The 144,179-nt window shown below is 41.6% G+C and overlaps 2 protein-coding genes across 5 annotated transcripts; both read left to right on the top strand.

Moving 5' to 3' along the window:
• Positions 1 to 45,993: 45,993 nt before the first annotated feature.
• col8a2 (collagen, type VIII, alpha 2) lies at positions 45,994 to 106,983 on the top strand. Its single transcript, XM_079654857.1, has 4 exons — positions 45,994 to 46,079; positions 57,167 to 57,355; positions 95,614 to 95,805; positions 101,913 to 106,983. Exons 3-4 carry the CDS (start codon positions 95,643 to 95,645, stop codon positions 103,814 to 103,816), a joined length of 2,067 nt encoding a protein of 688 aa, XP_079510983.1. The 5' UTR covers positions 45,994 to 46,079; positions 57,167 to 57,355; positions 95,614 to 95,642; the 3' UTR covers positions 103,817 to 106,983.
• A 1,379-nt stretch (positions 106,984 to 108,362) lies between these two features.
• On the top strand, positions 108,363 to 131,917 carry ptp4a2b (protein tyrosine phosphatase 4A2b). 4 transcript variants are annotated; one of them, XM_079652726.1, is made up of 7 exons: positions 108,363 to 108,519; positions 125,910 to 126,202; positions 126,523 to 126,631; positions 126,716 to 126,808; positions 126,903 to 127,033; positions 129,848 to 129,922; positions 130,706 to 131,917. In XM_079652726.1, the coding sequence occupies exons 2-7, from the start codon at positions 126,198 to 126,200 to the stop codon at positions 130,815 to 130,817; spliced, it is 525 nt and encodes a 174-aa protein (XP_079508852.1). In that variant the 5' UTR covers positions 108,363 to 108,519; positions 125,910 to 126,197; the 3' UTR covers positions 130,818 to 131,917. The 4 variants fall into 4 exon arrangements, with proteins under 4 accessions (XP_079508852.1, XP_079508855.1, XP_079508854.1 ...); XM_079652729.1 differs by lacking the exon at positions 108,363 to 108,519 and adding an exon at positions 109,765 to 109,875; XM_079652728.1 differs by lacking the exon at positions 108,363 to 108,519 and adding an exon at positions 114,767 to 114,872.
• Positions 131,918 to 144,179: the final 12,262 nt, after the last annotated feature.

Genomic DNA, 144,179 nt, shown 5'->3' with positions numbered 1-144,179 from the left:
AGCATGACCACCAATATTTTTGGCTACTACATAAATAACAGAATGACTGTGGTCAGTAGTGTAAGGTGTGGTGCTTGAATCAGCAAGGAAAGAATGACAAGTGCAGTAGAGGGTTTCACGAAGAGTGAGTCATTCATTAGCACCTCTTTATAGAGTTGTTTACCTCCTTCATAAAAGGTGCACTGTATCTAAAAATAGGAGCTAGTGACATGTTTGGAAAGTTGCATCTGATGTTTCCATTTTCCCGTATTTGGCATTTATGTTAAGTGTGTGGTGGGCTTGAAACTAAAATGATGGTGGTGTGATGTGAGCAACACCACCTGGAGACCCGCCCTTACTACTGGTGATATAAAGGACAAGTATGCTTTTAACACTAAACAGCAGTCACAATTATCCTCCAAACTTGATAGACCTCAAATCCATATTTGTTCTCTTTTTGTGTGTCCATATTTTTCAGTAATATGGAATCATCAAACATCTTCATATGTGAATGTATATTGCAACAAGCACGCATCAGTTAACCTTCAAACAGCCACTTACATATTTGAAAGTGGGATGGTGCCAATGTTTCCGGTCTAATGTTGCTGTTTTAGGGCATCGAGGGACTGGGAGATTTGTGGATGCCTGCCACAGCTGACAGATGAGGACACTGTAGGAAAAAGGAAGTGGGATGCGCTTGTCAACATGGCGTAGGAAATGTGTGGCCAATTCAGATCAGTCAAATTGCGTAACAGCATAAAAGGACTTTGTAAAAACGATCCAAACCTAATGTAATACATTGTGGAGCTTAACTAGGTACAACTTATTATGTTTGGACAGTTGGCACAACTTAAGACTGGTTTATGATCAAACTAGTTTACATAATGAGTTTTTAGAAAGCCACATTAGATTAATGGCAGCATATTTCCAATTAGGACAATTGCAGAGCACACTATGCCTTGAGATCATTCATATTGTCAGACTCTTTTAGATAAAACATACAGATTGAGTTGAAATATTTTGACGGTTTTACTATTTCCGCTTCAAGAGACACTTTGTTCCTCTTGACTTTGCAAAAATACATTTTAAGATTCATCAATCTAAACTAATTGAGGGTCCCAATTGGTTTCTCTTGAAAACTTTGGTGGGAACGGATCCCAAAGATAATTATGAGGTCGCTGGCCCAAGATAATTGGCTTCTATTATTCTTGTTTGGGTGAGTGAGGGCTAACAAAGCTTTTTCTGCAGAGTAGGAGAACATCGGTCATCACACTGCCCAGATTACCGTAGCCACGTTCTAAGTGAAACTGGAGAGACAAATACCAGGGAGATTTTGGGCTATTTAAAGATATCAGATATGGGAGAAAGTTGATTAGAAGAGATATGATTTGGCCAAATTGAGTGAAATTGGTCTGAGGTCTGCACTCTGTACGTGTAGAGAAACCACAGCAAAGCAAGTCTCCCATTACTAATTTCTTAGCAGCATAATTTGCTTTTTTTTAAAATCTTGCTCCATCCACATCTCCAACTCACTCAGCTTCTCCTTTCCATAACTTTCTCTCCATGGTGTTACAGTTTCAAAGTGATGATTCCATTTTTTGTCATGGTTTGAAGAGAATATTTATCTTTTACTGGTCTTCAACACAGATGTAACGCTGCATAGCAGGCCTAGCCCAAACGCACTTTCCTTCATAAACCTCTCGATTCCCAGACTATTACGCTTGCATATTTCAATCACCATGGAGCGCAAGTGAGGGGTGGAGGAGGAAGGGAAGGGAGAGAGAGAATGAGAGGGGAGGAATGAAAAACACAAGGTCAGCGAGAGAGACATTTCTTTCTTTCACACCATGTGTTACTGTAAGATATTCATTTCCTCTGCGATTCCTCTCCCTCCCTCCAGCGCTTTGTTTTTCTTCTCCATCACTGTCAGTGTGCACTGGCTGAGGTAGTCCAGGTCGCATCAAGTCCACTTGATCGTGTCTCTATCTTGGATCCCTTCCTCCAAATCGGTTTCCCAAGTTGTGGACCGTGCAGAGTGCAGCTGTGGAAACCCGAGACTTTTTTGTTGTAGTTCTGCGCTGCCAAAGGCCATTAAAAATGAGCATGTTTGACTTCTGAGCCTGGTTATGTGATTGAACTAAAGGGAAAATCGTATTTATTAAATGCAATCTAGATAGTGATCTGTTGTCTTCCTGTGAAATGTCTTGTCAGGATTGGATTGACTGAAAGATAACAAGGCCGCTACACGACAGGTTTTTTATTTGCAAGCCAGTGGAATGTCATTAATTGTTATCAGGCAGTAATTTATATATTTTTTATCAATTTAGGCAAATGGGAATTTCCATGTTTTTGTCTACTTCTTTTCTAGTAAGCCTGAAGTTATTATTTAACAGTGCAGTATGGCTGAGACTTAAGACATACTTATCATCAAATCATATAAACACGACTGAGGTTGTACTTCCAAATGCAAACCACTCTGGCAGACAGAGAGTGGACATAAGTTGTTCCATGTGGAGGCCTTGCTAAGTGTCACATGCGGCTGTTGAAGCTCTTTGGTTCTCATGCACAGTAGCCAAGGACCCTCATTACTCGTGTGTTTTCATTTAAGTCTAAATGTGCTGTCACTAATTGGTTACATCATAGAAAACTGAAAATCAAAATAAGGAACAGGATGTTTAAGACATCTAGTCTGATTCAAATGTAAATCGTCTTTGTACAAGATGTACCGCGATAAGCAGATCAGAGTTCGTGTAGACACAGGTGTTCACAAACGCTCTAACAGTGGTTTGTTTTGCTGACAGGAAACTGAACTCAGGGTAACCATAAGGTACCATGCCCTCATGTGCCTCTTGTGAACTTTCATTGTGGTCATTTGAGGATGTGGTCTTTTTGTACGAGTGATCCAAAACCTGTTGATAAGACTCATGTCAGTTTAGCATTTCTAACTGTTAGGTCCTAGTATAGTTGCGGAGTTTACAAAAATAATAACCATTGTTCAAGCATCCATAACTAGGCACATCAGACTTTGTAAGATTTATTTTAGACAAAAGTGCAAGGAATGCATTAAACAGTGTGTTTATTTGCTCTATCTTACTGTAAATATATGATGCAATTGTAAGCATGTCCGGCAATGACTTCCTTAAGTAATAACCATGATTTACTTTTTAGTACATCATTTACTTACCACATTTGTCCACTCTGTAGTATTTCCCAGACGGTCCTTTGCAATTGCAGTTTGGGTAAATGTTAGCCTCTCTGTCCTGCTCTTTATTGAAATTGGGATTTTTTTAGCATGCTATCATGTATGTTTCGATCAAGTGCATTCTTAAAATACCTTTTAAGGGTTCACAATTTAAAACAATTCAGTGGAAAACATTAAAACTTTCAGCTGGAGACAGTGTTTTCATTCTAGGCTACTCATGGAGTAAACGCTAGCCTAATTAGCTTGCTAGCTACAGCTGATAAGCTGATCAGGTTTTCAAGTAGTAAATCTGCCATTCCTATCATCGTAAACTTCATGTCATTTGGAGGAGTGCATTAATCAAAACAGAGCATTTTTCATCAGACGATCCCTTCTTTTTTTCTGAGGACGTCACCAAAGCATTGCTGGGATAATATTTAGCCAGGTGCTGAATGTGGATTGGGAGACGTTTATAGAGCTGAGTGCTTTATGGAATCCATATCCCTCCCATAAGCCCTCTTCCGGATCAGAGCACTAATGCAGAGGTCTGCCAGTGTCCTCCTGAGAGAAAATGAAAGAGAGAAAGACGAAGATGGAGTGAAGAGGAAAGAGCAGGACACAATGATGGAGAGAGCAGAAAGAAAGTGAGTACTAGATATAGATACATACAAATATTACATTACATTACATTGCATTTAGCTGACGCTTTTATCCAAAGCGACTTAAAATAAGTGCATTCGACCAAGAAGATACAAACTTGAAGAAAACAGAATCATACATTAAGTTTCATAGAGCCAAACAATTTCAAGTGATACTCAATAGGCTTTAGATAAGCCAGTCCTTTGTTAGTATATAAGTGCTTTGTTGGTATCTAATTTACATTTTCATTTTTTATTTTATTGCTCGAAGTGGAGTCGAAAGAGATGAGTTTTCAGTCTGAGCCGGAAGATGTGTAAGCCTTCGGCTGTCCTGATGTCAATGGGAAGCTCATTCCACCATTTTGGAGCCAGGATAGCAAACCCACGTGTTTTTGCTGATTGGAACTTGGGTCCCCCTCACAGTGAAGGTGCAGCGAGCCGTATGCAGAGTGGAGTGCACTTGCTGGGGTGTACAGTTTAACCATGTGATGGATGTAGGAAGGGCCAGATCCATTCGCAGCATGGTACGCAAGTACCAGTGTCTTTTAGTGGATTCTAGCAGTTACTGGAAGCCAGTGAAAGGAGCGTAGGAGGGGTGTGGTGTGATAGAATTTAGGAAGGTTGAAGACCAGACGAGCCGCTGCATTCTGGATGAGCTGCAGAGGTCGGATGGCACATGCAGGTAGACCATCCAGGAGGGAGTTGCAGTAGTCTAGGCGTGAGATGACAAGCGCCTGGGCCAGAAGCTTTCTGGGTCAGGAGGGGACGTATCCTCCTGATGTTGTAAAGAGTGTATCTGCAGCAGCGGGTTGTTGCAGCAATGTTTGCAGTGAAGGACAGTTTGTTATCTAGGGTCACACCCAGATTCCTTGCAGTCTGAGTCGGGGAAACAACAGAGGGGCCAATGTTGATTGTTAGGTCAAGAGTGGGACAATCTTTTCCCGGAAGAAAAAGCAGTTCAGTCTTGTCAAGGTTGAGCTTGAGGTGGCGAGCAGACATCCACTGAGAGATGTCAGCTAGACAAGCAGAGATGCGTGCGACGACCTGGGTCTCTGAACGGGGAAAAGACCAAATTAATTTGGTGTCGTCAGCTTAGCAATGGTATGAAAAACCATGCGGGCTAATGACATATCCGAGCGAGTTTGTGTACAGAGAGAAGAGGAGGGGACCGAGGACAGAGCCCTGAGGGACCCCTGTAGATAATTGACAAGGGTCGGACTCGGACCCTCTCCAAGCTATCCTGTAGGTGCGGTCTTTGGAATAAGAGGTGAGGAGGGAAAGTGCAGAGCCTGAAACTCCAAGTTCTTGGAGAGTGCGAAGGAGGATCTGATGATTCACCGTGTCGAATGCAGCAGACAGGTCCAGAAGGATGATGACAGAGGAGAGGGAGGCTGCTTTAGCTGTGTGCAGTTCCTCAGAGACAGCAAGGAGAGCAGTTTCTGTGGAGTGACCTGCCTTGAAACCAGACTGGTGCGGATCCAGAAGGTTGTTCTGATGGAGATAACAGGAGAGTTGTTTAAAGACAGCGCGTTCAAGTGTTTTAGACAGGAACAGGAGGAGAGAGACAGGCCTGTAGTTTATAACATCAGACGGGTTGAGAGTGGGTTTCTTTAGGAGAGGGTTTACTCTTTCCTCCTTGAGACTGTTTGGAAAGTGACCAGAAGTTAGAGAAGTGTTGATGAGATGGGTGAGAAACGGTAGAATATCAGGAGTGATAGTCTGAAGGAGGTTAGAGGGGATAGGGTCCAGAGGACAGGTGGTAGGACGGGCAGAGGTAACGAGGGTAAGAACCTCACTTGGAGAGAGAGGGGAGAAGGAGGTCAGTGTGTGGGTGAAAGGAGGGTCTGGTGACCCAGCGGTGAGTAAAGGTGAGTCAGAAAAAGAAGAGCGAATATCATCAACCTTTTTTTCAAAGTAGTTAACAAAGTCGCTTGGAAGAAGGGAGGAAGGGCAAGGGGCTCTGGGGGGGTCCAAGAGGGTGGAGAAGATGGAGAAACGTTTTTTGGGATTGGAATAGGAAGATTGGATCTTATCTTGAAAGAAAGTGCTTTTTGCCTGAGAGATGGAAGAAGAGAAAGAGGAGAGGAGAGCCTGACAGGTTAGGAGGTCGTCATGGTGTTTGGATTTCCACCATTTCCGCTCTGCTGCCCTAAGGATGGTTCTATTAGCACGCAGTGCGTCATTTAGCCAGGGAGCAGGAGGGGACTGACGAGCCTGCCGAGATGTGAGAGGACAGAGAGAGTCCAGAGAGGATGAGAGAGTAGAGAGGAGAGTTTCTGCAGCAGAGTTTGGAGGTAGGAGTTGGAACGAATCAGAGGAAGTTGAGAGAACCGATGGGGTAAGAGTAGAGAGGGTGAGGGAACGAAGGTTACGGTGGACAGGTGCAGAATTAGAAGAGATTAGTTCTTTATGTTTGGAAAGGGGTAGAGAGAATGAAATGAAAAATGAAATGAAAAAATGATCCAAGGTGTGGAGCGGGTTTACATACAGTAGAGGTTAGAAGTAGTGCAGTTCCTTGAGAATATGAGATCAAGGACATTGCCAGCGTTATGAGTTGGTGGGGATGGAGACAGTGAGAAAGCAAAGGCGGTTAAAAGAGATGTTAGTTCGTCTATCTTCCCTGTCTGGAGGTTGAAGTCTCCGAGAAGTACAGTGGGAGGGACAGTTTCAGGGATGTGTGAGGGGAGATTATCTAACTCCTCCAAGAAGTCCCCCAAAGCGCCTGGTGGACGGTATAGAAAACAACAATGGTTAATTAGGATGGATTACTGTGACGGCATGGAATCCAAAGGAGGAAGGAGAGAAGTTTGGTAGTTGGTAGAGGGAAAAGCTCCATTTTGGAGAGAGAAGGAGACCAGTGCCACCTCCTCTGCCAGAGGGTCTGGGTGTATGGGTGAAGGAATATGCTGAGGGGAGAGCTGCTGGGGTGGATATGTTGGATGGAGTAATCCAGGTCTCAGTGAGAGCAAGGAAATCCAGAGACTGCAGGGAAGCATAGCCAGAGATGAAGTCAGCCTTAGGAACAGCAGACTGGCAGTTCCACAGGCCCCCTGAAACTAGATGTTGGATCTCAGTGGGGAATGTGGAATAGACGAGAGCAGGCTGAACATTTCCGAGAGGACACATGAACAGGAATGGAGAATATACACATGTCTTAGCAGGAGGGGACAAAAACATCAGAGACACTTAGCACAGTTAAAGTAGGATTTGCCTCCTCTTTGCCTCCAACAGGACTCTGACGCTCCAGGAAAATGCTGCCTAAAATGGACACCAGTCCTGATTGCTTTAATTAGTTAACTCTCTGCAGCTGATGGGCAGCAAAAGGACATTGAAAGTGGATCACTCCTGAGTTCTTATTAATGAAGCTTTTTAGTGACAACAGTTTACAATTACATGAAACCCTAGCTAATAAAGTTATGAGGTTATCCCTGTGTCTGACAGTGACAGTTTAACCCAATACCCTGCAATGCTGCAAATTAAGCTTTGTACCCTGTAGCCCATACCCCATACTATTTCCAACAATTTGTAAGGGATATTATGTCATTTTGGAACAAAAGAGCTCCATGCCACAGAGAAGTAGAACTTAAGAGCTTGAATAAATTCCTGTCTTTGGAATTTGGATTCCTGTGTTTCTGAGACATATGCTTTATATACGAGCCTGGACTGGGCCCACGCACTGCTTTATTTTCTTAGCCAGACACCCACTGGCATGTAACGTAACTGTGGTCAAAAACACAGAGAGGTTTCAGCAATGTACAGACCCCACCCCATCCGCCAACGTCCATTCAACGCGTCCCACATGTTCAGCTCACTCGTATGTGTCTGTGAATGTGAGAGAGGCTGAGAGATTCAGGAAAGAGAATAGTAGGATTTGGACCCTACCAGAAGGCCACCTCGATGGCTAGGGTTACCTCGGCTCATTCTTCCCTCCACTCTTCCATCCTTTTTTCCACATGAACAGGAAAACCCAGGCTCTCCCTCCCTCTGAGAAGCAGTGTGTAACTATATGTGTCTATGAGAGAGAGGTGGGTTGAATTGGATATGCTTGGCCTTGGGAAACCACATATTGCAGTACACCTGGCCTCCAACATGTTTCCCACAAAGATACACAGATCAAGGACGTTCATGGCCCCTCATAAAAATCTGCACCCCACTTTCATCTCCTCTAGGTCTTGCTTTGGTTCTTAGCGTTTTGCCTCTGTTCTTTCCTTCTTGTTTTTCTTAGGTTTCACTAAGTTTTGAATTCTTTCATTCCCTCTTTCTTTTTCAATCGTGCAAACATGTCAGTGGTAATTCATGTTGATAGCGGCCTTTTGTCCAAATATTTCCACTGTAACTTTAACCAAGAAATCAATGGTAAATCCTTTTAATCGAGCTGTTTGCTGAGGTGGCCACAAAGTCGTGCTTTTCTTGGCTAGTCGGCAACGACCTGTTTAAACATACGCCCCTTTCTCTGTTTAGAGTGGAGTTTTGGATTTAACCCCTCAGTCAACCAGTCATCACACCTGATGGGAACAGATAGACTGAATCTTCTTAAGCAGTCAGAGTTGGTCTTGGCTGCAAGTGTAGCATATGTGTGGGTGGTGTGTATGTGGAATGGATATACAGTGTATCAGTGTGTGTTTGTATTGTGCTCATGGTTTGAGTGTGATCCATGTGCAGTGTGTAGATGTACACACAGTACACTAAGAGTGCTTCTATAGTGTGTACAGATGTTTTTCTAATTTGTCACCTCTATACATGCAATTAAAACTTTGTCGCTAAGATTTGAAATGATTGGTCGAGTTTGAGATAGATTGTTGTTGTAAGATCAAAAGATGGAGGTTTTAAATCAATGGTAAATGAAACTCATCTACATGTAGACTTCAAGGCCGGGGATCGAATCACAGACCTTCAAACGAGTGGATAACTGATCCAGCTCCTGAGCCACAGTGCTGCTGGATAAATATCATCTGATTCTGCCTTTGCTACTCAGAATGGACAGTTTTTATTTGTTTGTTTACAAGAGGTCACTTGTCACTTTAATATTCACCAACTTTAACTTTTAAGCAAGCAACAAATCCAGTTGTTTCTATGGCAGAAAAAGTGTATGCCTTTTTAAGCATATCTTTATTTTTTCATTTTGTGTCGACAATCTGTGTGTGTGAAAACTGTTTTAGCTGTTACATATTACCACTAGCAGACTGCATCCTTGTACCATGCATAAATACTCAAAAGTCTATATTAAAGGTTGCAAGAACAGGTTAAAAGTGTTGAATGAGGAAAATCGCTACAGTGCCATAAGAAAAAAATCTATTAGCCTTGCAAATTAATCTGTTGCTTGGTCCGTACTATTTGTCATTGCTTTATTTGTTTTCTATTCATGTGTCTTTTCATGTTGACTTTATTAATGAAATGAACCATACCAGTACATTTTCCTTGCCTTGCTGATGAACTATCTACAGCGATGATGTTCTGAAAATGAGAATTAACAGTTAAGGCATCACAGACACGCACACAGTCCTCTTGGTCTATTCACGCATATGATCCCAATTATAGAATCATATACACAGCCTCACTTTCCCCACTGACTGATGACTGTGGGATTTTAGAGAATCAGCCTTGATGGCACACACACTGACACACACAAGGAATAATACTTGTAATTTGGTGTCTCCAGAAGGATACATGTTACGCATACATGAACTCAAATGCTGTTTGACATAACTCATAACCTACCTACCTATTTCTTCAACCACACACAACCACAATCTCTCTCTCACACACATGCACACACACACACACTCACACACAGTGCAGTCTGTTCTCATCTGCAGGCCGTCCCAGCCCACAGATGTTCCCTCTCAGGGTGATCTCCAGGATTTGGGGAGTGTTTTGAAGTGTCGGGCCAATGACGCGCTGCAAAGCCCCCTAGATTTCAGTGGCGGGTCCTAAAAGAGTATTTGCCCTACCTGCTGAACTCCACAGAGATGCCAAGCTTTGTCTAAACACAGTATCTGAAGGGACAAAAATGAGCGTGCGCTTGTTTGTATGAATAGAACGACTAATTAATTCTCTATTGTAGGAATTTTAGGTCTGTGGACCTCCCTTATGTAAAGATTTCTTGTTGGCAAACTGCCTCTGATACACATGTTTTCTGTTCCCTCTATATTGACCCCATTAACATCCTAGTTCCCCTGATAGTTGATATATTTTGTAATGTCGGCCTCTCATATGTATGGGCCAATGGTGAAAGTTCCCAATAAATCCCTGAAAAACCATTTTTATACAAATCTGCATTTGTTTTGGTCTGCTGTTCACTTTTAACCTTTTTCACATTTAAACGTTTTTTTAATTTATTGACCAGCAAACATGACGGCAGGCTTTTGTCTTTATTATACTCTGGAATAGTAACAGTCAGTGTCAGTGTTGTTTTTCATTCTTTCCCTGAGGGCGGTGGATGAAAACACTTAACCAGACAAAATTAGCACCATACTGCAATGTATTTTTATCTGTCATCATGTGTACACATCCAAATGGTTTTGCTTTGATAGATACCGCACATCAGAAGGATACAATAATCAGAAAAATATCAAACTAGTCCAAACTCAACAGACTGTCAGAAACATTTCACTTTAATTAGTTTATGGAAAAAAAACCTGTAAATGCTTTCTTAATTTAGTTTTAGACAGATTCATATCAATTTGTGTTTACTACAACGTTTTTCATGTTCATTGGACAACAAACACAGTCATGCTTTTCCAAACCATGACCTTTCCAGCACAATTCAAAACTCTGTTGTGTCCCCGATTTGGTTTGCATGAAACTTTAGTGTTGCACAGGATGACCAACAGGTTTTTTTCAACAACCTGCTCCTGCAGATTCGTTCTCCAGCAGGATACGCCCAATACTTCCCAGGATAGGGTGAAGTTCTGTTCTAGGCCCTTGTCATATCAAGCCTACATTTCGGCAACTCTTATCTGGTGTGCCTGGTTGTTCCAAACAACCTCTGTTGTTCATGTAGAATGCAGGTAAGTCTTCAACCTAACAATGTTCTTCAACGCTTCAAGTCTCCTCTGATTCCTTGACTAGATCCCGGTTGCTGCTCAAATCTGATTCGAGAAACTGGTTGCTAGCTTAACGTAAATGGTGGCGACCCATCCTGCATCCAGGACCAGGAGTGGAGTGCACATGCTGGGCGTAAAAAAGTAGGTCTTAACTCTAACGTCGGGCTTAGCTACGTCCAATTTATACCTCATTCACACCAACGCAACTCCGGTTCAAGCTCCGTGCTAGAGCTTTTCAGGTTCAGAACCGTTCTTCGGTTTAGCTCCGGCTCTTTTCACACCGCCCAGAGTCCGACTGGTGCTGCGTCATTGCGTCATCGTTTGCGTCAAGACGTAACCGTTTGCATGCCTGCTTCATAAAGCCAAAGCGCGCGGAAACCGCTCCAGCTTCCTCTGTACCTCTTCGGAAGACCAGATTCCCAGTAGGTAGCTGGTCTCTTCAGTGGACCACTGCTGCTTGTTAAGTTTCTCCATCGTTGTGTACAAACTGGATAAAACGCCGGCTTTTTGTTGTTGTTCAGGAGTTGATCCCGCCCCTGCCCTTGCCCCCGCCTCGACGTAAGCGTTACGTATCCGGTGCTTTTGCTCTGGCCGGACAATTTTTTGGTGCTTGAAACGAACCGGATTCCGGAGCTAAGAGGCTGCTCCGCTGCGGTGTGTACAGGAAAACCCGGTGCTTTTTAAGCTCCAGCTCCGAACCGGCCCTGAAACACCGTTGGTGTGAGTGAGGTATGAGTGATTCGCACACTCCTGGTATAGCCATGCAACCGACTTAACAACTACGCTCTGGTCTTGCTAATCGTCTTGCCGTTCTCCTTATTTGAAGGGGGTACTGGCTACCGTTCTACTAAGTCCTGAGTTTGCTGCACATCGACTGTCCCGGACTGAAAACACAACTGTTCAGAGTGCACCGTAGCCCTTGAAAAAAGAATAATGATTGTAATGATAATAATAATTATACAAGTAAAACATGCTTTCGCCATCCCCTATTGTCTCTAAATGTGGCACTTGAAATAACCACAAACATCTCTTGGCAATCCTTCCAATAGTTGTTAAGCATTTAAGATTAGTCCAAGGTCATGGACCAGCCAACAAACGAACATTGCCATCACAAGCCGTCAGTCAGTACCATCAAGTGTGTTTGATTTTGAGTGTGTCTCATTTTCAATTGAGGGACTTGGGCCTACAGACTGCCTTGATGGATCATGATATAAAAATGACACATGTTTAGTGTCATTGTGATTCAGCCTTATGGTAAAATCATTTCTGATTTGCCTGTGGGTTTATTTTAATCTGAGGCAAGCTGAATATGCTTCAATGCAGACCCATTTTAGGGTTTCAGAGTCTGTGGTTATTTTGGCTTTTTTCCCTTTGAATTGAATTGAGAATAAAGAGGCCATTAATGATTTGATCATTCCTACCATTACCATGGGAAGAGGAATAGAAGTGGTTGCCCAACTGTGGTTGTGCTTTCACATAGTCGAACTGACGGTGCAGGGCCTATTCCAGATCGTGATTATACACTGCAAACTCCCCAAGAGGAGCAGAATATTAATGGCAAATCATTTTAATTCAAGCTTTCGGGAATGGAGATCTCCAGGAACGTGTTTTCTCTCAGCTAAAAGGCATACATGTAGAATATCTGTGCATTTTCATTTGGATTTGAAGCAAGGCTGTCACAGAAATGAAACGACCAGGGGCATTTTGTTGCCCTGAGCTTCTTGGTTTTGCAACTTTTGTTATGTAACCCTTTTGATTCAGCAGTGCTCACTGCAGATGAAGAATGTACACAACTAAGAAGGAGCTGGATCTTTACCAAGCTTTCAATATGTTTCCATTTTGATCCTCTGAACCCACACTGGAAACACAAGGCTTTGGCCAAGATCATTTTTGAAACAAGCGCATACGAGTGAATGTTACAACTTACAAACACGTTTTTCTTTTGGTAACATACAGAATGGAAAAGGAAAGAGCAGAGTACTCAAGGACTTACTATAAATGACTTTTTTGAAATAGATCACCTCCTAGCTGGATCAGGCTTTGCTGTTAGGAAAACAATCATTTTGGTCCACTTATTTTTGATGTTGTTTTGTGTTTGATGTCTATAAAAATCCCTTATGGGGTTTGTTGTTAGAATGTTTGTAGTCAACAACTATTCACCAAAACTTAGTCAACGAGCCCATAAATCAAAGGAGATTATTATTTCACTTTTTTACCAAATAAAACTCATACATTTCGGTCAAATACAACTAGTAAAAGGTTACCAATTTTTGGGGGACCTGATTGGCGTTTTGTCAGTGCTCGATTGGCTTTGAGTTGCTGTTTACAAATGATAGAACTAAACCCCCAGGAAGTTTTGGAGGAACCGTTTTGAAAGCAGTTACAAAGTGGCTGCTTTCTTGTAGGGGGAACAGGAGTTATTATGTATCTCAATATTTATTATTTTACCATTTTCAAACGTTAAAGGTATGTCAACCTCCAGTCAGTTCTACAATGTTTGTTGTAGTTGGGCATTTAAACGCACAGTGACATTTCCTTCTGCCACTTGCTGATTATGCTGTTGTCTGTTGCTTCAGCGCCCCCCACTTAAAGTCACAAGTGACAGCTATGACTTGTGTCTAAGTAAAAAACAACTACTCACAACACCCTCAGTTGGATGTCAGCTGTAGTTGCATTGCCAATGATTTATTATGGTACCATAGTAAACAAAGAATCAAGCTTTTGTCTAGTGGGTTTTCTTACTAGATGTGCAATTCCTAGCAGTAGGTTGTGTATAGGCCATCACCCCCCCCCCCCCACACACAAACTTGATGACACAATTTGGTGTTGTGGTTGGTGGGATCCCATTGAAAGATGGTCATGGTTTCCAGCTCTGATTAATGCTTCAACAATTCATATTCAAACCAAAGAAGAGTTCATAAAACTTAATGATCAGGACATTGCAATGCCTTGCTATGACTTAGTGAATAAAGATGATTACAACAATGAGTCACATGATGGTTGGAATTTATGAAACCTCGACATGAATAATAATTGTTCATCAACCAATCACTTGATATGTATGAGTTCTATTCCCTAATTATACAGAATGCCTTGGTTTCTGTGGTTCTGAAATGTTCCTGAGTCAACAGTGTGTAACCATCTCTCCAGGCCATGGTGGATGTGTGTGTCTGTGCGCTTTTAAAGGATGAGGATGGTATTCATTGAGGTTTGAAATGGGAAACAGACTAGCAGAAACTCTTCCAGGGGTGATTATATCTGTGGGATAGTGGGGTCCGTCCAAATGTGTGTGGCGTCCTTGTCTTCGTCTGCTTCCAAATGCCCCTCGGAGGTCCAGAGCTTCATACCTGTGTCTCTTGATATTCAGTGGCAAGCGACTTCAATGGCTCTGGCCTTTTGTCTTAGGATGGAACTATATAAAATAGAAGACTGCCCAATCGTCAGACCTGATATTAATAAGAAGAGATCATTAGAATATTACCAATGCCAAAGAAAACTGATAAAATAGCAAGAAGAACTCCCACAGAAACCACAAATATATGACTTAAGGATCGAGATTATCTCAATAAAACATGAGTAAAGACATGTTTAATGGGAATATGATACTCCTGTATCCTTGCCATGTTACTAATAGTGTGGGTTTGTGTGCATGTCCATTATTCTGAAACACATTAGTAGTAACTTCCTGTCTGTTTGCCCACATGATGTTGGTGGTCCGGTCTGGATGCTGGTGCCTCCTTTTTGCTCGGAGTTATGTGGAATTCTTTGTTTTGTTTTCTTCTAGATCAGAAACAGGCCCTGCATCCACCCAGGCCCCTATTAGGTACAAATTCAGAGACTATTTTGCTTTGATTACTTCAAGATGAAAATTTGGGCCTAATCTGTTACCTGTTTATCAGTGGCGCATTAAGACCGCATAATTAAAATATGGAGAATTTGTTCTGGAAGAGGTGTGTCTAAGCCGTTATTCCCTTTCAAGTTATGAAAACCATGAAAACAACCTTTCCAGTTCCTTATTAACATGACTTCAACACACATGATTAGATGGTGAAACATTGAATAATTTCATGTTGTTTTGTGTATACTGTTTGCAGATGACAGCTGGCTTTTCCAAACTGTTTATTTAAAAATCAGATGCATGATGACCCTTGCGCAGTGCAATGTGTAATGGAAAGGCCCACGGGGGCGGGACAAGTTGTGTTTTGTAAATGTTTTTTATGCAAGATGCTTTCCCACAGGAAACAAACCAACTCTCTAGAGAGCAAGGGTCATCCATTTTTTTTTTTAGGTCAAGGACCTCTTACCTGAAAAACAGACGGTGCAGGGAAACACTCCATATAAAACTGAGTAGCATATTAATCTCTAGGCCAATGAAGTGTAGGGTGGCCAAAATTACATTTATAATGAACAATGCCCGGCCCCCCCACTGACACTTTACCTCAGCCACATCATAGACTCTATGCATTACATCAATGCAAACAATGTAAAACATTATTTTGTATTACAGCTGATTTTTATTCCATATTTTACTCATCTATTTCATTCTATGTATACTGTTATATTTTACTATAGATTTTTAAGAATTTTTCTAGTTCTCTACCTGTGTTTTTAATTCTTGTTTGAATGCACCACGACACCAAGTCAAATTCCTCGTACGTGTAAACCTACCTGGTAATAAACCTGTTTCTGATTCTGATTTTGATGCATTTTAATGGTGCATATACGACTTGCCATATTCAAACCAATTTCAAATCAATATTAACAGCCTGCATTAACGAAGTGAATTCCTGTGGAAGACCCACACTCTTGAATGCTGGTCAGCGTGGTTACGTTTTGCTTATACTGAGACCTTTGTGCTGTTTGCCTACTGTTGTCCTACGATGCTAGTTGAGCAGAATGTCTATGCACCTTTAAATACCTCCAGCCACAGATTGCCAGTTTTCTTGGATGAACACACAGCTTCTCCCATTAGGATGTTCATGGCATCCAGTCATAATCCGAACCGCATGTCGGAGTCTTGGTTCCATTTGCTACTATCCTCATTCCTTTTCTCTTTGATTCCCACTTCCTCTTACTCTCTCTTCCTGACCCTGCAGCTGTTTTGGGGGAATATTTTCTTTGTTTCTTTCATTCTCGTTTTGATCACACTGTCTTTAAATATGACCTGGTTGAAGAGGGTATGTGATGCTTATCTCTTAGCCTCTGATCCTTTACCTTGTTTAAAACCTCTCCCACTGGCAAGCAGAGGTGTGTATGTGAATATGTGCACGTGTGTATGTTGTGTACTAGGTCCGTCTACTCTATTCAGCACATCTGCGCCGCAGCTGAACACTCCTTCGGGCAACGTCTGCACTGTTTGGTTTTCAACATCTTGTATGTGTGTATGTGTGAGTAGGGATGTGTGTGTTTATGTACAGTCTATAAGATAAGACAACCTTGAACAGGATAAGTGATTTAGGAGGAGGATGGGTGGATGTCTTTCATGTCTAGGCATGTGTGTTTGTGTTTTTTTTCAACTTAAATCATGATTATAGTGTGTTTGAATGTGTGCATGTTGCATAATGTAGAACACAGGTGGACGTCAGTCCTTTATGAACCCATTCACCCCTACTTTCATATGTCTTTCATACCGCTCCAAGGGCCCTACAGAGCTAATATTTGGTTAGGTAACCAAATTAAGCCAATATGAGGGAACTGTACATTGCAGACATTGCTGTTTCTTTTATTTTGAGCTTCAGGATCACACCAAGGTCCACAGACAGCGATGATGGCTGTTTTTGGGAACTTCTCATACACGGCGCCTTCAGACTCTCATGCAAACTTTAAATACTTGGCAGGCGTCGAGGCCTGTGTGAGCCGTGCCAGGTGATTGTCTTTTTTCCCTGTGTATTTTCTTAATATTCAGGTATAAATATTTATTATATAACGAAACAGAACAGAAGAGGTTGTTTGTGTTCTCTCCCTCAGATCCCAGATGGATAATTTGTTCATCTGTTATGGTTTTAATCGATAATTCAGAACTTTGAACATCATTTTAAAATCATATTAGCTGTACAGAGCATAGGGTTTTGCTTTTCTTCACTTATGAAATTCAATAAAAATATTAAAAAAATACTTGAGTGTGCTGATTTGGGATTCAGTGGGATGGAATTAAAAAAATAGCTTTCTCATATGAATACACATGTGCCTTGTTTGCTTCCTGGCTGAACTACTGAATTGTTTTGCACATCAACACAGTGTGTGATTTTCATTTCTCACACTTTTGCGTTGCCTTGTAAGCAAATATCTTCAGTCCTCATTTGACTGCTTACAGTACAAGTTTGCCATCAAAACAAAGCTGTTGCAATACACATCTGTATGTGGGAACATTTTCAATTGTGGGTAAGTTTTGTATACCAAAACTCTAATCCTATTTGGTTCAATGGCCTTTTTTTCTTGTACCTTTAACATTTCCATACCATTTCTGGGTGGGTGGGCATGACAGATAGTGTCTTATGTCACCTCAATTTCAAAGGCCCTACAGGCAGTTAATCAGCCAGGATAATTACATTATAAGCTGTTACTTATCAAAGTCAGACTGAAGCATCCTTTGTGCTCCAGTCAATCCTCACAGTAAATACAGAGCTAAATCCCCAACCCAGTCTCACGGCATTTCGTGTTACAGTCACGATATTTAATCAATTGATTCGTGTTCACCATTTCCCCCTTTTTTTCGTGTCAGAACGATTTTAAAAGCAATGTATTTCTATTGGTAGTATGTTTCGTGCCTGCACCACGTCTTTTTGTCTGGTCGGGTCTTGGAAGACCGGGAGCTGTGGGGTTCATAAAAACATTTTTTTACTCAATATTTTTTTGCCGTCAGCGGGGAAAAGAAATGGGGCTCAGAGCCTCAGAATACTGAAATCTGTATTTTTTCAATCTTTTTTTCCTTCTAATTTGTTATTCTTTTTCTAAATAACACACTGTTATTTACTCAATAAACAATTATCCTTGTTTTTATTTATTTGTTTAATTCTATAAACTCGGGCTTATTTGGCATCCGCCAGGAAGTGAATTTCAAAATAAAATAACCAGAAACAGATACACAGCCACTGAACTGATTACCCAAGATCCTCAGCTATGGTTTAAGCTCGGTGATTGGATTGTTTAGCCGCAATGCACGTAGGGATATGGTGTTAAAGCGATATGAAATCCGAAAAACATTTAAAAATAATAAATAAATAATAATACTTTAATCTGAGTGTACTTGCTTTTCTCTTTGAAAGTCATCACATAACGGCATTGTAATTCACGGTTCGGCTGCATTACATATTACACATCTGCCGTAGTTATTTATTTATAGAGCCCTGATTAGAGGACAAACTGGAAGAAATGCAGCCGAAACCGAATACGTGACGTGAATCATAAATATATCAGCAATTAAACAACATCTTCAATTTCTCTTCACACAATACGTCTCCTTGCAGTATCAATAGTAATTCGGCTGACTTTTATATTTGATCCAATAGAGTGCCACAGTGACGCGTCCTAAAACACGGAAGTAAACTCCTTCCGGATCCTTCAACAAAAACCAATGCAATTTTTCTTATTTCGAGCTATTTTCCAAAATCCTATGGAGAAATTGCATTGGTTTTTGTCGAAGGAACCGGAAGTGGTAAAATGCTAACTTACTTCCGGTTAGGACGCGTCACTGTGTCACTCTATTGGTAGTTATATTTACACCATAACGGTGCACAGCTGATAGAAAATGATTTGTAGTTTTTAAAGATATTATTGATTTTATTTGAATTAAAGAATGTAAATACTGAGTTGAGAATAGTCAGGGGTTTTGGGTGATGGGAGACACATCTATGGAATCAGAATTTCAATAGCTTACATGACGGGTATACCTTTCTGTCTGTGATGTTTTACAAATCAGATATTAATGTGTAGAACTACAACATGTGAAATAATATAGAAATATCCTGTAAAATTATGTGAAAACATGAATAAAACTACACATCTTCAGGTGTTATACATACATAAGTGTCCTACACTAATAATACAAAGTTGTTATTGTATGCTGTGTGTACCTTGTGTGAAAAACATATTAAGAGTACATACAAACAAAATAGGGGGAAAGTAGAAGGTCAATGATAGAAATATAGAATATAAAAAATCAAGAAGATACTATAAGTGATCTCTACAATAAAACAGTTTAGTGCAGGATGCACAAAGATATTAAAGGTGACATGTCATGCTTTTTCCAATTGTTTGTCTAAAGTCAAGGATCTAGAACTGGTACTTAGTTTTAATGATACAGTCTAGTTATTATGCTGTTTGGAGGAGGCGACACAGGTAAGAACTACCGACCATGAAATGTACCTTAGCTTGACTTAAATGTATTAAACGTATAGTTAAATGATATCAAAATAGCTGCAGCGAGCCGTTTAGTGGAGAAAGTGCATACTGCTGAATACACATACTTTACAGAGATGCTGTATGTGAAACCAATGTGAGTTTGGAAAATTGTACAGTATTTTTCTATTTTAGTATACCTCAGCAATGGAATTATGATCAGTGGAAATGGCCATGACACCTCTCCTTTAATATGAGGATGTGCAAAGCAGACAAATTAATTAACCTTTATTTAAACATTAAAGAATAGGTTAACGTCTTCTTTTAAATAAGAAAAAAGCTTTGGGAGTATCTACAGATAAATATTAAGCCTGACAAAGTACTTAACATCTAATATATTGCTTTCCTGCAATGTTAACTTTGTTGAGGCACTTATTTTAACTGGTATTATATGAATTATGCTCTTATGTATGTATATAGTATAAGAAATGTGCAGAATATGACAGTTTAATGGTGGAGGTATACACACATATTGATAGATATCTTGTAATGCACTGTTGAAATCTTGAAATGCTTGAAAGGGATGTGCAAAATAGTCATTATATACAGTTTTTAATTAACTATTAGTAGAGAATAACGAGTGATGAATATACTTTATACGGATCTGCAGATAAATGTTTAGTCTTCTCAAGCACCAACTAATATCTCTCCTGATTTTTGGCACTTAACAATCACCTTCCCTGAATTTTACTCAGGTGTAACTAAAGTCTGATTTAAGGGTTGTTTATATTTCACATCATTAATCAGCATCTGCAAAGTAACTAAAATAAATGTGGTGGAGTAAAAATACAAGCTTGCTAGTAGTAGAATTACAAAGAAACAATGAGCTGTCATGTGGGTATATATTAATACTGCGCATTATGGATACAAGCGATTTCATAACCTTGGCGCATTGCCACTCCAACATCCAATCCCAGAGCTTGAAGATTAATCACAGGGTTTTCAAGAAAAGGGACTGTATTCCCAAACAATATCTGAGGATTATGGGTAGTGTAGTGTCTTCGTCCATCCTAAACTCGCATATCGCATTAACACCATATCCCAACGTGCATTGCGGGCATGATGCTCGAAATGTCCCTTATAGGCCTATGTCTGTTTCCGGTTATTTTATTTTGAAATTCAGTTCCTGACGGACTCCAAAAAAGCTAGAGATTATAGAATTAAACAAATAAATAAAAACAAGGATAATTGTGTGTTATTGGTGAGTAAATAACAGTGTGTTATTTAGAAAAGAATAACAAATTAGAAGGAAAAAAAGATTAAAAAAATACAGATTTCAGTATTCTGAGGCTCTGAGCACCATTTCTTTTGAGCATGTTTTCTCTCAGTGATTGTGCTGTTATGTTAAATGTTTTTTTTTTGTTCTTCATGTATTGTGTCTTGATATTTGTCCATGTTGATGTTACACATGGAGCTGGAGTGATGCAAGTCCAATTTCAGACTTGATTTGACCAATAAAGTATTATCGTATCGTAGTATCCCCATCTGTTATTTGAGCCTCCTGGATTCGGATCACCGAGTAACATTGAGGTGATAGGTCTTCTTGATTGGACGCACTACTTTGTAAAATGTGTGACAGACACATCAGCTGTGTGTGTGGGAGCTGCCAATCACTCGGCAGGTGTTGAAGAAACATTAATGAAAAGCTATATGGAATTAGTGCTACTAGCAGGCTAAGCTAATCTTTTATTTAATCAATGTTAACCTTTTGTTCGATTTCTTTATATGGGAGCCTTACAGTGAAAAACTACAATTGTAAAGATTGCCAAAGAAAACTATAGAAACTCAACCACTTTCTTCATCAGATATAAATAACAGTTTTGCCAGAGGACTTGAACTAGTCTTAAGCGTAGTAGCTCCAGTCTCAGAGTGGAGGCTCATTGGCTTGGAATAGAACAGAATGCTTTGTGCATAGCAGGGTGTTTCTTTTTTTCAAATCCACACTGTTGAAATGTGTTTAATTTGCCGTGCTGTGTGTCCTGTTTTTTACTATGTCATGTAGACTAATTTTCCGCAATCTTAACTTTTCTTGCTCCTGTGGCAAAACAAACTTGTGGAGCGACGGCTGTAAGTGCAGCGTTGAAAGAAGGACAGGAGACAGAGCCGAGGAGAAAAAACGTTGTGAACTTCCTGAAATGATCCCTTATGCTTTCCACACATGATTCCTGTGATTAATGGGCTGGGGGATGAAGTGATTTGGTGTAATAGAGGTGGCATGGAATGTTGCTATATACACCCAAATTGAGATTAATGTGGGGAATTTATACACATTCCTGAAAAGGTGCCCTGCACTACTTCATAGGGTGTCCGAGCTGCTTGCCAAGATTCTGTTTGAAACTTTTAAATGTGGTGTTTTAATATATATTATTGGCTCTAGCTATAATGCATCAGTGCATGATACTCATATGTGAATTATTACATCCCACACTCTTATTTTCACATTTGTTAAAGCACAGTATGTTTAAACTGTCAGAATTATATAAAAATACAAGTACCTGCCACTATTAGCATTTCAGTAAATTGAATTCCTTTGACATCCCCTTTAACTTTTTTACGTGTTCTTATCTCTAACCTTAACAATATAATATTTCTAAATGGTCCATTTCACAGGTTGATTGACGTACATTTCTCTCTTATCAACCATTTTTTGGTTAATCATTCAGTAGGAAGCTGGAGATAGATGAGTGAAATGATTGACCTCTGACTGTAATACGAAGCTGCTGTATGAGAAATTGAGGTGGACACACACACACACACACGCACATGCACACACACACACACACACACACACACACACACACACACACACACACACACGCACACGCACACGCACACACACACACACACACACACACACACACACACACACACTTTTTCCTTTATCACTCTGTGTGTCTGATGTCAGCATGCTTCTGAGGTCAAGAAATACATCACTCTCAGACACAATTTATGACACAGTGAGTTTACTTTAGTCATATCAGTAAATCCCAGGTGTCAGACATTCAAACCTGCCAAAGCATCAAACCCACAAAACTTTCAACGCAGAGAATGGCCGGGAATGCAAACCCAAACGAAAAAGATTGATTCTGGTAACAAAAGGGAAAACAAGCCAAAAAGCAGTAAACTGTAAATCAAGAGCGGGTTCTGACCACTGGATGATGGATGCTGGCTGCAGTGTTTGTGTTTACTGGGGTATCGAATGCTGTTTATGAGCCAGATGAGATCAGAGCATGGGGGTTTCCATGGGAGCAGACAGACCATCCGGGGGTCGTGTGACGGAGTCCTCGGGCACTCTGTCATCACCGTGTGGAGCTCTCTGCTTTGATTTCCTTTGTTAGCTCCCATGTGTTGGCCTCTGTGTCTGCGTGCATGTGCGCATGTGTTGGTCCGGGTCGGAAAGACATGTTAGAGCGTTGTTACATTTTTTTAGTCGCAGTCCTCCTGGTTTAATCTAAGGGTTTTGGGCTCTAATCACACTTTTAAGTGTGTGACAGAATACAGAGCAGGCCACTCCTGACACACAGTGTAGGCTGTGGTTAGTACAATACATGGGCCAAAGTCTTTAACAAGCTCAATATTGCTGTTTTGGAGTTGATGCCTTTGTGTTGCCTGGCGCTAAAAGCCGGATATGAATTCATCTTAATGGAATTGCGGAAAAAGAGTTCAACATTGGTAAAAAAAGAGAGAAATGGAAAGTCCAAAATAAAGAAGCTATTATATTAGTTGTGTTGCATCATCCAAAGTTATATGAACCTACTCTGCAAAATGAGACGCAAGCATAAACAGAGCTGACCTTTTTGAATGAATGTTTCTATGTACATAACTAACCACAACATACCGTACCTATACTTTGAGTTAAATTAGTGACATTGCACTAAGGCCAGGGTTCACGTACCCTTAATGCGATAACATAGAGAGGTTTAAAAGGGAGGGACTGAAAGATACCTTAACACAGGGGCTTCTTATATTCATTAACACTATATTCTAGAATCTAGACAGACAATCATAAACCCCCAAATTAAGTACAAAAGTGACATTTTAATAACAATTGCACTCTAACCCTTCAATTTCAAATGATTTTTCACAGTAAACATCACCATGAAGTATTTCAATTGCATCATTCAGATATGCACATTCTTCTTTCACAGAGTGTGGCCTTGGCTGAGTCATTTGAGTCAAAAATGAAATTAAGGTTACTAGTTTATCTTTCAATCACGTGGCAATACCAAAAGACTTAAATTACTATGACATTTAATTAGATAGAGTAAAACTGTAACCACATGTATGTAGTCAACTAAACAATTAGTTTAGAGGCCTAGCCACACTGGCGAGACTATTTCCAAGATATTGAATTATATGGTAACGTTTCCGTGTAATTTCCATTTTATTCCAAAACATTTATATTTTTGCTGATAACTTTTCCTATACAATTTGCCAGTCTGACATTTGCATTAGAAAAGCTAAGACACTTTGGCACCACCTGTTGAGTTATATCCCGACTAATGAGATCACTTTTGCCTCGGAAGCAGATCTGAGATATTTGTGTAACTAAACGTCCAATCTGCAGTTTGCGCTTCAGTGCAGACAGGATATTATGATAAGCCCACTTTCACAAACAGGAAGCATTTTAATGCAAGCGACATTGCAGTTTATTTTGATTTTAGTTTGTTTCGACGTCCACAACATTTTCCTCTACAGTATTGTATGCAAATGCTGGATTTATTTTGATACGCCTGCTTGCTCCTCCAGGTGGTGAAACATGGATGCATGGATCCATTCAATGTGCACAAAGCTCTTATTTGTTCAGGTTCTTTATCAGGCAATGTTTGGCATTCTCTGAATATTGTTTTGACGTATAAATCAAACCAATCAAGAGTGGAAAAAAACACTTTTTATCTTGTAAAACATGTAAATATGTGATTGATGGATGACATTTGCTTTACACAACATCAGCTGTGAAACAGAAAAGGCTGCTAAAATAAAATCCTTGAATATGTTTGTTCCTAGAAAATACAGAAATTCCCATGCATAGAAGGCTTTTTTTTTTTTTTTACTAATTACTTTAATTCATGCTGTTCCACCCAGGCATTTTATGCATGTTTGTGTTTCTGCTCTGCTTCGCACCGTTTGCGACATTTATTTCCTCAGATTGTCTCGTCACACAGCGAGAGCAGGAAGCAGGAAGTGCTTGTTTCCCTGGCTTAGCGTGAACCTCATGTTCTGACAAACACTGCCCAGTGACACTTGGCAGAGAGCGTTGTTTCTGTCTGGTCCGCCCTGCAAATGCGCAGACGCGTGTGCGTGTGTCCATGTGTCTGTGTGTGTGCGAGTTGTTCTGCCCCCTTAATGTGTCGCTTCCTCCGTCTATTTGTCTTCTCACAGACGGGCGGCTGACTGTGCACTCGGTGATCATGGGAGATAAACTTCAGGGGCTGCAGCACGCTCATAAAGCACTTTCCTCGTTGACAAGTTCATCGAGCTGAGATGTTTTCTAAACCCTCTCTCTACCGTACATCACCACATTGTATTGCTAAGTAACACAAAGTAAACTGATGTGAGATGAATGACAGGAATATGTGTAATTCAACACATTTCTGGCTTGGGAAGATGCTAAAAGAGCAGACAGAGGCCCTATTTGTCCAATTCACATTTGCTCTTTGTCAAAAAATGCAAGGAACGATGGGATGCTGGACAGAGGCTGTGTGTGTGAGAGCGTTATGTAACAGCAGCACTTTGATATCTGCCCCCATGAGCCTAATACAAAGTAGTAGGCATGCTCAAGAACACAGGCTGTCAAAAAGTGCCTTTGATGGCAGTGAGGCTGGCAAGTGTCATGTACCCCAGTGTGGGTGTATGTGAGGTCGACAGTCTCAACTACCGACTGGGGAAAAGAGATCACCTGTCACCCCACAATCCTCTAACTACCTCTGAGGTCACACGACCATGTGTGTGGTTTTCAGTCAAAGGTGTAGACCGATACAAAAAATGTAATTTGTCATCTAAGTTACAAGACAAATGCTTGGACAGAATTAGTATAAGCTTCTCATTTTTTGCTGGACCGCAGAGTGCAAAGTCAACGAGGGTCTCTGAAAGCATTTGGAAAGTATAACAAATGTTTCAGGCGCAGTTTTTTCAGTTTTTACATTCCAGACATTCATTGATGAGGGTCATTTGTCTTATGTGGTCATTTGTGTGAGTGTCTGAATGTGTGTGCGTGTGCAAATGCGACAGGCCGGAACACGTAGGATGGGAAACAAAGTCATCCTGACCGAAGGATTAGATATAAATGGGTGCACTGCACATAGATAATGTGAGAGGGTGGAGTGAGGCGGTGAAAATGAAAGGAAAATAAATCGTGGTGTAGAGGCAAGTAGAGATGCGGAATAGGATGGAAAACAGTGGAAAAAATAAGGAGGGCAGGAGGGAGCGCTGAAGGCCTGTGGGTGTGGCAGCGAGGGTCGTTGGAGCGAGAGGAGAAGGGGCTTTTGGAGGGGAGAGGGACACTGTGAAACGTTGAAAAACCTCACAATTGATGGTGTTTGATTTCCACAGTAATTACCATTCCTCTGGCTTCTTGCATTCCCAATCTGGGCCTATCTTATATCCACGCCACATTCCGCAAATGATTAGCTGGCCCACTGCTTCTCCCTGCTGCCCACGGACACAGTTTGCGGGAAAGACAGTGAGAGTTGGAGTTTAGATGTTCCTCTTCGAAACCAAAACAGAAAAAGTTGCAAAATGCCTTCAAAACCCAGCAGTCCAATTCCTAATACACACAGAAACACATGTGAACATCTCTTTAAAACCCACTGCTACCTTTGAATATTCATGGTATATGCCTATACTCAACACAAATGTTACTAAGGCTATCCCTAACAGCGTATTTTCAGGGTATTTAAGGTCCTTGCTCTTGTGTTGAGAAATGTAAAAATGAAAGAGAGAACACGAGAGTGATTGCCAAACTAATTCTTACACAGTTCCAACAGCAGCCATGCTTAGCTGTGTGAAAAGAACTGGCTCCAGTCTCTCAGAAAATGTCCGCTTTGCTTTCCTTTGTTGACAATTATTCTCTTAAAGAGAGTCATAGTGCGACGCCAAAGTACATGGGGAACTGGAACATAACACTCAGTACAGAGCAGCTCCCCACCAGGTGTGTCTCCCTCGCCCCTCTCAAACAAAATGCTCACTCAGTTTTCCCTTCCGGCTGCATAACAACTAAAAGGGAGATTTATTAGTCTTGTATGATGCCTTGTTTAAGTGGAGCATAACAATTAGGTTCAAAATGAAACCAAACTTTAAAGGTCCCCTATTATACTTTTTTTCATCAATATATTATAGCTCTCAGATATATACAAAACATGTCTCTGAAGTTTTTGGCTCCAAATCCCCAACAGCTCATTGCAGCATTACCCATAATCCCCTCTGTTTCAGCCCTGTTTCAAAAGTGCTGATTATCTGTCTGTTACTTTAGATGAACATAAGGAGCCCCTCCCCACGCCCCTCTGAGAGATATTTGGTTACAAAGAACACAATGGTGCTCTCGAAGGAGATTCAGGGGATAAGGTGGGGGGGGGGTACCTTGGTTGGTGATTGGCTAATGGTTACACTTTACGCCATAAAGTGATCAGCTAATTTTCAGACAGGTTTTTATATTACATCACTTGTTAGACGCTTTTATCCAAAGCCATTTACATACTCAATACTGTGGACAATCCCCACAGGAGCAATTTGGGGTGAAGTGTCTTGCCCAGGGACACAACGACATGCTGACTGCAGTGGGGTTTGAACCTGTGGCCCCCTGATCTCAACACCAACGCACTACTCCACTGCGCCACAGCCTCCCCAAGGTTGATATATAAATGGATCAGGATAAAAAGAGAGAGAATCTTTTTTCCTGAAACGTTCAGAATGTCTTTACACAGGGGGGACACATGTTGATGTAGAAGAGACATGAAAACATGGATTTTGCACAATAGGTGACCTTTAAGATTTCAAGGCCATGAAAAGCAAAGCCAATTGTCGGAAATGCCTCTTTCTACTTGTTGATCACGTACGGCCGGTTAAGAGGAGTGAATATTATATCAATAGCAGTGCAAGACACTCAATAAAATAGGTTTTGTTGAAGGTTCCAGAAAGATACAAACATGTATTTATGACGAGCAGAGATCAGAATCTGGCGCTGAATATGGGAGCCTGTTTGTATCTCCCATCCCTTGCAGTATACTGTACAGCTGCAAGAAAAAGTATGTGAACCCTTTGGAACTACCTGGATTTCTGCATAAATTGGTCATAAAATGTGTTCTGATCTTCATCTAAGTCAGAACAATAGACAAACACAGTCTGCTTAAGCTAAAACCACACAAACAATTATATGTTTTTATGTTTTTATTGAACACACCATGTAAACATTCACAGTGCAGGGTGGAAAAAGTATGTGAACCCTTGGATTGAATAACTGGTTGACCCTCCTTTGGCAGCAATAACCTCAACCAAACGTTTCCTATAGTTGCATATCAGACCTGCACAACGGTCAGGAGGAATTTTGGACCATTCCTCTTTCCAAAACTGTTTCAGTTCAGCAATACTCTTGGGATGTCTGGTGTGAATCGCTCTCTTGAGGTCATGCCACAGCATCTCAATTGGGTTGAGGTCAGGACTCTGACTGGGCCACTCCAGAAGGCCTATTTTCTTCTGTTGAAGCCATTCTGTTGTTGATTTACTTCTGTGCTTTGGGTCGTTGTCCTGTTGCATCACCCATCTTCTGTTGAGCTTCAATTGGTGGACAGATGGCCTTCAGTTCTCCAGCAAAATGTCTTGATAAACTTGAGAATTCCTTTTTCCGTCGATGATGGCAATCTGTCCAGGCCCTGAGGCAGCAAAGCAGCCCCAAACCATGATGCTCCCTCCACCATACTTCACAGTTGGGATGAGGTTTTGATGTTGGTGTGCTGTGCCTTTTTTTCTCCACACATAGCGTTGTGTGTTACTTTCAAACAACTCAACTTTGGTTTCATCTGTCCACGGAATATTTTGCAACATCCAGGTGCTCTTTTGCAAACTTCAAACGTGCAGATCAGAACACATTTTATGACCAACTTATGCAGAAATCCAGGTAATTCCAAAGGGTTCACATACTTTTTCTTGCAACTGTATATCATCCCAAGTCTGCTTGCGTTGTTTGTGAGCTTGTGTGATATAAAGTTGGGGTGTGAGAGATTTAGGGCTGACTCATGCAGGGGAGCAGACTGTAGATCAGCGGGCCCCTAGACTCCAGATCACCTGGAGGTCTCGATGATCTAGCGGCTATCCCATCAGCCCCGCCATCAATCAATGTCCAGTTACATAGCAGGGGGCTTCGCTGTACAGTGGGTCCCCAAGGCCTGCACAGCAATAAAGACATATTTCTCAGTATTGAAAAAAGCCACATGTGAATGATTGTGTTAGAGCTTAGTGAGGCTTAGACACAGACATACGTACATGATGTATAAGCGGACACAAACAATAACTGGCAAAACACATGGAAATATCAACCAGGTGCAAACAGGAGGACCTTCTTGAGTAACAATGACACACTAACGACTGCTCCCAGGAGAATCTGCATCACTGCCGTGTTGACGGAGGTTTATTCATTTATTTATTGTCAACTGTGTTTCCCAACTGCTGGGCATTGGACTATGGGTCCATTCTGAGTGTGTGGGGTGCCCGTTTTCTGTTCCTGATGTCGTTTGACCTTCCCTTTGCATGTAAAGGGACGTAGAAAGGACCATAGCTATCCCTCACTTAACGCTGGAAAAATTCAATATACAGTGTGAAATAAAGTTCTGGCCTGGCTTGAAATCTAGACAAAAAAGCAAAGCAGATGATCAAGCACCAGATCTTGTGTTGAGCAGCCGGGAGAATTTATAGAAGCCAGAATAATCTTTAGATTTGTAGTCCTTGAAATCGTTTTAATGTTTTTTATCATATTGGTGCATGGTTGCAGTGCTTCTTATATCATGAATTACCTAAGCACTTTGTTGTTTTTGGAAAAAAAATCTTGTGTAATTAAATCAAAGAGTTTGGAAAATTTCGGCCGTCGATAGATGTCTGGCCGTTGATGAGCGTCCTGTCGGCCTACTCAGATTGTTGTCTCCCGCCCCGTCGCGTCTTTTCAGCCGTAACCACCTTCCACAATCGGTGGGCTGTCGGTAAAAGGCTGTAAGCAAAAGAAATCACTCTGATTGGCTGTTCAGCTAGCGAATCAGTGCATGAGAAGCAAAACGGAAGTGAGGGACCCAAACAAACGATTAAGAAGGCAAATCTGAGATCTCATTTAACTCCAGCTCTCGACACAGGTTCGGGAAAGCCCCATGAGCTTCTCGCTGTAGAGTGACAATGGAACGCACACTCTATTTGTTGTTTGTTTATATCACGCAGTCTGTTCTTCTTCTCTCGGTGTATCGCGCAGTCTGTCTTCCGGTTGTTGCCTCTTTTGAATGACGAATACACACTACCGCCGCCTGCTGGTAAGGAGAGTTATTGCCACTCACGCATGCGCAGTTCGTACGTGCTTCTTGGCCGTTGGCTGAAGTCTTTGCGGTTCCAGTGCGACTGTTGGCCAAGACGCTGGAGATGTGAGGCGACACAACAGTCGGGTCTGTCGGGACGTATTCTTTGGTGTCAGATTGGTGCGTAGGGGCCTTAAGAGCTCAAATAATGGATGGACAAGCAATATAGATGTTCCTTTTTTCCCTCTGAGGAGACACTGGTGTGATCATATAAATATTCAATCATTTGTTTTGATGAGAATATGTTCCTTTTTCCAATAATAAGGCATTTTGTTGAATATTGTAATATCACTGAACAAGGTGACCAATGTATTCCAGCTTTCTTTTTAACAGCGTTATTCGGTGTTTTCTTTTGTCAAAACAAAAGGATTCATTTTGTTCGAAAAATATTTAACTTTGTCGTTCCTTGAAAAAAATGCCATGTGAGTGTCTGCATTTACTAACAATGGAAACACATTCATGAATGACTAATCACAGCGTGTATAGCAAAGTGTTTCCTGATGCAGCTAGGACCTTTTTATCGTTTTCATTGTCTTTGCCGGTCAAAGTCCACTTAATACACATTACATTGTTTTGGTACTTGTTTTTGAAAGATTGCCTAAGCAGCTAAATGGAAACATGATTATAGATTACTTCCATCCAGCCGCAAACATTTCTGCATTGGCTTTTTTGTTGTTGAAAAAAATGACCAAGTAGGTTTATTTCACTCATGAAGAATTGCACAATAGAACTTTCTTCAATGTTTTTAAGCAGACCCAGTTAAACCCAAAGCTGCGGATTCCTGTGTAAATGGTAAATGACGGATGAAAGAGATGAGGTTGCTGCTGTTGGAGAACTCTCGGGCAGACTTTCAACATTTCTTCTCCCTGAGACATTGAATATTTGTAGAAGTGACAGTTGTGTATTTGGGTAAGGATGAGAAAATTCGTTTAAGCCAAAATAGAGGAGGGAAAATGAAAGTGAGAAAACAAACAGCGAATCCGGTTGCACACTTCAGTTGTGCAATGATTGCAAATATAAAATACATTTTCCCTTTCTCACTGTTCAAGGACAAGCTCACGTGTCCCCGCTGCCTCCGTTTCCTTTCTTTTATTTCTCTTTTCTTCAACCCCACAAAGCAAGTTTTTCCACCTCCTGTACGGGGGGGGGGGGGTAGAATACACATATAGTATTTCCCTGTTCCAAGCTGGTGTCCCACTGTATCCAATGATTCTTTTTCCCTGCAAGTGGTCACAGGTGTGTAGCGACGCTGTGGAAACATTTTCCCGCAACGAGGTTTGATCGATATATCCGGAAGAAGCTCGGAGCGATGCCACGGTATGGGATTGCACAGGATTTTGGAATTATCCGCTGATGGGTTGCAAAGGGTCTGTTGAAACGCTCGTCAGCTGCAGCCTTTGATCAGGCATGCTGGGAGAGGACAGGAGAGGCTGACCGTGTATGTTTTGACTGGATATAGTGGAACAAAGAGGCCGCCCAGCAATGGAGAAAGTGTAAAACTGAATTTGTCTGGCAAAAAGGGACATTTTTGGTTTCAAACTGTCAGAATTAGATTTTCCTTCACTTGATAATCATTTCTGTCCATTTTAATTATATTGTACTCCCCAAGGTATTTACTAAATATTAGAAAAAAGGAGCTTTTGAAGCAGATGTGCGATGTCCTGGATTTCCTTACTCAAAACATGGAAACTCTTTCTTACTGTCTCACTCCCAGCATACCAGAGTAGCTTCATTAAGGCAATGACTGCAGTGATAAGCCATGTATTGCTCTCTTAGGACAGCTTCATCATAGCAATAGACAGCGTCTCTCTTCCAATCACAAACTATTCAACAAATCAAGCCTAATGAATATGTTTGTTTTATCAGACAAACACTGCATTCTTCTGTCTCTCTTTGCACTCCTCTTTTCACGTGCCAAAATCTATCCATCATAAGATTCCAGGTTTCTTTGCTCCACTCTAAACTATGGCAAAAATGTGTCTGTGTGATCCCATTTTAGGAACTGGAAGGAATGCTCCCATCTTTCTCCCTCTTTCTCTTTTTTTCCCCCCCACCACCGTTCATTTACAAAAGAACCGGCAGTGATGAGGTGCATGTCTAGACATTGCAGAGATAGTAGTCAAAATAAATCTGGGGGAGATTCATTGGGACTAGACGAGGTGGAAAAGGTCAAATGGAGAAGATACGCCACTGTTCGACTATGAATTTTTCTGTTGTGAAAGGAACGGGCAGATAGTGAATTGTTGGCATTGTGGGGAAAGCATGGCCAGACCTCAGGGGACTCTGGAACGATCAAATAAATCCCCCAGTCATTCATCTGTTTGCTTTCTCTCCAGCAAACAGTATCGTCATCCAAATTGGACCTGTCATCCCCCCATCACTGGAACTGTTAAACAATAGTGTGATAGATTTCTTTATTTTTTTCCCTTAAAGCCAGTGGAAAACAATGACCTTTACTTTAAGGGAGAGGGAGTGATATTTAAAAATTCAGAGGATGAGAGTACGGGAAAGGACGCGGAGGTGAAGAGTTGTGCTATCTATTCTTTTATGTAGCTCAGGCAAGGAGTTGGGGAGGGAGAAAAGGGAAGCGGGAATAACGTGTGTATTTGTTTTAACTGGCAGGTCAAATACAGGGCACGGGTCAGATGTATTTGAGTAGCCTGCAGGGTTTCCTTACTGAAGAGGAAAGTGATTTGAGCAGGGTGTAACAGCACCTCCAGTGATCTTTTATCGCCCTGAATTTTTTTTTGACCTGCCTCCATCACTCAGGGACTCTCAAAGGTAGTCCAGATGACGCGGAGATGGTGAGAGGAGGGGGAGAAAATGTCTGTAAGCTAGAAAAAAACCAGTTTCCAATATCCTGTTCTACTATGGTATAAATAAAGGTGCACTGTTCACCGTGCTGTACCCACTGTAGATGCCCTTCCTATTAGGTGTGATCCTCCGTGGTCCTTGTTGCAAAATGCTATCAATGGGAACAAATTCCAACCTCACCCCCTGCACTCTGCCATCCAATCTTAGCAATTCCTCCACATTTTCGGCATTCTTTGCCCACGATAGCGTATCTCATGAAACATGTCCCTTTGACATGGGGGAAAAGCCGAAGAGCGGTCACTAGAAATTGGATATGAGCAGGATTTTCAACAGGAGCAAAGAATGTTACAATATAAAGACATGTTAAAGTGCAGGTTATACAAGACCCTTGATGCACATGCTCAGACGTATAGGCCACAGAACTCAAATAAAAAGTGTGAAAATATGGACATTGTTTCCAAATGATCTAATGCAGGCCTTTTTCAACCTCTGAGCAGGCAGGTATTTGCCGTAGAAAGGTTCACGGCTCATATTAGCTACAAGGACCTATAAAATGTGGCCTGAGGTATGTTATACGGATACACCTGGCTAAGCATTTGCAAGTGTGCATGCCAGTGTGCATAGTTCAGTTTGCATTCTTTCAAATTTCCTCCTTTTCGTTGCGTCTGGTTGTACGGCTAAGTTGAAATGCGGTGTCAGTTTAGACTCACTTTTGACATTAAAACGAATCACCTCTTTGTGAGACCAGACTCCTAGCAGCACTTCATTAAAATATCATTATGGCAATAGCTAGTCAGAACTCCACAGAAATTCACAAGACACGAAACACACCCTTTCCAATGAAGCAATGTTAAAGCTCCAAAAGGAATAAATGTCAAATTTGTTCCAACCATTTTCAATTTAAGCTGCACAATTGCGTGCAAGAATTAAATAACTATTTTTTGAGTGACTGCTATAGACACAACAAGTGCAATAATCAAAGCATGAATACAAAATGGCGTTGAAAATGGTAAATGGGGCAACCTGGTGGCCGAGGCGTTTGAGATATTTACTTTATTATCGGACAATCTATCAAAGTAAGATCATAACTAAAAGTGACAATAAACCTTATAGGCCCTAACAACCTTTGCTTGGTGTGAAATCGGTGTGAAATCAGAATTACCCACATACTTATGATTGTTGACTCTTAAAGTACCGCTGAAACCAATAGTTATTCCATACCTTCAAGGGAAGTCAAGAAGTTGACATCGAATTTGATTAACAAGAATTCCTGACAGTTCACTTTAAGTAAACATTCCTCTACTTGACCTACCAACTTTTGACTCCAAAAAACCATCAGGTGGATCCAGAGAGATTAACGGTTTTTTTGAAGGTGGTGATTTGTTAGTTCAATCTGACATTTTTGGAAATGTTTTGTCTCCCTTTCAAAAGAGCTGCAGTTTGATTAGCATCCAAACGTTTCTCAAGTTCTGAGACAATGGTACTCTGTAATGGTGAATGTTTTCATTCAGCTTTGGCTGAACTGACAAGCATGAAAATAAGGATAAGGATTGGAAGTTTTACTTTGGACTCTGATCTTTAAATGCATTCTGTAGATATCCGGTTGTTCCATTTTTGTAATGAAAGACATGTTTCGGAAAGAGTAAAGAGGATGTCTGATGTGAATCCCATTTTCGTTTATTGGAACTTGGCTTCCAAAAGATCAACAAAGCTTTCTCAGAGTATTATGCATTATATCGGGTTCAAGTCCCTTACTGTCTGATCAGGACAAGCTCAACTGTCTGTCATGGAAGATACACATATGACTTTTATTTTCTTCTGAGGAAGGGAACTTGCCCAACAAGCAGCATAACACCTCAACCAATGCGTCTTTGGCACTCAAATTGTTTTCTGTTAAATGTTGAATCAATGATAAGGCTTTTCCGTTCGTCGTTTAGCCTGAGTGGGAATTTTTTAGCAGCTTGTCATGTGTAAATGGTGTTTTTCTTGTATCCCTGAAAATATATAAAGAGATTTAAGCAGAGGGCCCACACCACAACAAAGAAAAGGCCAAAACTGTGGACTTCCAACTCAAATTATGGTGTCAAGCGTCCTCTGTATGGCTTTTGATCAGGGCATTCGGTTATACTTTTAGCTGCTCTTATTGCGAATTCCAGTTGTATGACTCTGCCCACCGTGTCTCCTTTAATATTTCTGCACACACGCACACACACATTGCCTCTCAAACACACTTTACAAATTAAGGAAACATCAGGAGATATTTGGACATGTTTTGCTTCGTTTTTTCCGTCGGTTCAGTGTCCTTTTGTTTGCCGATGCGTAAAACACACCAAGAGGAAAATCTTGCTACTTTGGTGTGAAATGAATTCTGTATATCTGCAGCCTGAGCAGCTTTGGTGGCCACATCCAAACAAAAACGCCAACCAAGTTTTCGTCACATCTTCATCATCAACACTTGACATGTTCTTTGTGATTTCACCTGGAACATTCCTCGTAAACTATGCATACACAGAAGACATAAAGTAGGTAACGGTTGAGGCTGCAGCTGCATACTCCTGCACAGTTCCCCGTGTTTCAACCACCTTGTCTTTCCTCATGTCACCCATACACCAATCCCACTAATGAGCTGGCTGAAGACATGATGATGGGATGGAAGCTGCTTGTGAAGAATCTGTTCTGACACAGCAAAACCTGGAGCAAGGCATTTCCCTATTTCCATTCACATGATACAAAGTGTAATGTATGTGTTCTTTGTGTGATTCATTCATTGTTTCGGCTTTGTGTTATGTTCTTCATGGGTTATCTTGCATGTGGCCTAGTACTAATTTATGCATGTGTCAGTGTGTGGTCCAACCAAAGCACATGTGGCCGTGGTTAGAAATGGATTATTTCCATTGTTCAAAAATCTTAAAATGTCTTCATCCTCGCCCTTCCTTGTCACCTCAGCAGAAAACAAATGGAGTCTAATGGCATTCTTTGAATTCTTGGTGTGCAGAGCTGCTGTTTCCGTATTTCACGGATCTGAATGGTGTGGCCCAGGCAGTCTGGAATTTTTGGCTGGGAGATCTGAGGCCTTGATTTATCAGGATGTACTCTCTGTTAGTTGTGTTCATGGTAGGGGAAACTCAGATAACAGTGTACGCACACCTGCACACACACAATTAAGTTCTTTGACACAAGCGTGAACCGGACCAAAGCGTCTGTCACCGAAACAGAGTTTTCTGGCATCAGTGTGGTCACTTTCTGGAAGGCATTTGGCAAGATTTTTGATTACATGTTTACACCTCAAGTGTGCTGTACACCAATTAAGAAGAGAAAGAACTTTGCTATAAACAAGCAAGCAATAGATTTGGTCCAAAGAACCAATTTAAGGGTTTAGTTGCTGAATGCAAGATATATATTTCTACGTCTTACATTTCCATTGTCTCAGAGACAGATTAAACAATTGCTACTATGAAAACCTCCCAGACGAGTTAAATTATTTTAAGAATATGAACCTGTGTGCAGTGTTTTGACGTCCAGTTAAACTTGTGGATCAATTACTCAAACAGATATTTTTAGATTAGATTTCAAGACTTCTTGTGACTTAAAACAAAAGTCCCATCAACATAGCCTCTTGCATTTTCTTAATGCAGGTTTGAGCCTCATACATGGTGATGGAGTGACCTAAACGTGTCAGTAATGTATGTTGGGATATTTATATGCATTAGGTATATTCTGCATTAGTCGCTACCGTAAATGTCTCTCTGACATAGATTCAAATTCCTCCACTCCTGCAGTGAGACAAGTAGCAATAAGCAGTTTTCCTGTTTCCTGACAACCTAGGGTGTCCTTCATGTGACACTTTGTGTATATACAGTCAGTGCTTGAATTGGGCCGGTACTCACCGGTACGCAGTACCGGCACTTCTGATTTTTACCCATGTGGTACCGGCACTTCTTACTGAGTACCGGCAAGGTGCCTGTACTCAGTAAAATGCCGGTACTCAGCCGCCGGCAATATACGTATATATTGTAAACGCAACGCAGCGCAAATGTGGGTCTGACTCTGCCTCACAGAGGGTGACTGGCTGTCTACATGACGTGGCCTGCCGACATTGCCACTTTCATACAGATCATACTAATGCCCTCCATTGGTCTCTGTGTGTCATTCAAGCTCGGGAGGGTGTGTGTTGGTGTATGTGTGGCGCGAGCGAGCGAGAAAGCGCGCCCACCGGTTACGTGTATTGTTGTTAGCATCTGGTGCTAGCTAGCTGCGCTAACGGATATAAGGAGCTGTTTCAACAACAAGGTGGAGGGAGAGTCCTTTCTTTCAGACTGAGAGGCTGATAACTACAGCTCTGGTGAGGTAAATTACTCTCTGAGTCTTTAGATAGTTAACTTAGTTTAAGTTATCTCAGTGGGTCTCAAACGGTTCGGTCACCATATGTAAACACATATTTCCATTTGAGGGGGTAGTGATTCGTAAAATACGCATGAATAATAGAAACAAAATGTTAACTAGGTGAAAAAAGGTAAGATAAACTTGTTGAGAGCTAAAACTAGTCTTTGCTGTTGCCTCAAAGAGGAGCAGGGGGGAGAGGAGGGAGACAGGAGAGGCCGATTCAGGAGCCCAGACACACTCACAACTATAAATGAACCAAAAACAAATAAATAAACAAGTTTCAATGTTTTTTCATATTGGATATTGTATGTTATTGGTTATGGCCATGTACTTATGATTTTATGATTATTTAAATGTATACGTTTTTGTTTCATATGGGTGTAGTCTCTTTATTTCCCCCTCAAATGCACCAGATTGATGCATTTAAGTCCAACATTTAAAAAAAAATCTCACCGGGGGAGCATGCCCCCGGACCCCCCTATAGGATTTGAGGCCCGGCCCCATTGTTCCCAAATAGATTTGCATTTTTTTTTAAATAGTAACCCATCTCCATATGTTTCTTTTGGGGTAGTAGATTTAAACTAGAGGGCTATCACTTTGTGCAGCAACGCTATTGACAAATAAATCCAGCAAAATGGCACAAAAAACTGGTAGTGGCCTCAGGGACGAGGAGTCCTTTAACCAGCCAGTAGGAGTCAAGCTTTACTTTCTTTTATATCCATAAAGAAAAAGCAAATCTGTTTACAGTTGTTTCATTATGGATGTTGAGAGGTATCCATATATCTCTTCATTTTGCTCTCAAAGTGCACCAGATTGATGCATCTAACTTCAATATTTAAAAAAAAAATGTTCCCGGGGGAGCATGCCCCCGGACCCCCCTAGACTAGAGGGTGTCAGGTCCACTCCCCACTTATAAAAATAGCACTTTACCACTGCACCCCCTCTAATCTCAGATGCACCCTGAGTCATTTTGTTTAAGTACAGTGAGCCTTCCTAAAATATACAGTAAAGAGACAAACCCACCAGCATTATAGGATATACTATGACTTTGTGCCAAATACTTGTTGCTGATTTAGAGTACTGGCACCTTTTTTATTCCAATTCAAGCACTGTATACAGTATGACTTTATTCAGGCCTGAGGATTCAGCTGGGAGTGGCCACGGCCACCCCCAGCTGAATCCTGGCCACCCTATCGGCCACCCCAAACACCCTCACCACGGGGGCCCAAACAATTTTAGAACATTAAGAAAAAAATGTTTAAGTAACCTTTCATCATTCATCAAGAATTAACATTAATAGGACGTTATATTGATAATGTACTCACTAAAGTTACAATTCATTTAACTTGTTTTCTTCCAAAAGTTAATTATCCAAAGCCTCTGTCCACCCCCTTCTATTTAAATGTAATGGTTTGGTCCTGCCTCCAAACGCGGTCCTGCACCGGCTCTTACTTTCTAGCAGAGAGTGAGAGCATGTGAGGAGCAGGGATGCTAGTACTTACGTGTGTGCCATGTCTCAACGACTAACAAAGTCATGCTTTCAAAAGAGAAAAGAAAGGAGAGAAAGACAAGAGAGAGGGACTAAACGGCGACAGTATGTCACCCAGTTTTTCAAAGAAAAGGTGGGTGTGGTCTATGAGTGGTGGAAATGTGTCTGTTAGCTAAGCGTAGTCCATTGTAAATAATAATTGTTATGTTTTTTTTTTACTAAGCTGACATTAAGTAGTGTTAATATCTACTGTATAAAGAAAATACAGAGGTTTTTAATTGTACTGCTCTTTTAGCTGACATTTAACAAATGCAGGTACATTTTTAGCAGCTATTCATACTAAATCAGTTGTCTCTCCCCCTGGTGCAAGGCCCAACAGATTCGTCTCTAGGCTCAGCAGCCCTGTCCCCCCATAAGTATTATAGTTTCCCAGCTCAGTGTCAGTAAATATTGTGCAGTTAGTATTGGACTACAAGATAGATGCAAGCCTGTACAGGTAGAGTTATTTAAAGCATAACTGAGTCGGTTGGGTTCTGGAGGTGTGGTTACAGCAATTGTGCTTGGTTGGCGTGGCCTGGGCCTGGTGGTGGGGCCCAATGTGATATATTTCCATTGGGCCCAAAATCCCTGGCGTGTATGGCCAGAGGGCAGGACCTATAACACATTTACTACCCAATAGCATTGTGAGGCTGAGCAAAAGGACCTTTTGACTATGTAAATGTTGTCTTTTAAAAAAACATTACTGACTCTTTTAGGATAGCTTCAAGTAATGTTGTAAAATTACAACCGGGGGCCTTACAGGGTTATGGGCTATTGTTTATTGTTATTTACTTTAAGATGTTTATTCTTAACCTATCATTTAATTTAAAACTCTTATTTAAATGATGCGTTTGTGTCTCTGTATTCCTGATGATACACTGGGAGAATGAGCTCATAGTTCTGCTGATCATCATAAGCTAAACAGTCTGTATATTGCATTACATTTGTATAATGTAAGCTTCGTTGATACTTTAGATATACTGAATATTATTTGATCTATTCTACCACTTAATCCCAAATAATGTAGAGGTGTGTTGTAGGTGCCTTAAATAACCCCTTATTTTCTAGTGAGATGTATTTTTATGTTCATATAATAGTGATTTCAATGCCACCAAAAAATTATCACTGGTTCCATCCTGGCCGCCCCACTTAAAATGTCCTGGCTCCGCCACTGATGAAGGCAAATTACCATGTTACAAAACAATCATGACATGGCCATATTACTCTTTACTATACATCGATTCATAAACATAGTGTATATGCAGGGTAACGACATGTGATTTTAGCTGATCATTTCTTTAGATTTGTTCTGCCAGATGAAGTCAATTTGGGTTAAGTGCTTCAAGAAGCATGCTCACTTTCAGATGTTTATAGGCATGGTCCAGATTTAGAGCATAGGGCCACATTTTGTGCCAAGATCGCCCAAATAATGATGTTGTTCACAGGGTAGTCTCACATTTAGGGACTGACCATGTGAGTATAAGCTTAAACCAAATCATGCACTGTTTTATATCTAAGTGAGCATCTTAAGCTAATATCTATGTTAATTGAAACTCTGACAAAGAGATATTTCATGAATTAAAATAAGAGGTTAAGCCATTTTAGTGAACTTCTAGTGCCAGCAAAGGCTCATTTTGCACATGAGTTCAGCCCCAGGCCTCTCCAGCATCAAAACCATTTAATTTAAGTGAAATGCTTTCAGTTTTGCTTTAGTAATTTGCTAAGGGGGGCATGTCAGTTGTGAAAAAGCTCTCTTGGCAGCTGAAATGTCAAAGCATTCATTCAGATTGGGACCAACTTTGATATGTGTCCCCTCTAGGTTGAATACAATCAACACAGTTATGATGCTGGGGGCAAAATTAATCACAAGTTTCCATACAGGAAGCCCTTTCATTCATACAAGTCATGAGGTAAATGTCGAAAAAGGTTCTGGCCGGGTATTTTGGGACAAAAAAAGCTCTTGACCTTTGAGGATTGACGTAGTTGAAAATTATGAGGGTAGCAACTGTGCACTTTGAGCTGTTATTTTGAAAAACAGTTACATTTGGGAGAAGTGGCTTGAGCAAAGAGTCCTAAGTGGTGTTTTGCAACATTTGCTTGTGTTTGCTCTTAATGTCAATGACAGTTTTGACATTTGAACACATTCCCTATTCGACAGTTTCATCATAGTAAGTGTTGTTTTTCAGCCTCCAGAGTGAAATCCATAAGTAGGAGTGCTGAGTCATGGTTTCGAGGTGGTTGAATCTGTAAAAATGTCCCATTCACCTGTGGTACCCAGGTCCTAAACCCAGCACTTTTACTACAACCACATGTCTGAAAGCACATTTTAAGCCACAAAAGTTTGTTAAAATAAAGACTGAACTTGCTTTAAAAGCCCCAGATGTATACCTCCCTTCTGTTTTTGCTGGCGACCAGAGCCAGTCTTGAAACACCTGCGGCTTTCACTAAAGTACTCCACCGACGCTTTCCACTTAGATCAGGCTTTCTGAATGTTTTAGTGGCTTGACAAAAGAAACTATTGTACCACATATAATGTTATTTATGTGTAAAACATTTAAACAATGTGTAAAAACAGCACGATATCTGTCAGAAATGTCAAGCTGCATCAATCTTAAAATTCTGAACTCTTTCTATTCATGTAGATTCCTTTCCTGAGGCTGAGAGGATTACATTATGTTTGAGAACAGAAAACCATTTTCATTAACTTCATTAAGTTGTTTTCAAACCAAACTTTCCTGTCTCACTGCACAATAGATTTCCTTTTTGGTTACTGTACACGTCTTTATTAGTTTTAACCCCGTCCCTTGGAAAAGTTTCTCCTTACCTTCTGCCAGGTTTTTGTCAGTTCTTTTTAAGGACCTTTAAAAGCCACATTGTGTGACATGTATAGTGAACCAACGCTTGAGTTGAGGTCATAGTCATGCACTTGTCATATCAATTATACCTAAACAGATGAATTGAACATAGACATTTGCAAGTCAAACACATGCTTACAGTAAGCACACCAAAAAGGGTCCCACAGAAATCACGCTCTCAGGCAGTAAGTCATTCAGACAAACACACAGAGACAAGCACGTACATATTTTCTATAAGTAAAACCCACTAGTTCACTCAATAATCTGCAAAAACAAAAGTTAAATGAGATTCGTTAAAGTCAAATATACACGTATTTTACGACCTGCTATTAGATCCACATGTCAGGCTCTTTGGGAGAGAACACACTTTTACATGTGTATCCCTATGACTTTTTGATTGTTATAATTACATGTGCATGGCTCTTGTTAAGGCTCCTGACCGTTTTATGGTTTCCGGCTGAGTACACAGGTTCCAATATTTGTTCTCCTCTTTTAAGGGGAATCATTAAAGGCCGCCTCTGGGTCCTGGCCGCAGATGGTCTGATGATGTGTACGCACAGGACCCCACACTGCAATATTAGTACCCTTTTGACTTTCCCCCCATGTTATTCCTTCTCTGTATTTTGCCATTTCTCCTGCCAACCAGCCATAAAACAAGTGTTTTAACAGAAAACACTGGCATGCCTTTGCGCGCCTTCAAAGGGGACTTTTCTGGCGTTGGAGACAGTACAGAGACTCCGCTCACATCTCGTTGGATACACTCAGACACATTCTGATCGCACAAACACAGAGGGGTGGGATATTTTTTCCGCATGGCAATTCCAAGCATCACCACAAACTTAAGACACATGGCGTTCGGAGACAAAAGACAAAAGTGACAGGCCTTTTCAGGGAAGTATAAAAAAGTCAAACCCCTATTCTCCACAACGTTATACCTGGGATGGCCTTGATAGTAAGCGTTCCCAGGCATCTGATGAGTGCTTTGCTCTGGCGCTGCGTTTCCCATGAGGTTGTGCGCTCCAATCTCTAATGAGAGAACCTTCCAGGCTAGACATAGCGGGCTCTGGCTCAAGCCGTCAGCCCATGCTGTTCTCACCACAAAGAAACAAGCCAAGTTATTCACTGATTCCTCTCTGACATCCCCGGCCAAAATGTCTCCAATCCCATCCTCATACAGCCTCCACTCTCGACTTTCCCTCTTTTACATACTCTTTCTTTCTCTTTATATTACTTTTCTCTGAGTTTCGCGTATTTTCTCTTCTTAAATGTGGTCAAACGTAATGTTTTCTGACTCAGAAAACAGACTGTTCTATAAACAACGGTGTGAGAAAGACAAATGTATAATGTAATGGCACAAATCCTACATGGGCAATACTTAGTCAAATTGACTCACACGTTCAAACTCGTACAGGAGGCTGCTGTGCTTGGCATGTTCAGTGAGCGTCAGTGTTTACACAGCATGTGATAGCTCAGGGTAGCGGGAAGGAGGAAATAGCATCGACAAAATGGGTTGCCAGTTCTGAAGGAGGAGGTCCAACTGTGCAAACATCACCTAGTTTAGGGAGTTATTAATTACCCCGGGTCACAAGCCAAACTTCTGGGCCGTCACAGGAGCGCAGGAAGGGGAAAGGTGACATCCAATAAAAAAGGGGAAGAAGAAAGGATTAGGGTAGTGAGAAATAACAGCTGCAAAAGTCGAACTTTCTGAGTTATTTCATAGATTTGAGAAAGTAAGTTGTAAACATGATTGAAGTACCTTGTCTTACTCCACAACAACACACATCCAAGCAAGTTTCCTTCACTCTATCCTTCTGCACTTTCTCTTAAATGTGGTAGAGAGGGGTCAATAGCTGTTTTTTTACCTGTCTTTTCTGCTTTCAAGAATGTCTGCAATACTTCCCAGGAATCCTGCCTTTGTTGACTTTGGTTTGGGATAAAAGGTACAGCCTCCTCTGTTCTCCATGCTGATCCGAAAGGTGATTAGGCTGGCCTCGACATGAGCCCCGAACGCTGGCCCAGACAGATTACCCCACGTTCCTGCATGCTCCTGTTATTGAGGGGACCGAGGTGAAGAGATAGACGGGAGGCGAGAAATGAAGCGGAAGAATGTCGGTAGCTCGGTGGTGGTAGCGAGGGAGATCGAAAGTTCAGGTGCTTATTGTGTTGAAATGGTTTGGCTATGGTGATGCTGTTATGGCTCTTCTCGAGATTCACATGGATTCCAACATTTCAGTTTGAAAGCTGATTCCTGTTACAGATCACTTTCAAATCATTTCATTCAGTCGAGTATAAAAGTAGGCCCCTGACATCAAAGTTGCTGTTGATGCAGAACTTCGATGCCAGAGTGAACAACATAAACGTTTTATTTCCCTCTGCACTAAAAACAGTTGATTTTGGAAATACCTTTTTGTTTCCTTGCTGTGTTATTATTCCTCTTCTCCCTACACTGTTATTACCCTCCTTCCCACTAAAAAACTACCATCAGGAAGCTGTAAGTATAACTGGTGTTTTGAAATAAGGACTGTTTCCACATGATCCATACTCTAAAAGCATGGGTGAGAAAAAAAACGTGATTGGCTTGAATGGGCCAACAATAATATTGTGTTTAATCTAGATATCATTGCATGCAAAATGAGCCGGAGAAATTCAAGGGCACCATTGTTTCCCTAGGCCAGTTATTCAGGGGTCCAATGAGTTTTTTTTTAAATTCAGGAGTGTTTCCTTTAGAAACCCAAACCAGGAGAGATTTGAGGTGCCACTTCAAGTGTTTCAGCTAAATGAAGAGAGAGAACTACAGTTAGAGAGACAGGGAGAGAGGAATGGGGAACATTTTAGATTTAAAAGTAAATCACACCTGACAGAAGGTTTAGTATGAGTGTTTCCTGCGTGACAACATTGCTGTCCAGTCTATTAGTGCAAGCTGACACGCTGCTATTATTGCCCCCTACTGTACAAACCAGTGTCAAAAACCCTTTGAGCAAATACAGCCCTGGTGAACATTTGAAAATAAAGCCATTATCAATTGCCTATGACAGCATGTGTGTTTTGTGGGAAAATATGTCCGTATCAAAAGTCTGTGAGTGCAAGTTAACACCTAAATCATTGCTATTTTTGCCCCTACTGTACAAAACCAATGTCACAATGAAACACTGAGCCTAAATGACATCCAAAGTTAAAAGCAAATATTCCAGCAACCATTTTTTTTTCTCTCCTGCTCAGAACTAGATGTCAATGTGGCGATGGAGGGTAATGACATCTTAAATGCGTTTGTGGTACTTCCCAACATTCTCACGACAGCTATTAAACTCCAGCAGTGACCAGTGAAATGTCATTTCAGCCAGAAAATTCAAAGCTGTCAGCTAAAAATGGAGCCTCAGCTAGGTTTTCATCTTTTAAAAAAAAAGATTTTAGCTACCAAAGGTCATTAGAGGAAAACGTGGAAAACCAACTGCTTGTACTTGGCACTGGTTTGTCTTCATGGATGAGGCGCTGGGACAGAGGCGATCCTCTGCCGTGACGTTTATTCATTGCCTCCATCCAAGAGGAGGAATCAGGGCCAAGTGCAGCGGTGGAGAAACAGCAGGAGGGAGCAGAGGGACATATGTAGGTTCTCCGTATTGAACCGTAAAAGCTGATAAAAGCATGTAGCGCAGAGCAAGACAAGGCCAAACCGCCTAGTCGATATTTCTGAAAGAACGTTTTATTTTTCTGCATACATTTTAGCTTGGAAAGGCATTTACCAATTTGTTTAAAAGGTTTAAAATATGCTTTGACAAATTATACAACCACTATACACAAGCCACTGATGGCTCGTGCTAACAAAGGTCCAGTCTTATACTTTACATGATATGGCCCAAATGCTTTGATAGAAATAAAGCAAAAATAATGTAAAACATATTCACAGGTGCAGCTCAAAAGTGTATAGTCTGTGTGAATTATTTATATCATCAAATATTTAGCTGGCCTGACATTGTGACAATAACAGAAAATCATGTTTTGTAACGGTGGTGTGATTGATTGTGGGTTTTATGTTAATTGCGTTTACATCACAGAAACCGATATCTCTCCCATATGTTATGCATTGTATACAGTCGGCTCAACTTAGATGAATCGAACTTTACTCATAGCCTCTTGAACATGGCATTGGAACCCTGTTGTTGAGAGAAAAATGGTGTGTGTGTTATAGCAACGGTAAAGCAACATAACACAACAGCCTTTTAACACACCTAATCCACTACATTGAATGTATTGATGGAAAAATAAATTCAGAGGGTCAGATAAGCAAGAATAATCGCCAACCACCAAATTCTGAGCCACTCAATTTCCACAAGTGATTTACACCCTTACATTACACAGGAAAGGAGAAGATAGGATCAGCTAAGACTCTCGGTCCCCTTTGTTAATAGCTCCTCAGAGAGGAAGAGGAAGGAGGAAGAGGGAGCTCAGAGAGGGTGAGAGTGCCACGGGATGTGATTAGGCTGGACCTCCCGTTTATGATTTCTGTATTACAGGCGTTTGGTGCCAGACATTCCCTCCATGGAAGGAATGTCTTCCTAACCAGTTCCATGTGAATGGTTTAGGAGGGAACCACAGCCCGCTGGTTGTGTTGAGGGCTCAGCCTAAAACACACACCAAGGGAGAAATATGAGGATGCAGGGCAAGAGGCTGGAGAGGAGGGAGGACAAGAGAATAGAAGAAGAAGTTACAAAAGGTCAGGAAAGTGTATACCAACCATACGTTCCCCTCTCAGGCTTCAGTACAATTTGTCCCTAGCTTTATTCCAAACCGTCCACTCCAGCTGCTGTTCATATAAATGAACGTGGGATGCAGAGTTACACGATATTAAGTGGTGGGGGGGGGGATCGAATAAAGTAAGTGATGTGGCTTTAGGTTTCATTCAAAACACAGAATCATATATTTTCCAGGATTGCGTGACTACAGCTTTATAAGGCAAAAAGCAGACGAGAAACCGAGAAATTAGCCCCAAGCCAAGAAAAGAGAGCACATGTAAATAAGTCAGAGATCATGCAGTTCATACACATATGTAATGTTGTTGGCCCTTCATCATATCCACACTAAAACATACTCAGACATTAAAACGTCATAAAAGCCGAGCGCACTGCCTGCGATTAAATCTGAGACATCATAAATTCCAACAACTGCTTTTGTGACAATTTAACGCAATTGGGCTGTAATTGCAACACTAACAAATCATTAATATGCTTTTCAAAATGTTCTCGCTCTGCAATTCACATTCTGCCTTTCTTCCCACGAGAAATTGGCCTGGAGTGAGAAAACATTATTTGCATTTTACAGCCCGAGAGTAGCACGATTTTGGATGCAAAGCAGGAACGTTTGATTGTCCTGGAATTTGAACCGGACTGGATTACTCTCCTGGTGATTTTGGCCACGTGTAACAGAATGATAACAGTGTTTTGTGTTAGGATCAGCTGCAGCCTCTGGGCATGCTGTGCAAGGAGAGGCAGCAGTTAGCATCGAGGAACAACTATTATAATGTCTATTTATTTGGCAACTTAATTGAACAATGCTATGAAGAAACAATTGCACAGCCTCAGATGTAACCTTTGAGGCACTTTTAATAAGGTCAAATACTAATCAAAATAGAATACACACACACACACACACACACACACACACACACACACACACACACACACACACACACACACACACACACACACACACACACACACACACACACACACACACACACACACACACACACACACACACTGACAGAAGTCACAACCTTGTCCTACACAAGCCGTTGGCCTTAGCTCCAACAATAATGTTTATTCGTCTGTCTCAGGAAAGAAAAGACACGCCTTCCGCTTGCAGCTAGTCAAAGCAGGAAATCTAGGAGAGAAAATGGAGATGTGCTGCTCATGTCCCAGCTTACATCTCTCGCACATAAACATACATAAGTGTGCAAACAGACGTGCAGAGAGACGGCCTGCAGCAGTTAGCCGTAATTGGTGCTAATCGGTTAAGTGTTGGTGAGTTGCCGGGCCCTGTGAGGGATTTGGAAGCATGTTAGTGAAAAAGACTGCAGAGGATAAAGAACTTTTCCAGGTCTCGGCTTCGGTGTTCAACCCTATCATCGGACAAAATTGTTGGTATTGGACAACTCTGCAAAACCTAGGATTGCATTCAAGGTTAGAGATCAGCGGCAACATTTTACTAATTATTTCTTTTCGTAATGGATTCACATGGCTAAAGTGTAGTTGAATATCGTTGGTATGGCAAATAAACGATGATTACGGAATATGTCTATTTATTTAAAGGTCACCTATTAAGCAAAATCCACTTGTTCATGTCTCTTCTACATCAACATGTGTCCCCTCTGTGTAAAGAGACTCTGAAAGTTTCAGGTAAAAATATTCTCTCACTTTTTGTCCTGATCCATTTCTATAAAAACCTGTCTGAAAATGAGCTGATCAGATTTCGGCCACTTTATGATGTCATAACGATTGTTTTGGTTTGTGTAACCATTAGCCAATCACCAACCAAGGTACCCCCCCCCCCCCACCTTATCACCTGAATCTCCTCTTAGAGCACCATTGAGTTCTTTGTAACCAAATCTCTCTCAGAGGGGCGTGGGGAGGGGCTCCTTATTTTCATCTAAAGTAACAGACAGAGAATCAGCACTTTGGAAACAGAGGGGATTATGGGATGCTGCAATGATCTGTTTGGTATTTCGAGCCATGTTTTGTATTTATCTGAGACCTATAATAAAGTAGAAAAACAGTATCAGAGGACCTTTAAGGTTTAAGGTTTGGCAAAGATGATGGTTATGGTTAAACAAAGCTATTGAAGAAGTGAAACGGGTCAAACACTCAAACACCCTCAGCCTTACTTCCTGCCTTGCTACATAAAGGGCACACTTCTACCACACTTCCATCATTAGTATTGGATGTACACTAGGTGAACATAATTCACACTCGACAGCATTAAGACGTGGCCACATCTCCATTGACTCCTAATTTTCATATAACTGTTTATGCAGCACATCTGTCTCTGACTCTTTACCCATCCATGCATGTTGTGATCTTTGTGTAGTAGCACTATGATCCAGGAAGCTTTCTTTGTTCCGTGTTGCTCACTTGCCCCCTCCATGGGTGGTGCTTGCTGCAGATCTTCTGCTGTGGTGTTTGTACAGTTCAGAGGTCTTTGTTTTTCTGGCATGTCTCTCCATGCTAACCAAAGCCGGAGGCCTGCTGCCTGTTTTCTTTCGCATAGCTACACATCTGCAGGCTTTCGAGGAGAAACCGGGCAAAACGCAGAAAAACAGAAGTTGGGTGGAGAAGCCGGAAGTCATAGAAACTCGAACGCTCTGCCTTCAAACCTGAGCTGCCACTTTCTCCAAGTTTGTGTGTGTGAGAGGTGCGCTGCTCCGAGATGAACTGTGGTTTGTTAGAAAAGGGCCTGGCACACATGTTGACAGCCTCATTATTTATACTCCATTTTGACAGCTTGTTTTGTGTAATATACACACACATATTTCCATCTTCGTTCAACCTGTCTTCTCAATTTCACAGGAATACTAACTTAATGTATTTTGTGTGAAAAAGCAATGTTTCCCCAAAAGGCGTGTGCTATGGATCAAACAGTCACTCAGTCACCAGAGCTGCATGGCTAATTCCCTCCACTCTGGACAAGGTCATATTGTTCCCTATTTATGTTCCCAGAAGGATCAAAAGTGAAATACGATCCCTTTCGACAGTTAATATTTCTGAGAGCCTTCTAGCTGTTTTCCTAGATTATTTTAAAGGGACGTATTTCCCATATATACATTTAAATTCATGATGTGATATCCACGGATCGTGTTTGAACCTCTGAGACAGTGGCTACAATTTACAAGTTTCCTCGTCTTTTGGAGGACGGGTGGTGGGACACCTGGAAGCAGCTGTTTAGGGAGGAGGTTCCTGTGAGCATCAGGGTCAGGACACACTCACAAAGCTACACAGGAAGCCAGGTGGCACAGGACACTAAATCAAACTCTATATTAATGTGAGCGTGTGCAGCATTCAGCAGGATGTGTGTGTGTGTGTGTGTGTGTGTGTGTGTGTGTGTGTGTGTGTGTGTGTGTGTGTGTGTGTGCGCGTGCGTGCGTGCGTGCGTGCGTGCGTGCGTGCGTGCGTGCGTGTGTGTGTGTGTGCGTGTGTGTGTGTGTACGTGCATTTGCTCTTTTCACAGACTGTCAGAGAAAAGCGTTACAGTGCGGACATTTGGCACAAAACAAACAATGCTAGAAAAAGTTCACCAGGTTCAGCGAGGGGTCAAGTGAGTCAATTAGTTTGTTTTAATAGGACTAAACTTTCAACAGCAGGTTTGAGAGGACTCTAGTGAGGTGGTGGGAACACAGGAGCTACTTGGTGTGAAAACAGAGGGTTAAGGTCAGGGAGGGGATTGCTGCCACTCAAAAGGTCAGAGGGTTGTTGTAGTGCCAGGAGAGCAAGACCTACACACACAATACCCCTGGGAAGCTTTTATACATTCATGTAATCAAGTAATTAATAACAATAACTTATATATTCAACTGAGATCTGTACTTTCATTTTAGCTAAGAGACTTTTACACTAACCTTGAGTTAGTGAAGCTAATTTAATCTTCAAAAACTGTGGCTATGACCTGACAATAAGCTGATCAGCATAATACCTGTAATAGAAAATGAATTGTAACATTTCTTTTTCGCAAGGTACTTGTACAACATCTACTTTAATCCGTTAGAGCTGATTCCTCACCCTGCATGAACTCAAACTCAGCTGACTGTGACAACTTTTTACTGTGGTTACACTGCTTTGGCTGTTTAGTCATCCGTAGTGTTTTAGCATTTGTCTTGTAATCTGAGAATCAACGTGCCATTGTCTCACTATCCAGGGATAACCAATATGTATATTGTACTATCAGTTATCCTGAGATGTATACTGTTATCCAGACATATCAAACATCATATCCATATTTTTAAGGTTCACATATCCTTTTGTAAAGATATCTGTATTCATATGTTATATTCAAATTCATCTCAAGATCTTGATTGTTGTGTTGACAGATTGTACACTCTGTGAGAGACCATGACTGGAAAAACGATCTTATTCAAATATCTTACATCTGTAGAAATTATTTTGTATCTTTCTGTCAAGTCTTTGTTAAGAATTAGCCAACATTAATACAAAATGTTAAAGAAGTCACATTGAATTATTCAAACCATCATAAGAAACCATCTCATCAACAATATGATCGAAATCTTATCCCTTACAGGCTTACTGTATAATGTAACTTTTGGCAGTGCAACATTGCTATCTCTTTTATCAAGATAATGAGATAAATTAGCAATTATTATGAGAAAATGGTTTCCAATGTCAAGAATGAATGAGATATACATCTGTGATGTTATAGGGTTATATATTAAACTTCCTGTGCTGCACTGAGAATCTTCAAGAGTTTCAGTATCATTATTTAGGGTTAGGACAGTGATGAATGAACTCAGCGCCAGCCCCTCACATATAACCTGGGTCGAGATTTTTCGATGTGAGCTCTCCAAACTCCTGCAGTCTGCTTTATTTATTCAAACTGGATTGTTTGGGTTTGGGGATTCTGTTGCTCCTGCTGTGAAGGAAATTGCTCTCTTGCCTGCCGGTGGTGAAACGGAAAATGGTTTTAAAAAACGTAAACAAACCTAAACGGTTCTCTGTGTTTGCGAAAGATCGTCGTTCTCATTTCCCAGTCAAGGCCGGCTGGTCGAGATGAGTCTGTCAGCGAGAAGGAGGAGTACAATCTGATATGAATTGTTCAATAGCTGGGAGAGTGATGAGCTTATCAGTGAAGTACAGATCTCTGGGTGTGTTGTTTTAACTGTTTGGATACAGAAAACTGGCAGGATAATTGTGAGCATCTCTATCAAAATCAGAAGGATGTTGAATTCCGAGATAATCATGGATCGGTTTAAAAAAACTGATGTTTTGGTTATATTTAGGTTTTGGCTGATTTAAAAACAAACCAAGTCTTGGCTTTTACAATATGGAACTTGTATTGCGATATTCAGATGATAAGTAAAAATGTTAGGCATACAAAAGAGGGTGTCAACGTCAGCGATCACTGTGTCCTGTCACTCTGATCAGCGTCACTTCCCCTCCTTCCCTCCCGATCTCCAAGAAAGAATGAATGACGGGCCGTTTCTCAATCGCGAGGATACTGGCTTGGTAGTCGCATACTTCCAAGTCACTTCCTTCAGAAACGAAGCAAGTATACTTCCAAGTCAAGGCTTCGGAAAACAAAGAAGAATGGAACAGGCTAACAAGTGTGCCACTCTCTCTAACGGTTTCAACATAAACTGTACCGAAAATAAATACCTCACGATGTCTATCTAATTATGAACTTGCTTTACTTTCACGGAACACATTTTTGGTGATAACAAATGCAACAAAGTAACATATTTACCAACACATGTTCTACGCCACTCCATACTTACATTTAAATGTGTGCTGCGTCGGTTCAGCCATTCTCCGCAAGGGTTTCTGAAATTGGTCCGTGCGCAAAGCATTGTGGGGATTTGAAGGACACAAAGTCTACCCATGTGCAGCCTCCAAATTACCCCCAAACCAAGGACGTGGCCTCGGTGGAATTCCAAGTATGCTGGAGATTGGAACAGTCCTTCGGCGGCACTCGATGACGTAGCATCCTTGAAATATTGTCTTGGAAGCCAGTTTCCTCGAGATTGAGAAACGGCCACAGACTGCTAGTAAGATCCTGGACAGGGACGTGACACTTTTGATGTGTTTAATGAAAACACTCTAATCTCTCAGTAGCCTCATAATCTAGAAGTTTGTTTTTATCTCAAACTTCGCCCTTTTTGGATTCATGCTCCTTCCCGTATCCTACAACCTTGACTCGTGACACATACATCGTATTTGCGGACATACACTGCAATGAAAGTTCCTCTGTTTGAGATATAGCAGCACTTTTGCACTCTGGAAACAATTACCAGGCATTAATCTTCACATTCTTTCATCCCGCCACCAGCTCAGCTGATTAGGATATCCACTGGTACGCAAGGCTAACCTCAAACACGCTAACACACACTCACTGTACAGTACAGTAGGTGCTCTAGCTCCACACACACACACACACACACACACACACACACACACACACACACACACACACACACACACACACACACACACACACACACACACACACACACACACACACACACACACACACACACACACACACACACACACACCTGACATCTGATTCCCAACTGATGATTAATGGCCCTCGAAGTCTTTCAGCATGGACCACCCAGGGTCAAAATAACCTGCCACAAATACAGAAGCAGTAAAATACTTTTCAGTCACCACTCTTCTACACACTGCAGCGTCTTGCGCGTGTGTGTATGTGCCAGGGCAAGAAAAAGGTGGAATGGTAACTGTGGAAATACTTAAAAAATGTGCCCCCCCTCCTCCTGCCTTCAATCATTTGTGCTTGTGAAGAAAGTGGGGGGGGAATTACAGTGCTAACACCTTTCAAAATGCACAAGCGCCCCCCTGTTATTCTTTGCTGCAACTCTTATTCACTTTCTCTTTTACCCGATGTTCCCTCGCCCCTCTCCAAAAGACGGAAGAATTACCCCGGCTGTCCTCTAATCTCTCCTGAGAGCATTTTCCCAGGGTGGAAACACTGCCATCCTTTTTCCTCTCCACTCTCCCCCCTTCCCCCTTTTATCAGTGTCCAATGATTACCCGAGGGGAAACTGAGCCCGCCAAACAATGTGCGTCAGGTTAGCCAGGGCGAGTCCGGACAAAATCGTCTCCTACTCTACCTGCTCCGTCCGTCCATCCATCTCCCCTCCCCCCTCCCATCACCCCACCCACTCTCTCCGCCCCTGTACCAGCCGAGGGCCGTGGCACAGCCCCAGGCCCATCTCAGAGGAATTTCCCTGTTGAAGTTCATATCAATATCAGAGGCCTCGAGTTTTATACACAGCGTGTGAAAAGTCTCTCCTCTCCTTCTAAGCAGTCACTTTCCCTTCCTTCCTCTTCTCTTTTTCTTTCTTTCCTTTCCTCTGACTGTCCTTTCAACAGCGTTTATTTCCCTTTTCTTCACTTTTATCCCCTTCCTCAACTGTTTATCGCTTTAAATTCCCTTTTGTTTGACTTTTTCCCCTCTCCACAACCTTCATCCCTCACCACCGTCTTTGGGCTCTGTTTATCGGCCCTGTGTAGGCACAGCCTGGTGAATGCCAGGCATTCCTTTGTAAGGTTAGAACAGACAAAGGCGGACCACATCACCTGAGAGGAAATGCAGCCCTTTTGAATCGTCGCCCGAGGGGAAGGAGAGGCTGATAGCAAAGAAAAGAGGGACTATAAAAGCAAGAGAAAAAGCGCAAGATGGAAAAGAGGAACACCTGTCCTCTGCTGTCCTCGTGTGAACCTTCAACTTTGACCTTTGTTACTTGATATCGACGCCTTGTTGAAGAAAAAGGGGCTTGACTGAATGAAAGCGCTTTGGTGTAGGTGCACACCTTCAATCCAGTATTGAAAAGTGGGAGCTCTTAAAGGGTCTTTTTTTACCTTATAGTAATGCGATTATTTTCTGTTATTATTTTATTTACTCTATCAACTCAATTAGCCCCATACAATACTTGACTCAGAGAGTGACCACTGACTCAAGTAAACATGGCCATATTGCAACCCATAAGTTAACTCCAATCAAGCTCACAAAACAATTCCACCCTTCAACACACTTCAACCATTCACACAACCTACTCAGGGAACATATAAGCCCAATGACTCACCCCACCTAAACATACCACCTTTGAGTAGAACAGACCCCCTTACGTTAACACATAGTGGGTTTATGTTTGGTGACGCTGGGTGTGGTGTAGGGTGGAGTGGATCGGTGACGCCAACCTGCCCTTCACAGCTTATTTTTGGGCTTTTGACGGACATCAAGGGCAAAGCAGGTCTTTGTGATGCAATGCCACGGTTTTCCAGTCACTTAACGGCCGCTGTTTGTTTTTATTCTTACTAATGGAACGGAGCGAAGGGGAAAAGTGGAGTAGAAAAAAGAGAAGCTCATGTCGACCAGGTGTTTTTTCCCTCTACTTGGGAATGTTTCACCTTGTAAAAGCAAGAAAGTGGGAGGGGACTTGTGTACCGTGCTGAAGTAAATGGTTTGGGGATTTTTCAAGGGGTGTGTGCTGACCAAACCGGACAAGGGAGAATGAATGTGTGTTGTGTGAGTGTATCAGAGGGTGAGCAGATATTTCTAGGGAGCCAGAGGCTGAATTCTTCGGTGGAACTGTAGCATAACCATGACTAGAAGAGGCGGGGGCTTCACCTTTGTTTGTGTGCGAGCCTCCAACCAACTATTTTTTGCCTCATTGAGCTACAGAAAGATATTGCTTTTTGTGGTAGGGTGTGATCAACAACACACACGCAAGCACGCATTCTCCCGCAAAAACACACACCTTGTGGGATGAATGAATGGCAGGCCCTGACTACCACACAGGGCTCCTATTGATGACATCATTGCTGGGCATCTGGTCACTCCACCCTTTCCATGTTTGAGAGAGCCATTCAGTCACCTTCAACTGCACCATGACTCTTTCACATTCATGACGCCCATTGCTTATTTTCTAGTTATTATTCAATTTAGCCGGCGCTCTAGTCATGAACAAAATGCTTTTCTGATGGCACAATCAACAATTGGCCAGTTCATGCACATCTATCAGTGCAGTAAAGACCTCTCTTAACAGATACAATTGAAGTAAACTCCTCCAATGCATGTCTAATCATTTTGCTATCATGATATTGATGGGATTTGCAAAAAAGAGAACAAAAGCAACACATAAAACCCCATCTGCATCGTACATTTGACCATAATTACACTCTTCAAACAGCCGGTCCAATTTAATATAATGGACATTATTGAAATATTCCCTTTTGAGACGTTGCCTCTAGTTCTCATGCAAAGAACGCGTGAGTCTAGCCTGACTTTGGTTCTAATGGTATACGATTACACAGTCTGGGGACATTTATTACTCTTCATGAGCAAAACATGAATGAGGGAAGTGCAGCAAGACTGCCAGCTTTTGGTAAATAGATGGAATTCAAACAGTTATTGAAGTAATGAATGAATAGATGCTTTTGAAATGACAGGCCTTTAAATAAATCAACCCAGACTGGCGCTACGTGATGATAAATAAAACCACTAAAAACTTGGACCATGTTGGAAATAGCATTTTCTTGATTCTCTTTACCTCTCCTCCCGATGAAGCAATTTAATATCAACTTGGAATCAGATTCTTTATCTGATCACAAACTCAGCCAATGGCTTAGTCCCAGAAGGTCGTTCAGGAAAAGGCTAGGCCAGTTTTCTTCTGGCTCGTCCAATCACAAGCTAGGAGCTGCTTTCTCTTCAAGGTCCACTACCAAAGCACAGGGCCAGCTAACATGGTGCCAATTAAACACTGAATGCTAAGCCTGTTATGGCTTTACTAAACCTCTGTTGGAAATCACCTGGTGACCGATAAGGACCCACTGAGTTCATCCAGGTTGTTAGCTAACATCCAAACCATTATTTCCAATTACCCATGCTGATGAGAATTTATGCATTCTCCCTGCAAATGCTTGGCACGTTTTAAATGTAAGGTCTATCTGATACTTGTAATACATCTTGTAGCAATGAATAGCTGGGCTGTAGCAGCGAAACATGAACCGATGTCATTTGCTGTTGTGCTTTGGTGATTAAGCACAGGAGAGTGCTATCATGTAACGATTACACCGAAACGGCAGCAGGTTTGAGGAAACAACACAATGCCCCTTTATGTATTACACTTATCCAGTGTTATGTCTCACTTAGAGGTTATTAATCGGCTATGGAGCTACAAGGCATGTAAAGAGAGACGTTTGTGTCGGAGGCTTTAGGATTCAATTATCTGGGGTGTTTATTGCCAACATCTACAGGTTGAAATGTAGATGATTTGATTTGTGTGTTTGCATAGCAGGAGGATAAAGGGCAGGGTGATTTCTTGGGAGGTAGGTTTAGGACAGAGAGGAGAGTGAAGGGAGGGAGAACATGAGCAAGAGACGCCTCTGAATTCCCCACTTTTGGTCTCTTTTCGTTCCCTCTTCATCCTACCCCACCCCTCTCTGCCGCCACCCCACCCCATCCTGCTCACTCCCCTCCTTCCTCAGAGCAGCCAGCCACAGACACTTGCTTTTTGTATGAAGGGGTTTAACCCAATGAACAATCCTGTCTGTCTTTCCCAAAATAAGCCAGTGGGAGAGGGATCGCTGAGTAAGCCAGGGAGATTGGAGCAGCGAGGTGCGCAGCCCCTGGTTATAAGTCCTGGGAGTGCTGCTTGGACCCACAGCCTTTAGCTCCATATACACTGCCTTGCTGCCTGCCTGCCTGCCTGCCTGACTGACTGACTGAGTCTCACTCCACTGTTACTCACTCTCTCTCCCTCGCTCCTTCCCTCCTACTTTCCACCCTGGAGAGCGAGAGCGCACAGATTGGGAAGGTGCTCCTCAGACCTGCTTCTGGACGGCTTGAAGACGGCACAGAGAGGACTTTTTGCTCTGCTCTCACTTTCATCCTCGAGCTTAATTTCAACATCCCTGCCTGAAACCACATGGATGGACTTTTTTTCTTTTTTGCCTGAGGCAGAGAATAAAAGTTAAACAGATAATTTGCTCCACCTGTAGTTGAAAATAACCTTTTTCATACTTTTTGGTTGTTTCCCCCCCCTGCACTTGTAAGCAGTACTGGACCTTTCAGGGTACAATCTCTTTTGGTTGCATGTTCATTGATTATCTGATGCCATCGCATCCCATGGGAGACACGCGTGGCTGAAGCAAGGAGGGAGGTAGAAGAGAGACCCACCTGAAGCTCACACCTACCGCTGCCCTAACCAGTGCTCCCCCTGCCCCTCAACGCTCTGAGGAGAGAAAGGTAAGCTCTACCTGCCCTCACTTTTCTCTGGGTCTCTGTTAGCATCCTTGTGTCCTGCCGTGTTTTCTCTTTTATCACATGTGGCTGCAGTAGCAGATGCCAGAAGAAACAGAAGGAGAAAACAGGTTGCAATATCGTAGTCATGGGACTTGCTTAATTCGCCTCAGTCCTAAGCTAGTGCACAGAGTGCAGATTAAACAGAACCGGTGCAGTTTGCTCACCAAGCTCCAGACAAACAGACGTTGATTGCAATATTACAGTTGTACCTGTCCCCTGACTCTTTCTGTAGTCATAGTAAGAATCCTCTGTGTTTTACCCTGATGAGTGACGGTAGTGATTATTGATCCAGGTAGGGTGTAGACATTGTTGATACGTCATTAGTCCCAAACATGTACGACTCTCGCTGGTGATGTTGGGGTGGGCGTGGTGTGTACTGGGCTGAGTACAGGGGTGGGGCAGTGTGGTAGTGGGATATGAACAGTGGGCTTGGCTCAGATATTCTGATTACTGTCTTTAAAAGAGTGTTATTTTGGACTGTATGATTTTTGATAGATGTATTAATCTGAGAGTCTGTCACAGTCCATATAGTGAGTGGAATGTATGAGGTAAAGGAATACTGAAATTGGACACATGGTCCTATCATTTTTCCTCTTCGTCCCTCCTCATCCCCCTGTTGCTTCACTCTGTCCATCCACTGTGACGCCTCTGGCAAGCGACGCTGCATTCCATTGTAACGACATCCCTCCATCGCAAACAGAAAAGAGGACACATAGCAGCGAGTGCCCAGGTATCCTCAGAATGACAGAGAGGCAGAGAGACAGAAAGAGATGAGCCCAAATGGAAAGGGAAAATACCACATCAGTAAAGCTTCAAGAATGTGTGCTAAAATAAATAGAAGTGCTCTCTTCGCTGAGGAGATACATTTTTTCAATCACATGTGTTTCAGTGCACCAGCAGCATGCTTTCTTAAGAAGGAAGGAGGGAGACACAGAGAGAGAGAGAGGTGTAGAGAGAGAGGGGGGGGGGGAGTCTGGAAAAGACAGTGTGCTGGAGTTCTGAAATCCAAAAACATTTGGCAGCACCCGTTTACTTCGCTGGCTTACAGCAAGCAAAGTCCACTGAATATGTACCTGTGTGTGCGTCGGCGCAGCCACACATGCACGCTCCGAGGTGACCGAATCTGTGTTAGTATCAAATGGTGTTACTCAATCCTTTAAGGGGAGAGGGTGAATGGATACACACTTAAGCGTGAACTCTCCCCCCTGGCAGTGAGGTACGACAGGAGTTCTCAGGTCTGCAAAGCTGCTGGTGTGCAGCAGCAGTGTCTGCTTTAGTGTTCAAAGTAGTATTTGCTCATAAAGTTCAGGGCCTCTCTTAGATTTAGTGGTTTCCAGTCAGCTTCCAACACTCTCTTTATTTCCAATAAAGTACCTATAGGTCAGGAGATTTATGCCCCTCTCTGCATCACTAGATTTTTCTTTGCACCAATTTCCATGGCTGGCACATGCATGATGGTAACATTGCTCTGTAACCATAGCACCCATGCCAATGACTGGGACTCTCCGGTGGTCACTTACTTAGTCACTGGTGGCTCCGAGCAGGTTGAGTGTGTTTGTGTGTGCGGTACAGTATTTAACCGCAGCTAACCGCCTCCATCCAGCCGCCCGTCGAGGCCTTTGATACAACGTGCCTGAAGCGTGACCGACCATGCACAAACAACAGTCACGCTGAATGCACTGCTGCGGCACACACACCATCTCTCTGCCCCGTGCAATCCAAACACGTACGTGGTTTTAACACTCCTGACGCACACACATTTCAAACAGATGAACAAGCGCACACTGCCAAACCACCGCGGAGACTCTCGCGGCCCACTGCGGTCACTCTGTAGGCCAGAACGTGTTGAACTTGGGACTTCCAAGACTCCAAACTCAACATAAGCTTTTTTCTGAGAATATTTCTTGTTCTGATGTCAAGGTGAAAGAACAAGGTCTTCTCTGTAGATCTGTAAGCTCATTTTCAGAACACTTTTTTCTCACAAATCAAAGAGACACAGGTGGAGTGGATGCATACTCTGACTGGGAATTTAAGAACATGTATTTTATTTTAAGAAAGAAAAAGAGAGAGACCTTTTTTAAAAATATTTCTCAGGGAAAAGGGGTTTAATTCAAATAATAGGAGCTGTCTTTACGTTGATGCCTTTCCTGTTTCTCACCCCTCTTTGGCTTGTAAATATATAGTTCCTACTGTGTGGCCACAAGGGGGCAGAATACCAGGCAGGTAAATGTTGCACACAAACACAAAAACATGTCATCGGGGTGAGGAGAAAACCACTTCCATCATTTGTCTTTATTGAATAATTGAACTCACCAATCCAACTATATACATCTAACTTATTTTATCATTTTCAATTGACAAACTTAGCCAAAACAATATTTTTATATTCTTCTTTATGAATGCCAAATCACTTACAATACACTCTTAAAACATTAATCTATCATTTACAAGTGTGTGTGTGTGTGATAGGCCTGCTTCCCTGAATTGTGCTCCCTAATAGTATTTAAGTGCATATTTGTTATGAGTGTTTGTGTGTGTGTGTGTGTGTGTGTGTGTGTGTGTGTGTGTGTGTGTGTGTGTGTGTGTGTGTGTGTGTGTGTGTGTGTGTGTGTGTGTGTGTGTGTGTGTCTGTGTGTGTGTGTGTGTGTGTGTGTGTGTGTGTGTGTGTGTGTGTGTGTGTGTGTGTGTGTGTGTGTGTGTGTGATAGGCCTGCTTCCCTGAATTGTGCTCCCTAATAGTATTTAAGTGCATATTTGTTATGAGTGTGTGTGTGTGTGTGTGTGTGTGTGTGTGTGTGTGTGTGTGTGTGTGTGTGTGTGTGTGTGTGTGTGTGTGTGTGTGTGTGTGTGTGTGTGTGTGTGTGTGTGTGTGTGTGTGTGTGTGTGTGTGTGTGTGTGTGTGTGTGTGTGTGTATGTATGTATGTATGTGTATTACAGTGCACATGTGCCTCTATTACTCTCAGTCACATGCCCGTGTGAGCAGGAAATGAAGGAGAATGCCACTCATTCTTAAGGAAAAGTAAACACACAGTTATTCCTTTACTTCCATGGAACCCAAACACACACACACACACACACACACACACACACACACACACACACACACACACACACGCACGCACACACACACACACACACACACACACACACACACACACACACACACACACACACACACACACACACACACACACACACACACACACACACACACACACACACACACAGAAATTCCCACTTTTGTTTCATAGGTACTTTAGCTTCTGCAGGAAAGAGTGTGAAAACAGGCCACTCCTTTAATGGCTTTAGCGACAAAGAGTGTGTTTTCTTTTAGGCCGGAAGACCATGTCCGCAATTACAGCCACGCACACACAAGCAATGTACGCGCACACACTTTTCAGCACGAATTATTAGGCATACTAACTGACTGGTGCGGCTGATATACTGAGTGAGGAATTGCAGTGAAGGGCGGTGGAAACAGAATGCAGGCCCTGGTCTTAATCAGAGCCTGGACCATAACATTCAAGATTAATAGGCTGGATTTGTTTTTCAGCTAAGAGGGGGAGAAGAAAAAGACAGAGACAGTAAAGACAGAAACATATTTTTGCGTGCAGTATGAACATTTGCATCTTGTCTCCCTCTACTTCCTTTAGCATCCCGGTTTATGCTTTCTTAGCATGTTTGCACATCACCATTGGCCTCCACAGGTAGCTGATATATGTGGAGGTCAGTCAGCTAAATGGCAGACAGAGAATCTACACACACATGTGGCCCTCCTGAGTTGGTGGCGCAGCACGTTATTAATCAGACCCTTGAGTGGAAGGACATAGTTTTGGCTCTGTTTGAGCCTTGAGAAAACATTTTAGCAGGAGTAGTAGGAAAACAGTAGAAAGCTTTCTATTGTTCTGTTTTCAAAGTTTGGCAACTTAATGCACTTATTTCTCCCTCTCTGTCACTATCTAATTAATTAGTCTGTCTCTCTTTCTCAGTGTTCATCTGTCTCCCACTTCGCTATTTCCTTCTCTCATAACTGTGTCTGGACCAGAGGGAGTTTTTCCACTGGGCTGGCAGCAACAGGAGGACAGAGAGAGAGACAGAGAGAGAGAGAGAGAGAGAGAGAGAGAGAGAGAGAGAGAGAGAGAGAGAGAGACAGAGAGAGACAGGGAGAACATGCAGTGGGGAGGCTTGGCAGATGCCCCTTGTTGTTTTTCCTCCGCCTCCCATTGACTCTGTCAGCAGTGACTCGCTCTCAGCCGGGTCTCCGAGCTCAGAGGGGCTTGACAACACAACCTCTTCAGCTATCAGAGGCAACTTATCACTGGCACGCTTAGGAAACATGAGGCACTTTCATCATAGCATTGCCACATTTCCCCCCTTTAAATATGCCATTTTCTCTTGTGCCTGTTCCACTTGTCCCGAACTGTTCCCTTTTTTCCTTCCTTTACAACCTTTTTTTACTATTACTGTATACGCTACAAATCCTCTCGAATCAAATCTGACTCTTTACTGGGCTCAAACTAAGACGCCTGCTGTAAAACAACCTTGTTCTCCAACATCAGACATTTCTGCCAGTCAGTGAGGCCTGAACAAGGCGTAGCGGTAGCAACCAAGCCACGGACAAAACACGTATTGAGCAATGTCTTCTGGAGTCAAATCTATATTTTTCCAATGGTGTGCCGGAGCTTGTTTTGAGAGGCAGCTTGTGTTTTCAAAGAGAATCCAACAGGAACAAACAAAGCTTACTTCCCATCCAGAAATAGTGCTGTTCCAAGTTATTGGGATGTAACGTCCCGCTTTATTCTGCTGAGGCTGAGTTTTCCCCCATACAATTCTGGATGCAGGAGTTTCCTTGCATCTCCTGAGGATGTGTGTGACCTCACCGCTGACCAGTCTTAGTTTTGAGGGGAAAAAATGGAATCAGTAGCACAGAGCTAAGCCAAATGGAAGTTGTTTGATGTTTGCTTGGTTCAGGTAGCGATACAAATGAGTGTGAGTACATGCATGTAGGATTATTTGTTTTCCTTGTTTTTGTCCGCTCCCCCTCATCCACTGCCCCTGGGTTCACCGTCTGGCAAGAGTTTTGTTTGGGGCTTCCAAAAGCAGGACGTTTGGGCCAGCTCTTTACAGGGGTCAGCTCCTCGGTATAAAAATCACATTATCTTTCCCTTCATCCTGTGACAGATATACTTCCAAAGCCAACTGTTTGTTTGTATTATTTCGCTTGAGATGCAGGATGGATATATCTTTCTCTGATGGGTCAATATTGAGTAAGGGTTTGGAAACAGCTCTTCTGAGACCATATGAACAGCTCCAGACTTTGTTATTGTTCAGTCTGAGCTTGATTTAGACGTGTGCGTAGGTGTTTGTAAAAAGAGAAGAGTCTGGGGTTATTGTGGCGTTATGGTTCCCTCGGAGCAGGATAATAAAAAAGCATTTTATTTCACTGGGCCAGATTTTTTTTGGAGTAGGAAATGGATGCTTTACTAAGTGACATACTGTATTGTGCTCTGTGCTCAAACAGAGTGGAGTTTTTCCTCTCTGACATTCAGTAGCAGACAGCAACCTAATAACTAACATCTATCAACAAGTTTTGTCCCACCAATTACCTCATAGCAAAACTTAAACTGTTAGAGCAATAGTTCAACATTTTGAAATACACTTATTGGCTTGCTTGCCGGAAGTTAGATTAGAGGATATTTAGCATTCTGCATGCACTTCTTATTAATCTCACTATAAATAAGATAATTTCCGACATGTAAACTCTATTTAAACCACAATTTGTCCTGTTTATGCTTAAAATGCTGTTCTAATTAAACAAAGAAGTTATAATGTGATGTTTGGCAAAGTTTAAATAGGCTAGAAGCTGACTTATTTGAGCTTTTATGGGAAGAGCTAGATGGTTCCAATCCTTGTGCTAAGCAAATTAGCCTCTATTGGTCGCTTCATAGTTAGCAGACAATTCCTACAAATGTTAACTTTTTGTATATATTCCAGGAAATTGAAGTAGTCAATATAAAAACAACTGCAACAGATTTTTTTTTAAATTAATATATATATTTTATTTTTTTGGCCACTTGGGGGCAGCAGAACAAGATGTACTCCTAAATTTGATATAATAACACCTTATAAAGTGGATTTGCAAAGGTGTTAGCAAACAGTTGGATATATATAGATCAAATCAACACAGTAAGAACTTAAGTATTGATTCGAGCTTCTTGTTTTGCTAACTTTAAGAAAGCAAGTGCTATACTCACTTTCCTTTCTGGTCTGTTTTGCGAAATAACTTCAGAACTTCTGACGGTTTAGGACATTCTTTAGTTGATAAATGGTGATGCATTCACTCGAACATTTGCTTTAAAAGTACTCAGAAGGACGATTTGTAACAACCAAAAAAACACATTGCAAAAGAGTTTGGGCATTTTAGCACATGATTATGCAAATGCCACTAAGCATAAAGTCAAATGAAAGCACATCACACTGAAACGGCTGGTGATGTCCTTTCATTTAGAAATCACTGTGCAGTCTTTTAATAGCATGAGACTACAGGTGCCTACCACATGGCCACAAACCTCTGAGAGCTCACTTTTTTCAGCCTTAAACAAACTGGCACAGGTTACCACTTACAGCCCAGATAAACACCTCATATTTAGCTTGGCTCCGGCTGTTCCTCAAAGAGATGTATTCGAGGTAGACCACCCCAGGCTTCTGACTTGTTTCTTTCTGTGTCACTCTGTATTATGCATCTCAAGAGTAAATTACACCAGTGGTTTTTGTACGCTGATTTATATTTACCATGCCACTAATCTAATTTCAAGACAACCAATACAATTCAATAAATCTACAGCTACAGTATCCCATGATTGTTCAATGTAGGGTGCCGTTCCTTTCAGACTTTATCTTTTAAATGGCCTGGCTTAGAAACATAATCTTTTCTGTGCAGACTTTGAGCCCATTGAGTAACATGTTTCATAATGAAACGCTCAGAGGCATTAGGCAGCCTACAACACAACAAGGCCTTCAAAGCTTTTATTTTCATAATCAGCAGCAAACGATAAAATGTAAAAGCTCACTCCAGCTCGTTTGAGGTGAACACTGTGAGCTGTACTGTACTGAGTGAAACCCACATTGTGTGTGTGTGTGTGTGTGTGTGTGTGTGTGTGTGTGTGTGTGTGTGTGTGTGTGTGTGTGAGTGTGTGTGTGTGTGTGTGTGTGTGAGTGTGAGTGTGAGTGTGTGTGTGTGTGTGTGTGTGTGTGAGTGTGTGTGTGTGTCTGTGTGAGTGTGAGTGTGTGTGTGTGTGTGTGTGAGTGTGTGTGTGTGTGTGTGTGTGTGTGAGTGAGTGTGAGTGTGTGTGTGTGTGTGTGTGTGTGTGTGTGTGTGTGTGTGTGTGTGTGTGTGTGTGTGTGTAGGCCTGTCGCGATAATCGATAAATTGACTTATCGTACGATAAATAAAAATGGACTCGATAACTTTTCTGAGCTCGATAAATTGCCGTTTACATGCGTGTTTGTTTACATAAGGATGTGACCAGCATTTTAGCTAGGAGCGCTGTGGCTGCCAGACGAGCTGTGGCTGCCGGCCATGCGCGCTGTGAGGGGCGGGGTTGACACACAGCCAGGTCAGGACACTCTGTGTGCACGTACAGCAGCGTAGCATCCAAATTAATAATATAGCGACAAGCGGGAGACAACGTGTGACTTACTCGCGGGGAAGTTAAAGTGAAATGGAATTGGTTACAAAACCTAACTACACATCTCGATTCTCCGGTGTGACAGTATTTTGGATTCAAACCAAATCAACGAGGCGAACCTACGGACTTGAATGAGCCGGGCGGTGTGTCGCATTGGTTTAAAAAAGGTAGCGACAAAAGCAGGCAATACCACGCATTTTAAACTACACCTAAAACACAACCACCCCATTCCGTTTTCCCAGCTGGGAGCAAACACGGCAGCTGGAGATGGAGAGCCCCCACCTTCCCGACAGTTTACAATCAAAGATGCATTTGCCCGACAATGCAAACATGTTAGTGTTCCTTGCTCGAAAACTTAGAAAAACAGATTTGGATATGGCCTGTTGAGACATATGGGTCTTTGACAGTGGACTGTACACATGACTGTTGTTTTCAGGAGATTTTTTTTGATTGTGAGACAATGTGTGCTCATATTGATTTATTTATATTTATATTTATATATATATATATATATATATATATTTATCTATCTGTCTATATAGAGATGGGTAGATAGATGGATTGAGAGCTCTGTTTTCCAGCCTGAGTCTATTTAATTTATTGTTTTGGTTGTGTGTGATTTTCTTTTTATTTATTATATATCATTTATATATTTTAATATTATTTCACATTTCATTTGCAATGTTGAATGTTCAATAAAAAGTTCTGTTTGAAAGGATGTACTAGAATCATTATGATATATTATCATTATGTCATTGGTCTAAAAATGGTCTTACAATGGTGCCGACAATATTATCGTTTATCGCAATAATTTCCAGGAACATTTATCGTCCAACAAAATTATTTATCGTGACAGGCCTATGTGTGTGTGAGTGTGTGTGTGTGTGTGAGTGTGTGTGTGTGTGTGTGTGTGTGTGTGTGTGTGTGTGTGTGTGTGTGTGTGTGAGTGTGAGTGTGAGTGTGAGTGTGAGTGTGTGTGTGTGTGTGTGTGTGTGTGTGTGTGTGTGTGTGTGTGTGTGTGTGTTTGTGTGTATGAGGTCTTAGCTACAGTTCTCTTGTTTCTGTTTATCCGGACAATAAATGTAATACTTCCGGTAGTTGACGGGAGAGGCAATGCAGTTTGGCAGCCTTCCTAAGTACTTAAAGAAGCTGCTAAAGAAGAATTATGTCATGCTCACAGGACAGGAAGGGTTGTTGATTTTCCCAACAATTTAGGAGGCATACAAGTGGAGTTTAGTTTCATGGAGTTTAAACTGCTATACAGTGAAGACTAAGATAAACACACAGTATGCTCATTGGATGACAGCCTCACTGTTTGCCTTTCCATCAGACATTCACTCTGATTTGTTTCAGGAGTAACATAAGTAAGCATGCAAGGGGGCAAGGAGTCCTAAAAATGTGATGACACAAAGTATATTTCTAGCAATCCAATACAACATTCAGCTCATGGTAATTTCCCCATATTGGTGCAATGTTATCACCCTTTATCTACATGTATGTGAACACGATTAGAGAGATTAGGAAGCTGCTGCTGGCTGTCGAAACACATCTTTAGTTGCATAAAGCAACACAGAAGGGAACTATCTTATTAAGAGGTCAACAATTTAGGTGACCTGAGTTGAAACGTGGATAAACCATGCACGATAGATAATCTGACGGAAACAAAACATCCTCTATACCTGGTGTTAACCGTTGAAGTCTGTTGGACAGTGAAAGCTACAGAAGTACCGCTTTTGGGAGGGTGTTCTTTGGCTTACTAACAACATACTTAATTAGAGAGAGTTTTGAATCAATTACCACTCACTTTCATGTGGTTTGCAGATGGCTATGTACTCTCTCTCCTCAATTTTCCTACTCTTTCCTCTCCGAGCAGCCAGTAAAAAAAGCCTGCTGTGTTGCCTCATTACTAATTTGAACCAGAGAAGTGGTCATTTCCTAACAGTAGGCCCTAGCCTGCAACGCAAGCCGACCGACAACCAACCCAATGGAGCCCGAGCCGGACCTAAAGCGGGGCAGAGACCACACAAACCGAGGTCTTCCTGACATGTGGGAAAAGTGTGAAACATCGGGAAGAATTACAAAAGAAGGAACGGCTATGGGTTTGTTTGGGAGAGAAAGGAAAATCGAAGTGGTACATGAGGAAAATGGGGAGAGGAGAACATTGAAAGGGGTGGTATTTGCGGGGAAGAGGCAAGGAGAGGTGGATACCTATAAAAGATGTGAAGGTGGAAGAAGCAGAAGACAGTTTGTAGCGACCATGTGGCGAGTTTGATCTGGCCGAGGATTTGAACCAGTGTCAACAGAAACATTTAGGGGCCGCCTGTTTGCTCGTAGACACAGATCATTCCTACATAAATTACTCTGCTTCACTTCACCGCAGATCTTTACTACTGCAATGTTTGTTTACCCTGTCGGGAACACCCAACCCATTTCTCAAGTTGAGCCACAAGCTCAGTAATACCCCAGCACTCCTGCAATCAGCTGAACTCTCTATGCTGTTCTCAAAAGTCTGGGTAGTTTTGAAGATTTAAAAGATACATCTGAGTTAAACAGTGCTGCCTTTCTATTACTTAGCTTATACAGAAACAGGGTCATTTTTCCTTTAGCACTATAATCCAATCGTTTTACTCCAGTCGCTGTCTTCCATCAAGTTCTATCCCTCGTGGTTTGGGGGGAAGAGGGAGTGAATCAAGGTTGCAGAGGAGGAAGACCGGGATGCAGACATGTCGGCAAGATCGTTACAGTTAGAGGATGTGTCCTGAATGCGATGTCCTTGCCATATGACAACCTGCTAAATCAAACCTGAGAGAATGTGAAAAGACATATAGAGGATTGACATTAGTTAGACTGGAAGAATTGCCCATCTTCAAAAATGCTTTAGCAGCTTCAAAAATATTGTTTTTCTTAGAGCAAGCAATATTTTAGCAAAAACAATGAGTCAGACGACTATGCCAAATTAAAATGCTCCCCTACGCTTATAGGAAATGTAGGCACAAGCATCTTTTGACCTTGAGTCTCAAAACTCTATCGAAGGACAACCTCTTTAATCCGAGTATATCTTTTTTGAATATTAAAATGTGCTAAACATAGAAGGACCAATGATATATATGATGGGTATTATGTTTTTTTGTATCTTGAATGAAGGCTTGTAAGGGCACTAACTCAAATTAAAAAGTGTGAGCCTTTGAGTCTACATTTGCAGTATAAAAACAGACATCTGAGTGTATGGAAATGGTTAAATAGTAGACTCATAGATCTGTGCTTAATCCCTCTCCGCGAGTGGATCATCTAGGGCAGTGTTTTTCAAAGTGGGGGACCCGACCCCCCGGGGGGCCGCCAGGGGACGCCAGGGGGGTCACTCAAAGTTTGAGGGAAACAGGATTTTCTTTTTTTTTTAAAAACGTTTTTTAGATGTTATTAATAATTGCATATCTATCAATCTATGTGTCCTTTGATGCCAAATCTTTTCATATTTTTTGTTTTTTAATCACACGACCGCCCTTCAAGCCAATCAGAATCGAGCTGCCGCTACTGAGAGTGAAAATCTGCTCAGCTTTTGGAGCAAGTGAGAGCTAGTGAATATTTCGCTCTGCAGCTGGAAGAGAGCACGGATGTAGCAAATGTCGCAGAATTGCTTGCATACATCAGATTTATTTCAGAAGAAAACTTTGTTAAGGAAATATTATTTTGCAAAGCACTGGAAGGTAGGACCACATGAAGAGACATTTTCCAAGTTTTAGATGAGTACATCATCTCAAATGGACTTGACTGGTCTCGTTGTGTGGGTGTGTGTTCAGATGGGGCAGTGGGGGCTATGACAGGCAAAGAAAGTGGAGTGACAGCTTTGATCAGGCAGAAGGCCCCAAATGTAGTGGCAACGCACTGCATGTTCCATCGGGAGGCACTTGTACACATAAGTAAAAAAAGAAATTGCAACAGGGAGGTCCCCGCCAGAGGATAATGCTATATGGGGGTCCTTGGCATGGCAACGTTTGGGAACCCCTGATCTAGGGCATCTTGTCTTGACAGATGCTTGGGAAGACCAGCTTAGACAAGCCAGGCCTAAAGCAGCAGGGAAACGCTCAAGCTTCAATCCATTCTCCTGTAGAGACAATGTCTAATCCAGACCCCATCAACACTTATGGGGAGTGTGCGGAGGAGACCCCCTCCAAGTCAGCACAGTACGCACTAACAGTGCCCTGATGCATTGGGGGCCTTTCCTCTGATCTGAAAACCAGGTCCGCTGACATTTCTGTGTTGTGTCTCCTTCTGTTCCCATGCTTTATTCTGCTGATAACAAGTATCTTGCTGTTTCCTCTGGAGTTTGGCTTGTAGAAATGTATCTCCCAGCATGCACAAAGTGATGATAGTCAGATTGACTTGAGGCAAAGCTCTGCCTGAAGATGGTTATTGTTTCTGTTGCACAAATCTGCACTACTTTGTACCAATGGATCCTGATATCAAGAGAGTAACCAATGGAAATCAATGGAAACTCCAACAAAACGCAGTACATAGTGAGTGTACAATTTCCTGTATCAAACTAGACAGATTTTCTTGTTGATTTGTAGTATCATAGTGAATGTGTTGGGAAAAAAATATCCCAGTAAGCCTTGGAATTCCGTCTAATTCCACACCTCACCATTTGCCAACATTGTGTGCCATTGTAGAGAGGTCGAGATAATGTGGTTTTGCTGAATCGTCTAATATCGACATTCTTGCTTGGTGATAGGTTTGGAAAGAATTGGGATTCAGAGTTCAAGAATCTGAGAGGCGGATTGTTTTAGATATGTGACTGCCATTATTCTTACACACAAACACCAAGATACACATTCTGTATACAATGGTTGTCAAATAACTACTGTGTGCAGGGAAACTACAGTCCACAAAACAGAAGCTGAGCAGTCTGGTTTCTCACTGCTGCTTTCCTCCTCGATCAGTTATACAAAACCAAATAAACTCTAAAGAATGCACCGTATGGCGTCTGAGTCAATAAATCTGCAAATCCCCTTCATGTGACACTCCAACCGCTTTGTCGTTACCCATTTGATTTCTCTCATTACGATTATTCAGAGAGGAGGGGAAAAAGAAAAGTTAGTTGATATGCTGCCCGAGTCCAAAATTGTCCAAATAGTTCTCAGTGCTGCCAGACACAACAGCATATTCACAGTCTCAGTCTGTTGGTGGATTCAGTTCAGTCTGGTACAGTCTGCATCTTCTCTCTCTACGTTTCTCCACGGGTTCATCATTCACTCCATTAAGGGCCTCTGGAATGTGTCTGTGATCATGTTCACTGCATGTTTCTTCAATAACAGGGAAGCTCAGACTGTAAACGTGTCTATCGTCGGTGGGAGCATACGCAGAGATGCAGACAGGCAGACAGAGTAATAGATGGTGACGTTTGTTGGCTGATAAAAACCAACTGATCTACAGATATAGAAGTCAAGACTGGCCCAGGCTCGAACATTTTCTCAAAAGTGTCTTAGAACATAAAACATCTTTGTTCTGTTGACTTTTGATGCTTTGGGAAACCCACTTTAAAACCCAGATGGAAGGATTTTGTCTCCATTGTCAGTCTAGACTCCATTTATTTTCACATCTGTACTTGTGTGATAAGCAAATTGTAGCCATTACCTTATGAGTGTAAGAGGCCAATTGTGTTTTTCCCCCACATTGTGGATGAAGAAGGAGGGGAAAAAGCGCACACAAGCAGAAATGAGTGTGACCAATGTGGGAGATGTGGTGAACTGGTGGGGGTGGTGGGCTGGTACTGGAGGGCTTGGTTTGGCGGGTGGGTGAAATAAAATTGGCATCGCTGATGGAAAAGGAATCTGGATTCAAAACACACTTGTGTATAAACACATACATGCACACCCAGAGGACAGACAGCAGCACCTATCATTCAAATAGCAATTCAAGTCAATCCAATAAAAACTGCAGCCCGTATGATGTGTTGTCCGAGGCAAAAAAAATTTTGGCATGTGCTGTATTAACAAGGGGTAGTAGAAATAAAATACACGGAAACTAAGTCAGACAATGTTTGTATTTTAGTCTGCACCTTTTTTTAATGTAATTCTCCCGCCCTGCTTTTCTCTGTGAGAGAGTACCGAGTTCTCCAGTCTGGGAAATGACTCAGTAACAAGCAGGAAGGTGCAACGGGTTTATATTCCTGCCATTCTTATCAGTAATCTGTTCAGTTCTTCCCTGGGCTAAACTTGCGATTTTTCCCACCAGTGCAGTTCAGTAGGCATGAGGGCAGGGTTGCCATTTTGCCCACAGTTCCCAAACATTGACCCCATGTTGACAACTTGTTGCCAGGAAACATTCGACCACTTCGATGCACCTTGCCACAATTTGCTAGTGTTCATAGCGACCTCATGTGTCATCCATCACCTGTATGCAATTGCTGTTTGACTCACTTACCCCCACCCTTTCCTTTGATACCCTGGACTACCCTCAGATAACAACCTCCTCTGAAAACGTGACGGACCAGGCCGACATGTAACAGGAAGGTTTTGGGGGGGGGGGGGGGTTTATCTGTTTGTCTAACGGTCTTGAATCTCCATCCAAGGCCAACAGCCCCATAAGCACTGTTGCATTCCGACGACTGTTATTTCGGCATTATGTGTATTTGCACTGTTCTCAATTTAAGAGCTGTGAAAAGTCGTCTAAACACAGCTTTCTCATACCACGCGATCCTGACCAGTGTTAGCATAGCGGAGCGAGTGCAAATATGGAGCACGGCGATTGAGATGTCGGATAACCGGTGCTCCGCGGCTTCATGTCTTGTGTTCATTTTTTTTCAGTCAGCCTCTAAAGTACACAAGTACTCATACCTCTTCACTGTACTTAAACAAAATCCTTGTTTTACTTACCTCTAGTGATATCTAGCCTTGTAGAAAGTTTGGTTTCATATAGTTTTAAGATATTCATCTATAACATTTCTACCGTTATATTACAATACAGCAATAGAGTTTTTTTGTGGTATTCTAATTGATAACTCAAGTGAGAAATTATACTTTTTATGATTGTAAGGAACTCTTGCTCTTTGCACGCTGCAGAAGCAGTTTTTCCTATCACCTAGATTTATCCATGCACCCCCAGCCTCACAAATGTACTCAGACGTTTTTTACAGACCATTCAAACGCCACTACCTCTGATTTACAGGAGACGTATGAACTTTATATTCGCCTACCACAAACCTGGCTCTTAACACGCACCACCTTCACCTCCAACACATGTAAAGTTGATCAACTCACGGTTTGAGCATGAGTTGATGTCTCCTGTCCCCATCTCTTTTTGTTTAGCAAAGAAAAAGAAATGTTGGGGTTTTCACTCGTACCTCTCTGAATCTAAGTAAACACGCTGGCTTCCAAACCCTACAGCGTCAAGCTGCAGATACGCGTCAGACGGGCCGGAGTTATGCTTTCTCAGCAGCGGATGAGTGATTCGAAAGGAAGGAGAGGTTTTGTGGGCAATTTACATAGACCGGACTTTGAGTCATCTCAGGGTCGTTTGTGGGCTGCAGGCAGTCATGTCTTTGGCTCGGGACAGACCTTCATATTTCATTTTGATGGCTTACATTCACAAGTGTTCTTTTAGTAATGTTCAAGAAAAATCTCCCACTTCAAAAGGAAAAATAGGAGAAAGGTGTTTCTCATTTGCTTGGGTGTGAGAAGAGGGGAGCCAGTAGACCGAAAGACTTGACATACAATCCATTTCCATTATGTACTGAATGCCCCAAGAGCATTGATTTCAGATTTGGTGAGTGACGCTCTCAGCCGTCTCCCTCCCGTCTGTGTTGCCCGCTGGCACGGTGTTGCTCAACTGGAAAACAATAGCAGAAGTCCTCCATCTGGTTGCAGTTTGTATCTCGTGCCAATTTGAGTTGGAGTGATACAAAGACCTCCAAGGGGCTTACAACAACAACAGATTGCTGTAGAGAAGGCCGGTTGCATATTTCAAGCTACTGTAGCAATAAACATACTCACACACATGTTAAGAGAAACCCAAGTGAGTAACTATTAAATTGATATAATTCAGAAATCTGGTGACTGATTACATTCAGGGGAATGGCAGAATGGACAGGCATCGGAAAGACATTAAAATAATGAGCTGTATGATGACGTAGAGGGAGAGAGACATGTCTTGGGCCCACAGCAAGTGCAGTGGTGGAATGTCCTGGGGTGCTTTAATGGAGTTTGTCTCTCCACACCTGTGGAACTAATATCCAGCCACTGAAGTCAGATATCCTATGAAAATATTTGGTGGAATGAGAGAGGGGGAGAAGGGGGAGGGATCAGTTTGAAGGTTCATACCTAAAGGCAGGCGTGTAGTTTGGCTAACGCCTAGGATTTCCATTAAACTCCAGGTTTGAGGAACAAGATAATTGCTCTAGCAGAGTCTGCGGCCTGAACCCCATCTCCTTCTCTTTCCCTGTTTCTCATAAACACAGTACATGTGCTGCACAATAAAACAAAGGGTATGCATGCTGTTGCTACATAAATGATATTGTGAAAAATATGCCATTAGCCGTTTAGATGTGAGCATATTGTCACAAATCTGTCCATAGTCCAGTTTTTCTCAAAGACTAGGGGGAGCAGGGGCATGACAGGGGGGGGGCGCGAGAGACCAGGAGGAAAAAAAATCATAATTTGAAAAATTATTGATTCGAAAATAATATGATACAGTACAGTACAAGTACGTCTGGGTCTCTGTGTTTCATTCAAGCTCGGCTCTGTGTGTGTGGAACGAGCCATTTTGTGTGCTTGCACGAGCGACAGAGAGAGAGAGAGAGTGCACCGGTACCGGAGATCGTTGTTGTTAGCTTCTGGTGCTAGCGAGCTAGTGGCCGGGTCTCAAGCGGTTTGGTCACGATTAATGTAAACCATTATTTCCGAGGCACATGTTTATATGATCATTATAGTTATACAAAAATAAGAGAATACATGGAAAAAACACGTACGAAATACTATATGACATTAAAAAAAGTTTAAAAGGGGAGGGATTTGTAAAGTATCCATAACGAAAAAGTAAATCTGTTTACAGTTCTGTTTCAAATGGGTGTTGAGAGATGTATCCATAGATCTCTTCATTTTGCTCTCAACGTGCACCAGATTGATGCTTTTAACTTCAATATTAAAAAAAATCTTCTTTTTGAGCACACAGACTTATGGAGCATTGTTTTATTATCACTGTTCTAGCAAAGTGATTTGTTTTTGTTGTAAAGGAATGCTCACGTTCATATTGATGAATTTTAATAAATGTTAACTTTGCCCATTACGTGACTATTTGTGTTGGGGGGGGGCCCGACTTTTTTTTTTCTCCAAAGGGGAGGTCTGACAGAAAAAGTTTGAGAACCACTGCCATAATCCAATGAACATTTGCATATTTTCAGTTCAAAGCACTTGATTGAACAACATCAGTCCTTGGGGTTCGTAAAACCTTCTTATAGCCAATTAAATTACTTAAAAAAAATGCATGGTTTACAAAAAACACATATTTGTCTTTGTTTTCATCCGACAGCTGTGATGTGCTTTAAAGGTTTCATGAGGTCAGTGAGGGTAAGAAGCCAGAATGCGGTATGGACATGTTCCTGGTAGCATTACAGGATTCGCTGAGGGTTTCCATGCAAATTCTCCCCCTGTTGCTTTGAAGTCACTGTTGGTATATTTATCTCAAGTGATGATGTGTCTTTTGCAACTGAGGAGTGAGTTTTGGTGGTTACATGGGACCGGGTCTTTCTCAGGGCAAGATGTGCATGCTTTTGATTTAGTTTTGTAAGATATTTTTCATGTGCAATTGTTTAGGTTTCAAGAAGAGTGTTCAATCACATCTAATTTTTTCGAAGCCAGTGGTGTTGGAAGAATCTGCCTTTCAAGCCATGCTAGCAACGTGGCAACGGGGATGACAATGTTGTCGTAGGTCGGTGCAACATTTCGGTTTGGACTGAAATATTTTGACTGTTGGATGAACTGGCATACAATTTATCGCTGATATCCCAATGCCCAGATGTTGAATTGTCATATCTGGTGTTCATCTGACTTTTCCCTCTAGTTCCTGCATGAGAGTCAAGAGTTTTCCCCCCTCAGGAGGAATTCATACACTGTATGGACACATTTTAATAACTTAAGTGATCCATTCTTTAGCTAAGTCTTTTACAAATGCAAATATACTTGTTTTAAGGAATGTTATTGAATCATGTAATTAGTTGTAGGCAGTGGTTTTATAACAAGGCTGAACGTTTGTTGCAGTTTCCCAATTTGAAAGGGTCTTTTGGAACCTCTTTTGCACCCTTCAGCGCTGGCATTGAGAAAAACCGACATTAAAAAGGAAAGAAAACTAAACATTTATTTACTGTGTTAAGAATTAAAACATTGGCACATTTATACAATAATGAACAACCATTACGGCATGTTGGTGTATTTTCTGAGTGTCAGCTTTGAGGAGTGGTGGTATGTTAATAAGCCCGCTTATAAAATTCCCCTCCACAATTAGGGTAAGGCCACTGAAAACATACCATAAATGGAACTGGGAGCACTGTCAACTTTTGGTGACAAACAGCTTCTAATCACATGACTAACAAAGAATCCTATCAGGCCAAAAATAAAACCTTTTCAAAAAACAACATGAAAGATGAGGATTTGTTTATTGTCTTTGCACTTGTGTTGTCAAACCCTAATAAATTAAGGGTCCTATTTGGCTTCATAATCAAACAAAACGAATCAAATATGAAATGCTCTTAGCAGGAACATCTGAATGGTAATACCATTCTCTTATATGCTATAGAACCTGAATCAAATGAGAGACAAGACAGGATAACAAGTGACTGACATGCGATTTGACACCTTGACCTTTCCTACTGCTTCATGATTAGTGATATTTCCTAGGTCACTCGGGGTCACAGCTGATGCTCAGTTGGAAGTGAGAAGGTGGTGATGGTCTGGTGGATTTTGACAAACAAGTGTTCAAATAGTGGGCCGATTGTTCTTGATAAATGTAAAAAGTAGTGCAGGCTCATAGAGAAGCTTAGGCTATCGGGTCACATTCCCCCAGACACAGACTTTGAGACACATATTTAGAGCGTGAGGTGTGACTGGACAACTGAGTATGCTGCGTATGGATGGAGAATGTTAGCTTTGATGAGAGGAAACAAAAGCTCTCCTTCATTTCCCAGCCATCTTCGCTCACCAGAACAGAGCTAATGGTGGGCAGACTGAGGGCGAATAACTTTGTGGATCAAGCCCCATTTAAAGCTGTGGCAAAGTGCCGAGCTGCCCCATACCATGCAACTCTTCCCCTCACCCGGACTTTAATCTTCATCCCACTTTGATATCAAAGACAGAATCGCTAATGTGGGAGGGATGGAAGTTAGGAGTGAAAGAGGTAGAAAAGGAGGGGGTGGGTAATGGGGAAATAATTGGGGAATATGGTTCCCAAAAGCTGTGTTATTTTTTTATAAAGCTGAGAGATGTATTCAAGTTGAGATCAAACGGTGTGGTACTTTTTATGTTCTCAGTCCACAGTGAATGAAGGAGCTGAGGTTTCCCGCAGCGGCCTGCTCTGTGTCACCCGAGGAACTCAAACTACTTTCCCTCTCTCTTTCCTTCTTTTTCTCTACCGTCCGTCCCACTCTGGCCAACAGTCTGCTGCCTCAGTTGTTGGAAATCAGTCCGGACTTTACTTCTTTGGAAGCCGTTCAAGTCCCTTAATCATTCTGCAGATGATATCTTTTGCTGTGACAGTTAAAATGGCACACTGTTAAACCTGCCTGTCATGTAGGTCTGAACCTAAGAGTAAATAAAGAGACTGCCTTGAGGAAGCATCCAATAAATCACGGAAGAACTGACACAGTCGTTTTTCTGTAGTTGTGAAACTATTAGGTGTTTAACAGAACATCAAGTCTGCTGTGTGTAACATTTGACAGATCATTAACAGGGGTGTATCCCAGAGGAAATGACACATTTTTTTAATCCATGATCTCACTCGTACTTTTGCACGTAGATTGGAGGGATCTGCCTGGGCCGGATCATATAGTCAATCTAATCTGAGTCACCGTTTCCGACCCGCGGCTTTCCGACCACATTTGGACCGGTGCCCCCTCGCTTCACTTTGCGCTTATTTGCCAACGGACAACTTGTAAACAAACTCGGTGAAAGAGGTCACTCAACAGCCACGTCTCCCTCCGATCCCCTCCTCATCCCTGTCATTCCTTATTTTGGCTGGGCCGGTCATTTAGGTTTGTTTGGAGTATTAACACAGCAGAGACTCCCACCCTTGGAGAGGATTAATTAACTGGAAAGACTGAATATGACTTCATGGAGGTATACCTTTCACTCTTGATTAATGGGCCTTATTAGACCCTTTGTGTGTCACACCGCACAGGAGTTTTACTGTGTTAAAATGAATGCACAGTAATTAAGTATTCTGTGCCTTCTTAAACTTGCAATAACACATTTTTTTTTGGCCACTTGGGGGCAGCGAAAACAAGCTTTGAACATGACACTGATATGTCATTTCATTTTTATATTTGACCGACTTTGCTGAATAACATTAGCATACATCTGGAGCAGGGTTTCCGTTAGCTGGTAAAATGTAATAAAAACCGGTAAATTCAAATCCTGCCGGTCAAAATGTCCGATGCTCCGATCGATTGGCCGCCGATCATTATCGGCTGATATTCACTCTTAATAGTTTGATCTGTGCTCTCTATAAGGGCCGATCAGGAGAGCTGGATCTGATCGATATGGACATAAACGATAGTGAAGTGTACCCGGACGCGAGAGAGATATCAGATCAGCTGCTGCATGATCACCTGAAGCCCCGCCCACTGTTTAGCGCGCTGCATGAGAAACTGACGGGCAGTCAGGAGAGAGAGGGAGAGAGGAAAAGAGAGGATCCGTTTCTCCCATGTTATTATTCATGTAAACTTTTGAATAATGTTCTTCATCTACTACTACAAACTACAAAAAAAAGTAGTTTGTTTGAATGTAATAATTATGTTGTTGTGTGTTTGTGGAATCATTTATTGAAAAATGAATCTGAACTTTTCGATCTGTTACGATTATAAACTGAAGCAATATAAAAACGAGCCCCATTAACTGAGTTTTAAACATCAGCATATCCGGTCAGAGTCCGGTGATTACCTGCGAACGGAAACCCTCCTACACAATTATTATTATTATTATTGAAACATGACCGGTAAGTTTAAAATGTGTCCGGTAAAATTAATTCTGTCCGGACATTTGACCGGCGAGAAAAAATCCTAGCGGAAACCCTGATCTGGAGTAATATTTCCTACACATACATAATTTAAGTTGACCATTTACTCTCCTTTGCTTAGCTCATTTTCAATCTCCGCCTAATCCTTTTTTGTTTATTTCACACAAGACATGATCAGCAATCTGAGCCATGTGTTTCTTTGAATCATCCATCAACCCCAACCTCTTTCCTGCGGGGATTTTGTCACTCTTGTTTCCGTCACCCACATTTTTGCCTTGCTCCGATCATAACCGACATTCGAAGCGGATGTAAAAAGGTTTGGTGTGAATTCTCTGAATGGTCATCATCAGGAACAATCCCTTTCACATACAAGTGGTAAAAGGATTTATTACTGATCTTAAAATAGTGAGTATAGCAGCTTTGAACTTGTAAAGTACATTTGCATCACCTAGATTTGTCAAAGGTCCAAGAACATCGTGCACCTTATGCTTTTTAAGACAAGAGAACCAGTCTCTATGTCTGTTCTGATTGATTTGCTCTGGGTTAGGCTGTAGTTTAAGGAACCTGGCCTCTGCTGCCTCTCAGCGTCCCTCCATCCTCACCCACAGCTCCTCTAGGGTCCAAGGATGTGTCTCATTCTCATGTCTGTGGTGTAATTTTTATTCCTCTCTAACTCTCATATTCCTCCCACCAATCCTCCCATCCCCTCCGGCTGCCAAGTGAAGACAAAGAAGCTGCTTCAGCCCTCCTTTGGTCTGGTGATTATCTAAGCGAGGGCCCATCAATCTAAACTAACTCCAGACTCCAAAGAATGTCCCTTTCTTTTGCCTGCCAGGTTGGAGATAAACACATATCAGATCTTGAGAATCGGCTTTTAATGAACCATTAGATGCACGCAGACTGATGTAGCCTCCACGACTCTTATCATAACCTCCCAAACTGCTGCTCCGTCATGCGAGATATGATCTGATTAAACCACAGAGCGCAGATCCCACCATTCAAATACAGAAAAATACCTGTTTCGTTATTTCCACGTAAGTTCAGCCATTTGCCACATAATGCATAATAAGAAGGTTATTATTGCGTCTAGCCTTGCAAAGGTTGAATATGCCTTTTATTGGCCCTTGGCAGCACTGCAGGAATTCCATGAGGCAGGTGAACAAGGAAATAGAGTTCAGTCAACACTACACAATTACCTGATGAACAGCGCTCAAACTCGACATTCTGGGGAGCAGACCAGACCCTTTAACAGCCCATTAAGTGTACATTTCTCCTGATTTTGTTGGTGTTTACAGCAGTAACAGATGTGCAAATAATTAAGTTTTCCTAAATGGACTCATGCTTGGGATATACAGTCTCCTATATAGCATTCAGGCATTTCAGAGGACTTTAAAAGTAATATAGAGATGATATAACTTTGCAGTGTTGTTATGCCGCCAGCTTTGGGTCCCCCTTAAACCGTCCCAGACTGACCATGTCTACTCTCGCCGGCTTTGATCGTCGCCTTTATATCTTGTCTCGTAGCAACTGGAACATTCCATCGTGTGTCTCTGATCACCTCCTGATGACTGCGCTATGGAGATAAGAGACAGGCAATGAGGAGATCTGGTTTTAATATAAAAAGGAGCCCCAATGAAATCAATCACACACGAGGGAACTGAAACAGGGAGTCACCCGGATCGCGATTAGTGTCAAGAGAGCCGAGGGGTGTTGACAGGTCGGGATGGAAGGTCAGAGATAGATACAGTTTCAGAGAGGGAGAAAGATGCATTTTTAGGGGAGGACATATGGAGTTAACTCCCGTATCTTTGAGGCATGCTTCTTCTGTCCTGCTCAAAGGATGACTGATTTATTCTTTCTCTGTCTCACCTCCTACGATCCACAGTCCAAAAACTTCACTTTCCCTCCTTTGCTTTGGTTGGGTTAAATAAACCAGATAATGCACATGTAAAATGAGAGAGACATCCAAGACTGTTGCTGCAGTTTTTAATTCACACTATTGTGCAATTGATTTTATTTTCCAAACATTGAGTCCATTATTGGCGGTGATTTTTCTGTTTTTCTGTCTACTGTTTTTCCTCCCCTTCCGTTTGATTATTGAAACAAGACGTGGTGCTTTTGGCAAACCCACATGCTCCTGTCTCTGTTTCCTTCTTGACATTTACCAAACATGCCTGTAGAGCCGTATGGGATCACGAGAAGATTAGCAAACATCACGTCCAATTTGTCATTTGTCTAAAATCAGCAAATAGCTCAGCTAATGACTATAAATAATCCAGATATGATTACAGATATTTGAATGATGATGTTGGCCGTTGCAAGCCTTTTTTTATTTTATTTGGGAAGTTTGCTGTCATGGTATTGCATGTCTGGCTGTTTCTAATTGACTGACCTGGAAAAAAGTTGCACTTCAACTTAGGAAAAGTCTTTTTTTCTTTCTGTGAGGTAGCTACTCATGTTTTCTTTTCAGTGTGCAGAGGTTATTTAATGATCCAGACACTTCCAAGGCCTTAAATATATGCCCATCTTCAGCTTCGAGCTTCATTTTCATCTCTGAATCAAACCTGAAAAGTTTTGTGACTCGCTTGGGGTGTAAAGTTGTGACAAAAATTAGGGGGACAGAAATATAACCCCCTGGAAAATGACTCATAACCTTATAGTTCATGTACAGAAGGTGTCTAAATCAGACATCTGGCAACATGTGAGTGGGAGTGGGCCTCCACATGTCATCCTTCCCTCTGGAGTATCTGACACTTTTACCCCTTATACTGTCTGGTGACCTTTGCTGCTCTTTGGCGGATTTTACAGCCCTCATAAGGCCAGGCATGAGCCCCCAGTATACTGCCCCAACGCGGCATTTCTATCAGTTTTCCTACATTTTTAACATGACACCATAGGGGCTCTTCAGAAGCCAAATACCTTTTTTTATGTGTTTCATACTGAAAGCTCACACTGATTATGACTGCACGGATGTAGCCACAGTAAAAGTCTCACCTGTCACGTGCTATGGCTGCTCCACTGACTGCACTTTTTCAGCCAGAAGCAATTTGGATGTTTTGAAAAATGAATGCGAGGGTAGACTGGACATCAGTCGTTTTCCTGTCCTGTACTTTCTGTTTATGGTGGCTGTTGCACTGCATTTTATTACCTTACTGCTTATATATTTCTTGGAGCTTATGTTTGGGCTTTTTAGCCATATAGTGCAGCTGAAGAAAGACAGGAAATGTAAAGAGAGAAGGGTAAACATTCAACCCCTGGGTCGCTGCTAAGGACTCAGCAGGGCGTCCCTTCACCACATTTATTTTTGTTACACCAAGCGTATGCCATGTAAGAGCCATGTTTATGCAGCCCAGTGGAGGATTTGGGGAGGTGTGAGGCCAGAACTGGCAGGGTCCTCTTACATAGCCATGTGCTCTTAACCGGCAGCTTATAAAGACCTGCATTGATCCGAATGGGCTTCAGCGAGGACCACAGTCAGAGCGGGATCTGCACTGTACGCTGGTGGTCTGCTATAAATGCATATATGCGTGTGTGTGTGTGCGTGTGTGTATTTTAGGTGCATGGTGGGCTCTTTTCACCCGGATAAGTCTGGACAATGCTGGGGTCAGCTGCTTTTTAAGTGAGTGATCAATCAAACAGGGGCCAATGTACAGTGAGTGGTCCTCAACTTGGATTCAAAGCATCCAATGAATTTCCATTTAAAACATAATGTGAGGTAGAAGGGTGGACAAGTGATTTCCGATCAGGAAGGGATACAGCATATTTTTCTTCTACCTTTTAGAGGGGAGAGAAAATAGATGTAAGAGTGATGGAGGAGGGTGTGCTGCCTGTATGACTGATATCCTCAACTCTGTTAAGTGTTATATAGACTCTCAAGTGCAAACATGCACACTACGCTACCTGCAGCCTCAACGCACTATTGGAAAAGCAGCTAAATGTAGCTCCCAACATCACTGTATGTCCCTATCCCCCACCACCATCCTCTTATGGCCTTGTGTCACTGTCTGAGTCCTCCGGCAAGAACAATTCACTAGCTATCTCATTTCCTCGCAGTCACTCAAAATTTAAATCCGACATGGCATTCAGTAAATCCCTTTTATTTTAGGCTGTAAAAAGGAAGGATTTAGCAAATTGCAGTTACTCAAAGTTAGTGGCTTTCTTTTGTCATTTTCCAAATGTGTATTTATCTGCATTTGTTCTGGTTGCTAAATGCAGCATTAGAGAGAGGAATGTGCAAAATGTTCTTTTGCAAAATCAAAGGGAGTATTCACAAGTAATAAGATGCACTCTACTGTAACTCATTTCGACTCATTAAAGGAATTTGCTGCTGCGACGTGACTTTGACTGGTAGCTTATGGTGGTTAATTGCAGCTAATGTTAGCAAACTGCAGTGTCCCCCCTACCATTGTCTTGGCGGGGCGCTGCCATATGTAATAATACATAATTATAGCACCAACTAATCTATCTCCTGTCACTTTGAACATTGAACATGTGCTCTTATTAAATAAACTAAACACTTTCGTTTTAAGTTATGAGTTTAGTGTTTTTGACCCTAAGAAACACTCAATCAATAACAACAACAACCCACAGCTCCTCTCTCTGCTCCAGACTGCACCCCCCCCCCAAAGCAGTAAACCTAGGGGTAACACTGAACTGGATATGCCACCCTTTTTCATTTGTATAACAACATCTGTAGTTTAATTTCCTGTTTGTAAAAAAATAAAATCTTATTAAAAACTGTGAAAATGTGCAAGGTTATTTTCAAACATTTCAAAAATATGTACTTAGTGCAACCTTTCAAGTTCTGATAGTTAGCATTAAATGCTTTTTCAGATTATGTTAGCATACTACTGCTAGCATAACTATAGCATTTTTTAATAGTTTTGAAATATTACAAACAAAACACAACCATTTACAAGACATGAGATGAATAGTAGTTCCCGAACGTCTACACTGAGCCTCATTCACTTACATGCAACTGATACTATGGATTTACACGTTGCTGGTTCAATATTTGATAGGAATATGGCTCTGGGTACTTTGGGATTTCTTTCTCTCTGATCTTTTGTCTTCTTTTTTGGTTGTCTACCCTGCTGAGTGCCAGAGAAGCCCATTCAGATGGAGCCCAGTCAGTCTGAAGTCCAGTAGCCTCCAGCACGGAGGCATTTCAGCTCCTTCAGGGGGATTTGACCAAGATTTCCTGCCCCTTATTAAATTATAATCTCCCTTCTACCTCTCTTTCTTTCTCCCCTTCTCTACTTTTCGGACAGAAAAATGGGCCTCACTCTCTGTTTTGCTGCCAACTGATGTGTGTGTTTGTGTGTGCTCGCCGACGCGTGCATGTACGTGTAAAGCTGCTATGGCTGCTAGCGGAAGGAGTGTGTGAGATGATTGGCGGGGCACGCATCTGAAGTGGGTCAACAGGGAGATCAAGAGCTAAAGCTTTTACTTTCTACTCCCCTTTCATTTTGTTCTCCTCCATCTCCTGGTATGTCGTAATGACTTCACGTCTACTTCATGGCTCCTCTTCCCCTTTTCTGTTGCTCCAATTTCGTTTACGGTCAATATGGCGCGTTCCTCTTTTTCTTCCTCTTCTCCGTCGCCCTTGAAACGAATTTCCATCTCCCTCCATCGCCTTCTCCAACAGTGGCAGCCTTTTACAATGTGATCTGCATTAGCTTCGTGTTTTCATGCAGTGTCAAACTGTCGAATCCTTTGATAAAAGCGGACTAGCGGATGACTTTTCTGGGCTTTTCCCTCCTGGAAGCTCGCCCCAGCTACGTGCAGCCTGGGATTGTTTCCAGTCTTGGCAAAAAGAATGGAACAATTGATGGTGTGCGATTGTTCCAGGTTTAGTCGCCTTATTTAAGCGTCCCACAACATGTCTCACCTTCAGATCACTGAATCATGATTAGACCCATGCAAACACTCTCCACATGTTCTTGACTGCACGCCACAGGCAGCTCTGCCTCTGGATGAACTGACACTATGAATATTTTAAAACTCGGTCAGGAAATAACAAAGCTTTGTCCCAAAAAATAATCTCAATGCAAAAGCCCTTACGAGGAGAATCGTGATTCATTCCTTCAGTATAGCTTGTTTTGAGCCACTATCTTTGTCTCACTTTTGTCAGTTTTCTGTGTGTTCTCTGGCACGTGGGTAGGCTGCACACTACAGTGGCCCCATTCTGGCAGAAGTAAAGCCACCCACCCAGTAAAAGGAGAAAGGTAACAGCTACTTGGAGACATGGCAAAGAAGCACAAGAAATAACACAGACCGAGCCCAACCCAGTACATTAGAGCCCGACGGCATCCAATCCCTGATTCACCAGCATCCTTTCCAACTACTGAATAATGTCCCATCGACTCTGCACCTAAATAGAAATGTCCAATCATCATTTTCCAGCTGTATATTGGCACATGAGGAACTTTGGATGTTTGGTTATCCCCAAATGCTGTGTGGGGCTCTCAAAAGACCAATAAGAAAAGCCTTTGGAATATGTTTTATTTTTTAACATATACAAAATTACAAGTATTACAAATCTGTGACAAAGTGCATGCAATAGATGAAGCTGCTGTAACTGAAGCTACAAAAGTTAGCATGCCCAGCTAACTAGCTTACTACTTACAACTCGGGAATGTCATCATCTAACTAGTTCAACAGTCCTGTTCTTATTCGGTATGGGTAACTAAAGGCCTTACTTAAGCGCTACGGGCACATTTGCTTTAGATAGCGTAAGCTTCCATTACCTTACAATTTCTCATCCTCAAGTTATTGTCTCTGGTAAAATGAAGTATACTTTTGACAGAAACATGAGCATTTGCTAGTTAGCTAACCAATAGAATCAGCAAGCAACAGCAACAGCTTTCCAACAAAAAACACGGCTACCATCTCCAATTTAAAGGTCCCCTATTATACTGTTTTTCATCAATATATCATAGTTCTCAGATATATACAAAACATGTGTCTGAAGTGTTTTGCTCCAAACACCAAACAGATCATTGCAGCATTACCCATAATCCCCTCTGTTTCAGTGCTGTTTCCAAAGTGCTGATTCTCTGTCTGTTACTTTAGATGAAAATAAGGAGCCCCTCCCCACGCCCCTCTGAGAGAGATTTGGTTAAGAAGAACACAATGGTGCTCTAGGAGGAGATTCAGGTGATAAAGTGGGGGGGGGGGGGGCGTTACCTTGGTTGGTGATTGGCTAATGGTTACACAAGCCAAAAAAACGTGATGACATCATAAAGTGGCCAAAATCTGATCAGCTCATTTTCAGACAGGTTTTTATATAAATGGATCAGGACAAAAAGTGAGACAATCTTTATTCCTGAAACGTTCAGAATCTCTTTACACAGAGGGGACACATGTTGATGTAGAAAATACATGAAAATGTGGATTTTGCACAATAGGTGACCTTTAAGAATTAGGTTTTTAAGAAAAAAATGTTTTAAATAACTTCGACTTTCTTAATTATTGTACACTGTCTACATTGTGCTAGAGTGGAAACCATAGTGTCAGTTTTACTTCCTGTTGCTTATGCGGTCCCCGCTCACTCCTTATTTCTCACATTGTCTGTTTTCTGTTCTACTCCCAAGACATTTTCTGTTATGTTAATTAAGAATAACAGAGACTTGAGTATGTGTCAGTACCAGTGGACTTACAGTGAAAGAGAAACGCCTTGCTTGGTCAGGCCTTTGCAGCACACAATACATGTATTCACACCAGCAAGGAGTGGTGCGGAGAGCAGGAAGCTTTAGAAGGAGAGAATAAAAGAGAGAAGATCCCAGGTTCCCACTCCAGTCTCCTCCAACACCCTTTATGGTTGTATTTCTCAATCCATACATATCCATCTTGGTATTCATTTCTCAATGTTCACATAATGAGTAAATGATACCAATGTCAGCTTCTGAGAGTGCTGATCTGTGTGCTTTCAGTGAGCTGTTTTGCCGGACATTCATTGCTAAAGAGAGGTGGAAGCAGATCGCCTGATATGAGATTATTGTTTATACGCTTTCCTCTCATTTACCTCATCAGGCTTTCATATTGAGTTTAGGTGCACCGACGGGTCAGCTGGAAAGAATAGCGGTATCTGTCTACCGACTCTTTTTGAGCACCCCTGTACTGTATATGGTTTCTTAGCAGGTCAGGGGTTAGTCTGGACATTTTTGCAGACTTTCACTCCATGTCCCTTGGCTATATTCTGATCTGATGCTTCACTGAACGATGAGGTGATAGAGCATGAATCGGTTAAACAGCAGGGGATTCAGACTGGATAATTTATTGTAATGTATGTCCTTTTTAAATGCCCTAAAACTGTACCTGCAAGCGGTTCAATAGCAAATAAGGCTCACATAGAAACTGTACATGTGTGGGGTCCTCCAGGTTAATACTTCTGTGACCAATTAGCCTCACACTGACTGCTTTAACCCTTTGCTCCTGACTACACACACACTTAAGTTTTCATATGCACGATACATCAGCCCCCGGTCTTATGATTTGCACGTCTGATTCTGCACTTAGAGAAGTGCCCAGGGGTATTCAACGTGTTCCTCGGGATGAAGTCATCAAGAAATGGAAACCCTCAGTCTGACCTCTTCACTAATTTCACCTCCCCATGATTTCTTCACAACCTGGCTCACCCCCCACACTTTACGCCACCTTCATTTCCTTTTTCTTCCTCTCACTCCATCAACATAAACTCACACCTCTGCTACCCTTTTCTCACCCGCGGCTTTAATCTTCAGGGATGTTAGGGAAACACAGCCCCCACCGCCGGTATCATTTCCTGAACTGATGAGACTCTTCACTTTTACTTTGACAGGTTTTTATTTCCTGAAGTAAAGTGAGGCCTTTTTCAAATCTGTCTTCATTTCAAACTTAGTGACTGTCATCTTCTGTTGTGCTTCTTCCATTTCACATAAAAAACCCAGGGTGCATAATCTGTCACGCGGTTGTTAGGAGATCATTAGGTAGCAACATGGGACAACAAGCATGACAGATGAAGACAAAAGACAGGCGGGACAGATTCTTGAAAAATTAGGATGTGATTGTATACTTAAGCACCTGCGCATGAGTAGGCAAGCCTCGCATGTGTAGAGAGACAGTGTCCTTTTTGTCATCTCCAGTGCAGATATAGATCATCATTATACTACCTAGAGAGAGAAAGATGGATGAGGTCGGCGTATCTGTGTGCTGAGATGGATAAAGAGTCGTTGACTCGCCATCATCCTCTGTCTCTTCTCTGATACGTTTCAACAGCTTTCACAAGTTTAGTTAATTACAGACCTTTACTTTTCCGTAATATAAACTGCATCGCCAAAGGTATGGACACATTACATCCACTTGTGATTGTCATTGATGCTTACAAATTAAAGGTGACCTATCATGCAAAATGCACTTTTGTACGTCTTTTCTAAATGAATATGTGTCCCCCGGTGTTCTAGGGAACTCACCAAGTGTCAGAAAACACAACCCTCTCTATTTTCCTCCATACCCAAATCTCTTAAAAAGGGCTGCAAAGGATCTGATCCAGACTGATCCAGATTTGGACACTTCTATGACGTCACAGAAGTGGTGCTACGGCTATTGGGCCAACTCCACCAATCAGGAGGAGACAGCCACGGACATTCCCGTTCGAAAGCGCTGGATACGCTGTAGTACATATGCCAGGCCTGTAGATGGTGCTGTCCTCACATAATCAGCCCATGAAAAGACAGTGTTAAATTGAGCGAAATGAGGAATGGCTAAAATGCATGATCTGTTTGGTATTTTGAAAAATAAAAAAAGTATAAATATGCCTTATATTGGTATGGTCCTACACTATATTATTCAAATATAGCATGATAGGTCCACTATAAGTCAACTCATCCCTAAGGTGTTGGATGGGGTTGGGGTCAGGGGTTTATGTAAGGCCAGACAAGTCCTTCAGCACCAAACTCTGATTATGGACCTTGCTTAGTGCCTAAGGGAACTGTAAACCCTAACTATTGAAACGATTGACAAGTGATCAGGAAATGATTGGTTGTTTTAAAAATGTGTCAATTATTTTGGTAATTTCTCAAAGAGAAAAGCCTAACATTTCCTCGTCCCAGCTTCTTAATAGTGCTGATTTGCTGCTTTCTTTGTCAAATATGTGAAAGTAAACAAAATATAATTTGGGTTTTGGTGTAAGCATTTAAAAATAATAAGCATTTTGACATCCTTTTAGGCTTTAGAAAATCTTGACAAAATATTTTTGCAGCAGTTGTATTAGACTTCCCTTAACTGGAACCCAAAGCCTAAGCCCAAACCATAAAAAACACCACCCAAATAATCCTGGTCATTTAGTCTAAGAGCCCAATTGTAGTTTAATACAGGATTGAAAATGAAGTGTGGATATTAGTGAGTTAGCAGGGGTTCCCAAAGTGGGGGTCGCGAGATGATTAAAAAAAATTATTAAAAAAAATTGGTTAATTTTTTTAATAATTTTTTGGGGAAAATTATTATTAATAATAACGTTTGCATAGACATTTTCAGGGGCGGACTAGCCATAAAAAACACTCATGGATGACAATGACAATCCCGCGAGAGTGCGGAAAACTGAAATTAATTCACTAGCACCCCCTCCCCCCCGTCGACAGGGGGGGGGGGGGACCGCTAACTGTTAATGTACTGTTTAGTTTATATTCTAAAATGTGTATGAGTCAGCATGTTACAGTACAAATATACAGTATGCATCATGTCTCGACACTAATGATTCAATGGTCACACGACTGAGAGAACACAGGACCATTTATTTCGGCGGTGCAGAAGGGGCAATATTTTCCTGAGAAGTACCCAAACAAAATCTCTGAGAGACACTTTCCAGCTGGTGGCAACAAAGGTTAATTCAGATATGCATTAGCTTTAAGGCCACTTTTATACACGCACACAAACACGTTATGTGTAGCCATTCTGTTTCCCCAGGGCTTATTTCCATAGTGTTAAGTAATACAGGGTGCGTTCAAAGCCACCTTAAACTGTGACCACTACTCAAATATTACGCAGTGACCTGACACCGGAAACGCGTAATGGTCTAAGTGCCACTCAGGCTGAAGGGGGATTACCTCATTCAAAAGTTGGTGATTCTCTAAATAAAACCCCACATGCTCAATTTCCTCTGCCCCTCACACACACACACACACACACACACACACACACACACACACACACACACACACACACACACACACACACACACACACACACACACACACACACACACACACACACACACACACACACACACACACACACACACACACACACACACACACACACACACACACACACACACACACACACACACACACACACACACACACACACACACACACACACACACACACACACCCTCAGACTGTAAGAACTGCGCGGCTCTGTCCGCCAGCATGTTGTGTAACTGTTCTCACTTTCTCCATCTTCTGTCTTTCCCTCAATCTCTTCTGTTGGTATAGAGCAAGGCGTTCACACAGGTCAATGGTCCTGTGTTGTCTGGAAGTGATACCTTAGCAATATTTTGGCCTGTTTGTGCATGTTTTAGGAGTTGCTAATGTTTGCAGGTGCGTGTGTTTGACTGCAAATCTGCACAATTCGTTAATACTCATATGTCTAGACTACAGATTGAATAATAGACCGCAGGTGTATAAATGTAAATGATTTTTAGTGTGCCTGTAATCCCTTTCCAGTGCTGGAAGTTAATTATTGCTGTAAAGAAGACGTTTAACGTTTATTTGCTGAATTTACAAGAAGAAAGTTTGGTAAAAGAAAATGGCTGTGGTCAAATAAAAAGGCTGGCCACCCATGTGGGTTCATGATAGCAGGCAGGAATGGTCGTGGTTGTGGCGAAGTTTTGTGAGAATTGGATGAATCAGCTAAAATATGTGGTCAGGTTTTAAGTGCATTTTCTCCGCGACATCTGTGGTCGTTACCAAACTATCATGGGCTGTTGTTGAACTATTTGGTGTTTTTTGATAAAGCTGGGGCATGTTCAGGTGATGATTTCTCCACTCATGGAGCGGCTCAAATGTTAACCACAAAAACAACCGCGTCTTCTTCCCTCCATGACACCGAATCCTCACACTTGGTCTACCTGTAGTCTCTCTTGGGCACGTGGTTTAGGAAATGCCTGGAAATCCTTATCCACACAAGTACCGCTTAAGGGAAGTGGAGGCATAGCACCTTCAACCTCACCTCCCCAGCGCTGGTGATTTCATTAGCGGGCAGACGGAGCAGTTAGGGGAAATGTGTGCTTGGCTTGCACTCGGCCGCGGTGTCTGTGTCTCTTCTTCCTGTCTGAGCCACTTGAGATGCTGCTGAGTTTGGGTTTGGAGGCTGTTGAGTCTGCTTTGGCCGGCCGTAGCCTTCGCAGATTAGTATTTGGGCTCTGTTGACATGGCTTCCAACACATGTTTGAGAAAGACATAGAGGTATGCTTTTTGTCCGTGACTCAGATTACCAGGTGGTTTGGAAGCAGATCTGTGAAGTGTTCTCGAGAATGGGAAAGTGGATGTCTGTCTATGTTCATAATATGAACACTTGCCAACATGTGTTTTTGTGTTTGATGTGGGCATTGATGGATTTCTTCTTTTTTTAAGATTCATTTGTGGCTTTATTTGATAGCTGTTGATAGACTGAAGGGGAAAGAATGAGAGAGATGGGGCGATATTCAGCAAAGTGCCGCAGGTCGGGTTTGAACTCAAGCCACAGCGGTCAGGGCTCAGCCTTGGATTCCTGAAAGGGTCAAATAGGTCTTTTTGCTTCTGATCTGTATCAGAGCATTTTTATTATTAAGTATCTATTATCGGAATAGCCTTTATTGTTTATTTTTTCTTTCATATGACAGCTGCACAGTCTACTGTTTTGCGAAAACAGCTCTCAACATAATGTGCATTTTAGACTTAATTTGATCACACACTTCTGATGTTAATGTGATGTTTTGAAACAGAAGCAGTATCTGTGGTCCAACTGCAAGAAAGAAGTGCACAAGAATTACAAAGGAATGGAAAATGACATCAAAGTGTCATAAAAGGTACACAAGGAAGCAAAATCACCTTGACAACACATAACGAGGCAAACAAAAACTATAATTAGCAGAAAAGCAACCGTAAAGAGATAAAAATACATCTACAAAGAGACACTAAATGACTACAAAACAACTACAAACACATGCAAATTGACTTAGAGAGAAACAAATCAACAACAAAGAGAAACTTAATTTAAACAAAGTGATAAAAAAACAACCCAAAAGAGCTTTAAAGTAAAGAAAGTTGAATTCACAAAGACGCAAAAGATTAATAATGAGCCGCTTAAAGAATAGAGAGACACAACACTACTAGAGCATCTTTTTGAGTCTGGCTGTGTTGCTTCAATGTAGCAGGGGTTAGGGGGGGCTTTTACTAGAGGTGGGAAGTAGTGGAGTACAAATACTTTGTTACTGTACTTAAGTACATTGTTCTGGTATCAGTACTTTACTCCACTACTTATTTTTCTGACTAGTTTTTAATTTTACCTTTTACATTTTGAACACAAATACCTGTACTTTCTACTTCTTACATTTTGAACACAAATACCTGTACTTTCTACTTCTTACATTTTCCAAACAGGCTGGTTCCTTTAGTTTGAATGTGTGTTTGGTGGCGTGATCATTATTATTTAGATTCATTGCGTGCCTATTGATTATAACACGATCCGTGTATGCATCATTTCCTGGTCTTCTCTAAAGAAGAGGGACCAATGAAAACGTTGTCATGTTGCCGTTGTTCAGCATGGAAACATTAATTAGCTAACAATGACATTATTGTTCTATTAATATAAAAGGAGGTCAGGTACTCTTTAAAACAGCTGCTAGTTATGGGTACTTTTTACTTAAGTACATTTCCACTTCTTTACTTTTACTTGAGTAGAGAAGTTTAGTCAGTTCTTCTACTTTTACCAGAGTATTTTTAAACATGAGTATCTGTATTTCTACTTGAGTAAAGGATGTGTGTACTTTTGCCATCTCTGGCTTTTACACATGGGTAATCCATCCATCTGTATTTGTGTGTGGATGTCAGACAGTACAGCTTAGGGATGCCAGAAACTGACCATGATCAAATTCGAAAATCGGACAGCCCCCCCCCACCCGCCCACCCCACCCCAAATGGAATTCCGTTGTTTTCTTTTACTGGAACATGTACATGGCACAACGACGTGTCCTTGAAGTGAAGTTAGTAATGGCTGGCTGTGCTGCGGCTTTCTTTTCGCCGAGCTTGCATTTTACTTCATTTGCACTTGTCAGTTTGAAGTAGTTCCACAAGGAACTCTTCTTGAACGTACCGCTTTGTTCCTCTTTAGTTGTGTTGTTCTCAATGACGTTGAGACGTTCGCACGTGTGACGGAGAGGGGGGGCGGGGTCGGTGTGGGTCCTGCGCTGCTGGCTTCCTCCAAGTTTACCGTAAAACAAACTGGTGGTGTGACCAATGGCCATTTACAATTATTAATACTATTACTATTATTAGCATTAGTCTATATTCTGGTTGAAACTAAGCCAGGAAAAAAAAGAAAAACATAAATAATAATAAAAAAATATATAAATAAAATCGATTTTTAAAAATAATTTTCGATTATGGAGACTGTAACGAATATTCGAAAAATCGAATAATTGCTGTCCTCCCTAGTACAGCTATCTAACTGCTATTGGAAAGTCGGGACAATAGAGTGATGACTAGAGAAATATGTGTTTCATGATGGGGTTTGCAGTGTCCTTTTACGGCCGAGGGTGAGACTCTCCCCTCATCAATGCCACTTTTCTGTTCTGCTCTTTCTTTTCTGTGTATTTTTGTATCTGTTATGTGTGAGGATTTCTTTTTTCAGCTAAATCTGTTTTATATCAAGTGTCACCCGGCCTGCCAGACGAGGCTTTTTTGCTGTAAATCTGTATTCCGCTCATGTTCAATGACTGATGGTGGCTTTGATTCAATATTAGATCTCTTCTGAAACCCAGGGTTTTGTTATGGTTTGTTTTGAATGGACCGGTTTTTATGTGAAAAAGGGGGAAAGTTAACAAGGTTGAGCATTTCCAAGACACCCACATAACCACTTAACAGAGCTATATTGTGTTCTCATGCATACTGAGAGTGTGTGTATAGTATTTTGTGGGTGTTCTTGTGTGCGAGAGTACGTACGGGTCTCGGTCCAGCAATGGCTGATGGTGGCCAGCCAGAGAGGATTGCGTGAGATTTCTTAACAGCGTCTGCAGAGCTATTTGAACAAAACATTTGATAAACAGATTGTGAACAGCATGTCTGCATCTGATCCCGGTTCATGCACGGCTCCTGGGTTTGAGTGAGTGTCGCTATGGTTATTGAGAAAGTTTGACGCCTGCAGAATGGTGGGCATCCAGAGCCGCATTTTAAATTACAACTGCACCAAAAACCACAGACCCCCAAACCAGACGAGCTTCTCTGCCAGCCAGCCAGCAAGTCGGCCAACGAGCAAGCACTGTCCTTCCAAAACTGCTCTCTCCTTCTCCTGTTTATTTATTTTAACATCTTTTTCTTTGCTTTTTTCATTTCTCATAGATTTGTTTTGGTGTGAACATTGGACATTTTTCTTCTTCCTAGCAAAACCTCCATAAACAAGCATAAACAGATACCGCAGACACACACACTTTTCGTTAAATGACAAAAAAACAGAGCAAGACTTTTGGTAAATGATTGTAAAACAGGAATTTGACTATCTAGCTATGTGGCTGCTAAACAATCACAGACGTCGGTTGGAGCCGAGCTGTTAAACACACCTGGTATTTGCACACACATGGTGCCAATGAACACACCTTTCTGTAAATACGTGTGAGTTGAAGCCTGCTGTGAACTCCCAGATTACTCGCCAAACCCTGCTTCCAATTAACTGCACTGTGTAATTCCATGTCATTTTCCAATTACGAAATGTCAGATCATTTTCAAATTAGAAAACGCGTGTTTGAGTTGCTGCTGTAAACTTGCCAGAGTGAACTCCCCTCACACTGTCGCTATCCATACCTGCAGAGACTACTAAGATGTTTCACTCACACTGTGACATTCATTTGTATTGTATAAAGAAGGGGAATTAAAAGAGAGGGATGACGACCCACTTAAAATAAATACAATATTTTATTTAGTCTCTTTTGATTTGCTGATTGTCACCTGATTGTGACTCTGCTGCCAAGTCTCTAGTCAAATGTGCGGAAAGTTAACAGATTGCAGTATATATTTTTTCACAGCTACGAACCGTTTTCTCTACTCCTCACACAATTTCCATGCCTGATACTTTAATACCATGACAGTTTTAGCAAACGGGAGAAAAATGGAGCTGAAATTACATTTTGCCTTCCATGGTATCACAAAATACCTCCGCACAGTCATCAGTCTAAAGAGAGCTGAGTTGAATCCAGTCCTGGACACCTACCGTTGCTCACTTAGGATACGCAAACACACTAACCATCCTGGTTTCCTGTTCGCACCTGACCACGGTTGAGAAAATATTTGGCAGAGGGCGATGCGGTCATTTCTTCCTGTAGAAAATTAAAGTCAACAGATCTGCCTGTCACAGGTTCTCAGGGCCATCTTAATCAAATATTAACCCAACGAAATACTCACCGCATTCAGTGCAGCAGCTGAGAGCCCGAGCGTCTGCTTACGGGTTATATTTCTATATGTTTGCACCACGTCTAAAATGTAATTCATAATCTCTTCTGCTTTCCCTAGAAACATGTCTCCTTGGCTGCCTTGGTTTCCTTTGGCTAAAGTGTCTGCGGCTGGCTTGGCTAGGAAACACTACGCTCTTAGACAGACAAACTAATAAAACTAATCCTCACTGCAAAAAAAATAAAAAAATAGCTTTAAATTGCTTGCAGTAAAGTAATTTAATAATGTCAGCCCATAAAGAGTAAATGCATGTTTCACAAGGGGAAATGACTCTGTGCTTTGCAACTTTCAAGTATTTCAAATAAAAAAAATTCCATCTCTGTATCTGCAGCTGTGTGAGAATGTTAGTGGATTAGCCTGAGATGCAATAAATCATAATGGCAAGGTTTCAAACCAACAACAGTACCTATTATTACTGTGGGTCTGAATTCTTTATCCAATCGAACCCGTCTGCAGGTCATTGATTCCAAGAAGTACAAAAAGTATTCTGCTGTTATTTCTCCTTCGCTTCTCGTAAACTGCAATCAAAGATTTAAACAACCTAATAAAGCTACGTCATATTGAAGCATATTACCATATTAAAAATGTCCTTCTCTTCTGTTTGTTCCTCCAGTTCTTTGTGTGTGACATCTGAAGCTCAGGATGCTGGTGACCATGCTGCTGGCTCCTGTCTGTGTGCTTCTGATGCTCGGGGGCCGGGCCCTCGCTGGAGGCTACCCCCCCATCGCCCACATGAAGTACATGCAGCCCATGATGAAAGGGCCCATTGGACCCCCATTCAGAGAAGGAAAGGGACATTATGTCGGTGAGTGATACACTGCTTTACTCTGAGGTCTCACACACTTCCACTGGGTCATCTGACTGATGCCATGTAGAAATGTATTTATTAGGATAAACCCCTTGAGATGCACCATCTTGTTTTCAAGGGGCTCCCGACAAAAGCAACGTCTTACATACATACATGAACAAAATAACAGAAAGCAAAGCATGACAAAGAAGGACAGACCACGTACAGTCTGTTAAGTCAAATTCATGAAGTAATACAATCGTTACCATACAACCATATGATTCAGACACAGAACAAGCACTCAAGTAAAGGTAGCAATATAGACATATTCTGCAGGTAAACGATACAACACCATATACTTTATTGTCCCTGTAAGGACATTTTTGCTTGGCTGGATTCTGCAGTTCCACAACAGATACAAAGTATACCTACGTCATAGTATGCAATAAAATACATAATAACACATGACAACTGTGTTAAAAGTGGTACAAGTACTGCATTCAAAAACGTACTTAAATCAAAGTACAAAAGACCTAGCATCGAAATATACAAAAGTAAAAGTACTGAGTATGCTGAATGGCACATTTCCGAATAATACCTTTTACTGAACGTTACTGAATTACAACAATCATTGCATTAATATGTTAGCATCGCTGTGTTTCAGATGGTTAATTACTTTAATTAGTGCCGGGTAGCTTGATACATATTGAAAACATCATCAGTTATTCATTTAAATATAATATATTCTTTTATTGATCTTAACATTGAAAAGTAGTCAAAACAACAAGTAACTAATGTTTTAAGAGAAATGTGCTGCAGTAAAAAGTGCAACATGAAAGTCTTCAATGTAGTGGAGTAGAAGTAAAACTCTAGGACCTAAAGTGGTAGAAAGTTCAGTAAGTAAATGTAACTAGTTACAATCCATCACTGAATTTAAGCTTATATTATTGAGATACTTCACTGAGGAAATGCTAAGTCTTCGATAAGTCTCGCAAATACCCAACTACAGTCAAGTCTTGATGTTTATGTTTAATTTAGAAAGAAATAGGTCCTAACTTAACGTTATTTTCTGCCGTCTGAATACCTCCTTTGGTATCTTGATAACTTGTTTTCCAATGTAAGCAAGATGTAGATCATAAGTCTAAACTACACAGTATACGAAATACATACAAAATAAAATATATAAAAATAACTTCCTACGAAGAAAATAGTCTTCAGCATTTAAAGAGGTGATTGATATGGAGAACCTCCCTGGACAGACGTGTGCACTAAAGCTTCTGGGTTTTCGCGTCTCTCTTCAGGCAGTTGAAGGACGCCCTGAGGGTCCAGCAGCGTTTGGTAGGACCCCAGTTGGGGCCTAATAGAGGCCTGAGTGCCCACTGTTATTCCTCCTGCCATCTGGATGCTGTTACCCCATTGTTTATCACATATTCTTTAGCTGTGGGACGGAGAAGAGAGTGTGAAGGAAATAAATATACTGTATATGATATGAAAGGGCTTAGGCAAAGGGGAACTGGGGAAGGGAGTAGAGATAATCATCCTGAAAAAATGTGCATGCTGTCATTGCCATCATTATCAAATTTGACTCTAAATACCAATCCAAGTTCTGGATCATATGAGACGTGTCTGGTGTTAACAGAGGCCCCTTCTTCAAAGCAAACCAGGGGGCACATTTTCATTTCAGTACCATAATATGATGATCGACAAAGACAGACTCCAGAAGTTGGATTCAGAGCTAATTTAGTGTTGAATCATTGCCTTTAAATCCCTCACAGAAACATCAAAGATGTGCTAAAAGAAGTCATGCTTTCTATACATGCTATTTCAAAGTGTGTTAGCAACAAGATTTATATTTGGAGTGAAACTAATTCACCATGTCGCTAGTGTGAACAAAATGCCTCTACTGCCACTCAGTGGTCATATGTCCACATTGCAACACCTTCCAAACAATTGATCAATTATTGTTCAACTAAAATACTATTTATGTTTCTATAATCTTCACAGGATGTGGTGTAATAAATTATAGAATGTATGAATATGGTCAACTTTTGTTTTTATACAGAATAGACAACCTCACAAAATAAATCTGACAATGTCCAATATTTAGTGTATGAACTTGTATTGCCATGTGACAATAGATGTTCAAGTAACAAATAAATACTTAAAACATGTCAAATATTTCAATGCAAGACATGTTGTTGTAGAAAAAGGCTCCCAGTGGTTCATCTAGGTTCTCTGGTGCTCAAACCTGCATTCATGTATCAATCTGAGCTGAAGAGCAAACAGTACCCTTGTAGGTTTGCTCTTATAAGAGCTTTAATATATTTCTTGAATCCGTCAGTTCAGATTTATTTGAAAACACGACTTGAGAGCAAGGCAATATGAACTGAAGAAGTCCCTTATTTCCTCTCTCTGTGTGATATATGAAGGCGGCAGTGGAGCTATAGCTAAACAAACAAAACTGAGGCTATAAGGCTCTTTAGATACCTGACCTCAATGTTTCAGATGGCACTCTTGCTTATAGGTAAACCTCAAGTGTTGATGTTTTATGTAAATATTCATTTGGAGGGTGGAAACCTAAAGTGATCACACCTGAAATGTCCCTATTGAACAAAACCTGTCGGTGAGAATACGTCAAAACTAAAGCAAGAAGTCAGATAAATTGATCATGTACACAGATTTGGTGTACATTTGAATACTTATTGAAAATGGTGGCTTTTTCTATCGTTTCTGCATCCACTGGATTTTAGCAATGAGGCTCAAATGCTAGCTGGAACAATGGAAAAAATTGCCGGAACCACAAAAATATACACAACATTGTTCAAATGTGTCTTTTTCTCTAAGATGACCAATGTTTTCAATCTACTGATTTGCCTTGTGCTGATGGTACTAAATGTACTTATATTCAAACCACTGCTCTGTAATAAATGTTGCTTATATGGGATCATGAAAATTATATTATGAGAGGTATCTTGTTGATCATACTAATACACTTCTTTACAAGGATGCATTCTTGTTAGCTACCAGCAGGGGGGAGCAGAGGTCTTTAGTTACATCAGTGAATGTACTGTATAGGGAATTCCAACTTGAATTTCCTTGCATGCTTGATCAAAACAGTATGTTTCCCCCTACATCATACCCTGCTGTAGAGTTACAGGTGTAAGTGTATTGAAAGATCCAAGGTTTGGGAAGCCATGTTTCATATAATGCTCTTTCTCTGCTAAAGCATGGATTAGGTCATTTTGATCTTTGCAACTGTATCTGATTGAAATCTTAACGCTATGCATTTGAAATGATGGATAATTGTTGTTTCTTATAAAATGAGATCAAGGTGATCTGCCCTCAGGCCTTAAACCCACTAATATGACACTGAAATGAGGTTGAACCCTGTTATAATTGGCCTGGGGAGATGAAGTGTTCTGCAGACAGAGCTTGTGTTTCTGATCTTTGCTTCCTGGAGGTGTTTCTCTTTCACTCAAAGAAAAATGACTTGGTCTTTTACATGTGGCATACTTTTTCAGTCAAAATTAATTATAGTTTGCATTTTACTTACACTTTAAAACCCAACTCAGTCACGTAAAAGACATAAAGGGGAATTAATGTCCAATTGTACATGTTCGTGCTGATTTTAGGAGCATATTCCGTTTTTTATATCAATTGGAGACCTGTCCAGTAATCTGATAGGATTCAGGCTTTCATGACACCTAACATGCAGTCAAGAAAAATAATGAATTCATTACCTGAATAGGCAGTAATATTACTATAAACAGAGACTGACTAGAAATAGAAAGACGTGAATTCAGAGGCCCTTTTCTAACAGACTACATTTCCTCTGACATTTTTTTTGCTTTAAACTGTCGACAATCAAAGGGTTTATTCGACATGATTGAAGTTTTAATTGTATTTAGGGATTGATGTTGCAATGACAGATGATTATTTTATATCTTTACTTAAAGGTGGGGTAGGTAATTTTGGAGAAACCAGCTCGAGTGCGCTAGAATTTGAAAATACACAACCGGGAAAAATCCACCACTTCCTTACAGAGCCCCTCATCCAACACACACGAACGCCCACATGACCAATGAGGGCACGAGATAAGTTTGTGCACAGATGGAAGGCTGACAGGCAGGTAGGCCATCCACTTAAAATGATTGGTCGTGCTTTTTACAGTACCACGGCTTCCACAGATGACATTTTTGTATAGATTTGTTGCCAAAGCACTTAAGATATTCATTGCTATCGGGATGTTAAGAGCATTCCATGGAATATAACAAAAAGTGTATCTCGAGCCGGTTTCTCAAACTTACCTACCCCACCTTTAATTCACAAGTTTTCCTTCCTTCTGACCTGCTTTGTTTTTTTCCTTGAATATGGACATATACCACAAAGGGATTTTTGATATATTCTCTCTTAAAGTGGACCTATCATGCTACATTTGAATAATATAGTGTAGGACCATACCTATATAAGGCATATTTATACTTTTTATTTTTCAAAATACCAAACAGATCATGCATTTTAGCCATTCCTTATTTCGCTCAATTTAACACTGTCTTTGCATGGGCTGATTCTGTGAGAACAGCACCATCTACAGGCCTGGCATATGTACTACAGCGTCTCCAGCGCTTTCGAACGGCAATGTCCGTGGCTGTCTCCTCCTGATTGGTGGAGTTGGCCCAATAGCCGTAGCGCCACTTCTGTGACGTCACAGAAGTGTTCAAATCTGGATCAGTCTGTATCAGATCCGTTGCAGCCCCTTTTTAAGAGATGTGGGTATGGAGGAAAATAGAGAGGGCTGTGTTTTCTGACACTTGGTGAGTTCCCTGGAACACCGGGGACACATATTCATGTATAAAAGACGTACAAAAGTGCCTTTTGCATGATAGGTCACCTTTAAATGCCTTTAAACCTACTAAATGTACTTTATCTCAACAGTGTATTGAGACTGATATTTTAAAACTCACTCATATTTCATGTACAAAATGAAATTATTTGTACCATCAACCTGTGAGTTGGCAGTGCTGCACCAACGCAGTCTGTCCTCTAATGCAGGGGTTCCCAAACTTTTCAGTCCGCAACCCCCAAAATAACAGTGCCAGAGACAGGCAACCCCCCACCAGGAGAATTGTCAACGGGGAAAGTCTACAGATGGCCAGTCCGCCCCTGAAAAAAGTCTATGCACACGTTATTATTAATAATAATAATAATACAAATAATAATAATTATTATTATTATGAATAATAATTCATTTGTTATCATCTTGCGACCCCCCCTCGGGGTCTCGCAACCCCCACTTTGGGAACCCCTGCTCTAATGAACCACAATGACCGAAATATTTTACTATGCAAACTGGATGCAAACTTTCACTTTTCACTTCAAGGTTTTATTGATTGTCTTTTTATAAAAGTAGTATCCTTTTGAACACCTGACACTCCTAGCACTAAGTGGCAGTAATGTGTCAAGTCCAAGTATTCACCCATCCTTCATTTCTTATGAGAAAACAAAGCAGTGTTGCCTTCTGAGTAGATTACAGGTGGTCACTTGAATACCTCTAAAGGTGCAGCTGTATCACATCACATCTGATCTGATCACATCACATCACATCTCATCTGATCACATCACATCACATCTCATCACGTCTCATCACAATACATCACATCTCATCTGATCACATCACATGACATCACATCTCATCACAATACATCACATCTCATCACATCTCATCACATCTCAATACATCACATCTCATCTCCTCTCTTCTCATCACATCTCCTCTCATCACATCACATCTCATCACAATACATCACATCTCATCTCCTCTCATCACATCACATCTCATCTTATCATATCTCATCACATCACAATACAATACAATACATGCTGACACCTTTATCAAGAGTGTCTTACAATAATTGCTTCCAACCACAATGAAATACATTTAGGAATGTATAAACGTAGTACATTAGCTCTCAATAAACCAACACATTTAAAGTGTAGATAAGGACTTGCATGTATTGCCCCACACACAGACACTGCACCTATTATGTTGTTACCATATTGATCAGTTTCCTGCTCCTTTTGTTTGGAAATACATGTTTATATTAACAACATGATTTATTTTCCAGATATGCCACCCATGATAGAAGTGAAGGGGGAACCAGGCCCCCAAGGGAAACCTGGACCAAGAGGTCCTCCTGGGCCGTCAGGACTTCCAGGAAAACCTGGACTGGGCAAACCAGGTCTTAATGGCCAGCCAGGACTTCAGGGCCCTCCTGGTTTTCCAGGAATCGGTAAGCCTGGACTTCCAGGTCTCCCGGGAAAGCTTGGGCCAAAGGGGATGTCAGGGCTTACTGGTGAGGTTGGCCCTCGAGGTGAACCAGGTCTAAGAGGTTTATCAGGGCAGCCCGGCTTCCCCGGCCCAGCTGGCTTGTCTCTGAATGGGAAACCCGGACTTCCAGGCATCAGAGGACCAACTGGGGCTCAAGGGGAACCAGGATTAAAGGGTCTTTCAGGCCAGCCAGGAGAGCGTGGGTCTAAGGGTGAGAATGGACAAGGGAAGCCAGGGCCTTCTGGTATAAGGGGTCCTCCTGGACTTAAAGGCAGTCCAGGACCACCTGGTCTTCCAGGTATTGGCAAGCCAGGACTAAAAGGTTTGCCTGGACTACCTGGTCTTAAAGGTGATCTAGGAAGCCCGGGGGAAGGAGGAGAACCAGGAGAGCCCGGGGCTCCAGGTCTACAAGGTCTGCCAGGGCCAGTTGGGTTAGGAAAGACTGGGCTAGATGGACTGCCTGGAGGTCCAGGTCAAGTAGGTCCAAAAGGGGAGGCAGGGCAAAGGGGTTCTCCTGGATTTCCTGGGACCCCTGGCTATGGAAAACCTGGTCTAAGTGGGCCAAAAGGAGAGAAGGGCCATGGTGGATTGCCTGGTCTCCCAGGGGACAAAGGAGAGCCAGGAATGGTGGGCTCACTTGGGGAACCAGGCTTTGATGGACAAACAGGACCACCAGGACTTCAAGGCCCAATGGGACTCCCTGGAAAACATGGAATGTCAGGACAGAAGGGAGAACTGGGGCCCCAGGGCCCTCCTGGACTGCCTGGCTTCAGAGGTGACCAAGGCCCGAGTGGATCCTTTGGAAAACCTGGCATCCCCGGAGAAAAAGGCCTCTCTGGGTCTATTGGTGCTATTGGAAAACCTGGACCCAAGGGTGAGTCAGGGCATATTGGCCTACCTGGAAATCCAGGGCTGCTAGGTGCTCCAGGGGTTAAAGGGGAGACAGGGTTTATAGGGACTCCTGGCTCCAGGGGTCAGTCAGGTATTCCTGGTCTACAGGGGCCCATGGGCCCCATGGGCCCCCAGGGGGTTCCTGGACTTAAGGGCGACTCCGGAATGCCAGGGCTTCCAGGCCTTGGTAAATTTGGAGAGAAGGGACCAATAGGTCCCCAGGGTCCTCCAGGGAAACCAGGCCCTTCTGGGCTTAATGGTAACCACGGCACTCCTGGTCCTCCAGGGCCCCCCGGTCCTCCAGGAAATGGTCAAACAGTTGTTGCCGGTCCAACAGATTCACAGTTGGAAGGGGATGAGGTACCAGGGGACAGGAAAGTGCCTGCCTACAATCAAGTCCCCCTCTCGGCCTCCGTGGCTCCAGCCTTCACAGCCATCCTCTCCACACCGTTCCCTCCCTCTGCCATGCCAATCAAGTTCGACAGGACTCTGTACAACGGGCAAAATGCCTACAGCACTGCTACAGGCATGTTCACCGCTCCTTTATCTGGTGTCTACTACTTTGCGTACCACATGCATGTGAAGGGAACTAGTCTGTGGGTGGCACTGTACAAGAACAATGTACCTGCCACTTACACCTATGATGAATACAAGAAGGGCTACATGGACCAGGCGTCCGGTAGTGCGGTCCTTGAGCTGAAGGAGGGTGACCAGGTATGGATCCAGATGCCCTCGGATCAGGCAAATGGCCTCTATTCCACCGAGTACATCCATTCCTCCTTCTCAGGATTCCTGCTCTGTCCCACATAACCCTGTCTTTTCATTCAAACATGTTCCTGTAATGACACCTCAGAGGAGCCCTTAACCTAAAATACCTGCAGCCATAACAGAAACACAAAACCCATAGGATTTTATATATTATTGCCATCATCTTTATCCGTCTTACCGTCAGCAACATCAGCAAAAGAAAAAACAAACTTTGTGAAAGAAACATGGAAAGATTTAAAAGGCAGGGGAAGGAATTCCATACTCTGTTCTTTATTTCAATGTCCTTCTAACGTGTTTTGGGTTGTATTTCATGTTGGTGTTTTTTAGCTTATATTATTTTAATTATTATATTTTCATAATTGTATTGTTATTATTTGGTCCTTGTCACCATTGTTGTTGTTGTTTATCAGATTCCGACTATTAAGTGCCTTACTTTGTAATGTGCTAGTAACAGACCTTCCCATGTGACTGCACATCCTGCCCAAATACTCTGACATCACCAGACCCTGGGGGGTGATTAGATCCTCCGGCTGCAGTCATGTCCCCCTTGTGTTTGTATTTAAACCGTGAATGGCAATACTGACATAAAGAGCAATGATACAACATAGCAAATATAGACAAACAATAGCAAAACAAGGCATGTTGTGCTGTTATACCATTACTTTTCTTTTGTCTGGCCTTTTTGGTACCCTGAACGATTGCTACGTTAAAATGATTAATGGGATTAAATCTTTGTTTTAAGAGCGAGATATATATATATTTGACAATCAGTTGGCATATGTAGGGTGCTTATTTCTCTGCTTCTTTCTGAATTCAGTAGGCGACCATTTAAAAAAGGACCTTTATGTTTCTTATAATTTATTCAACCGTCCAGAAATGCCATTGAAGAAATACTATCCGACCTCACAGTATTATAATTATTAAATTTAAACTGCCTTTTTAAAGAGGATAATGCAAGTACAATTCCCTTTTTAATGTTCAGGACAATATGTATTCAAACAGATAATGTTCACATGCCATAGAATAGATACTGGAACGAACTGCAAATTGGACACAATTCTAGCTGTATCTATGGTCCGTTTCCCAAATCCCTGAAGTTACTGCTTTCTGATGCGACACTACCTATCAATAAATCAGTATCACATTCCAATGTAAGTGAGAAATCTTTATATGAATGCTATGAAAGCCCCTGATCATAAATATATTGCATATTTGTTATAACAGCTAAGAAAAACAGGGATGCAAATGGATTACAAACACCTTTCTTCAATGCCAGTTTCTATGTGACCTGTTGCTGGGCCAACAAGAATAGTTCATATTAATTCCCAAACCTTTGTGCCTAAAATATCTGAATAATGGTTTAGCGTAATTTAACATCCGTGGCAACAAGGACAGGATGTTTCAGAACCAAATTAGAATAGAATACACAGCCGGAAATGAGAATGAATCTGCATTTACTCCACGAATAAGTAAAGGGACTGACTGAAGCCCACAGGTTGTGAAATACAGGTTGTTGTGTAACATTTAACAAACCTGTGCCAGATTTCTGGGAGAGTTGGTGGGCCAGAGGTGAGAGTGGTGTATTTACTCATTTCTGCTGGATGAGGCATTAAAGATGCATGCTGTGTTTGTATGTATGCTTATATGTTGTAGTAGGTATACGCTTCTGTTTGTCACTGTGTCAATATACGTGGGTGGGTGTGTGTGTGTGTGTGTGTTGTTCACATTGTCCCCCTGGCATTCAGGTCAACATACAGATAATAACAAACTTGGATGAAGTTAAGAAACCTTACAGTCCTGTTAATGTTACACCAGTAATCTGACCTTAAAATCTTCCGGTCTGTTCTGGGTTTTTAAGAAATCTCAACGCACTCTGTTGTTGCCTTTGCAAAGTGTGTAACAAGTTATGAACTTTGTAGTCGTAAGGAGTAAATGACGGGAGACAACATCGACATATTGGGATAAGAAGACAACATTTACTTAACATAAATTACTGGTTAACACTGAACACTTTTGACTATTTTGCATGTTGGCTCAATAATGGTGTGCAAAAGTTTTTATGTTGTACCAAATGATGAAAAAACACACATTGTTGTGCAAGATATTATGAATGGTCGCAGATACAGAAGAGAAGAGGTTTGGGCAAAACTGAAAAAAAGGTAGCTTATATTACCGACTCCATGCCTTTTTACTTATAGCGCCCAAATGCTATCATTACACTGAATTTAGGACCACCTTACACCTTGATGGAGGAATGTCAGCGTGCAGGAGGATTGTGCCAAACATGGAGCTTTGCAATCAGAATGAATGTATACTGTTTGACTGAATTTAAAAGTGTCGATAAAATCATCTGCCATGCTCTGTTAATATACATAAACAACTTTCTTTTAGGAAAGCAGTTCTAAGATAAGGCCTAATCAGTATTTCAAATCTATGTAATGCAAACCTGCTCTTGTCCATTTAATGCCATGAAAACACCTTCTAAGTACCATTATCTTTATGGGAGTCTACAAGACAGTCCAAGGCTCCTTATGTACTGTATGTTGCCTTTTTTGTCGCCTTCCATTTTTCGGACATGGTGATGTGAGTTACATGTGGCTATAACTCTCTGTCCTTATCTTTTCAAAACACAATGTCACGGGTTTGCAGAGTTTGCCCCGTGTGCAAATCATATACTAAGTAGGATCCATGTACCATCTTGATCACAAATGGCTTTGAAGTGTTTTTTGTTTCCTTTAAAAAAAAAAAAAAGATGTAAAAAAAAAAGCCTTGCTTCGGTTATTAAGGGATATTTGTTTGTTTTAGTTTCAATAAATACAAACGGCCATTCCCATTTGCACATGAAGTTAATGAAGATGTATTTATACATTTATGATAATTTAATAGGGATGCCAAAACCGACCACCGAAGCCTAGAACGTATACATGGTATTTAACAGCATTGACGAGTTAAGAGCATTTACAACATGTAGTTAGCATTCTAGAGTTGTTTGTGAAGGATTATTTGTGGACTTTTATTTTCTATTTGCGTAATGTACAATGTATCATCTTATAGGATTTTTGTCATACAAGGCTATTGCGTGCACTCTATGCAATAGAATTTGGGTATAAAATGCACTCTTTTTGATTGAAAATGTTTGTCTGCTTATACAAAATCTACAGTACTTGATTGTATTGATATCACATCAATAAAAACCTTCTTGTATATCAGTGTCAGGTCCTCTCTGTTTTTGTACTGTCTCTGCATCTGGACTATATAACATGTCACTGGAACACACAGGAGTCACCAAGTATCATGAGTACTACTATTAGTTGTTTTGGTAGTATATTTGGTGTGGACATATTTTGCAAGTAAAATAATGAACACTAGAGGGAGATATATAATTATATTAAAAACAGTATCAGGCCTTAAGATTTGAAAGATCCTTGTCTGATGTGCCAGTAAGCTCAGAGCTGCATTGATAAGCTTGTCCTTGTCAGTTCAGACCACACACAGATAAGAAGTGCGTGTTGGTAATTTGCTCTGCATGGACATTCATTTGTTGATAACCAAAAGTCCTCTTAAAATGAGAATAACATGAAACTGTGTTTTGGTGTTCCCTGTGTTTAGAAGCACACAAAGTAGGGGACATTGAACTAAGAGTGACTTGGAGCAGTGTGTAAAACTGTAGTGGTATCCATTGAAAATAAATGGTCCAAACATGCATATAATTTTGTAAACATACAGACATAATTCGACAAAAAACGTCAATAGAAGTAGAATTAGGCTACTTTAGACCAAACTTGATGTAGGTCCAAAGACTCTCCGATGTCCTACCACATGCGTTTCTTAGAATGCCAGTAGAACAACTTGATATGTGATTGGATACACACGTTAGTTATATAATTAATGTCACAAAACAGCATGTGATGATCGCAGGCGTATTAATGTTCAGCTATTTTCTGGAACTGTCGTCACGGTGCACCCGGATTCTTCTTACGTCGCTCTGACGCCAGAGCCTCCATGCTGCATTCAAGTGAACCCGGTGAACTCGTACATCCAGCCTGAGGACTTGGCGACTTGACTTGCTCATAGGTGCTCTTGTAAATATAAATAACTGCTGCTGTAATATAGTTAATATTGTGATACAACCATAGACTGTATACATACAGGGTTACAACAGTAAAGCAAAGCTTGCTTGTCAAACAAATGTCATGCACGTTGGCAGGTAGGCCACTTAAAAATGATTGCAGCTTTTATGCTTCACTTCAGAGCACAAAATAACCCAAACCTCTTCTCCAGTACTAGCATGTATGTTTAGTCCTACTCTTTAAACATGAAAAGCAATCTTAAACACAGCTCTGAAGAAGACAAAAAAATGTGTTTGTTCGTTGTTGTTGTTGTTGTTGTTTTTAAAGATAAATACATGACTTGTGCACACACATCTGCACCTCGATGTAGGGCCGCGGTTTTAATATTAAAAAACACTCTGGTGCCACCGCCAGAGAGAGTAACATATTTCCCAGTTGTTTTCACACCGTGTTGACTTGCCATTTACTTGGGCTTCCTCGTAATATTTCCGACGGTCCCTGAAGGTGTGGCTGACTGAGGAGGCTCCTCCCCAACAACAGTTCCCGACCTCCGACGAGAATTCAAGCAAGCTGCCACATTGAAGAGGAACAAATAGGCGACCTGGCAGCGTTTTTCTACACTCCCTCCACTTTCTCCGGGGTAGTCACGCGATTTCAATGTTCAACCTGCTCTTTGTAAGTACCTAATAAACCTAAATAACTATTACTGACCCGTTTGAATTTGTCTCTGATATGATCGCAGCTACACAGATCCGCAGGAGGGTAGAAGTTGGGCTACATATTGTTGAGATGATTAGCACAACACAACACAAGGGAGCTAAAGTAAGTTACATGTATGATAAGACGGAGTGTAGCCACATTAGCCCGCTGAAAATATTGGCTACGCAACATTACACTGATAAACTTTGTGCCAAAGTGTATTCATTTCATTATTATTCCCGTCCTCAAGTATGTTATCTCTAGAATAGCGAGTCGTATCTCTGTCTTCTCTCCTCAAACGCTGCTGGGAAAAGCAAAGTGACGGAGATGAGCTAACATGCTAACCCATATAGCTTCGTTAGCATGCTAGCAAGGCTATGGCTATTTCCTAGAATAACAATAAGACACATCTTCATAAATTTGACTAGCAGTATGATTGTGGTACCACTTGGTTATCACTTGAAAAACGACACATGATATGTATTTTGCCATGTTGTCTACACTGACCGTCGTCCGCAATTTTATTAAATAAGGGCTAATGTTACCCATAGCAGCACAATGAGCTATTGGTATCAGTAAAGGTAGCTTTTCTCATAAACATCCAGCTTAACATTAACGATATTTTGTCTGTCGTCAATTTTGGCATTGACGACAGCAGCACATTTTTAAAGATGTGTAAAATATAACCAGCTGTTGTGATTTCCAGTGTTTTTTGTGTGCTTCTTTTGGTGTTTGGTAGTGGACTCGACAGACGTCGGTAGTAGTGAGAAGCTTGGCCAGAGGTATAGATGGCGGCTGTGCTAACTGCCTTCCGCCCTTTGTGACAGATCTTGACCCAGAGCATGGTTGACTCATTATGGAAGCCACATGTCAGGCTTACATATTAATAACACAATTAAGTTATCGATATATCCGGTCTATTTCATCGCGTCTTGGGTATTGTCAAACTGCTCTCTTTATTGTTAACTAGCCGGGTTTTACTCCGTTATTATTCGCCAGCCTTCCATTACAAAATATAGCTACTAGCTAGCATTGAGGTTTTGTGAGTATCTAATGTAGCCTTGTCTGTTTGTTTTTTTAAGGCAACCCGCCATTTAGCTTTGTTGGATGAAGTGAAATGAGGAAATGCACTTGGGGAGGAAGTTGACTAGAGCAGCTGTGACACTAAAGGCCGCTGCACATTCCCATGCCTCTCAGTTTTCAATTTATGACCTTCCTATGGTTTCAGTCTCTGCTCTGGAATACATTCTAGTGGGTGGCTGATACAAATGAATAGCTTTGAACACTCCTAACAACATGGGTGGATGAGTCAATGAGTAACTGGTGTAACAGGTAAGCTAATTACATTCCTGCCTATGAGTCAGTGCAAGGTGACCCAATTTGCCTGCAGATAATATAGAAGATGTGATCCGTTCAATGCCATCACTCTTCAAAACAAACTGAGGGCATAGCAATTAGGGTAGAAGTATTATATTATAGTTATAATTACTACGTAAGTGTTCAATTCCAATAACTGCAACACTAACAAAGACATTCTTCATGAAAATAATGGTTTTACAACTTTTATGCAGTATCACTAAGTCTTTATTCTCTATTCACATTTTATTGTGGAAGTAGGTCACTCATACTTGTGACCTGCTTTATGGTAAAGATAATTGACAGTCCAATCTAGAAATAGCTAGCTTCTCTCTGCACATTCATGGGATACCACACTTCAAGTCACACTCCCTTTATCTCATTGTTGTGCACATTTGTAAACTATGCAAGTGCAAAGGCAATCCTAACCTTCATTTTGCGGCATCATTGTTGGGCTTTGAGGAAGAAATATCTTCCTTTTGCCAGCCGTGTTCTGCTTGTCTCATTTGGTGTACATAAAGACTGAATCTCTTGTATCGGTTCTAAATCTAGCTGAGTGCTTGCATGACATTTTCACACCAACAGACTGGTGGTTGCGTTGTCTACAGGCAGCATGAAGAAAGGCAATGTGACAAGTGGAGAAGTTCTCAGCCTTGGTTACTGTAACTGAGAAAGGTGAGCCCAGTGTACAGTAACATGACACCAATTTACAGAGGAGGTTACTGGGGGAGAGGAGCACCTATGTTGTGGCCTGCTGGCAGTCGGCCCATCTAGCCACAGGGTGGCTGTGAGTGTTGAAAGATAGGGTTGAAGAGACCCGCTCCACAGTGGCTGGCTTAACAGATTTGGCCAACTTTAAAATCGAGTTATGGGTGTCTGGTAGTGTTGAGGAAGGAACACAAGCTTCGGTTTCACTATGTGTTAGCCTGCTAAGATCCTTGGCTCCGGAGCACCTTTGTTGTGTTGAAATCATCCCAAAGTGGAAAGCCAGGTTTAGATGCCCATACTTTTGTTCTCCACATTTCCAGCCGTTTAGTGAAAAGCCATATATAATTATGCATTAGTAGCCATGGGTACCTTGTGTGTTGGTTAATCATGCCCCACTCGGCACGATGTTCGTTTACTGTTGTTGCCACAGCGCTGTGATGAAGCAAAGGCAGTGGCTCTATAGCAGTGCCTGACAGACTGACACCTCTGACTTCTAGATGCTGCTGTGCAAGGCTGCGTTTTGAAGCTATAGCAACAGGTAGGAATAGGATCCTCCTTTGTTATTTGTGTTTACAGTGTCCATGTCTAGTTACAGCTGCTGATAGCAGGGGAAAACACTGTCAATGCCAAAACATGCTATTGTAAAGCATGTTGTTATTGTTATTAGAGCTGTTGTTTGTATGTTGTTGCTCACCTTGATCTAGAAAGGGTTCTAGGTTTGAAGCAACTGTAGTCTAGAGAATGCTTGGTTATTACACCTAAACAAGCTTACTGTGTTTTTTCTATTGCATAGGCACTGTTATGCTTGTCACTGGAGCATGGCTTTTTCTCCATTTCTTTAAGCAGCTTATAAATCGTTGACTACCTCTCACAACACGACTTCAAACTAATTAATTGTGGATATAATCGCAGGAAAAAATATGTTTTACTTAAAGCTGATTGTAAGATCACAGGGTAAGGAAGTTGGACTTGATATGTTGATAAGGTTCGAGATCAGTGCTTATGGGCCGCACCCCCCTACTGCTTCTCCATCTTTGCTCTGTGAATATTTAAAGAGAGCACCATTGCTCTTCTCTGATTTCTTCATAAGGGACACCACAATTCCCACCAGGAGCACTTGTTGCTACTGCTGAGATAATCGTTGGTATGGCAACAGGCATCCCTCGATGCCGCTGTCACAGGGCCAACTTCGTTTCCAAATGTCAGAAGAATGGATGCCACAGTGGGACTCTGCCCCTCTCGGGGAAAATGTGAGCAGACTTTCTCTTCTCTGTTGAGTGCCAGGCCTCCTGTAATCAAACTTATTTCTATTTTAGATTAGAAAATCACTATGATTAGTTGTGACTAATTACTGTTATTTCAGTCATCATTGTGTCCCACATTGACTCTGGTATATATTTCTGACATCTAAATAACAAGACGAAGTCACAATCCAGACACACACATACCTTTAGTCTCTATATAACTGGTTTATCTCCCCAGAAAGTGTCCGTTAGTTATTTAACTGGGAGGACACGCCTTGTATTCACATTGAATCATCTGTATTATTGTTGTGCAGATCTTTGCTACACCTGCTAATTTCTTCTGCCAGCTTTAGTACTCACTATTCATGCTTTAGTGTGTTGTTGGCTAACAGGTGGAGGTGTGTATCACTGCTGTGACAAATCTTTCTCCCCAGACACGGAGATGTTTTTATCTGGAGTCGATTGTGACTAGCGTATAATGTAACAAAGGAGCTTATAGATGGCTGAATAATGTCACTAAACCTATATGCAAGATAAGAATTTGAATGTAAGGGAAAACTCAAGGTAACTATCCTTTCTTTGGGTGGTTGCAGCTTCAAAGAATACAATCAATATTTCTTTGTACACATTTCTATAGAATGATAGTATCTCATTAAATACAAAATAATGGACAACTTCCCCCTGTCGGCTGACTTACTTTAAACTTTATTGCAACATCATGTTCTGAACGGATGAGTTTTTAACCAAGCTTTAGTGATCCATTATAACATTAGGTAAATATTCAAACCACTGGACTGACACAGGTTAACGTTTCAATCATTTAGGGCTCTAACCAGCAATGTCTCAAGTAATCCTGAATGTACACAGATAGTTTTATGCTAGATTAATTATTTAGGCATTGCATGAAATCCCATTCAGCGGTATATCACAGTTGGTAAGTTTGTCTCCTGTCTCTTTAAATAGTTGCCTTGTGTCATCAGTCTATCAGTCAGGTGTTTAATCTGTTGAGAAGTGTGATTACAAGTGCTACTAAGCTTCAACAACAACAGAGCAAGCTTTTGTTTGGTTATGTTTTCCTCTAGTCATTCCCATTTCCAAGGTATTGAGCGCAGGTCTCTTTCAGTCCTTTCAGTCTTTGCCTCCCCCCTAAGCGCTATCAGAGGCCTTTGATCGTCACAATGTTTATCTGTGCTCACTCAGAGGCTACAAAGCACTGTGATAAGTGGGCTTTGCCATGCGTGAGTACGTGCGCACGGGTGTGTTCGTCTGTCCATGGTAATAAGGAGGATACATATTCTCCCCAGCACGTTTACACGGACACACGCAGCGTGAGCAACAAGCACTCTGCGGGAAGATTAGCTCCTGTCCTCCGGGAGCAGAGAGATACAACCTGTTGTGCTGAATACGGGGCATAATGAGGATGCTTGTCAACCACAAATGATAACAACACTTGGATGGGCAACTGCCATCATAATCTTTTTACACGTATCATTTAGATTTTTCTCAATTTGATAGAAATATGGATCACGAATGGTTAATAATATATACGGCTTGATTCAGCGTCGGAAGCATTAAATGACAAAGCAAATGTACCTAAGGCGCACACCTATTTGCATCAACATTATATACCAAGCTAATACAGATGAAGATTACAGTTAGAGATAAGTGGATATAAACAAGAAGGACTTCACAGTTTCTGTATTGAAGAAATGTTTTTTCTGTCTGCTCTGACAAACCGCAGAACAGGTCTTTGTGTTATATGCAGATGGCATGTTTTTAGACTAATCTAAATGTTGCAGAAGTGTTAAAAAAAAGAATAGCAACAACAGTTGAGCTCTTCCCCATGCCATGACACATGCATTATTGTCTGTTCCTTTGAGCCAGTATGTAGCCTTAAAAGGACACTTTGTATATATGTTTGTTTTTTGAATTCTTTTTAAAACGCTGTTGCTCGAAACTGCAATATATTACTGCGAAAGTATTGACTTGTGTTGCCTGCAAAGCATTGTCTTCACTGATCAGTGTCTTACCACATGGTTTCTCGGAAATGAAAGGCCACTGTCAACGTATGATACGTAACATGAAAACAAGTGGACTGTCTTTTTAATTGTTTGTTTTACAGACCGAAATAATCACGAGTCATTCTCAGGCAAGCGATCTATCATTTAAACTGCCTGTAAGCCTAAAAGCATATCAATATTTAAGCCTGTCAACCTAAAAGCTTTGCATCAGTACCTCAGGGTTCAAGCTATCCTCGTCAGGGCATCATGTTATATCATAGCTTTTACGCTATTTTCAACCGTTTTTACTTTTTATGTTAAGAAGTTGGCTTTAATTGTTGTGTCTTTCTAAATAAGGCTCCCGTTTTGAAAATTTTGTGTAACAAAATGGAACTAGTAAACATCGGAAGCACACCACCAATTTTGCCCTACAGCAGTATTCTTATATAAAGTCTCATCCAGCATTCCTTTTCTGTCAGAGAGCACACTGGTGCTAAGCCTTTTGTCAGTACCGTTAACTTCTGATGCTTCTTTCCTCGCATGCCCTCTCTACAGACATTTGCCAATTTTTTTTAACAAAGCGTGTGAATCTTTAAACCCTTTTTTAAGAGTTGTGCCGTGGCTTGAAGAATCCGACTTGTAGGCGGCTTTGAGGTCTGTTTGGTTGGAGGGTGCGGTATTCACAAAGTGTCTGGACCCCCAACCTATTTCTAGGCTTGATCAACACAGTCCACCCACTTACAACAGGAGGGGTGTTTTTTTTCTTTATAAGCGAGTTTAAATGGAAAGTCTTAATAAAGATTTTAAAGAAATGTTGCCCTTTCGGTTTCATTTTGATAACCACGCAAGATCTTTGTACCCTTTTCGGTTTGTGACTCCCTTATCACCTTTTTTTACTTTGGAAGGACATTTGCTTTCTTTCTCCTTAGAGCAGAGGTGTCCAAACCTTTTTCACCGAGGGCCACATACAGAAAAATATACGAAGGGCTGGGCCACTTGTAGCGGTATATTGCCTCGTAAGGTAAGTAGGTAGGTAATGTAGGTAAATTAGGCTTGATACATGAATATGCTGTAAGAAAAAAACAGCCTACATCGCATCTCTCTATAGGGTTTCATTTATCTTGTTGGCAGCTCATTCCTTAAAACGGAAGCCTCAGTGATTATAATAAGATGAAATATGAAGGGTCTATTTCAAGTTTGTTCTGTAAATAAGTCATTGGGCTTTTTTTTTTTTTTATCAACTAAGATATGTTAGAAAATGTTTTCTAAATGAATTGGCTGAATTTATTTTTAAAGTGGGCTGATTATAGGGACGCATATCGTTGACTTTTTTACGATACCGATACCACTGAATGATACCGATACATAACCATATCTTTTATGTTGCATAAGGGAATATTTGAAGCACTTTGATATAGTTAACATGTCAAATGAATTGTGGGACTTCAACCTTTTAGTACTGAGCAAACAATGAAAAACACGTTTGACAACACAGGCTTGAACACTGTACATTCCTGTACTCTGATTTTATGTGACAGTAGCAAATGTTTTGAGAGGTTGGATGCCCTGCAGTGGTTACATACCCCACCATTCAGACTGGCTGTCATATGCAGCCACACTTTAGATTTTCGTGCCGACATTGAGCGAATGAAAAAACGAAAGCTAACCGAAAGGCTCAGACGTTCGGGAGGAAGGTGAAGGGGGTTGCTTGGCCATCAAGCCAATCACCGAAGCCGTTGCAAGACGCGCAATCTTATTGGCTGGCGGTTTGGGCGTGAGTTTAAGGAGATAACGCCTAACTTTATTTATATATATTCGAAAAAGTATCGAAAACCGGATCTGATTTCGGTACGGTATACCGTAGCCGCCAGTAACTGGTATTTCGGTAATACCGGGATCCGGTATGCACCCCTAGCTGATTAACACATGAATACTACTGTGTAATATATGTTTACATATATATTTAAGAAATACAATATAAGAAAAGCACAAGTTTCATTTGTGGGCCATATTTTATTATACATTTTTTATTAGCTGAGGGCCGTTTCTAAATGGCCTGCGGGCCGCATTTGGCCCCCGGGCAGTAGTTTGGACACCCCTGCCTATGAGACATCTTGTCCTGTGGTTTTCTTTTGAATCTATTTCCTTCCCAAAGTGGGGAGCCTGTACATCTCAGGGGTCTGTGGTAATCCAGCTGGGAAAGACACACGTTTTATTATATTTTAAACCGAGACAACCACAACCCTGAGTCAGGCTGTCTTAGACAGGTAAACACAGACATGACTAGTTGTGATTCATGTCCCCATTATACATCTCTGATTAGGCAACTCGGTCCAAAGGACAAGGTGCCTTTTTATTATTACTCATATTCACAGATCTTTGCTGTGCTGTTTTTTGTTACTCTATTCATGTGATAATGCTGCCGTGTGATACTGCACAAATTTAAGAGTCGCTGCACAAGATATTTAAACCTGGAGATGAAGTTACTGAATTTGACTTTCAAATGAATTCATTAAGCAATTTAATGGAGGATTTTCCTTAAACCTAGGAAGAGACGGGTCATTTTCTCGATGACATGGTAACATTTTATCAATTTCAATAGCATAGTGCGATTTAAGTTATAGAGCAGTTTCTGGGAATTTTTGGGAGTCAGCAGCTGGAAAAAAACTATTTGGATATATATTTATTTGGAGAAATCTGAAATTATTTCAAGTACAACTTAGCCAAGATAGTATGACTTACCATAATTGAGTTTATATGCGATCGAATATTGAAATCAATATCTAGGATCCAGGAACCAAGCAGTTTGGGTCATGCCATTTTCAAGCTTTGTAAGACAGAAAGCCCATATTCTCAAACCTCATGTGAATACAACGTTCTGTTAAATGTTAAAAACAACGTTCTGTTAAATGTTAAAAAGAGGAAACTCAACCCTGCTGACTCCAGTCTCTGTTCACAAAGATCCAGCTCTCTGTGTATAAATGGCATCCTGGAGTCTGTTGTTGTTGTTGTTTTGGTCACATCACGAACCCTTCCCTACCCTACCCTCATGGCAGGTGAAGTAAGGGTGCTGTTCTTAGAAAGGACTTCCACTCCGTTACATTCTCAGAAAGCAATGGGCGGTCATGTTATCAGAATTCAGTCAACAAAGCATGAGGCCACACATAATCTACCGACTTGAATATCACTTTCAGCTTGACGCTCCTGTTTGCAAACCCCGGGTGTGTTCTGCTCATAGGAGACACAGCAAAAGTTTCGGATCTGTTTTGGGAGTTTCGATCATAGCTTCTATCTCTCAGTGCCTTCCTGTCCCAGCATGCCTGGAGATTTCATTCTTGCTTGTTACACTAGATAAACTGGTAAGGCTCAGTAAAAAGGATTGTGTTTTCGAAACATGGCTGATGCCCAGGGAGGGTGGCGCACACTGTTTCCTTTTATGTGTGTACTGTTTGCTGAATGGTGTGTTGACCTGTCACCATACTCCGCATTAACGGGCCCCTTCAGTCTTGGACTGTGTCCCGAGAGTCCATAGCACACTCTCGTCCTCTTTGAGCATGAAGTTAATTCTCTGATTTCTGTGATGCACTAAGGGCGTACAATGTTACATTAAGATCATTTTCACTCTTTTAAGGCCCAAGAACTTTAAAGCAACATTTGTTTGGGAGCTATAACTGAAGGTTGACTCTCTTTCAAACTACGTCAAACATGTGAACGTCTAAAGGTTAAATACTGTTACTTAGTGTCAGTTGACATGCAAAAGGGGAACGAGTCCTGCCTTTGTATGTGACATTGCATAAATATTTTTTTTGTTTCGGGGAAGGATTTTCCCTGTGCTTATAATATATTAAGCTAAACACTTGTTTGTTGTTAAATGCAAAACACAGAAGCAGTGATGTTGCCAGGTATGCATGATGCGTCTCTGATGGATGGAAACCTTAAAGGACCAACTAAACATATCGTTGATGCATACCCTGTCCCTGATAATCAAAAGGGACAGGGTATACAGGACTTGTACAGTTTGGCTTTGTCGTAATTGGCGTTTAACCCAAAGTTGAAACGGTTTCAACAGAAAAAAGTGGCAGACATGAAGCGCATAGCCCAGATCAGATGATTAGCGTGACCTTGTTGCATACTGGGTGAAAAAGGAAAGAAACATGAACTCTTAGAGGTTGTAGCGGTCTCACACCACTTCCTGCGTCTGGCTTGTCACATTTGGTAACTGCGACAGCGGTTTTGATAATGCAATTCCATGTAAAGAGTCGTTTCCGAGATGTTATGCAGTTTTAAGGCATTGCATCGCACCGAGGTAATCTCAATTTCGTGATCATTGCAACAGAAGACTGATTTCCTAAAGCATTGGTGTATTGTAGGTCGAACGACTATAGTATGACATTTTCAACCAAGCATACTAATGAGCTTGTGTGTGCAGCGGTCGTCCTTGACTTTGAAGATGAGGAGCTAGCTGTAGGTGTAGGGACGGGTATCGAGCCCCGGTACTCAACGGGCCCCGGGGCTGAATTATTAAAGAGCGTGGTACCGTTAAGCTCCGACGTTATCGGTCTTTTTATCGGTAATGGAGACATGTAAAAAATATATCATATATATTATTGCTACACAAACATTACATTGCAGTTTTTAGTGTCGCCAACTCCGTTTCCAATATGCAAAATGCGTCGATTATGTTATTATGATTAGTATTTTCGATCTTTCCAATCACGGCGAGAGGTCTCTCTCCCCGTCTGTGTGCGAGGGAGCAGTTTACACACACGCAGCTGCTACATGCAACACACACGCACACGCACACGGCGGAGATGACGGAGAGAACGCGCTCCGAGGTGTGGGTAAACTTTACCCGTCTCGATGTGGACAATGCTCGTTGCCAAAAGTGCAATAAGAGTTTAGCATGTAAGGGCGGTAACACGAGCAATTTGTCGAAACATTTAGCAAAAGTGCACCACATCCAGACGGAGGAATGCACCGGGTTCGACTGTCTTTCTAGTAGCTCTGTAGCCCCATCCGCGAGTAACGTTTCCACGTCAGGTGTTATGTATGCTAGCAGCAACACACAGAGTTAACTCAATTATACAAACATGGGTTAATGATTAGAGGTAACCAAGTTATTTATTTTGTTAAATTTTCAGCTATTCTGTTTAAAATTCTGTCATCAGATTATTTAATACGATTTGTTAAAAAAAAAATTTTTATTTTGATGTGAAATATTATGTATTTAATTTAAATAAAAAGCAATGTTAGTTAGTTCACCTTGTTTTCTTCTCATAGAACCCACAAAAGTACAGTTAAAAGACCGTATCGATAAGCGGTATCGATAAAAGTAGTAGTATCGTTAAAACCTTAACGATACCCATCCCTATGTAGGGACCATTTTGAAGTGGACAAGTTATGGCTTTTCTGACACACACTCAAGTTTGACACCAACTTTCACACTTCACCGAATAAAACTTCTGCAAAAAAAACGCTATGTCCAGAAAAATAACTGTGAAAAACACCCTTAAAGTCACAAATATGTCTGTCAGTCGAGCTTTTCCGAATACATTTGTCCTCTGTTTAGCTTTTCACTGTCATTGACGTCTGCCAGCTGTTGCTTGTTCACTTCATTTCCCAGCACTCATTTGGGATGAATGAGTGCTCTCTTTATCTCTACTTTGCGCGGTTCGTATGAGCTCAAAGTTGGGCTGAAAAACGGCTCCAATTCAAGAATATTCTATCAACTTAATTGACGTCACTGAAATGAACCAGCTGGACCACTGGGAAGGTGTGATCCTCTGTTTTATCTCTGCCATATTCCCTGCCAAGCTCAAAACTTCACTTTTTTCATTTGCTTTTCATAACCACTTCTTTAATTTGGCGTATCCATTGTTGTGTCATCTTGATAATTTTTCTTCACATCTTACCAGCTTTCCTTATGTAACTATTACCTCCTTGACATTTCCAAGCGTATCTTTTTTACGGTATTCAAAGAGGCCACAGGAATGAAAACATGTAACATTTGGCCTCGTTTTTTTATTCCCGCTGATTGACTGTTGGTTTGATTGTGGCTGTCAATAGTTTCCCACTCCTGCGAGTTACACATCATAAGGCTTTATTTGGACATTTGAAAAGAGAACTCACTACTTCCCTTTCACCTTGTTGTTATGCATTTGTGTTTATACTCTTCTACAAAGTTGTCAGAAAGGAGAAGTGGGTGCAATGAGTGTAGCAAGCAGGTGGGTATGTGGGCCAAGAGTGTCGGAGCTTTTATCTTTCTCGTGCCGTCCATGCCGCTCCCACACAGCGGAGAAGCCCTCCAGCTGCTTCAAGGCAGTACAGTCTGGTCATCTCCGGTCTGCCTCCAGTCAAAACAGCGGTGAGACTTGGGCACAACCTCAGAGCAACACACAGGGCTGCATGTCATACTAACAGCTCTCAGAAAGGGGTAAGAACTTAGACTCAGACATTCCACATTTTGTGTAAAAGTATGTTTTACCACCAGTCTGCATATCCCATCCAGACATTTGGGCTCATTTACTTGTGTGTTTTCCTTGCTAATTTTAGAATGACCCCCTCGCCCTTGTGGCAAATGTATTGCCCCAGCCAGCTTGTGACTATCTCCACTGTGTACATAGCAGTGGCGAACCGCCAGGGCCTTCAAGGTATTCAGAGAATACCCTAGAACACTCAGATAAAACAAACAAAAAATCGATTTAATTATATAAATAAAAATGTATGTAAAATGAATAAATGAGAATCGTATCTGTGTTGTTGATCTGTAATATTACAGTGTTGCGTTGATTTGTTTGTCCTTCTCGGACCATGCCCTACGCATTTCAGTGGTTTTGTGTTAGAAAAAAAAAAAGCAACCAATCAGGCGGCGGAGGGTTTGTGTGTGTCTACAGAAGGTCCAGTTGTGATAGACACGGTTCGCCACTGGTACATAGTGTATGTTTAAAGCTGTAGTGGTGCGCAAATGATGAGGATTGGCCAACTGACGGCTATCGGGTGTCGAGAAGAGCTGCCTTCGCTCTACAATTATAGAGTCCCATGGCAGTGAAATCCTTAACAATGTGGAAGGCTTTCAATTAGGACTCCCACTGTAGCAGTTGACTCCATGCACTTTAGCTGCAATAACTTTACAATGCCCACAGTCTTCCTATCTATGGCCGATATTATGAGCTGTCCATTGAAAATATTAAGTCATATAATCTGCTACTGTCTGACAACGATAAGGAGCACTTGCCCTATATTTTCAAATCACGTAACATTTAAACAGGTGTTACATCATTCATTTTTAAAAACCTGACAGGTTTAATGCTCTGCTAGAAAAGTCTGTTGAATCACCCAAAAGTGATGAGTTAGCGCTTGCATGATACCCATGCCCTGATTCCCAGTCTTTAGAGACTGTATCACCTGTTTTTAAGTTTTTGTGTCCTTTTCTGTCCTAAGATATCGCAGCCCTTATCAGCAAGTACTCTTCCTGCTCTCTCACACTTCCCATCTCTCTCCTTCTGTTCTTTCTCCTGGGTCACTGAAGGCGATTTGTAGCTTTGCCAAGGCAATCAATACAATGACTGTAGAGAAGAAATCATTAGTTTGGATGAAATATGACCCTTTTGTTAATCACGGGGTTCCCGCGGGGTCTTAAAAAGTCTTACATTTGATAATCAGAATTTAAGGCCTTAAAAAGTCTTAAATATGATCAAAAAAATAAGAAAGGTCTTAAATATGATTTATAAGGTCTTAGATTTTTACACACACACACACACACACTTTTTGTCTAACAAAGTTCTGTGTGCTGTTATGTTCAGTCATCGTTCTTATGTTGAACATGAATACATTTACTTTGTAAGTAATTATGGGGCGTATTTCTTCTTTCATCGCAATTTTCCTTCATACTTTCTTTCCGTGAAATAGGTCTTAAATTCTATTCAAAGTGGTCTTACATTTGAGTTGGTGAAACCTGCAGGAACCCTGAATCATTTAAGTATGATAGTTACGGTACGTCCACACAGCAGCGTTAAAAAATCTTCCAGCGCTTCTGCCCATTCACTTTGAATGGGGTAACGTCACTTTGCCTCACTTTTCGCCAAACTGCATTGTGGGAAGCAAAGCGGAGATTTCCAGGCATCTCAATATTCAAAAGTTGAGCAATGTTCAACTTTTGAATATTCTGAAGCTTTCGGTGGAAGCGTCAGCCAATCAAATCATATGCCGGTACAAGCCCTAGCCAATCAAACCGCTGCTTGTGTGTCAGGGGCGGGAGATTCATGTGATTGGTTGTTGGTCGAGCTTCAGACACGCCCGCCGGCAAGCTTTTTCCAAAGCCGCTGTGTGGACGTACCGTTAGTGTGTGAATAAAGAAGGCAGGCTAAAACATAGTTACTTTAGGAAACTGCATCCTTCAAAGTACTTTTGGACATAAGGACACACTGATTAACCTTTATAATATGGGAAGACTGGTCCATAATAAATGTAAATATCAGTTGCAGCTACAAATTACTGCATTATTTTTTCTAGATTGTTCATCTAAAGTAAAACTGCATATCTCCAATCCATGTTTAACTGAGCTGGAGGAGGCTCTGTGTACAACATGTACGGCATTTGTATACGCTGCACATAGCTTCCTGTGTGGTGAAACCCCATGTGTTTTCTTCAACAAACAGAGTGTGTGTTTGTTTTGTTCTTCGCATCTGTGCAGTGTGTATCTGCAGAACCAGTTTGCAAATGTCAGAGTGATTTGCATGTGTGTTCCAGGCAGCGCAGACCTGGTATTACCGCAGTTTATCCACTTCTCTATTGACAAGCTCACTCAGCACTTAGACAAAGCTTTTAGTAGTCTACACTAGATTGAAAAATAACGCAACTTAACAAATGGTTAATGTAGCGTTGACTTTTTTCATGTCTCCGTTTATACCTGTGTGATCTTTAAAAATTGTAACGCTCCTTTTGAATGCATTTTAAAGGCAGTATGAAGTAGGGCTGCTTGATTATGGCAAAAATCATATTCTCGAATATTTGGGTCAATAAATGTAATTGCGATTATTCATTGACTTTGAAAACATGCATTTATTGAAGAAAAAAAATGTGAACACAGTATGTTTTTAACAGTTGATTAACCTGATCTTTAAGTATAATTCAACTGAAAAACCCATAAAATAATATAATAATATAATAATTATCGTTTTATTTCGATTACGTTGTTTTCGTAATCGTTGCAAGCCATAATTGTAATGGCGATTTAAAAAAACGATGACTTGAGCAGCCCTAGTATGAAGTCACTTGGTGCATCTGGGCAACCGTCCACAAACCAGCTGCTTTTCATCTTTTAGCATAAGCTGTCATTGTGGTGTCCTTGGTGTGTCTGCTAGCTCCTTTCTCTTCAGTTTTTCCTTCCATGTTTCAGGCTCTCTTTACTGTCTACTCCACTTTCCACGCTCAGGTTCACCCTCGCCTTTCTGGAGGATTAGAAGCAGACAAGCCTTTTTAACATCCGGTTACCCTTTTTTCCCAGCTTCAGTTGTCTGCATGCCGTAATGCCACATTGTGTTCGGTAATTAAGACGTCACGCTGGATCTTGGCCATCATGCAAGAAAAAATCAAGGCTGTTTTCTGAGTGTTGCCAAGTATAAAAGACTGAGGGGGGAGAAAGACATTTATGGTTGATACATCCACACGACAGCGGCTCTGTACTTGGCATTTAACTGATGATCGGTTCAAGGCTTTTGTTTATCATATGTACATAGCTACAGTGTCGGTGAACATCTTAGTTCACAGGCTCCACCAACAGTGCAATACAAACAGAAGAAATAGTGCAAGTAAATACAAAAATAATTGTAAAATAGTGCAATAAGAGTCTATATACAAGTGATTTGAATATGATATATTAGATAAATAATTAGTAAGTTGCAGCCAGATGAATGTTATGGATGTTCTTTCAAAAGTTCAGGTGGGGTAGAGTGTGAGTAAGAGAAAGTGGTGAAGAGTGGCCTTGGTTGCTAACAATTCGATGGCTAGTCCTTAACCGGGTCTTTTTAGAAAAACCTAGTGAAAATCAAGCAGGTGGGGTTATAGACTCAATACAATATGGTATATACTTTCTTAGTTAGGTTAAACACCCTGAGCAAGCAAGAGGAAATCAGACGCAGATTCTTGTCTCAAGAAGGTGAAAAGAAAGAGCGTGGGACTGAAAAGTTCGGCCTGTTTGAAGCTTTGCCCACCCTGCAATCCTCACCTTGTGACTACTGCCTGTGACACGGTGCTGAAGTCCAAGCCCTTTCTCTCCGCTTCCCACCCACCACGTGTGTGTGTGTGTGTGTGTGTGTGAGCAGTCAGTGCATTGATAGCATGCACTCGTCATCCAATTTCCCTCTACTCTGCTTTCCCCCCTTTCCCCCCCTGTTGCTCTGAGACGGCTCCAGCCAGTTTGTGGCGGCTGGGTTTAGACTGTCAAGGACTTGGCACAGTTTGTTTGACTGACTGCTCCCTCTCTGGCTTGTTACAAACCAGACATTACCTGTGCTGTAAGTCGCCCTACGGGTGTGTGTGTGTGCACTCCATACTGAGCATATTATTAGTTTCCATTTTGGTGACAGACAGGTGTTAAATTGAAAGCGGTGATGTAATCCAAAGGTGAACAACTAAGGCTAAAAGGTGGACAGACCATGGTGGTGCATTTTCTTGAGTTTCTGGACTTTACAATCACATGTTAAGATGTCTGATTAATTTTAAGATGCAGCATTCTTCTACCAATTTTTCTTTTTTCTGAATGAATATAAAATGTCACAAAGGATTGTGAAACCAGTTTTATGTTGTGAAAGGTGTGGCTAGGGCTGGGCGGTGTAGAAAACGTGTGCAATATTAAGATATCAAAAATCTGAAACAATATCTGGCCTTATATCAGGATATTCATATACTGTCCAGCTCGAGGTTGGTGTAAGGCTAAGAAAATTATATCGCATAATTTCTAAATTATATTGCGAGTTAACTATTTTCTGTTTTGTGTACAGTAGGGATGCTCCGATCGCCAATGTTGGGGCCGATCGCCGGAATCAGTATCGGCCGATTCCGAGTGGGCGGGGCCTAAATGGAAGATTTAAACATCACTTTAAATCTTCCATTTAAAGTGATGTTTAAAACTCAGTTAATGGGGCTCATTCACTGGAGCTTCCACAAACAACAATCAACTTAATTATTACGTTCAAATTATGTACATTATTCAAGTTTACATTCACTTTGGATAATAACAGGGGAGAGATGAGCAGAAGCTCTCTCTCTCTCTCTCTCTCTCTCTCTCTCTCTCTTTCTCTCTTTCTCTCCCCCTCCCCTCTGACAGCCTGTCAGTATCTCATGCAGCTCAATGATCCAGTACTGAGCGACCCGAAAGTGAAGAATAAATATATGTATAACCAGTTTAGCTTGTTCCAGAGGTAGATCAAATAGCTAAGTGTGTAAGGTCTAACTCTTAGTCTGTGTTTCGCTCCGCTCAGCGGGTGGAGCTGCAGGATTTCTGCTTCACACACGTTGCACTCTCGCGATCGGCATGTGTAGAGAGCACCGATCGATCGGTAGAGAGCGAGTATCGGCCGATCTCGATTGGTGACCGATCGATCGGAGCATCCCTTGTGTAAAGTAAACTCCATGTATGCTGCATCATCACAAACTTCAGAATATTTTTTTCACTGTCTTCCAATTAGGGGAGCATGAATTGATGATGAAGCGATGGTTTTGTTGAATATTGTTCACTCATTTTTGCATATTCAGCTGCCAAAATACAACACATTGGTTATTAAAATCAAACAATTCTTGTCACAAGCAGGTGCGTTTGATGTCATCACTATAATGTTTTTTTTTCTTCAAGGATTCAAGGCTTTTATTGTCATTCGTACATAGCTACAGTGTAGTGAACATCTTAGTTCCCAGACTCCTAAAATAGTGCAAGTCAATAGAATAGAAGTAGTGCCATATGAGTCTATATACAAGTGATGCATAATGTGTAAGCTGCAAACAGGTGAATGTTATGGATGCTCTTAGTTCAGGTGTTTAACGTTGTGTTTTCTTTTGGCAGGTTTTCTGTGTCGACTTGAGCCGTACCTATATGGCGTGTGTGAGCGGGGAATTCTGCCAGGCACAGCACCTCACCTCCGTGGAGAAGTGAATCGGCCGCCCCCCAAGGGACTACGCTACCCAGAAACCCCCCTGATTTCCAGCATACTAGGAACTGCTGTCTAATCCAAAGTCCCTCTGGGATACCGCGTAGTCCTTGGCCCGACTGCCCTGCCCTGCCCCAACCAATACGACAAGTCTTTGCCCTCTGCTTTCTCCTCGAACAGCCAATCACAAACAGCTCTCCTGAATGGGGTAAACTGATTGGATGACTCCTGGATAGTCTCTCCATCTTTTTCTTTTTCCATTACATTTTTTCCCGGTTTTGTATATATTCATTTTTCACATCCCGGAGTACTGTGGACTAGTCTATCCGTTTTGTTACCCTTTTCTGTGTGCATCATCCCATAGTTGAACACCTGTTGTCCTCGTGACCCATTCTCCACCACGTGTTGTCATTTTTATTTATTCTGCCCTTTTTATGAATTCACAATTCTCCTAGCAGTCTTTGCTGACTTCTGAGCCAAAAGTCGCTTTCGTTTTGTAAGAGTATTTTATTGTAATTGTTTTTAAAGCCGTCTCGCCAACATGAACCGCCCCGCTGCAGTCGAGATTAACCACGAGGCCATGAGGTTCCTCATCACTCACAACCCCACCAATGCCACACTCAACAAGTTCACCGAGGTATGAACACACCTGTGCTACTCTCGGTGTTCGGTTTGTTTGCTAGTCCTGTGTTTAACATCCTCTCTTTTTGATGTATCCCAGGACTTGAAGAACTGTGATGTGAACACACTGGTGAGAGTTTGTGATGCCACCTACGATAAGACTCCAGTGGAGAAGGAGGGGATTCAGGTCATTGTAAGAATTGACACACACACACACACATTTCTAGCAGCCTTTCTTATTATATGTTTATCCTATTTATCTTACTGTCTTCTTCTCGCTCCCATAGGACTGGCCCTTTGATGATGGCGCTCCTCCGCCCACCCAGATTGTGGACGACTGGCTCAAGCTGCTCAACACCAAGTTCAGAGAGGAGCCCGGCTGCTGCGTCGCTGTGCACTGCGTGGCAGGACTGGGCCGGTGAGTGGACAGCTGCATTACTTTGCTTACTTATTACCCCTTTCCCACCAAACCAGTTCCCGTTCTGGATCCAAACTGGTTCTTATTTTTAGCCCCAGTTGTGTTTCCACTGCCACACGTCGTGACGTCACCGTTTACGTCAACAACAACTCCAATGGCAGACTGCGTCGGTTCAATGCTCACGTTGCTATAATGGCCCGTCCACACGCAGGCATGAAAAAAATCTTTCAAAGCTTCGCCCATTCACTTGAATGGGGTGACGTAGAAGATTTGTAATCTTCGCCGAACTGCATTGTGGGGAGCGGAGCATGGCTTTGCAAGCATCGTGAGCATCAAAAGTTGAGCAATGTTCCACTTTTGATGCTCCCGATGCTTTCGAAGCTGGCATCAGCCAATCAAATCCCGTTTATGCAAATCCCGCCAGTACAAGCGCTAGCCAATCAAACCGCGTGCAAGCTGGGAGAGCCAGACCGCAGTTCATTTCCTCATATTCCAAACGAGAAATTACGGTAGCAAATCACTCGGTTCTTTACGACCAGAACTATTTACCGGGATACAAACCGGAGGAACCAGGCATGGAGGGAGGTGGCAGAGACAGTGGGTGAAACTGGTAGGTTTTCGCCTGTTTGGGGATTTTATATCCAGTTTATTCGTTTTAACATTGCTATTGCTTTGTATGTCGGCGGCGGGAGATTCATGTGATTGGTTGTTGGTCGCGTTGCTCTCAAAAAATCGCCGAGCTTTCAGACACGCCCAGCATCAAGATTTTTCAAGATTTTTTTCATGCCTGTGTGTGGACGGGCCGTAAATCATACGAAGCCAGATCAAAATATAGAACGACTCCTCCAACGTTAAACTCTTTCCCAGAGTGCAGTTGTTCATTGTTTATTAATGTGGTTCAGCTGCATTTACCAGGCGCTGCAGAGCTGCTCGTCCACCGGAGCTTAGTCTACTTTTAACTCACGGTCAGCACAAGCAACTAATGCATATCCCCCCTGAATGTGTTTCATTCTGAATTGACGCTTTTTGGCATCACAACGCCGTTATTAAAGTTTCTCAGGTGAGATAGCATAGCAACCGAAGCTAATCGGATCCATCATGACATCATGTGCCGTTTTTTACAGGCATATTTTACCAGCACATCTTTTTATTATGATTCTACTTTGCACACATGTTCTGATTCCACCCGATAGCTGCTATAATAAAGACTACAGGAAGACATATGAGGCGGTGTGCTGGTCTTCAAAACGGGAAATGAAAGCGAACGGATGGTCATTTAAAAGTACGGTAAAAACAAACAGCATCACACTCTGCCTGGTTAGTGTTGCCTCAAACAAGTGTGTTTTTTTTTTTACAAGTGTGTGTGTGGTCGCGTTGTTGTCAGTTTGATCAGCGCCCGTATGTGTGATGTATTTATTTATTGCTTCTTTACGGGCAGTCGAATGGGGCCAGATAAAAACAGTTTTTAGGGCCAAGAGCCCACTTCCTGTTTTGTGCTTACAACCTACTGATAAAAGTCAAAAGGGTCTTTCCCACAAGCTAGTGACAACAATGGCTTCAGCTAAGTTAAGGTGGAACAGCTATTATCAATGTGGTGACCATCCACACTTCAGAGGTTATTTTTGGTGCTCTGTAAGAGTCAGTTAACACACACAACCAAATAACTAATCGGCAAAGGTTTCAAGAGTATACACACGTCTGCTTATTCTTATCCTTGTTTCAACTCCATCTTTATTATCACTTGTTGCTTCTTCACCCTTTTGCTGGCTTGGCTAGGTGTGAAACTGGACGTGCTGCACTTGTCCCTGTTTTTCCCGTCTCGTCATGAATGCACACTAACCGCTCTTCCTGCTCCTGTCAGCGATATGCAAATAGGCAATCAAGTGTTTAAGTTACCTATCCTAAATGATAACATTCTGTCGCCTGTGGACCTGCAAATAAAAGGAAATGACATTTGCATCCGTCGGTCATGAGGCTGTGCAGATATCATACTCGCAGACCAATGTGTCAGTGAATTACAGACGAGAAGTTATAGCGAATAACAACACAAGTGTGAAAACACAAAAGAAGGCAGAAGCACATGACGTGGGCGAACTGGTGTGAAAGAGTCTTTCCGGACCGCAAGCGCAAAATAAGTCAATAAGTTCCTCAATGGCTTCCAGCATTTTTGCATCGCTGGGGCATTCCAGAGGTTCTATAATTACCGGTGTTGGTCAGACAAGGCATTTTCCGAGTTCATCTCTTCTTCCCCGTCCTGTGTTTACTGCAGTCGTCTGGGTGCTTTCAGTGTGGGAGGCTGCAGCAGCGTGCCTTGTTGTTGTTTTGTCCCTTTTTTCAACAATATTCTCATCCCTCGTTCCACACTATCGCACCGTTTTTTCTTCTCGTTCCCTTCTCACACACCACCCCTGGTGAATTGTGTGAGAAAAGCCTTCTGAAGGAAATGCCCCGTCAGCACTGAGTTTTGACCCTCCAAGTGGACGAGAACGTTTTTTATATTTATTTTTTCTCTCATCTGGTGAGAAAGAGGAAGGTTGTCTTTACTGTAACTTATCACAGTCTTGTGTGTGCGAGAGGCCCAGGGTGTGAGCACCGTGCCTCAGCAGGGCAACACTGAACCTGTGCACCCCCTGTTGATTTCCCAGGCCCTCTTTCCCAGGTTTAAACCCCCCCCCCCTACCCCTCCCTGCCCCTCCACCATATTACTATGGAGCCCTGTGGACCTTGGCATTTAATCTTCTGTTCTCCCTCTCTCTTTCTGTGATTCTCTCGCTGTCTCCTTGAACGGGTGCGTTGGATTTCTTCACCTCTCAGAGCTCCAGTCTTGGTGGCCTTAGCCCTCATTGAAAGTGGGATGAAGTATGAGGATGCTGTGCAGTTCATAAGGCAGTAAGTACACCCCTCTACTTTTGGGCTTTACGGTTTTAATAAAGTTTGAATCTTAAATCAGTCGGTAGTGTCTGAATAAAAAAAAAAAATCAATCTGGTTTATTGCTCAAATCTGATTTTAAGTTGATCAAACCGTTAAATCAGATATACATTTTTGTTTCTTGGTCTGTTTATGAATATTGACATTTGTCAGTCTATAGACTAAATAATACAAAAAAGTGATCTTTCTAGAAATGGTACTACAACACAAAAACTAAACCAAAGTATTAACCCTCTGGCTGAGAGTCCAGGAAGTGACTGCTCCCATCCCAGCATGATTGCACATTGACCCCATTTGATCTTTTTACTACTTTATTTGTACAGATTAAACAAACATCATATAACATGTTAATTATTGAGCGTTAGTCGGGCTGGCAGGTGGATTGTGTTGCCTTTGGACTGAGCAAAGCTAGTCGTTTGCTTCGGTTTCCAGTCTTTATTATAAATGCAGCTAACCTTTAAGTAACTCTTAATCTAAGGGAATGTCAGAGTGTGTACACTGTCACCAAACCCTCATTTTAAGAATATATCAGTGGTGGTGTCTGTCAGAAAGAAAGTATATTTGCCTACACATGGAAAAATACTTGGAACTATATTCTATACAAAATATATATTCTAAAAATAAAAGTTGTTTGCAACACGTTCATTATAATGCATATCATTACAGTAATAACCATAGTGTTCTCTTCTGTGGATATTATTATCCTAATCTCATTCCTCCCCTTTTCCCTCTGCTTTCCACAGGAAGAGACGTGGAGCCTTCAACTCCAAACAGCTTCTTTACCTCGAGAAATACAGACCCAAAATGCGTCTGCGGTTCAAGGATACCAACAGCCACAACTGCTGCGTGCAGTAGGCTCTCTGTCGGTGCATCTTTCTTATGCGCATCATGTGGGGGATCTCCCAACACGGGGAGATTAATAAAAAAAAAAAAATGAAGAGAGTGCTATCAGTAATTATTGTGATGATTTGTTAACACTGAGTCATGGCTAAATGATCAGAGAGCTAGCGAGTGATGGAATGAATGAAACCAGATCTGGGGATCCACCAGCCGAACCAATGAATGGAAGGTCAAAGCACACAGAAAGGCCCGCCTCCCGGTTACACTGTTCAACCACGGGCCACGATTTTTCAACTTGAGTCCATCCTGTTTTTTATTTTTTTATTTTTTTGTTTCAGTTGTAACCATGAAATAGCATTTTCCATTTTGTGAATTTTTATTTTTGCAAAAAAAACAAGGTGAAATGTTTAATGAATTTTATTTCCACATAATTATTGATATTTTAGGCCAGAATAATGTACCTTTTTAAAAATACATTTTTAAACTTTGAACACATTGTGACTGTCCATATTTTGGTATTGGGGTGTTATTTTTATTTGCACAAAAACTCAAAGGTTCACCAGAAAATGCAGTAATGTTTTCTTTTTTCCCTTCACTTGCTTAACGTCACTTTCAGTTTTAGGGGTTCACTCAGTTTGAATATGTCTGCAATATTTATTCACGAGATATGATATGTGTGGCAGTTATGAGTTTGGCAGGGGCAAGGACACTTTGTTATCCAATAGTTATGTTGTTGTTTTTTATCCTTTGAGAGCCATGTCTTTTATTTCATCATCTTTTCTTTTTTTTTTTAAATCTTGTTGGAGTGCAATAATCAGTCCACCTCAGATAAGCCCACCAAACCCTGCCGCATACACATACACTTCATACCGTCAGTTTAACAGGAAAAAACTCAACAACAGGTACTTTTCCTGCTCTCATGAGTTCTACGGGGCTACAATAGGACTTCCCTAAAAATATGCATATTTAAACACACACACAGAGCCTAAGATTCAATCTGAAAGACAAGGTGGAGAAGAATGAAATGGTCAGTTTTTTATCATTGTACCCATTTTGAAAACATCCCCAATTCGTATTGGTTCTTTAAAGATAAATAAATTGAAATAAAAAGCAAATGTTTGTCTTGTTTTCTGTGTTGAATGTTTGTTGTCAAATTATATTGTGGTATGCAGATGTAGTTTGAGATCACATTGATTTGATTTTTTCCCCCGAATGTGTAAAACAATAATACAAACAAATTATAATATTGAAATGAAACATGAGAATTATTATACAATTTTTAAAAACGAAAGCCGTGTCAAATTGATAAACAAAAAATATGACTGACTTGTAAATGATATATAAACTAATGATCTACTTATTTACAAATCCGAAAAGGGATCGGAAGAACTTTACACTTATTTAATCCCAACCCTTCTCTCAAAAACTACATTATTAACATATATATTTTTGTATTTTCTTAAAGAAATACATTGAAAAACAAGCAAAACATTGACACTTAAATAACATATTTCTGCTGATATTGTCTCTGCTACAGATGTGTTAGCCATTTACTTCTTATATCAATAGTTCCAATTCGTCCAAATCAAAGCACCGTTTTTTCCCCGTTATTACAAACCTTGTTGTTTTTAAATTGAGCCACCACGTTGCACTTGGTCATTACTCACACTCTTGGTGTCACATGGTCCATGTCAGTGAAAGCCTGGCCTACATGCCCTCTCCCCAGCAGAGGGTGAGTCAGCCCCACGCGGAAGGCTCAGGACACCCAGCGACTGAGAAATGACTCACAATCTCAACTGGTAATCACGACACCAGCTGTTACCCAAATCAATTGAGAGTGCGCCCTCTGCTGCTCACTTCCTGTCATAGCCTAAACTAGTAATTAAGACACTGGTGGAACATAACTCAGTACCCAAGTATTGTAGGCTACATGGATAACATTTTAAGGTAGTTGGACCTACTTTGAGTATTTCAGTTTTCTCTTTCAATATATATTTTTTTATTTTCCTTTTTTCTCCACAACATTTTTAATGTACAATTACTTTCTAGATTCAGATTAATTAAACGAATATAGGTTTTGGATTTTACCAGCATTTACCAGCTGCACAGGAATAAACACATAAGTGCATCAATAACTATAATTCTATAATATGTATTTCTGAAATGTGATATTCTTAATAATAAGCACATTTTAAGTATCTTGATGCTTATTTTGTTGTGCCTTTCCTTGTCTAACATTTTAAATGCAGAACTTTTATTCATAACAGTAATTTGTGAATGAAGAAATTCTACTTAATTGTTATTGGCATGTAATTATTCCACAACTTTACAGAGTTGAATTAAAAGAAGAAAACTTGCACATTAATAACTTTTTGACTATTAAGTTCAGCCTTTTTGACTGAATAAGCACTGACGTTAATATGTTTATCTCACTGCTTGTAACAAAGCAGCAGAACCACAAACAAATGAGCTTGTTTTACCAGTTCAGTGCTGCACATCCTGCTTTGAATAACACGGATGCCATCTGCAGTGAAATGTATGACAACCAAAGCCTCTGATTTAAATCTAACTTTGTATTCATTGTTCCAGTTGAGAAGCTGTATTCCGATACCCTATGATCGTGTGCAGTCTATCAAACAACAATGAATACGCCTGGCCTTACATTTTCCAGTTGACTTTGTTTTGGTTGTTAACTTTTCTTGAGAAACAGATTGCATTATTCATCATCTTATGTTCCATGATGGTAATGTCGTCGGGCCAGTTTAGTCAAAGTAAAGAGGCACTTCATAGACTCCTGCAGATTGTCACTGACAGCTAACAGGATCTTAGTGGTGCTGTAACAATGCCAGATCAGTAGAGACATGACTCAGGATGTCACCAGGGCCACACATCTGTTGTGAAATAGTTTAAAGGAGAACTTCATCCACAACATGACCATTTGTTTATAAGTTACTCAGTTATCCAGTCTTATGCCCACCATTTCCCAAACATGCATTTTCACAAAAACATTACTATTTAACACAGCAGTAGCGTGTCTTTGCAACATGAGACTGATTATGCTAAACTGTTTTAAATGGTAAGGTATTAGTGAAAATGCATGTTTCAAAAGCAGTGAGCGTACACCTTGATACATTAGATATAGACTGCATGATAAAATGTGTGTAAGAGTTTGTTAACTGATGTTTTGATACAATTTCACCCCCATAAATGTAATTAAACAAGAATTTACTCTTTATTTTGTTCACCTTGGAGGCCTCTGAGAAAAAATAATGTTCCCTTTAAGGATTCAAGGGCACACAGGATGAGTACTTGATGATTACATGTTATGTTTTTTTATATTTCTATAAAACATTGGCCTTAGCAGGTTAAGGCCCCATTTACACGCGAACGCAAACGAAAATGAACCGAATTCAATATAAAAAAAAGTCTTCCGTTCACACGCAATCGGCTCAATAAACGTGTCCGTCCACACGAGACCGACCGCTCGACCCACCGGAGACGCTGTAGTACATATGCCGGGCCTGTAAGTGGCGCTGTACTTCCGCCACAAAATACACCAAAAGCAGCGAAGAAGACCCCCCGAGCATGGTTGCCTGGTTGTCCTTCTGTTTATTTTTCGTGGTGGATTTAGCAACATGTAGTTCATGTAGTTCTCCATGTCCACTTGTTGCTGATGGTTGTGGTAGAGGAGCTGTAGATTTGCGCACTAACATCTACAGCAGTGAGCAGCAGAGGTGGGGAGAGGCGGGGCTATGGCTTCATCGTTATTAGGAAAATGATCGTATAATAATGTAATGTAACACAATAAAGGCGGATTCATGTACCACATAATCTGATTTGTATAATTGTGGTAGAGTAAACAAGAGTGTGATAAATATATTAGTTCCTTGAGGATGAACACAGGAGATTTAATTACAAAAAAGTGACAATAGGCCTTTTTTACAGCAGATGTTTTGGCATATAAAAGTAGAAAACACAGGTGTAGTTAATACAACTAATGATGGTTGTGCTGGTATTTTGCACGCTGGCTCTTTAATCCACAATATGACAGGGATATACTGTAAGGATCATTTATTGTCATTATAAAGCTCAGGATTATCCAATAAAATACGGTTATAGTCCCATTTTGCTACACAATGTTTTTTTTGTGGTGTAGTGGATAATGAGGTCTCACAGCCTGAGGAAAGTGTTAGTAGGCTATTAGTTACACCTGTGAATATTTTACAAGTCACTTCTTAATCAATTACATTGCATTTTAAATGACAAATAAGACCCTTTTATATTAAATAATCCTGTTGATAAAGCTATACATTTCGGTGATGCAAAGAGATATTTATTTGAGGTATCTTCTGGCAACCATCTTGGAAAAAACGTCATGATGCTGCAGCAGGTGTGTTGATTTGGTGGTAGCAGGATAGAAGCATAGTGCTTTTCCACCATCAAATGAATCAAAAGAAGAGCAGCTACACCTGTTAGCAGAGCTGTCAGCTAGCTACCTGTCCAGGTGCTACAATGGAGGAAACATGTGTATATATTTTAAAGAGGACATTTACGTTTTGTTGACGAGAAGACCGACAGCTCAGTCCGACCTGTCACCTGAACTGGCGCAGTGCTGCTGGTGACAGTAGGCCATGCCAGTAAAACTAATTTCAGGGACTGGTTGTCGAGTTTTTCAAAAGTTTGACACCAGAAACAGCCTTCAAAAAGTTGGAAAATCTGACAGAAGGAGGGGACATTTTCTACCTGAATAAAAACGCATGGATACAGGACTAATACAAACTGGACATGAATTACATCTTGTGAGGCCAAGGCAGGAGGATTTATTACCACGAGGAGAGGTCCAGAAATGCATGAATGAAGTCGGCTATCAGTAAGTGCTCTTTTTTTTTTATTTGCAGTGTTGTTTTTTATTTGTGGCACAATGGCCGCCGAGCCAGCCAACGCATTGTTTTGCAGTTTGTGGCTTTTTACCTTGGTCGAAGTTACTGTCAGTCACTGTACTGCCAAATTAATCTGTTGAGGTTTTCTTCTGTTGGTTAACTGAGTTTGTGTTGATTGATACATTTTATTTCGAACAAGTAAAATAAATAATTACAAAACATTTTTATTTTTGCATAGTCATGTAAGAGAAATCAAAACAAAAAATGACATTTACAACAACAACAACAACAACAACAACATTAGCAACATCAACAGTCCCACATAGTGTTCAAAAAGGAGTGAGAAGAAGTATAACTTATTGAAGATATATTATTGAAGAACTTATTGAATCTCACCCCCTTGTCCCTAAATGATTTATTTATAATCTGCAATAATTATGATTATTATTAATTATTATTAATATTAATCTGCTTTACCTGTTGATTGACATACACATATACAATGTGTTGACACACAGACTTGGATTAATGGTTGTTGTTATTTTAAGGCCATCCTTCTGTCTATCTCACAGCCTAACTTGGTAGGAAAGGCTGATTATGACACAATAGGCCCAGGGCAAAGACATATCTATGGTTTTTGCGTCACATTGTAATTGTTTGGGTATTTTTAGTTAGTTTTAGTTATTTTACGCATTGTCATTTTAGTGTCATTTTCAATCTTTTTTTAGTTTTAGTCTCGGTAATCTTTTTGTAGTTATTTGATATTTCTTAGGTCATTTTGATTATTTTGCTGGTTGGTATGGGTCTGTCACAAAGGGCCCTGACATGTTGGGTCCCTGGGCCTGAGCCCCCTGGCCTCTCTAGTAGGGACTCCATGCTGATATCAAATAGCTGTTGATGTGATGTCTGTTATTTAATCAATAACTCTGGAAAAGGGTTTTAATATCTGGTGATATGTTAGATATATTAGATACACCTTCCAAAAACAGTATTGTGCAACAGACTTTCTGACTTGCTGAAACAATATAAAGGTTACTCTGTTCAATGAGCACGTTGTCACGGTTTGTGAAACAAGCAGGACCCAAATGCAGATATAAACTGAAAATTCCTTTATTTCAAGGCTATGATATATATATATATATATATATATATATATATATATATATATATATATATATATATATATATATATATATAAAACGGACAAGTCAAATCAAGCAATCTGATTGGTTCTTAGCCTGGATATACTGAGCGTATACCACGGGTAGAATTGTAAGTTACTTTTCATAACAAGTCAGTATCCCTCCGCGTCTGAGACAAACAGTATACAGTTGGGCTGAAAAGCAAACTGCATGCAGTTTGCTTTTCAAACTGGAACAAGAAAGCAGCGGAGAAGTAACGAGGCAGAAACCCTCCTTTTTACGCAGCGGCCCAGACATAGACATCAAACGGCAAAACATATTCAGAATGCAGTTCCTTTAGCACTAGGGCAGGGATATCTAGATACTCTCCAAGGTTTGACATAATGAATTGTGCTACTTTTAAAGCAAGCAACGATGTTTTCAAATCTGTAATCAAAGAGGTCCGCAAAAACGCTATCGACCAATCAGATTGGTTGATTTGACTTGTCAGTTTTATAAATATATTTACATTTCTTCCGTTACGAAACAAAATTACAAAGCATAAGATGGAAACATTTAAGATTAACTTCGACCTCCGGGAGGGGGGGTCTTAATATGGAGGAGTGGATTGAGCAGTGCCTATCTCCAGAAAAAAAAGCACCTAAACGATAACATGCAGAACTACGTGAAGAGCAGGTAGACCAACTGGAAAAGTACCACCATTCAAAAGCTTTCTGATGCGGGTCTTGAAACAAAGCAGATAAATTATGACCGTTAGTGGCCACAGGTGCGAAAGCTCTCTCCAGAGCTACTGGAAGCCCAATCTCGGGAACCGGAGAAAGTGGAGCAATATTCTCGCCACGCCAAGCAACAGCCTCGAACAACCTCAACCTATACAAGTGACCACGTAAGCCATGCTACTGATGCTGGACAGTTTTTCAGTGGCTGCACAATAAATGGCAACATAGAAAAATGAATGTAAATAAATAGCCAAATAATGGATCAACGCTCTAATATGTTCGCTAGCTGTTAGTGTTGTTGCATAGCAACCACCTCGCACTAGGTTTCGTGCAGAAGGCAACGGAGGGACTATTTTATTTTGGAACATCATTATTTATTAATAAAAACTATTTAAATTAGAGTGTATTTTTCTTTCATATTGCCACACTTGGTAACCGTTTTATAAAAGCAATAGCTCACTTCAGCCCGTGATATATGCTCATTATATCACAGCTAAGGGGGTTGTCGGCACGACGCGACCCCTTAGCTGTGATATAATGAGCATATACTACGGCCTGTCGTGAGCTATTGCTTAAATATATATATATATATATATATATATATATATATATATATATATATATATATATATATATATATATATATATATATAATGACAAAACAGAACACTCACCGCAGAACTAGTCATGGAACAAGACGAACCAACCCAGACAGAAAACCCAGAACTTAAATACACACAAGACTAATCACACAACAAGACACAGGTGAGGAGGGAGGAGAAAACACAGGGGAAAGGACCAGACAATAACCCAAAGGAAAACATGACATGGAAAACCGCAAAAACACCCAAACCTACAAAACTATAAACGTGACATAACATGAGAATCGTGACATAACCCCCCCCCCCTCAAGGGACGGATTCCAGACGTCCCAAAAAAACAAAAGTCCAGCAGGGTGGGTGGAGGGGGTCTGGAGGACGGGTCTCGGGCGGACGGCCCGGGGGCAAGGCAGAGTTCAAAAAAGGGGAACTCGGGCGGACGGCCCGGGGGCAAGGCAGAGTCCATGGAGGGAATTTCGGGCGGACGGCCAGGGGGCAAGGCAGAGTCCGAGGAGGGGTGAAGACCAGACAGCTCCGGAGGCCGGTCAGGAGCCGGTGTCGGCAAGATCCCCCATGGAAGAGGACACAGGACCGGCAGGACCCCCGGCAGGAGAGCAGTCGGCGGAATCCCCAACGGGACAGGACATGGAGTTGGCAGGACCCCCAGCGGAAGAGTAGTCGGTGGGACCTCCAACGTGGCAAGACATGGAGTTGGCAGGACCCCCGGCAGAAGAGCAGTCTGCGGGACCTCCAACGGCTCAGGACATGGGGTTGGCAGGACCCCCGGCAGAAGAGTAGTCTGCGGGACCTCCAACGGGACACGACATGGAGTTGGCAGGACCCCCGGCAGAAGCGTAGTCTGCGGGATCTCGGGAGGTGCTGGAGTCGGCCGGTATGCCGACAGGACATGGGGAGCAGGCGTCGGACGAACAGCCAACAGGACACGGGGAGCTGGCGTCGGACGGACAGCCAACCGGAGACGAGGTGCTGGAGTCGACCGGTATGCTGACAGTACATGGGGAGCTGGCGTCGGACGGACAGCCAACAGGAGACGAGGTGCTGGAGTCGGCCGGTACGCCGACAGGACTCGAGGAGCTGGCGTCGGCCGATGAGTCAGCAGGTGACGAGGAGCCGGAGTCGGGACCATGGTTACTGGAGCCGGCACTGAAGCCGGGACCATGGCTGTAAGGTCCGGTTCTGGAGCCGGAAACATGGCTTTAAGGTCCGGTTCTGGAGCCAGAAACATGGCTGTAAGGTCCCGTTCTGTAGCCGGAAACATGGCTGTAAGGTCCGGCACTGGAGCCGGAAACATGGCTGTGTGGGCCGGCACTGGAGCCGGAAACATGGCTGTAAGGTCCGGTTCTGGAGCCGGAAACATGGCTGTAAGGTCCGGTTCTGGAGCCGGAAACATGGCTGTAAGGTCCGGTTCTGGAGCCGGAAACATGGCTCTGTGGGACAGCACTGGAGCCGGAAACATGGCCGTAAGGTCCGGTTCTGGAGCCGGAACCATGGCTGCTGGGCGCGGAGCGGAAGCCTGGACCCTGGCTGTGTAAGCCAGGTAATGGAGTATGGAAGCAAAGCTGCGTGGGCCGGCACTGGAGCACGGAGCCATGGCTGCTAGGGCCTGTTCTGGGGCTGGAACCATGGCTCTTGGGGCTTGAGCTGCTAGCTTGGCCTTGCGACTCCTCCTCTTAGCAGCCGCCTGAATACTCCGTGGACCTCCATAAGCCATACTAGTTCCAGAATATGACTCCTGGACAGGAGCAGGAACTGGGGCAGAAGCATGGGTTGACTGCAGATGGAACCCACCGAGGTGTATGGTGCCAGGTTGGGAATTGGGAGGCCGGGAGCTAGCATGCCTGGGGCTAGCAGGCCGGGAATCACACACAGGGAGGATCTTTGAAATCCAGCCAGGTAAGAACTTCACCATACCTGGTTTCTCTCGAGCCATCTGGCGCGCCTCCGACAACACAGCCTCCCGCTGCTGAACTCCGGGTGCTCTCTTCCATCTATCTGAGCAGTTAGCCTAAAAAAAGGAAACATTTTATAATTCCAACTCGAACGGATCTGCTGGGCCCATTTCTTGGTCGGTTCGTACTGTCACGGGTTGTGAAACAAGCAGGACCCAAATGCAGATATAAACTGAAAATTCCTTTATTTCAAGGCTATGATATATATATATATATATATATATATATATATATATATATATATATATATATATATATACACAATGACAAAACAGAACACTCACCGCAGAACTAGTCATGGAACAAGACGAACCGACCCAGACAGACAGAAAACCCAGAACTTAAATACACACAAGACTAATCACACAACAAGACACAGGTGAGGAGGGAGGAGAAAACACAGGGGAAAGGACCAGACAATAACCCAAAGGAAAACATGACATGGAAAACCGCAAAAACACCCAAACCTACAAAACTATAAACGTGACATAACATGAGAATCGTGACACACGTATCCTCTAATGATGAGTCTGTCAATCGTTTTCTCACTTAATCGATTAATTCCATGGTCATTCAAATGTCAGATGTTTTTCTAAACTCCAATAATATTTGTGCCTACATAGGAACATGCTCAAGGTGATATTTTAATGTTTTCTTGTGCTGCTAAAATTCAAAAACGTCCAAAAAGTTTTACATGAAGAAAATATTATGATTCTTTGTCAATATTTGACTTTAAGTGGCTGTAGTTTGTGGTGCTGTTGAATTGGGTAATACTGACATGTGTTTTCAAACTGACCATTATTGATATAAATGGTTGAATATGAAAACAGTTTTGAACCCTAAATTAATAAATGAGCTAAGTTAGTGAGACTTCTGCCAACTGAGTATAGATCCACAGTCTAACCAGCATTTTGGATCATTACAACTCTTGAACAAATCAAAGCCCTGCCATTTCATCAGCCAAAGCTTCTCTTAACACTGCGGGAATCGATTGTAAGTAGATGTCAAGAGCCCAAGAGCTCCTTCTGTGTTTGCTGTAAAGGTTCTGATTCTTTGTAATACTCTAAGACCTTGATCAAATGCAACACTCAGGGTGCGTCTCGCTTCAGTTATTTTTCATTTCCTCGCTCCTCGGGCTCGGTATCACCGGAAATGGATTTGTCTGCGCCATCTTGAGTACCGTCCCAGTGGCCTTATTTTTTGCCAGAGGACCGAGGATCGAGGAACTACCAGACCACCCTCCGGTGAAATCGTCAGACACTCGCCCCACAGCGCATGCACTGATCTGTTTGCTGTCAGACGAACAGCTGTGCGGCTTCATCACAAACGGACGTTGCTTCACGTGACGCTCCGGAGGAAACAACGTCCCATTGCTCTTAAAACTCATTTCCCTGCTTCTCGTAGTTTCCTTGCGTCTCTCCATGCTTCCCTGGTGGGAGGGACTAGACGCAGGGAAACGACTCAAGTGAGGGACTCAAGGAATCCATTCAACCGAAGTGAGATGCACCTATAGTCCTGTGCAAAGCTGATCTAGGCCACATATAAACAGCCAGCTCTGTGATGAGAATGCCATTGTGAATCTTATCTCCTTTTTAAAAATGCATGTTCGCTCTCGGCTCTGTATCTTTAATGAGGTGTGTCTGAAATATTTGATAGCCTTGTGCTCATTTGAAAAACAAGTACGTTTATTTTCATTAATATTTGATACGGAAATGAAAATATGTAAAACACATACATTAATTAGTCTGTTTTGATCAATTGTCTCTGTCTAATACAGAGCGAGTATTTCCGCACTGTAACTCCCCACAGGCTAAACCCCTGCATATCATTCTCTGGTGCTTCAGAGCAAAAACATTTAATTTTCAAAGTCGGATTTAGCATCTTTAAAGCCTCTGCACACTCAAATAAATGATCAGTTTCCACTCGGCATACAGGCACATTTGTAAAATAGATTTAGCCCATTAGAATATGTTGCTTGAATGATGACTGAATAGGGATGTTCAATTTCAGATAGTAACTGTGACAACTCAGGACTGATTTTGCCTTGGGGGTGCATTCAGGGTATTTTATCTCAACTGCCAGTTATGTTTCATATTACAGACATTAAAAAAAAAAGAAGATCGACATTCAAAGTGTTTAACATCAACTGATATAAAATGATGAAAAGTGAGATTTCACCTCTGGGGATTTTCTCATCATTGAAGACAGTGGTTTGCATCAGTCATAGTCAGAATCTTAAGCAACATGTAACAGAGGATGTAGAGACAGGTGAATAAAAAGGCATTCAAGTGCTGTAAGAGTGTTATGTCTCCCCTCCCCACCAGATGGTGATGTAAGCCTATATGAACAGTGCTGTAATACATGTAGTGACCACTAGAGAGCAGCACTAATGCATCATCGCCTCAGATGCCACTGCTGAGCTGCAGTGCTGAGAAGTGTGATGTATTATCTCTGGCAGCACCTTGGACAGCGGCAATCTGGTGAGTCATACTGCCACTGTGTTCAGGGTTTTTGGATTCAGCAGCACAGGCCGCGCAGTAATTAATAACCACATATGTACTATTGTGGAACAAGGAAAGGGATGGAACATGGAGGTTGTTCAACTCCTCTGTAACCCATTCCTAACTAACTCAGTGAGGAGAGACTGCAACAATAACAAGGTGTTTGTAATAGAAGCGTTTCAGCTTGACTTGGCATATAGAAGTATTTCTTTTACAACAGTTTAAAGCCTTCTTTCAAACGCTTACCCTGATATGACAGCAAATGTGATGTTGTTTTTATCAGGAAGGGTTGACACAGCTCTCAGATGTCTTGCCAGAATAACATGGATGTTTATTGAGAAGGAGCTAAAGACGATGAATCGCATATCTTAAAAAGCCCCTTTTTATGCAGCGCAGCCGCTTGGCATGGGGCGGTTTTGTGTTTTGTGAGTGTTATTGTGTACCGCTGCTTTCTGCCCTTAATTGGCTTTGTCGCATGGAGCCTAGCCAGTGTGTGTGTGAGTGTGAGTGGATGTTGACTGGCAGGCCGAGACACTGTCAGTCAATCAGCAGGGTTGTATGGCCCCTCTCCTTCGCTCCCTAGGGGATGAGATATGTGTCATCCTCCCATGAGGCGTCACACCACGGCGCTGCCTCCATCCTCCGTCTGTGCCAAGTCCTCCACGCTCTCCTCTGCTTATCCGTGCTAAAGTTTGTCTACACAATACACCCCCTTCGGCTTATCTCTATGGAAGTCTCATCTCCTTCTTCTTCTTCTTCTTCTTCTTTCTCTCTTCATTCACCTGTTTGCTTATCAGCCCAGCGCTCATTTGCAACTCCAGCTGCTTCTTTCCGTCGTCTCCTTTTCCTGTGGATTAGCAGCGCTGCAGTACATCACAGTTTATAATGCCCGTCTATCTTCCCATTCATTATTCCTTCTTTTCCTCTCTCTCAAAGATGGAACAAAGACTAAATTAAAGCAGCAGGTAAACAGCACAGGAGTGGTTTGTGGTTGCTGTAGCACGCTGATCTTCATTTATTTGCTGGCTGAAGATGAAATGGTTATCCAGAGGAGAAGCATGTTTCCTCTCTTAATGACCTAGTCAGCAGTCGTATCAATATCCCCAAAGCAGCCATGAAAGGCCGATACATCCTGACACAGCACTCGTTAAGTACCTGGTTTAACATGAACCTTTTCTAATTGGCTTTTATATGGGTTCTTTCTTCATTATTGGATGTGGTCGCCAGCGTTTCCGCCAGGGGGGTGTCTTGCCGTCAGTTCAGCTCTGAACGCCCTGAACTCGAGCCGAGGGCTTCCAAAAACAGAAATAATTCAAGAGAAGATCGAGAGTTTTTATCGCTTGAAAAGGAAAAAGGACAAGGACATCCCTCTGTTGGAGGAGCAAGGAGTCTGGTGGGATTATTTTCGGCGCCAGCAAAGCGTGTTCCTGTGACAGAAAGTGTAGTGCCGGAGGGCCTTGATAGGGGATGCTAGTGGAGCTTTCGCATGAACTGCGAGCGCCGGAGCCTTGCAGCGGCGAAACTGAGGCTCCGTGGTAAACTGTTAAAACGAAGAGCTGTTTAGGA

Source organism: Notothenia rossii (genome assembly GCF_949606895.1).
Source record: "Notothenia rossii genome assembly, chromosome: 10".
Classification (NCBI taxonomy): Eukaryota; Metazoa; Chordata; class Actinopteri; order Perciformes; family Nototheniidae; genus Notothenia; species Notothenia rossii.
The sequence above is the reverse complement of the archived record's forward strand: the minus strand, read 5'-3'. Positions and strand labels throughout refer to the sequence as shown.

What these genes read in the sequence shown, in the direction of transcription:
- ptp4a2b (XM_079652726.1), top strand. An exon ending in CACTCAACAAGTTCACCGAG is followed by an intron (nt 126,632 to 126,715) that starts GTATGAACACAC and finishes GATGTATCCCAG; the next exon opens with GACTTGAAGAACTGTGATGT. An exon ending in GCTGTGCAGTTCATAAGGCA is followed by an intron (nt 129,923 to 130,705) that starts GTAAGTACACCC and finishes TGCTTTCCACAG; the next exon opens with GAAGAGACGTGGAGCCTTCA.
- col8a2 (XM_079654857.1), top strand. Translation starts at nt 95,643, where the DNA reads ATGCTGGTGACCATGCTGCTGGCTCCTGTCTGTGTGCTTCTGATGCTC. An exon ending in AGGAAAGGGACATTATGTCG is followed by an intron (nt 95,806 to 101,912) that starts GTGAGTGATACA and finishes TTTATTTTCCAG; the next exon opens with ATATGCCACCCATGATAGAA.